General features: G+C 35.1%; 4 protein-coding genes across 6 annotated transcripts in view; 2 read left to right on the top strand and 2 right to left on the bottom strand.

Moving 5' to 3' along the window:
- Positions 1–7377: 7377 nt before the first annotated feature.
- Positions 7378–15948, bottom strand: LOC124541925. 2 transcript variants are annotated; one of them, XM_047119858.1, is made up of 6 exons: positions 15802–15948; positions 10988–11088; positions 10175–10272; positions 9448–9623; positions 8240–8406; positions 7379–7596 (listed from the first exon to the last, which is right to left on the bottom strand). In XM_047119858.1, the coding sequence occupies exons 2-6, from the start codon at positions 11074–11076 to the stop codon at positions 7401–7403; spliced, it is 726 nt and encodes a 241-aa protein (XP_046975814.1). In that variant the 5' UTR covers positions 11077–11088; positions 15802–15948; the 3' UTR covers positions 7379–7400. The 2 variants fall into 2 exon arrangements, with proteins under 2 accessions (XP_046975815.1, XP_046975814.1); XM_047119859.1 differs by lacking the exon at positions 15802–15948 and having other exon boundaries at positions 7378–7596.
- A 10551-nt stretch (positions 15949–26499) lies between these two features.
- Positions 26500–125472, top strand: LOC124541847 (tau-tubulin kinase homolog Asator). The gene is made up of 31 exons (XM_047119756.1): positions 26500–26901; positions 68772–69027; positions 90221–90288; positions 91482–91564; positions 91950–92011; positions 93578–93716; positions 94921–95071; positions 96278–96419; positions 97137–97209; positions 97476–97605; positions 98843–98982; positions 99978–100175; positions 101032–101112; positions 101639–101776; positions 102383–102463; positions 103169–103256; positions 103973–104077; positions 105026–105094; positions 105543–105631; positions 105816–105917; positions 107233–107412; positions 109025–109172; positions 110097–110257; positions 115779–115899; positions 117427–117523; positions 119294–119368; positions 120429–120489; positions 121514–121649; positions 122732–122843; positions 123394–123602; positions 124455–125472. The coding sequence occupies exons 2-31, from the start codon at positions 68972–68974 to the stop codon at positions 124472–124474; spliced, it is 3315 nt and encodes a 1104-aa protein (XP_046975712.1). The 5' UTR covers positions 26500–26901; positions 68772–68971; the 3' UTR covers positions 124475–125472.
- Positions 125473–134673: 9201 nt separating this feature from the next.
- Positions 134674–139582, bottom strand: LOC124542003 (zinc finger protein 761-like). 2 transcript variants are annotated; one of them, XM_047119955.1, is made up of 3 exons: positions 139439–139582; positions 138431–138598; positions 134674–136586 (listed from the first exon to the last, which is right to left on the bottom strand). In XM_047119955.1, exons 2-3 carry the CDS (start codon positions 138589–138591, stop codon positions 135098–135100), a joined length of 1650 nt encoding a protein of 549 aa, XP_046975911.1. In that variant the 5' UTR covers positions 138592–138598; positions 139439–139582; the 3' UTR covers positions 134674–135097. The 2 variants fall into 2 exon arrangements, with proteins under 2 accessions (XP_046975911.1, XP_046975912.1); XM_047119956.1 differs by having other exon boundaries at positions 134674–136583.
- A 450-nt stretch (positions 139583–140032) lies between these two features.
- LOC124542029 (acidic fibroblast growth factor intracellular-binding protein) overlaps positions 140033–144179 on the top strand; it is a 10991-nt gene continuing 6844 nt past the window's right edge. Inside the window, exons 1-4 of the mRNA XM_047119986.1 lie at positions 140033–140288; positions 141120–141216; positions 142124–142225; positions 143036–143117. Of these exons, the coding sequence (XP_046975942.1) occupies positions 140204–140288; positions 141120–141216; positions 142124–142225; positions 143036–143117 (366 nt within the window). The 5' untranslated portion in view covers positions 140033–140203. The remainder of the gene's footprint in view (positions 140289–141119; positions 141217–142123; positions 142226–143035; positions 143118–144179) is intronic.

Genomic DNA, 144179 nt, shown 5'->3' with positions numbered 1-144179 from the left:
TTTGAAAACAATAAAGTCAAAACTACTGATTGCAAATCTAATTCTTCTTCGCCTAAAGATATACAAATAACAAAACAAGACATTAGAGATATAATTAAAAATGAAATACAGAGCATGAGGACTGGTTTATTAGTGGATATTAGAAGTATGCTAAGAGATTTGATACAGGAAGAATTAAAGTCATTTAGAGAAGAAATAAACAATATAGAACAGTCGATGATTTTTTTGAATGAAAGCTATGAATCTGCAAAAAATAATATAGCAAAATACCAAACCAAGTTAGATAACCTTGAAAAAGAAACCAAAAATCAACAATCAGTTATACAAAACTTACAAAATAGACTAGAGAACATGGACCAGCAAAACAGATGTAATAATATAGAAATTCAAAACTTACCAGAACACAGGAATGAAAATTTGATAACAACTATAATGCAAATAGCCAAAACAGTGTCGTGTAACATCATGGAAGACGACATAGTTCAATGCACTAGAGTTGCAAAAATTAATAACAACAACAAAAGACCGCGTTCTATAATAATAAAATTCGCTACACCAAGGCTGAGAGACGCTATGTTAGCTCACGTAATTAAGTTCAACAAAATAAACCAGCAAGATAAAATCAACACTAGTCACATCGGGCTGGCAGGAGACAAGAAACCTATTTACATTATGGAACACCTGTCACCTGCAAATAAAGCATTACATGCGGCGACCAGGTTAAAAACTAAGGAAAAACGCTACCGTTTTGTTTGGGTTAGGCAAGGAAAAATATTCGTGCGGAAATCGGAAACGACGGAATGCATATGGATAAAAAACCAATCAACTTTAGACAAGTTAGAATAAGACAGGAGATCTTCAATGCATGATTGGCAAGAGAAAACTCATAAAATTCTTTCCGTTATCTATATATTACCAAAACGTTCGAGGGCTTCGTACAAAAACACATGAGTTTCTATGCAACCTTCTGAGCTGTAACCATGATATTGTAATACTCACAGAGACTTGGCTAAACAACCAAATCAACGACTCCGAATTGTTTGATAACCGGTATGTTGTATACAGAAAAGATAGAGAAAATTCAATCTTTCATAAAAATAAAGAAGGAGGTGGTGTATTAGTGGCAGTTTCGAAAAAATTAAACTCGTACAGACTAAAAACATATGAAAGTAATTGTGAGGAATTATGGGTAAGAGTTCAAACAGCGAATAGTAGCTATGGAATTAACATATGTGCGATTTACCTTCCTCCTCCTGTAAAAAATGAGGTTCTTACTCATTTCATAGAAAATTACAACAGGATCTCCGAAATCATTAAAAATGTTGTTGTCGTCGGTGATTTTAATCTAAGCTGCATAAAATGGACTCCAAACGAAACGGACGTCACCTACATTAATAAAAACAACATAAATGTAGCAAAGGAATTTGTAAATTATGTATGTCTTAATAATTTTACTCAACACAACAATGTTAGCAACTGCAATGATAGAATACTAGATTTAGTTTTGAGCGATAACAATAACATTAAAGTGTCGCAGAATTTCATACCTCTGGTACCAGCCGATCAATTTCATCCACCGCTAGAGATATTTATTCATAATAACACGTCTTCCAAAGGAATTTATAATAACACAGAGAAAATAAGAATGAATTTTTTCAAGGCAGATTATGATAAAATAAACAGGGCACTGGATGAAATTGACTGGCTGCATGAATTCAAAAATTGCAGTACAGTTAACGAAATGGTCGATATCTTTTACCGGAGACTACACGAAATAATAAATAAATATGTACCTAAATGTAAATCCAAGGGCAACAAGCACCCACCGTGGTTTACAAGATGCCTTATCAAAATGATAGGAGAAAAAGATAAGCTACTAAAAAAATTCAGATTATACGGGAATCCATTAGATGAAATATCATTGCAAATATTAAGTAAACGTTGTAGGGTGCAATCAAAGGCATGCTATAATAATTACATTAAAAATATTGAAGATTGTATAGGCAGGAACCCAAAATACTTTTGGATTTTTTTAAAAAATAAAAATAAAAAATATAATAGCTATCCTAATAATATGTATATGCAGGGTAAAAATGTAGAGGGAGAAATCAAAATCTGTAACGCGTTTGTGTCGCATTTTTCAGCAGTGTATAACTACCACACACCACCATCACAAACCACCATCGAAGAGCGGGGGACTGACTTGATGGGCACATCTCTTCTGAACCATTTGCATATTGAAAGAAAATCAATAAAGCTTTATTTAAATAGTCTTAATATAAACAAAAGCACAGGCTCAGATGACATCCCACCTATATTCCTGAAGAGATGTGCTAATCAATTAAGTGGTCCGTTATGCTTAATATTTAACAAAAGTCTGCAAACAGGAACATTTCCCTTGAAATGGAAAGTTGCGAAGGTTGTCCCAATCCACAAATCAGGTGATGTAGATATAATTGAAAATTATAGGCCAATATCTATTTTACCAGTAATTGCCAAAACTTTCGAAGCCATGGTTCTTCCGCACCTTACTTTTTATTTTAAGCAACACCAAAATAATAATCAACATGGTTTTGTAAAAGGCAGATCGACAAACACTAATCTGGTGGCATATGTAGACCGTATTATGATGTTAATGGACGATCAAATACAAGTCGATGCAATCTACACAGACTTTTCGAAAGCCTTCGACAGAGTATGTCATGATACACTATTAAAAAAACTATACAGTTTTGGAATAGTTGGTTCTTTACTCGATTGGCTTAAATCGTATTTAAACGATCGTACACAATACGTTGTTGTAAGTGGTTTTCGACCTGTCTCTTACAGAGTCAGTTCTGGGGTTCCCCAAGGGTCACATCTAGGTCCATGGCTTTTCAATGTTTTCATAAGAGATGTATCCAACACAATCAAGCATAGTGAAGTTTTCCTTTTTGCAGATGATTTGAAACTTATTAAACCAATTAAAAGTAATTTAGACTCTGTACACCTTCAAGAAGATTTAAACGCTTTACATAAGTGGTGTGAAATGAACAAAATGATAATGAATCCCGAAAAATGTTTTCATATAAAGTTCACCCGCAATAAAAAAAACCTTCCATCAGATTATTACATTCAGGGATGCATTTTAAAAGAAGTTACACAAATTCGGGATCTGGGCATCATTTTAGATTCAAAGCTGACTTTTTTGCCGCATTTAGATAACATCACTGCAAAAGCATCAAGAAATTTGGGTTTTTTAATTAGAAATGCCAAAATATTTAAAAATGCGTCAACAAAAATAATGTTATACAATGTATATGTGCGCAGCATCCTAGAGTATTGTAGTACAGTATGGTCGCCACATTATAACGTGAATCAACTTAAAATTGAGAGAGTACAAAAAAGATTTTTGCGTCATTTAACTTTTTCAAGTGAAGGTTCAAAACAAAATTATAATTACAAAGATCAATTATCATTTTATAACATGTACAGCCTTTCAAGTCGTAGAATTCTCTTGGATCTTTTGTTCTTGTACAAAATAGTCAGAAATAAAATCGACTGCCCTCAAATTCTCAGGGGAATAAATTTCAATGTGCCTAGGAAAGTAAGTCCACGTTATCCAATAAGTGTATTTTACATTAGACCATCTAAAACTAAACTAGGACAAAATGCACCTCTTGTAAGATTAGGTAAAACATATAATAAATACTCAATGTCACTTGACATATTTGAGGACTCCATTAATAAATACAAAAAATATATTCTGGAGTTATTATTAGATTCGTAACTACAAAATAAAACATATGTTGTAAGCATGTGAATTTAAGAAATTAATGAAAAATGTATTCAATGTTATTATTAATTTTTTTTTATACTTAAATTTCTAATTTAAAAAAAAAAATGTTTTTATTTAATTAATTACTATTTATTGTTTTCTTATTTAAATTATTTTGTCATATGTTATTAATGTGATAAATGATTTGAGTTACTACTAATTTATAATATTTTTTTTAGCTTTATTTTCAATGTTATTAATTATTATTATTAATTTAAATTAATTTATTTTTAAATCTTTAATTTTATATACAAATGTGGTTAGAAATTGTTAGTATTCAGTATTATAAAAATATTGCTTATGTTGTAATCTATCTTAAGTAAAACAAAAAAATATATTGTACCTAAGAATGCATGTTGTGGCCGTCTTAAAGAGTCGCACATTTTATATAAGCTTCAATGTGTTTTTATGATTACTTGTGTAAGTGTTGTGACTGCTGATGGTCCTTAATAAAATAAAATAAAATAAAATAAAACTCTGTCGGTCTGTTTGTTTGCTTCACGTTCACACTAAAACGCTGAATAAAAAGAGTTTGTGTCAGGATTTAGATTAACAATTTGATGAAATATTTGTTCTTATAGCCCATTTATTGAGGAAGGCTATTGCTATTATATATAAAATGTTACTACCGGTAAATTTGATTTAGATTTTGATGATATATTGTATGATATAATATTTAGATTTAAAATAAATAAAATCAAAATTGTAAAGCTGCGTCTTCATAAGTGATATTGCTGTCGTTTTGGTGACATAAGTCTGTAATCCACTTATGTTTCCAAAGTTGCAATATGTCTATGTCTGGGCGGTGGTGACCACTAATAAACCCAGTGGCAAGTCCGCCTACCTAAAAGATATAAAAATATATAACAGTCATATTTGACGGTAATTATCAAAGAAAAATTTGTTCTTGCCATAAATGGGAATAAAAATAAATAAATAGTGAATTTCTAAATTGCAGTTGCAAATATAACAACAAATTGCCAACAATTTCCATCGTAACGCATTAGTATGTAGTTGTGAAATAGTTATATATACCATATAGCAATATCACCAAAACAGATCTTTGGATGGGATTTTTGGATAAACATAATTACATATACAGCATTATTGGTAATTCGACGTATTTCTGTTAAGTGATAGGGTTGATTATTTGCAATATGTATAACCCCCATGATGTAAGTGAACCATTTTTTAATTGTCACATAATTATAAATAAGTCAATCAACTTAAAATTGGATATTGACTTGTAAACGCGGATTTCATGAGAAGACATAGAAGTCTGAAGCTCAGAGGATGAAGTCTGGTCTTTGCGGGCAATCAAATCAGTCTTCTCTCCCTATCCAAAGATAACAAAAATGGCTTAATTTCTTTTAAATATATGTTGGAAATATTCCATTCGACTTATTTGTAAATAAGTCAAAAATGATTAACTTTTGCAAATAGTCACCTCTTTCGCCCCTTAAGGGGAAAATGCGAATTGCAAATAACCCTGTATACTTTATAATGCTTGAAAATTTGGGTACATTCTGATATTTTATTTAAAAATAAGCTTATGATATAGTATGTATTTAGAAGTATAACAATTATGTAATATATAATTTAGCTTGGAATTTTTATACCATTTTTGGATGATATTGTAAATTATTATATTTAGGCACAAACTGCTTTTTAAAAGTATTTTATTTATGTGATCTGTGGTTGGATAAATATTACACATTCGAAATTTATTTTCTGTCGTTTAAGCCAATGATATATTATAATCTGTGCTAATATTGTAAAGCTGAGTAGTTTGCTTTTTACGCGATAATCACAAGTGTTTCCAACCTTATTTAAAAAAAATAGGTTTACCTAACTTTATCAATAAATAGGCTATTGAAAAAATAAACTATAAAACATAACTAACCCACGAGGCTGGTGTATAATAATGTGGGTTTATTCAATGCAAATGTGTAAATTATAATAATCAAAACTCAAAAGTCATCCCAATATTCCAACCAACTATTTAATTTAGTTGGAAAGGTGATTCCCCTGATTATAATATATAATTAATGTGTTTTTCTTAATATTATATTATAATTAATTTTCACCATTTTTTCTTCTGCATTTATATGAGCATGACAATTTTTAATGTTCAAGTATTATTTAAGTATTAAATTAAGGCGAATAAATGAAATTATTAGAGGTTTTTATAACAAATTTATTTATAATAAATTATTTTGTGTACATTTCTCTATAACAATGAATAAAATTTATGAAATAATTCGTTTTTATTTATCACCTAATGTTAACTACAAATATAAAACAAAGTTATTTTTGCTATCCCCTAAGCATAAACATACAGTTCCTATAAGTTTAAAATGTAAAGAATCAAAAAGCGATTATGTCATAAAATATTCGTTAGAAGTTATACTTATTCTAGACTAATATTATAAATGCGTAAGTGACTGTCAGTCTGTGTGTCTACTCTCAAACCACTGAACCGAAATTGATGAACTTTAAGGTAGGACTGTTATGACTACCTACGACCACCTCCCTAAAAAACTAGTAACATATATAATGATAATACAGATATAAAAGAGGTTTATTAAGTAGTGATGATTAACTTGGTTCTTGTTTCAAAATGAGCTATTTATAGTAAGTACATTTTTGAAATTGGATACCATATTAGTTTTAGTAGCATGCTTTTTATGAACAATAATTATTAACTTAAGTTTTCACCAAGACCCAAGTATTTATTCTCTATGGATTTGACAATGTTAACAAAAACAGTCACAGATAATACAAAATAACCTCTACTGTATTTGTTTAGTGGCAATCTTAACAAGTTATGATTTTTTGCACTGTTGCATTGTATTGCATTTTTTTATAATAGGTACACATAGGTAATAAAATAATTCATTTTTTAAGTTATTACATAACAACATTAATACTATTTTATTTAAATAATAACATTAAAACATTGCTTTGGTTGCGCTAGATAAAAAAACCAATCATATTGGAACAAATCTTCTCAAATATATAAAATGTAGAGTCAAGGAGTATGTTTGTGTATAAAGATTTTCCTTCAAAATGTTTTTCATCAAGATGGCTATGCAGTTAGATGACAAAATTTTAATGAACGCACCTTAGATTGCTTATCTATTGATTTTCGCATTACGAAGGAACTAAAATAAATGAGCCAACTTTATAATATTGGTGTGTGTGACAGCTATGCTTGACACGACTCGATACTTTGCTAGTGTGCGTGTATTCATAGGCCAACTATTTGACACTATTTATTTTGACGCGTTCTCAACTTACACAATTTATCTAGACATATAAATAATGAAAGGAACGCGCTAATACGCTATTAAAACTGAATTTGACAGAGAAAGCTATACATCTTTCAAAGCGTGATTTACTCAAATTATATTGTTCCCAAATTCCCAATCCCAATCAAGGTATTGTTGCACCATATCAGTTTATACACCTCCCCAGGGGGATTTAGGGGGGATCCCCTAATAATAAATTTTGGTACACTCTCGTCACTCATACGATACACTTCTCCTTTACTCTACATTCTATATTCAAAACTTAGTTTTTATCACTTAAACTTGATTCCCATAACTTTAGCTTCAGAACAACTACATCCCGTCAAATCGATGCCTTCCTTCAACATTTCCGAGTATTGCAAAGTGGCTAAGACTTCGTAACCACACTTTGCCGCTAATATTTGCGACGTTTTCGCCGTGAATACCGTGCACGCGGCTTTTATTCCGTATTCCTTGCAGAGTGCCTCCCTGAAAATGTAAATTATTGATTGTTATTTGTTGTTTATTAAACATAGTAGAAGTTGTCGTCGGCATATTGCTAATTTAATATTGGAGTCTCGTAATGTTGAAGAAGTAATGGTCCCAAATGTTATTTTCAATCTTACAGAAAAGTCCACCCATTTTTGTCAGAAAATGACTTTTTGTGAACGCTCCGTTTCTTGTAACCAAATATTACATCTCATACAGTGTTGAAAACTGAAGTATTTAAAATTCCAATGTAATTGTTAAAAACTATAAGAATAGTTTTGGGCGTATTGACTATCTTTGTCAATATGCTCAAGAACATCAGTTCTAATACTAAGCGTTTTAAATTGCCGTGTTCATGATTGTAGGTACAATGCACAAATGCAATTGATACCTCATATATGCTTGATGACACATCAAAATTCCAAGGTCTGTGGGACAGCTTATCAGGTCATATCAGAGTCACGGTGACGTCATATCGGCAATTGTAGTAATCGAGCATTCAAAAACGCAGCAGTACCGAAACTTCGCATCAGAAAAGTTTCTCGAATATTCACAAAGTTATTAGTTGTGTGGCAAAACAACTTAAGCTCCATAATACTAGGGACTTTGTACTTTTATCTTTCAGATTTACAAAGAGGTTTACCTGGCTTCTATCAATCTCGCTCCTATGTTCTGTCCTCTGTGTCCAGGTAACACAGTCAAGCCGCTTGATGACAAATACGTATCCACACCATACTTCGAGTACACATCCACAAGATTCTCAGCTTGTGTTAAAACTTTTAAGATCTTTCGCCACTGCTCTCCTTTCACCTGCAACGAGACATGTTGACATGACATTGACATGTTGATGACATCTAATTCCACCAACCCGCATTGGAACAGCGTGGTGGAATATGTTCCAAACCTTTCTCCTCAAAGGGAGAGGACTTTAGCCCAGCAGTGGGAATTTACAGGCTGTTGTTGTTTTTGAGACATGTTCATAACAGTGAAGAAGAATTGGGAGAAAAAGTATTAAAATGGTAACTAGCACGATAATATTGGACTAAATTCTAAAGAGCTGAAATGGTCCAGGGGTTGGGCGTGCATATTAACCGATGATTGCAAGTTTGAACCCAGGCAAGCTAAAATTTCATGCTTAATTTTATGTTTATAATTAATCTCGAATTCGTCGAGGAAATCTGACAGATACACACAAACTGTAAGAAATGTTATTTTGGTATATGTAATGTGTATACACACATGCATTTAGTAAAAAAGGGTTATTTTATTATTACAAATAGACAGTCCAATTTCATTATATGTTTAGATAAAGATATATTAATTTAAAATTGTTAGTAATGTACAGTCGCGGTAAGAAAAGGTTCGTCATTTTAAGATATATTTTCGTGTACTCAGTGTGAGCGAAAGTCTGTTTTACCGATACAAATTATATATGACACTGACAGACATATTTTGACAATTCAGTATAAGATATCATATCTAATTTAAATTTGTAATGACTAATTACGCCATTAAAAAGATTTAATGTTGATATAAAATTAGAAGTACTCCAAAGGTGTTACACTATTTTGAAACAAATTATTATACAATGTAAGTTAAATTTTATATGCAGTTGTCAGTTTAATGCTTTTAAGAGTTTACGACTTGATAAAGGAATGAATCTGAAATCTGACGAAGGTTTTCTTACTCTGACTGTACAAGAGAGCTGAGCTATTAGCAAAATGCATGAAATATGTAAATCTAATGATTGTTTCTCTTTCTTCAGTAGAAATAGGCTTTAATGAGAGCACTATCTGTTAAACCACTATCGTCCTTATGATTAGGTAACTAAGGATTGATAATTGCGTGTACCTTATCGAAGTCTTCTTTCTCGTCATCTTTACAATAAATCGTGAGTATATTAAATCCAACTAATTCCTTTGGTTCACCATTCTCTTCTGTAAAACATGCTATTGACGTCTTCTGATTAAGCATTTCTGTCCAGTTACTTCTAATGGTTTCAATTGATTCTGGATCACTTTTCAAATCTGCAGAGAAAATTAATAATAATAAATATGAGACGACATCACATACATTACTCTGATCCCAATGTAAGTAGCTAAAACACTTGTGTTATGGAAGATCAGACGTAACGACGGTACAACATACACCCAGACCCGAAACAACATAGATAAGTAATAATAATCTACATTTACTCGGCCGGGAATCGAACCCGGAACTTCAGAGTGGTACCCATGAAAACCGGTGTACACACTCGACCACGGAGGTCATTTACAATTAACAAAATGATATGTTCAACAATTCAAAAAATATAACAATTAGTAAAAAGTAATCAAATCTAGGTATGCCTTGATCGTTGTTTTTGATTAATCTTTCACATGAATAGCGTAAGTTGATTTTTCAAAAAATATTTGGTGCTCTGAACAGATGATAACCAATGAAACGAATATAATGGACTAGTTAATGTCCGCGGTTTTCCTCGCGTTTCAGGTATTAGAGTTTAAACTTCCTTCATAACAAATTTAATCAAAATCAACAGACATAGTTACTTCTCATTTATAATATTTGTGTAAATTACCTAAAACTTGGCATAAAGGTTCGTCCCGTAGGAAGGTCTCCTGCATCAAATCCAAGCACGGCTGTTTGTAATGGTCATCCATGTCTCGGATTTGGTACCTGAAAGAAATGGAAATCAAACCAAATAGACTAATGTTAAGAGCAGATATGGGCCAGTGTTTGTTTTAACGACTACTAAGCTTATTGATGGTACCCTTCAGTAGAATCCACTTTCCGGTAGTAAATTTCCATTTAATTTAGCACTTTAACAGGATGATGCAAAGGTGCTTTCATGAGCCTACTTGAATTAGGAATATTTTGTTTTCCAACACCAAAAGAAAATACGTAATGTTAGATTGAATTTAACTTTAAGACAAGAAGACGTTTTTATTTTGCAGAAACATATTTTTGGTGGATTTTCATTATCAAAATCAAGTGTCTTTTTAAATATATTTTTGGCAACTGCTGTCTTAAATCGTCTTTTAGCTAATTTTAATTATCATCCCATTGTTAAAATTATAATAACAAGAACAGCCTGTAAATGTCCCACTGCTGGACTAAGGCCTGCTCTCCCATTGAAGAGAAGGTTTGAAACATATTCCACCACGCTGTTCCAATGCGGTTTGGTAGAATACACATGTGGCTGAATTTCTATGAAATTAGACAGGTTTCTTCACGATATATTCCTTCACCGCCGAGCACAAGATAAATTATAAATACAAACTAACTACATATTATATATAGTGGTGCTTGCCTGCGTTTGAACGCGAAATCATCGGTTAAGATTCACGCGTTCTAACCACTGGGCCATCTCGGCTGTTAAAATAAAACTTACATTAATCCAGGGACACCATTTCTTTCACGTCCTTGGAATCGTCCCCACACCTTGCCCATTGGCACGTTTTCTGGTCTCTGCCAAGGCATCTTACGATCAATCTGTAACAGGAATACTTACTTAAAAGACACACATTTATTATTAACTTAAAGTAAAAAAATAACTGCTTATTTGGTAATACTAATAGAGGGATGTCGTTACATTAAAGGAGCAGGAACATAAGTCACCACATCTTGATGGCAACACCGCTTCATAACGACCACGCATACTCTTTATTTATGTACATATATAACAATGTTTAATCAGGAATGAGGACCATGTTGTGAGGAAGGTCTAGAGCATGGACGTGGATGGATATAAAGGATGAAGACGACCAAAGAAACGATGGATAGATTGTGTGAAAGATGATATGGTTGGAATCATGATGATTTACTTGGTGGTAGGGCTTTGTGCAAGCCCGCCTGGGTAGTAACCACCCACTCATCAGATATTCTACCGCTAAACAGTACGCAGTATTGTTGTGTTCCGGTTTGAAGGGTGAGTGAGCCTGTGTAAGTACATGCACATAAAATCTTAGTTCCCAAGGTTGGCGGCACATTGGTGATGTAAGAAATAGTTAATATTTCTTGCAGCGTCATTGTCTATGGGTGATAATGACCACTTACCATCAGGTCGTCCATATGCTTGTCCGACAACCTATTCCATAAAAATATGAGTGTTACTTTTGAGATGACGTCAGATAGAGAATATGGAATAAGACATGATGCGCCGTTTTCAAATAAAATTGGGATAAGGGCAGCAGGATGATGATGACAAAATAATGTTTATTTGAAAAGGTAATTGGAATTGATATTAAAATTAGGAAAGTTTCAAGAATACTTAAATTACGAAATCGTTAAGGATTAAGGAAGAAGCATTCTTCGCTACAAAATAGCTCGTGATTTTGTCTTCGACATGACTAATGTAAAGAGTACTTAGGAGTTAATTAATTAATTCCATCAGAATACAAGGTAATTAATATTAAAGTTTCTTTTTTTATCTGCCCATTTCCCTGTAAGTCATAATATAAGAAGTAGTATCTACTGTTTTAGAGAATGCGTTTTCTATTCTTGCAGATTTGGCGGTAAATATTTTCAGAATATTAAGACCGTAGCTTGAAACCCCACTCAGAGCGCATGCGCATATTATAAGTACTACCTACTAAGCAGATCCTAACCTAACTTTTGACTTTGATATTTCATTTCTGTTATTTATTTTATATTATAATTTATTTTAAAAAAAGCGTATGCTTGAAAGCGACAATTACTTATGGAAGCGGTATAATTTTCTATGGCTGAATCTCATTTGTCTTTGAATATTATTAACACAAGGCTGTTTATGCCGGATATCCTTAAAGTAAATCATTACATAGTATAAAACAAAGTCGCTTACCGCTGTCAGTCCCTATGTATGCTTAGATCTCTAAAATTACGCAACGGATTTTGATGCGTTTTTTTTAAATAGATAGATTGATTCGAGAGGAAGGGTTACATGTATTATACATGCACAAATATAATACAGAAAAATAATTTTAGATGTTTTAAAGTAATGTCCATTATCAAATTAAGTACCTTAAATACATTGTGCATTTAATATAGATCAATATAGCCCTATGGAGCACGTATAATTTAATGAATATTTTCGAAGATATTACAGATTTAAAATGTAGAGACACCCGTGAAGTCGGGGCGTGTCGCTAATAAATTATACATATATATATGTATTAAGATATACGACACTAAATAGGTACTTCTTGTTTTAAATCAAAATAAACTTTATTCGAGTGGGCTATTACAACTAAGTGAAGCTACCACCGGTTCGGAAAGTAGTTTCTACCGAAAATAATCGGCAAGAAACTCAGTAGTTACTCTTTTCAACATTTAAAATCAATCATATTAGTTAAATACAATAAAATATTAATGTAATGATTAATAAAATAATATCTTTAGATATTACATATATAAATATATGACACTTGAATAACACAGATTAAAATGTGATAATGATCTCGACAACACAATATAATATCTATAATATATTGATTGCTATGAAGTTATAAATATTATATAAACACATTAAAAAAAAACAAATCAATACTTATCAGGTACTTCAATTATTATGACAGGAATGAGTCAAGGTCAAGATAAAAAGTATAATTACGGCGACATCTATATATATATATATATATATATATATATATATATATATATATATATATATATATATATATATATATATATCAGACTAAGGTAATCAATATATATAAATAATGAAAAAAGTAAAAAAGTAAAGTAATAGCCTGTAAATTAACCACTGCTGGGCTAAGGCCTCCTCTTCCATTAACATTGGGTTTGGAACATATTCCAACACGCTGTTCCAATGCGGGTGCACGAGATGAATTGTAAACACAAATTAAGTTCTTATATATAGTGGTGCTTGCGTGGGTTTAAGCCCGAAATCATCGGTTAAGATGCACGCGTTCTAACCACTGGACCATCTCAGCTCTTTAAAAATAATAACACTCTGTAATAATTTCCCACTGCTGGGCTAAGGTTTCTTAATAATATTAATACATTTTAAGGATAAAGTTAGAAGCATATTCCACGACGATGTTTCAGTGCGGACCATCTCGGTTCTATAATTGTTATATACTAGCGACTCGCACTAGCTTTGCACGTCTAAAATTGTCAGTGTTTCTCTGCTATAATGTACATGTATTATACATATAAACCTCCCTCTCGAATCAATCAATCAATCAATCAATCAAAATAAACTAATCTCAATCAATCCATCCATTAAAAAAATATTCATCAAAATCCGTTGAGTTGTTTCAAAGATCTAATCATACATAGTGAAAGACAGCGGTAAGCGACTTTGTTTTATACTATATAATGATTTGTCTCAACATAACAACTTGGGGGCCAATACCACTAACATATAACGGTAATGATACGTTCTTAATTCTAGACCGAGGCAACTACATTCCTTCCAAACATCCTCAGCTGAGATTATTCGACTTTTTTATATATATGTATTTTACTATTTAATAAACTCGAATTCACAGTCGCCTATGCCTTTTTTACTATAGTCTATTCCGATACAAGTAGGAATAAAGATAAAAAAACCTTATATTTACGTATTTCATGCGATTTGCTAATAACGCAGCTTTATACACTACTAAGAGTTCATGATTAAGTATTTGACTCGTTTTTAAAATCCATTTTATATTACACACACACACACACACACACACACACACACACACACAGAGAGAGAGAGAGAGAGAGAGAGAGAGAGAGAGAGACACGCGCGCGCACGCGTTCTACCTTTAACTATAATATATATTTTTGTAATTCTTAGCTTGTTTCATCTTATAACTTTGAATTAAAGTGTGAGTTTGTTAAGGAAGAGCGACTCCTTCTGGCACGGGAGCTCACGGCACTCAAAAGAAGAAGTCATCCTTTGAGATGTTTTTGTACTGCCTTGGTTATTGATAAAATAAACATTTTATTTATTTAGTTGTTAAGGAATCCAGTAAAAGTTGTTTTTTTTTTTATTTCTAGCACATATTTGCCGAAAAATATCATATTAAAATATCCATATTTAAATAGCGCGCGAAAACGCTACTTGAATAATATGGCACTGCAATGGGGTCGGTGACGTCACTTTCTTGTATTTTAATCTGTGGTACATATAGTAGAAAAGCTGTATTAACAAATAAGTGACTTCATCATAAGCCCGGCCGGCGTTTTGTGTCACGGGACAAACGTTTGAAAAAATGCACTTTTATTAATGGATTTTTGAATAAATTAAGAATTATTTTCAATTTTCGTTAATAAATAACTTATATTTAAACTCACAATTTACACTGACTACAATAATTGACACTTTATTTTTCGCATTGTCAAATAGCCTATTGCACTTAACTACTTATATGCAGGTTAATTTTAATTTCAAGACTCACATAACAGTTTATTATTCACTTTAATTTTATTTTCAAAACTTCGACCATAGTTTCTATATTTAAAACGCAATTTTTTTCGGAAAACCATAGTGAATACCATAGATTATTCTAACTCCTGACCAATGATTTTGCCTCGAATCGATGTCAAATATTTATTTGGCTTTTATTCCCTTTTGGAATACACGAAATGAAATTTAATTGGAGGAAAATAGTAACTACTGAGTTTCTTGTCAATTATTCTTGGCTAAAATCAACATTGTTAAAAAATACTATGACGATTCCAAAATACTTACATGAGCGTACTTGAATTAACTATGTTTTAATTTTCAAACAATTTTAATGGAATTAAATACGGCTGTTTGAAATAATACCTTGCACAGCATAATTTAAAAATAAGTAAATGAAAAGTATTTCTGTTGATATAATTACATATTTGTAAATCTGACATAAATGCACTTGCACATAATATTTCTTCTAAAGATATAAAAAATATTATGTCTATTATATATACATACAGATTTTTTTTAGTTGTTATACCGGCAACAGAAATATATCATCTGTTAAAATTGCACCTGTCAAACTGTTTACAGACAGACAGACAGACATTTCACCTTCACAGACATCCTTATTTACATTTAATAATTTAACACATTTGCTTATAAGCAATCTTGTTGTTGTTCAAACATAAAAAAAAAAACAAAAGCGTTCACGGTCACCGCGTTCGTAAACAAATTCAAACATCATACTAAAACAAAATTCATATGTAAATTGAACCTCGTAACATAATTGATAATAGAAAAACTATACTTACATTATATCTATAATCTGTACTTCACACAAATAACTTTGTAAAAACGTACGTTACTGTCATGAAACGATTTTATTTCGAATTATTTACATACGTCTCGATAAAGTCACCTATTTTGTCCGACTACGAGATGCGAATGTGATTTATAATCACGACTGCGTTGTTTTGCAGGATCGTTATCATAAAATAATACTTATCACGACGCGATAAGGAGTTTACATTTGTTAATAACTGATATTCAAATTTGTACCGTCTACGTAAGACACATGTGGGCGCATATCCATTAGTGTCTATAAATATATTTATATCTATAGCTTCTTCCAATGGTAGAAGGAAAAATGATAAACAAACATTTAATTTACGTATATACTATTAAGAGTTTATACATACTAATATTATAAATGCGAATGTAAGTCTGTCTGTCACGCCAGAACTACTGGACCGATTTAAATGAAATTTGGTACATCAATAGTCTAGAGCAAAAGACATAAGGTTCTTTTTAATTGGAAATACATTCGTAGAAAAAGCATATTATTCGATAAAAGATTTTATAGATGATAAAAAAGCGTGGAGTTAATACCTGTTGATTTCAAAGCAGGATATATTAATTTAAATAATTGTATTTAACTAACACGACTTTGTATTTTTTAAATGTTAAAAAAGAGTAACTACTGACTTTCTTGCCGTTTCTTCTCGGTAGAATCTACTTTCCGAACCGGTGGTAGCTTCACTTAATTGTAAAATGACGATTCAAATTGCCTGTAAAAGCCTACTTGAATAAAGTTTATTTTGATTTGATTTATTTTAAGTTAATTTGTAAATATATTCATATTTTCTACTCCAGCAAAGCCGCGGATAGGAACTAATAATTAATATATACTTACACTTATCTCCACTTAAATTTTACAAATCCATAGTGAATATCATAGATTAATCAAGCTCTCAACCAATAATATAACAATTGTTGTTTATTTAGCTTTTTTCCTGTTACGTTTGGAATAGACTAAAGAGCGTTATGTCCTTTCGACTTTAAAAAAGTTTGTTTGCCGTGACGGCAAATAATGACGTATCTCATGACGTCATGCCGACGTTATTTGTTCAGCAAAATGATTTAATTTTATTTATAGAACGCTGTATTTTTTTGCTCAATATTTATTTATTGGCTACTAGCGACATGCCCCGTCTTCGCCACGGGTGTAATGCTGATACTAAATATACTCTAAAATTTATTTATTTACGACATCACATTAGAAACTTCTAAAATTATGAGTGTTTCATTACTGTATTGTACATGTATTATATACAGAAACCTTCCTCTCGAATCGCTCTATTAAAAATGAATGCAATCAAAATCCGTTGCGTAATTTTAAAGATTTAAGCATACATCAAGGATAAAGGGACAGAAAAAGCGATTGATTGATTTATACTATTTAGTGATATTTAATTATATTCATAATTTAATAACGGCGATAATTTTAAAATTATCGAATCATATGAACTTTATTTAAGTGAATTTTACAAAAAATCGTTTTTGATTCTTCAATAATTCAACTCTATCAAAACAGTAAACTCGAATAATTACTTTTTTTAAATAAACAAAGCGTTACAATGAGTTTAATTGTCATTATTATTTTTCTTAAGCAGTCCTGGTTTAGAAATCGAGCACAAATCCAAGCATATTCATCCAAAAAATATTTTTGGAATAAATTTCATTAACATCTATGTATATTTTTATCGATTATTTAAAAATAGTTGGACGATTTATCAAGCGTAAGTATATTGTTTATAACAGGAAAAAACATAAATTAATAAACCGAAATTAATGATTGATTTGTTTTTATATAATTTAATTATGTAGATAAACTATTTACCTCCAAGTCGATTCTTTATGCTGAGAGGAAATTTTTTTTTATTTGTCACGTCATTTAAGCGTAATGGAAACAGACTCATCTAAAAGGGCCATTCGATACGAGCATCTCGTTCTCTATAACGACCTTGACCGTGCATTGATTTCAATTTGAAGATCATTTAACCGACGTCGTATGGTCAGTTATAATTTATAATCATTGATTATTGTATATTAGTAATCGTTTATGATTGATGATTTACTTGTTAGTTTCTGTGCAAACCTGTTGGAGTTGGGGGCGTTACTACTAACACAACAAACACACAAACGCCTAGCTTAATTTGTATTGTTGTATTTGAATGGTGAGCCAGTGTAACTTCAGGCACAAGGGACATAAGATCTTAGGTTCCAAGGTTGGTGCATTGGCGATTAAAGGAATGGAATGGCGGTGACCACTCACTATCAACTCTGCCATCAAACCGGAACACAATACTGAGTACTGTTGTTTAGCGGTAGAATACCTGATGAGTGCGTGGTACTTATGGTACCGTGGTACCGGACGGGCTTGCCAAACCCTACCACCAAGTGAAGAGGTGTTGTTAGTTTACCTTTCCTCCTCGTTTCCACACATTTATATACACATATTTATATCATTGTACATACATATATAATTTATAATTATACTGTTAAACATATTGTGCTGTAAGTGAAGAGTTCGATCTTCCATTATTATAAATATAATACGGATTTTTTTAGGGGTTCTCAAGATTTTGTAAATTAGGTAAATTAGTTAAAGTTAAATTAAATTCTGTTTGTTCGAGAATCGAGTGTGAATACAGAACCTTGGATCTAGATTCAAGTCTACTAAAATTGGGTCATCGTGACTCCATGTTTAATATAAATAATATACAATTTTCGTATGTATAGGGAAGGTGAGACAAGGTGTTCCGACCTGGTGAGGGTCGTGGAAAACCACTGGTTGTGGTCTGCGCAAGACCGATCATTGCGATCTTTGGGAGAGACCTATGTCCAGCAGTGGACGTCTTACGATGATGATACTTTTCTTTATACTTTGTTGTACACCATATAGAAAATAAATAAATACAACATAGAGCCTAAATAAGCCATACAATTTCGGCAACATTATCGCTACACAGCGATCTCTTCCAGACAACCAACGGCATATATCTACAAATGATACAAATATACTAAAGATAGCAAGCCCGCATAATCTAACATATCAATCAATTGAACGACTGTTATCTAAATAGGATATAATAACCTTCCTTGTTGGTTTGAATGGAGATATATTCATTCAAAGCGGTAACCCATTGAAACGTACATGATGCCTCTTTTTTCCGTGGAAAAACGCAGTACACGTTAGCCTAACATGAATGAGTTTATGTGGGTCTCGTCAGTGCCCAGAACGTCTAGTGGAACGCTTAGTACACTGGAAAATCCAATGGAAAACGAGAATCCTCAAAGAAAACGTACATGATGCCTCTTTTTTCCGTGGAAAAACGCAGTACACGTTACCCTAACATGAAGAAGATTATGTGAGACTCGTCAGTGCCTAAAACGCCTAGTGGAACGCCTAGTACACTGGAATATCCAATGAAACCAGCGGTACCCTTTCCGGCTTTTCAGGCACCACAGGATTGTTTATTAACATAAGAAGTAATAACATTAAATGCTTAAATATATCCAAATATGAAATAGAAATAGTTACTGTATAAATATTGACCGCGATGAATGGTGGCAAGAACGCTAGCAGCATTTCCCCGTTGCATCGCAATTCCGATCCTCTGGGCAAAAAACGCACCAGCCCTCCTGTTACCAATGAGGCGAGGTGTTATACTTTTAGTGAAGCTTTTTGCACCACTACTCCAAGGGCCAAGCGTTTCGACAGCAGATGGAACAAAAACGTAATTTGATATAAGACAAGAATATTTATATCTTTTTATTGCTTTTGCCACAGGATCGCTTTCACATCCAACCGTGGCGCCCTAATAGTCTGCCCGTCTATGCGGTCCTACAATTCTTAGGGGGAAGTACATAATGCCTTAAACAACCAGCGGTTTCCACTCCATTTTTTTCAACGGGCGCCACTGGATTGCTTTCGCTTGGTACTGTGACGCCCTGATAATTACCTAGGCGGCCCTCAAATTCCTACATAATGCCTCCATTGCAAAAATAAAAAAATATACTAAGGCCATTTAACAATTAATTAGTTCATAGTTCACAAATGAATCCTGACTATAAATAAATATTTATTGGACAACATCACTACATTACTCTAATCCCAAAGTTAATAGCCAAAGCACTTGTGTTATGTAAAATCAGAAGCAACGACGATATCACAAACACCCAGACCCAAGAGAATATAGAAAACTAATTAACTTTTTCTATATCGACTCGGCCAAACCGAATCCTGGACCTCGGAGTGGCGTATCCGTGAAAACCGGTGTACATACTACTTGACCACTGAGGTCTTCTAATGGTTTTTTTAACGACTATGTTTTGCTGTATTGAGTATTTGTAATTACAAACTGTCAAAGACCTAGTCAGTTTCTTCCGCTGGTTGATTGCAATGCTTAATTGGACAATCAATAAATTAGTGTAATGCTTCTTATAATTAGTGTATTAAAAAAATGTTTGATTTGATGAAAGGAAAAAATCAAAAAATCAAAATAAACTTTATTCAAGTGGGCTTTTTCGAGCACTTTTGAATCGTCATTTAACAATTAAGTGAAGCTACCACCGGTTCGGAAAGTAGATTCTACTGGCAAGAAACTCAGTAGTAACTCTTCTTTAACATTTAAAAATACAATCATATTAGTTCAATACAATATATGTATGTAATGTATAGTACTGTACTATGTACTGCCTGGAAGTCATGGGCTTATATTGTTTTTATTATTGTTCTGATCTTGATCTATTTCGGCCGCAGCCTTTCTCAACACACACAGTCTATATTTAGATAATATGTCGATCTAAATAAATTCTTCTTAAAATTGTCCACGTGTGTTTTTAGGAGAAATAAACTTTATTTTTCTACTCAACAACTACAGACCAATCCGATCGACTGTGAGGCATTTATTGAACGGAACTTTAGTAATACATATATAAGCGTTTTAGCGTGTTGGTTGTCATGTGTCAAGCAAAAAAGTACCTTATTAACTGTTCTAGGTTAAGAATTAAAAAGGAAATTAATACCACTATTCTTGCCTTTAAATTCAATTGAACTTAGTGTCTCAACCGTACCGATCAATCTCATTCGTGTCTTCTCCATCCTACGTGACATTGGCAAAATAATCTGTGCCCTGACACAACTAAAAGCCATTAAACTAAGAATTTAATTGAATTGAAATCTTGGAGTTCAAGTCAAGACTGGGTGGTAGGGCTTTGCGCAAGCCCGTCTGGGTTTGTACCACCCACTCATCAGTTATTCTACCGCCAAATAACAGTACTCAGTATTGTTGTATTCCGGTTTGAAGGGTGAGTGAGCCAGTGTAATTACAGACACATGGGACTTAACATCTTAGTTCCCAAGGTTGGTGGAACATCGACGATGTAAGGAATAGTTAATATTCTTTTACAGCGTCATTGCCTATGGGTGATGATGACCACTCACCATCAGGTGGCCCATATGCTCGTCCGCCAACCTATCAAGTCGGTTAAGCGGTTTGGTCGTAAAAAAGCGACAGACAGACAGAGTTACTTTCACATTTATAATATTAATATAGATGGGCTACACTAAAGAAGATTGAGTGAAGATGGTAGATGGGCTAAGACAAAAAAGATTGATAAAAGATGATGAAAGAAGAGGTTCCAAGTACAAAGGTCGTATATGAAGTCAATCACCGATATTTAATAGCTGATGATTAATTTACGTGCTGTGTTTTGATTGAACGAATGTACGAAGTAAATACAGAAAAAAAAACTAGTAAATGTACGAAAATAAACAAAGGTTTGATTCTGGGAAATTCGTGTATTGCCAGGTGTCCGTATGTTCAACGATTAGTGATGTACCGACTATCGACTACTGATAATTATTTATGACTTTTTCTATTAATGTTGGTAGTAATTTGATGAGGTTGTCGGTGTTTTATAATCGTAAATAATTAGTCGATTTATGTTGGTTGTATTTACATGTTGTCGAGAATTGGTCGATGAATAACGTAAGGGAACCTGTATGATAATATCATGAACTACAGACACAAGGGACATGACATCTTAGTTCCTAAAACGTGTCAATAAGGGCGTATTTGCGATCGAATTAATAGATCCATTGTTAAAATAGAGAGTCCAGATGGCCCTGTAGTTAGATCGCGTGCTTCTAAACCTATGATTGCAGGTTCGTTCAGGTAAGCAGAACTAAATATTCACGTACTTAATTTATCTTCATATGTAATTTATCTCATGCTCGGCGGTAAAGGAAACCTGCATATCGCTAATTTTATAAAAAATGAATCAGCATGGTGAAATATGTTTCAAGCCCTCTCCTCAAAGGTAGAGGAAGCTATAAATCAGCAGTGGGAAATTTACAGACCGTTGTTGTTGTTCAAATAATACCATATTATAAAATAAAAGATCTCTGACTTTTTTCTCTGCAATTCTCAGTTCTAAAATGACAATTTTCCCGGCAGGTGATATTTTTGACAACCAATAAGTAAGTGTACCCAGTGACCACAAACGTTTAGTGACCTTGCATAGTAATAATAATAATAGCCCTTTATTCCTAAACATGATGTTTCAAGAAGTCCTACGTTCGGTGTGCCATTAGGCACAGGCCTCCTCCAATCCCTTTCAATGGGTCCTGTCCCTTGCTAATCTCATCCAGTAATAAAATTCCGCAGACATTTATAACTTTTTCTTAAATTCAAATCGTTTGTAAAAAATACATTGATATAAAAGGCATATTATTCGATACAAGATTTTATAGATGATAAAAAAGCGTGGAGTTAATACCTGTTAACTTCCAAGCAGGATATATTAATTTAAATAATTGTATTTAACATGACATCTAACATAACTTTGTAGTTTTTAAATGAGTTTCTTGCCGGTTCTTCTCGGTAGTGTCTACTTTCCAAACCAGTGGTAGCTTCACTTAATTGTAAAATGACAATTCAAAAAGGCTTGCAAAAGCCTACTTGAATAAAGTTTATTTTGATTGATTGATTGAGTATGGTCCCACTGTCTGTTTCAAGTCATCTACCCTGTCTGCATAACTATGATATAAAAATAGCATATGATTCGTTTGCCAGAGATTAAATAGTTTGACTCAAATCCATCTGTCAAACAAATCAATGTAACAATTTACTTGGTGGTAGGGCTTTGTGCAACCCCGTCTGGGTAGATACCACCCACTCATCAGTTATACCGCCAAATAACAGTACTCAGTATTGTTATGTTCCGGGCTGAAGGGTGAGTGAGCCAGTGTAACTACAGGCACAAGGGACATAACATCTTAGTTCCCAAGGTTGGTGGCACACTGACGATGCAAGGAAAAGTTAATATTTCTTACAGTGTCATTGTCTATGGGTGATGGTGACCACTTGCCATCAGGTGGCCCATATGCTCGTCCGCCAACTTATAACATAAAAAAATGTCAAATTATTTCGTCAGCAAAAATCACAAATACGGTATATGAACAGACATAATATTTTGAAATATACGTTTACTAATAATAACATATATATCCAATATTATAAAACGCATTAACAGTTAACAAACAAACTCTCCGGTTTTATAAATAACAGATTATAAAAGGAAAATTGTTTAATTTTAAATAAAGAATACGATAAAATATGACACGTGGGAGACATCACTATAAAAAACTAGCGCGCGTCTGTCTGTCTAAAGATCGAAACCTACTGATATAATTTTGAACAGTTTTGAGCATTTGATGGAATGATTTATTAGGAAAACTTATAAACTTCAAAACTAATGATAGGATTTTGATGCGGTATAAAGCGATTCATAAGGATGGTTTATTAAGGTTTTTGTGTACATAAATTTGAAATAGAACCACAATTAATAAACACATCGGAAAAAGCAACGAAAAGATATATAAATGAAAGGTTCAAAATCTTATGTCCACGTGTGAAGCCGGGACTGATCGCTAGTTGATTATAAAAGGAAAATGCTTGATATCCAAATATTTTCATGATAACATATATGACGTAAGATATACAATACGATACTGAAACGTATTAACTGTCCGTTATCTATAACTGACGCATTATGTCGTGAAACAGGGAAAATACTTCAGTTTTTTAAAAATTATGTGTTTTTCCTCAAAATATTGATGCCTTGGAGATAGATAGTATTTGTTCAGGTTTAATTCGCTTAAGATTTGTGACTATACAATGTACATTTGTTATCAAGATAAGTTTATCAAGCCCGCAACCTACTGCCTTACCTGCAAGCCCTCCAGTGTTGCAGATGTCCATGGTTGGTGGTAGTCACTTTTTTATATATTATCCGGGTAGGCCTGTAACTCCTACAGTAACAGTAACTAGTACTGACAGCAAGAATGAGCTGCGCTGGTCACCCTCGCCATGAATACAAGATGCCTCTTCACTCGTTTGAAGGCACCCAGGTTATAAGAACTTAACTTTGACTTTATAACTATCCATTAGATAAGTTAAGCTCGATTGCCATGTATAACAAAAAATGTCGTGTCTCTATGCAGGCTAAAGTTTGGGTTGAAGTTAGAAAAGAGAAGAAAAGGGCTCCCAAGATCTCCATCATCAATCTTACGATCATAAACATTTAGAATCAAATAAAACACGGAGTAAGCTGCCCATTATTTATTAATTTTCTTTCATGTTTTGTGTAATGAATGTGCTTACAACAACAACAACAACAACAGCCTGTAAATTACAACTGCTGGGCTAAAGGCCTCCTCTCCCTTTGAGGAGAAGGTTTTTGGAACATATTCCACCACGCTGTTCCAATGCGGGTTGGTGGAAGTTCCAATGCGAGTTGGTGGAATGTGTTTAAGTAAAATATTATCAAATTAATGGTTTGTTTTTAGATAACACTTAAGTGGAGGGGAAAAGTGTCATTTGATAGTGAGCGGTGAACACCGGAAATGCATTGGTACTGTTAAAAATATCGTCAATGTATAATTTAGTAACCTTAAATCCGGAACAAACTTCCAGCTTTCGCCGGCGGTTTTTCCGAACCGATACGACATGGGAACATTCAAGAAAAGAGCGTACTCCTTCCTTAAAGGCCGGCAACGCACCCGCAAGTCCTCTGGTGCTGCATATGTCCATGGGCGGTGGTAGCCACTTTCGGTGATCAGGTGAGCATCTGCTCGTTTGCCACCTATCATATAAAAAAAAGAAATACTCACACTCAAATTTCTTTTTTCAATGTAGAAGCGTCACACTTATCAATGGTAAAATTAAATACTACTATCGGTTCGGAAAAAGACACACGCTGACCTAAAACGAACCGGCGAAAGAAACTCAGCCGGTCTTTTCTTTTGTCAAATTAATCACAACAATACTGACGACATCCATGGTCGTGTGGTGTGTACACCGGTCTTCATGGGTACGCTACTCAGAGATCCCGGGTTCGATTCCCGGCCGAGTCAATGTAGATTACCATTAGTTTTCTATGTTGTCTTGGGTCTGGGTGTATGTGGTACCGTCGTTACTTCTGATTTCCATAACACAAATGCTTCAGCTACTTACAATGGGATCAGAGTAATGTATGTGATGTTGTCTCATATTTATTATATTTATATTAATACTAAGTATTACTGTTTAGTGGTAGAATATCTGAGGACCCGGGTCGTATTAAACACAGCCCTACCACCGACTTAAAAGTTGCTATTTTACAAGATTACAAGATCTCGATAGAATCTTCATCTTCATGAGTAAACTATAGTTTGATTTAGAGTTTGTTATAATTAAATAAATATTGATAAAAATAAATGAGAAAACGATTTTTTGTAATATCTAAATGAAAAAAGTCTCCTCTCCCTTTGAGGAGAAGGTTTGTAACATGTTCCACCACGCTGTTCCAATGCGGGTTGGTGGAATACACATGTGGCAGAATTTCTATGAAATTTGTCACATGCAGGTTTCCTCGCTGTTTTCCTTCACCGCTGAGCACGAGATGAATTATAAAGGCAAATTAAGCACATGAATCAGCAGTGCTTGCCTGGGTCTGAACCCGCAATCATCGGTTAAGATGCATGCGTTCTAAGCACTGGGCTAACTCGACTGCCATATGAAAGAACCCAATTTTTATTAATATATAGCAATTTACATAGTATAAGCACAAAATACATACAAGGAAGCAGAGATCACCGTGGACCTTCGTAACCGTATTGGAGAGCACCATACCCTTTACCATCACGCCATATGGAGCGGTACCACCCAGGAGCGTCAATGAAAAACAAATGGCTTAATAACTTTTCTTAATACTGTTCATAAACTATGGAAAATGTAGTGTTAAGTCAATAAAAAACTTATGTTCATCACTTTTTAGTCAAAAGGACCCAAAACCGTACCCTGTGAAACTCCTCATAAGCTGCAAAGAACCAGTACAATATGGAGTTACAAAAGAGTGCAACAACTCTAAAATAGCAATGAGTTTGCTGTTTTTAGTAAAATACGAAGTTTTTAAATCTCTGAACAATTATTCTCTCACAATCACTTGGTGGTAGGGCTTTGCGCAAGCCCCTCTGGGTAGGTACCACCCACTCATCATATATTCTACCAATAACAGTTCTCAGTATTGTTGTGATCCGGTTTGAAGGAGAATGAGCCAGTGTAACTACAAGCACAATTGATCTTAGTTCCCAAGGTTGATGCTAATGGATGTAAGAAATGGTTAATATTTCTTACAGTGCAATGGTCTATGAGCGGTGGTGACCACCATCAGGTCACCCATATGGTCGACCACTAACCTATGACATAAAAAAATCTGAATTTAAATAAAAAAACAGATGAAGAAGAACAAAATTGTCAGTTCATCGAACAGAAGACTCGTTGTATCGTTTTATGTTCAGTAATATTTTGTTTGGGCCTCGCGTGGTCTTCACATCACTATCCCACGAGTAATTTTATATTTCCCCAATCCCGATTTACTTTCGCGAGATCATAAAACTTACTCAGACGTTAGCGGGACTCCGGGCGGACCGGCCGCCATTTTATAAATAGACGATATTTCACAGTGAAGTTCTAGAAATAGTTAATATAGTGTATTTGTGTGTGGACAATGATTTTGAACGGGTAAGTGAGTATGTTTTATGAATTTTCACGTTTGGCGCTTAATTTTAGTGACGTGTGCAATATTCGTTGGATAAAGAATTCGAAAGTCATTTTTAGATGTTTTTCGTGACATAAAAGTTCGTTAGAAATATTTATTTTATCTGTGATACTAAATTTCAAACGCCATTTATCAAATATAATTAATTTTAATAAATTTCGATGTTTCTTTGTTGGTGATAGTATATTTTAACTCTACGTTATATCTGTATAAAATCTGTGCATTTTGCCCAAAGTGCTTTGTCATTAAAGTTAGCTGTGAAATTACTTTGTTTAATTAACAGTAGCTTTTTAACGAGATATATTATCAATTATTACTTTTGTTGCCATACAGTTCAACGCATAAATAACTATTGAAAACGATGTTTTGAAAAATTTAAGAAAACATAACAAGATTATGGAATAAAACACTTGCAGACTATTTTCGAACGTTGGCAGCCGAAATTATTTACAACATCCATTTTGTCTTTAACAAAAATACTGTTAAGAGTTTGTTGCAAATATAATATTTCAATATAACTGATCTTGTGACGTTGAAAGACAAAAAAGCTTAGATTTTTTGAAATTTATTTAATATTTAGCATTTATATACCAAAATCAAAATATAACAAACTTATCCAAACAGTATATATATTTATTATTGCTTTTACAAGTACGCTTGAATCATTTAATAACTATAAGTGAAGTTACCAAACAAAAACAGTAATGATTATATACAAACAGAAACTACTATATCCAGAGTTTATAAATGAAAAATACGAAACAAAATAACTCGCTCGGGTCATAAATTAAACTATGCAGAACGAAATAAACAAAAATAAATTTGATTTCAACCAATCTTGCCAAATTACTTGTTACGTACAGGATGTATTTGATTAAGAAGATTTGTAAATTTGTTGTGAATTTCTGCAAAGCATTCGATAATGTATATCACATATAATATTGATTGAGATGATTAAATAATAGACACTATATACATACATATAAAGATTTGTTTTGTTTATTTTCATAATCTTTAAAAATTGATAAAGTTTCACATTTAATGAAGTCAAATTGTCATAATCAGAATAATTTAAGGAGTTCCACTAGGGTTTATTTTTGGACAAATTTTGTTTAGGTTTTATAATATTACGGGGCACAGATAATATGCAATACAGATTGTACCAAAGATACAGCAATGTATCGTTTACAAGAACACAACACAATCTGTTTGATGGACGGGTTCAATGCCCTTTCTTGCAATTGTCTTTGTACTTCACTGAGACAATCATTTGTCGGTGAGTTAATGTCTTCAATAGAATAGCTAACTGTATACTAAAATGAATTAAAAAATAGTTTCGACATAAATCTTGACTGCGTAGAACGGTATCAAGAATACTAGCAGGATTTCCCCGTTGAATCACAATTCCGATCCCCTAGACAAGAACTAAACCAGCCCACCTATCACCTGTGGAGAAGATAAGGCGTTGTTATACTATTAACGTCGATTTTTGGACTACTTCAACTTTCTAAACTGTACCATCGTAGTACCGAAAGGCAAAGATCTTCCCTTTTGACAACAACAAACAAGCTTTCGGAGCTGACTCGATAGTGCTCTAGCGGGGTAGTGGATACAAGTTACAGATCCACCTCATCATGGTCTCTATCATCACCAAGCACGAGATATACTATAAATACCAATCATTCACGTGAAGATTTAGTATTGCTTGTTACACGCCGAGTTTGAACTCAGAATCATCAGATTCATGTCTCGGAACCACTTCATTACCGCTCTCGTCATATCTTACAAGTAATGTTCCATGCTGCCAGTTTTATCACAAATATTTATTTAAATATATATTTAATATAATCTTTGAATCCAACATGTTATAAGTCGTATCAATTTATCTGTAAAGAAATACCTGTAAGATCTTTTACAGTTCTAAGTCGCACAAAATGACGATGAAAAAAAAGACAACCTAATGAAAAACAACAACAAAAAAATGAAAACAAAGACATTTAAAAAGACGATGAAAGGTATTATTTCCAAGTTCATTTAAGGCATAGACAATTAGTTTAGCACTTTTTCGAAAAAGATGCAGTACGGGTAATAATCAAATGCATATAATTTTAAATTATTCCATTTTTTAAGTTCACAATATGTTATTGCTTCCTATAATTCTATCTTTATCAACCACATTATCGAATAGTATAAATAAATTATTTGAATATAACCAAGGCATTAAGTTTAGTTTCAAATAAACGGTTAGAAAACTGATCTTATAACAATAATATATTCCTTGCTATTATGAAGAACATCTATAGCTTTCTACTTTTAATATCGACTATCGTACCTATCCTTTTGATAAATATTTTAGTTATTTCTTCCAAATATGGCAATTTTGAAAATATACAAAACAATCGAGGTGTGAGAGAAAAACCACAGTGGCGTGCATTTATGGCCTATGTCCATCAGTGAAACATGGGCTGATGATGATGATGTGAGATAAATTGTTGGCGGCCCCCCCTCAGGATGGGGGCCCGAAGAAGAAGAAGGGCACACCCTTATCGTAGGGGTAATAAATATAACTATAGAGGTTAAAGTCAGTAAAATAAAAGATATTTACATAATTTAAGATGTCAAGACATAAAACAATAAAATTGTTATAATAAAGAGACAGATCAAAAGATGAAAAACCGTTCATAATTAATCGTTACACGAGCGAACGTTTGGCAAAAACACTCCAGATCGTATCTTCGTGTAATAATAGACTGTAGGGACAGACTCGACGCTGTGGAATAAACCTATATTCATATTTATTCTTATATCTTCAAAAGACCTCTAGAAATGTTATAATGAAGAATTTTTAATCTTTAATATGTCATTATACCCGAGATGGCTTAGTGGTTAGAACGCGTTCATCTCAACCGATGATTTCGGGTTTAAACCCAGGCAAGCACCACTATATATATGTGCTTAATTTGTGTATTATTCATCTCGTACTCGTCGGTGAAGGAAAACATCGCGAGGAAACCTGCATGTGTCTAATTTCATTAAAATTCTGCCACATGTGCATTAAACCAACCCGCATTGGAACAGCGCGGTGGAATATGTTCCAAACCCTCTTCTTAATGGGAGAGGAGGCCTATTTACTTTTTACGAGAAATAATTTTCTTACTTTAAGCAATATAACATTAATCCTTGTCTAATTAAAGTACCTTAAATACACCTTTCGAGAAATATAGATCAATATGACTCTTTATAAAATGTAATTTACATAAATATTTTCGAAGATATTACAGATTTACAACGCAGACACAAAGCGGTTTGTATTGTTAAATGACAATGTTTATCACCTCGTGTTCAGTGAAGGAAAACATCGTGAGGAAACCTGAATGTGTCGAATTTAGATTTCCGTAGAACAGATTGAACAACGCTATAATCATAATAATGATATAACAGATTATAACAATACAAACATTTTAAAAGATTAAATTGATATAACTATTGATAAATATGAATGCAATACAAATACATATCCAAATTGTGACGAATTTTTGGTCTTTTTTCTTTAATGTATACATATCTTATCTTGAATTTATCTCTACGTGCGATTTATAACATTTACTAACATCCATTCATCATGATTAATTACTTACTATTATTACTATTTTTTTTACATTGGACAACATCACATACATTACTCTGATCCCAATGTAAATAGCTAAAGCACTTGTGTTGTGGAAAATCAGAAGCAACGACGGCACAAACACCCAGACCCAAGACAACATAGAATTGGACCCGGACCTCGGAGTATGGTCGTCGTCGTTTTGTCCCAAACCAAAACAAACCACAAAAACATATGTTGTACATTAAATGTCAATACAGAAATATCTGTCCCAGTTTTTGAGAAAGAACTCGGAAACAGATGTGATACGCCATTATTCCAAAAACGCAAATTTTAGTGCAATGCACTTTGTTATTTTTGTACTTCTGGTAAATTGTTGTATCTTATTACTCTTGGATTATTTCCGTGTAACACACATTTGTTTATGTACACAAGTAAATTATTATTTTTTTTTCTTATTTTATGAAATACGAGCATATGATGGTAAGTGGTCATCATCACCCACAGACAATGACGCTCTAAGAAATATTAACTATTCCTTACATCGTCAATGTGCCACCAACCTTGGGAACTAAGATGCTATGTCCCTTGTGGCCCATATGCTCGTCCTATACCTTAAAAAAACACATGGAATATTCGCTAATATCACAAGAAATTATTAGATTCAAAGCGTTTAATGTTTATTTATAGCATTTCACATATTTTGATAATTAATCTCGTAATTAAATATGATTTATGATCGCAACGAGTTGTTTAAAATATCAACAAGATGTATTTGAGAAGATTATACGTAAGCTCTGTACAAATTTTTCCTGTTTGATCAGTGTTATCTGTGCTAATATATGCTAAGTAAACATGAATCATTTTATCAAAGACTATTTGAAATAAAGATTTGATGGGATTTTTTTGATGCTGTATCATACCCAAATCAATATGAAAATTTATTTTATTCAAGTAGAATTTACAAGCACTTTTAGATCCTCATTTTACAATTAAGTGAAGCTACCAACGGTTCGGAAAGTAGATTCTACCGAGAAGAACCGGCAAGAAACTCAGTAGTTACTCTTTTTCAACATTTAAAAAATACAGAGTCATGTTAGTTAAATACATTTATTTTAATTAATATATCCTCCTTGGAAGTCAACAGTTTCCTTTCCTTCTCAATCTAATCTAATGTGATAGACAACGTACGTAAACATAAATGGTAGGTTTGAACCCGCAATCATCACGTATTATCAACGTTTTCTAACAACAGAACAATCGTATATATCCGTAAAAGCAATAAGCTTTTCTGAAAAATGTGACATCATACTTTTTATTTATGGCTTGTAACCAGTAGTAGCCGACTTCACAGGGTTAGTAACTCTTTAGTGGGACAATACACCCGCTTTATAATTCATAAATTAATCAAGGAAAACATTCGAGTATTTTCAATTGTAAAATACCTAAACTTTTTTTGATTTTTTGGAACTAAGGAAAAATTTATTACATTAAGAATATTATAAAAATAACTGTTCTACCGATCTTCGAAATATAGCTCTCTTTAAAATGATAAATATTTTGTTCGAATTATATAGAAGAGATAGCCCAGTCAGAACGAGATCTTAACCGATAATTGCAGGTTCGAACCCAGGCAAGACCGACTGAATTTTCATTTAAATTTCAACGAAATTCTGCCGCATGTGTATCAAAGATCCCGCATTGGGACAGCGTGTTGTACCATGCTCCAAACCTTCTCCTCAACGGGAGAGGTGTCCTTAGCCTAAAATTTCAAGGCCGTTGTTATTGTTGTTGTTGTTGTATTATATTTATGACGACCTCCGTGGTCGAATGGTGTGTACACCGGTTTTCATGGGTACGCCACTTTGAGTTCCTGGGTTAGATTCCCGGCTGAGTCGATGTAGATTATCATTAGTTTTCTGTATTGTCTAGAGCATGGTTTATACAGTCGTTACTTCTAATTTTCCATAACACAAGTGCTTTAGCTACTTACATTGGGATCAGAGTAATGTATGTGATGTTGTCTCATATTACTATTATTATTACATTTATTGTTTACAATCATCAACTCAACAACACCGTTTACTAAGAGCGCTCCTTGAAATATTAAATGATATTCTATCAAGTGCATTGTTCTCCCATTAAAACGTTTGAAAAAAAAAACATAATAAATACACTCAAAACATTAATGCGAGCTGTCAGTCAATCCATCATTAGTTCAGCGTTCTATTTCTGTTGTTTAAAACGTATTGTTTATGTGTGTTAACTGGGACACGAGGTGTAAAACTGAAACTCACTCTTGACTAATATAGCGCGATCTGTTTCCACGTTTAAATTTAGAATCGAGAATCATTAAAAAAAAACATGTCATGCACATATTTATATAACAAAATATACATATATACACACATACACACACACATAGATAAAAAAAGACTCGCGGAGTTTCTTTCGCCGGTTCTTCTCAAGTCAGGATGTTTCCTTTTCCGAACCGGTGGTAGAGTTTGATTTGACCATCAATGAGAAGGTGTAATGCTTCTGTTTTTAACTTTGCCGTTTCGTAAATTCAAATCGTTTGTAAAAAATACATTGGTAAAAATTATTCGATACAAGATTATATAGATGATAAAAAGCGTAGAGTTAATACCTGTTGACTTCCAAGCAGGATATATTAATTTAAATAATTGTATTTTACTAACTTGACTTTTTATTTTTTAGATGTTAAAAAAGAGTAACTATTGAGTTTCTTGCCGGTTCTTCTCGGTAGAATCTACTTTCCGAACCAGTGGTAGCTTCACTTAATTGTAAAATGACGATTCAAAAGTGCTTGTAAAAGCGAACTTGAATAAAGTTTATTTTGATTTGATTTAACTATGAAAGACGCCCCCTCCCCCCCAGTAATACGCGAGAAAAACCGCGGGCTAAAACTCGTATAATATTCAGTCTATAACCTTCCTCAATAAATGGAATGACGGAGATTCATTTGTTAATCAGACCGATAGTATAATAGATAAGTCCGTTCATAAAAAAACAGACTCGGTAACTTGATAATATAGATTATATAAGTAAATCGTCACAAGTTATATATATGTACATATATATAACACTTTCTATATTTATTATATTACTTAACTGATTGTTGTGCGCGGTTTCAAACGCGTTTAAGAGTAATGGTTGTCATGTGTTAGGCAAAAAGCCTATGTCCCTTCTTGGAGTTCAAATTTGCTTCAAAATTTCATCAAATTCGGTTCATTTACTTGGTGGTAGAGTTTTGTGCAAGCCCGTCTGCGTAGGTACCACCCACATATCAGTTATTCTACCGCCAAATAACAGTACTCAGTATTGTTGTGTTCCGGTTTGAAGGGTGAATGAGCCAGTGTAAATACAGGCACAAGGGACATAACATCTTATTTCCCAACGTTAGTGGCGCATTGACGATGTAAGGAATACTTAATATTTCTTACAGCGTCATTGTCTATGGGTGATGTTGACCACTTACCATCAGGTGTCTAATACGCTCGTCCGCCAACTTATACCATAAAACAGACAGAGTTACTTTCATATTATTGAAGTATAGATTATAAAAATGACAGCGCGATTCCAGCGAAGATCTGCTGACGTTCAGTGAAAATGTAAAATATAAAACGGAAAAACCTATATTTATTTAAGTTTAATGTAAAACAAAGGTACGGGTAACTGTGTGCCCGTGGATGTTTAAATTAAATAAATAATATAAATCTAAAACACAGTTCACTTTCATAACTTAACTATTCGATCAATTAATTATCATGACATTTGCCGTACTCTTAGTCAAATTCAGAACGACACGTCCTAACGCTGTCAAAACCGAAGGTAGAAGCTAGTCGAGAGTGACTAAGCGATCTTATACAACATTTAATCAGCTATCTACTATCTTAAAACAATAACATTTAAAATTTTACGAACACATTTTCTTTACGCCATGAGGAAAACTGTTACTAAAATGTTTGGAAACTGTTGGAATACCTGTATATTTTAAATATATTATTAAATACTTATTTAAATGTTGAAAAAGAGTAATTACTGAGTTTCTTGTCGGTTCTTCTCGGAATCTATATTCTGAACCGGTGCAAACATCACTTAATACAGTTGTTAAATGAATATATTAAAAGTGTTGAGTACTTAAATAACATATATTTTGATTTTGTATCTATGGTTAGGGTTATCTAATAAACCATTTGCTAGATTTATTGAATAAGTGTGATCTATATTAATATTATAAATATGAAAGTAACTCTGTCTGACTGTAGCTCATTCACGGTCAAATCGCTGAACCGAATTTTGATGAAATTTGGTATGAAGCAAACTTGAATTGCAAGAAAGGACATACTACTTCACCTGACACATGTCAAGCGACAACCTAAAACGCGTGCAAAACCGCTGGCGACTACTAGTATTACATTTTTAAATAGTAAATTCAAATAGTTTGTAAAAAAATACATTGGTAGTAAAGGCATATTATTCGATACAAGATTTTATAGATGATAAAAAAGCGTGGAGTTAATCTGTTAACCTGTTGACTTCCAAGAAGGATATATTAATTTAAATAATTGTATTTAACTAACATGACTTTGTATTTTTTAAATGTTGAAGAAGAGTAACTACTGAACTTCTTGCCGGTTCTTCTCGGTAGAATCTACTTTCCGAATCGGTGGTTGCTTCACTTAATTGTAAAATGACGATTCAAAAGTGCTTGTAAAACCCCACTTGAATAAAGTTTATTTTGATTTTGATTTTACATAAAAAAATAAAACAAATACTCCACAAGAGTCAACAGTCATTGTAAACGAAAATAGTGCCATGAAATTAGTTTTTGTTTTACTTGATACAGCAAATGTAAGGCGACGCCAAGTTTTGGCCTGTTTATCTCTATTTCGAGAAGGCCATCGACCTGAAGACGGATGGCTTGAACACGAGAGCAAACATCAATACGGATTGATATTTCAAAGCTCCCCACTAACCCAATTATGATATTAGTGACGTATAAGAGCTATTTAATTGCCAGCAAATATATTCGTTCGCGATTACCAAGGAAATTATGTTGCCAATTTATTTGAGCATGCCAAAATTGAGCCAATAAATTTTGTAGCTTGATTGATATTATGATGACACTATAAGTGGTTTTAATTTTGTAAAACGGATTTGTTTCTTGTATGGGATTCTGATCTGTCTGGGATATCGTTTGCAGAAATTATGTTAAAATATGGATTTATAATGTAAAAATACTAATAAGTAAGCAACCTCCGTGGTCGAGTGGTGTTTACACCGGTTTTCATGGGTACGCCACTCCGATATCCCGGGTTGGATTCCCGGCCGATTCAATGTAGATTATCGTTACTTTTCTATTTTGTCTCGGGTTTGGGTGTTTGTACCGTCGTTACTTCTGATATTCCATAACACAAGTGCTTTAGCTACTTACATTGGCATCAGAGTCATGTATGTGATGTCCCATATTTATTTACTTTATTATTTATAGCTTGTGGTTTTGTCCGTAAAGGCGATCAGGTGTAAGTTAAGACGTCAAATGGTAGGTTACATTGTTTAAACTTAACAATAACTCACCTTATCAGATGGTATGTGATACCTTTGTAGAGTGTTTAATTCCTATTAATCTACCGTCAAATATCATACCGTCTATTGATGTAATCGTGTTGTGAGAATATGTGAAACAATCTCGAGGATTTTACCATATTTTCGTGTTGTAACACAGCGTTGATATTTGTTTTGCGAACAATGTGTACATTTTTAAAATAGGATCCCAGAAAGCTTTCAATTATTTAATTGTCATAATAAAAATGACAAAACTAATGACTTCTTAGTTGCAAACACCTTGCATCCAGCTTCTATCGCGTTTTAGGGCGTTGGTTTTCATGTGTCAGGCCAAAAAGGTAGCCTATGCCTTTCTCGGGGTCCAAGTTTGCTTCATAGCAAATGTCATCAAATTTGGTTCAGCAGTTTGGTCGTGAAAGAGCGACACACAGACAGAGTTACCTTCACATTTATAATATTAATATGGATTTGACAATTATTTATACACCTTTAGTACAGCTGTTCCATTAATAAATTACGTAATGCGACGTAGATATTATTGTTACGCTATAGACGTCAAATAAATGACATATGTAGTGTCTTACTACAGATCTAAAAGAAATGGACCAAGTTTATCATTTCGTCGTGACAGCTATGCTTGACACTGGACTTTGTTTCACCAACACCACCTTGATGTCCAAAAATCCAAATCAGCGCAGTTTTTTAGACATTTTCTGCCTCACATAACTCTTTTTTGATACAACTTGGGAATCTTCAAGAAAAACGTACTTCTTCCTTAAAAGTCGGCAACGCACCCGCAAGCTCTCCGGTGTTATAGATGTTGTTGGTAACTTCAATGGTAACTTTGGTGCCTCATGAGCCTCATGTTGGTCAGCTCCCTTAGTGACCAACTATTGGATGCTGTATTTTTCGAAGCATTATTATCTTTGACAGTCGTCAGAGTCGGATTTAAAGGTCTGAAGGCCACAAAGCAGTGGGGGCCCTAGACAAACAGAAGCGTGAACAACCTAATAATTATATTATCATGAATTAATTACTTTTTTTATTTCAATCAGTGAGCTATGATTTATTTACTTGTATCTGTAACTTTTAAAATATTAAATAATAACATTATTATAATTTGACTATATCTCGGTATTTGTTAACTTGCTGAAAACTGTGGCCCCCACTAATGTGGAGGCCCCAGGGCAGTTGCCCCGGTTGCCCTCCCCTAAATACGGCCCTGACAGTCGTAACATACGAGCGAACTTCATAATAGTAATAATTTGTATGTTGTTTCAACTTTTGTTCTATTAAGAGTACTAGCGGTAATCCACAGCTTTGCTCGCATAGACAATATGAATATATTTACAAATTATATTAATATTACCTTAATGTAAGACCTCTTTGTTAGTTGCTATAGATTCTCGTGTCAGTTCAACCCGAGACAGCAAGTGCATGTAAAACGCTCCAAATTGACGAATATATTAGGTCATATGATATGACTCATCAGTTATTCTACCGCCAAACAACAGTTCTCAGTATATATATATATAAGGAATAGTTAATTTTTCTTACAGCGTTATTGTCTATGGGCGATGGTGACCACATACCATCAGGTGGCCCATATGCTCGTCGCCAACCTATACCAGAAAAAAAAGAAAAATGACAAGTTATTACGTTTGTGTAAAGATCATATTCACATAAGAAATAAATATTGATAAATTGGGATAGCGTACTCAATTCGGATGTGATCGGTTTTACGAATTTTACCGACGCTACATCTAAGTTGTTTTGTACTGTTCTCATCAGTATGACACGAAATTAAACACGGATGAAACATCGGAATGCGTTTAGTTTAACAATACATAGTATACAGTCCAACTCCTATTTATATAAAGTCTTAAATAGCCAACAATGCGACCGAGCATTAATAAACATATATATAATATATGTCAATGTATATATATCGTTAATTGATTTAAAAATATTCAGAGCTGTTTGTCAATCATCAAGTTACAATTTTAGAAGAGAAATATTCAAGTGATGGATACAAGTTGTTGATTTTTGTTCTGTTTGTCAATTCATTTGTGTTTTATTGTTCCCGGGTGGTGCCACTCTGTATTCTCAATGATGGTAAGCGGTAGATCTCTTATATAGTTAGTGTTTGCGCAATTTACGTTGCTATGAATTAGACGTAAAACTACTACCCTGTTGGAAATGTAAATTCAATCAAGAATCGACAAGAGACTCTGCAGTTACTCTTTTCCAAAATTTAAATAATCAAAGACAATAACATATAGACATAGAAAATTATACTCCTTACTGATATAATAAGAGCTGAGATGGCCCAGTGGTTAGAACGCGTGCATCTTAACCGATGATTGCGGGTTCAAACCCAGGCAAGCACCACTGTATATATGTGCTTAATTTGTGTTTATAATTCATCTCGTGCTCGGCGATGAAGGTGAAGAAATTTTGCCACACGTGCATTCCACCAGCCCGCATTGGAACAGCGTTGTGGAATATGTTCCAAACCCTCTCCTTAATGGATGAGGAGGCCTTTATCCAGCAATGGGTAATTTACCATTTGTTACTTTACTTTTTTTACTTTTACTTTACTGATATAATATGGAATTCACATCATTGGCTCGTCGGTATAAAAGCGAAGAATTTTCTAAAGCAGTCGAACGGTTTTCGCGCTCTACGCTTATGTAAACACAAAAACATTCCGGCTATTTTTAACGAAATTACGTAGAACAATGTTTATGTCGACAATCGTAGGTCTAGTATAATGTACGAGATGATCCTCATAATATTACGTTCGCTTAACTGTGATAAGATGTAAAGGCCTGTAAATATCCCACTGCTGGGCTTTTTTATGTGTGAAGTGCCCTACTGGCCTTTACAGCGTCACCGGGCGAGTACTAATGTCCTCAGCCCTCAGTTTGAGCAGTGAGCTTGGGTTTAAAGTTTGTCCTGAGGGTGTGTCCTTTGAGATCGCACTTCATGCTGGGCTAAAGCCTCCTCTCCTTAAGGGAAGGCTAGGAGCATGTTTAACCACGCCTTCGTGTAGTACATGTATCAGAATTTCCTCGAAATTAGACACATGCAGGTTTCCTCTCTATGATCTTCATCCAAGTTTGTGTTGAATTATAAATACAAATTAAGCACATGAAAATTCAGTTGTGCCTGGGTTTGAACCTGCAATCATCGGCTATGATACGCATTCGAACAACCGAGCCATTTCAACTCGAACACCTGTGTACTGTAAAAAATTGGCTGGCTTCCTAGAAAACAGTTGCAGTTGAAATCGGTCAGAACTGACCATTGTTCCAAATAGGTGCTAATGACACGACGCAGAACGTTTATAGAACAGTGACATTTTGACACTTCTGACATCTGTCAAGGAACTTAATGTAACAAGGTCGGATGGTAACTTGTCGATGGCAAGATTATTTATTTAAGTTTTTCTGAGAAAAACGATGGTCGCGAGTAACAGCTCACCATAACAGCCTAAAAATTAAATCAGACTGTTACTTTGTTTCACTTTTACAGTTTTTAAATAACTTTTAAATGTAACTCGAAACTATCTGAATAATCGTATAATCCGAAATCGGTCACCTATACGGGCCCCCAATTCCTAGGGGGATACTCAGGGTACTAAAAACCCCCTAGATCCAGTTGTGCCTAGTGAGGTGTCCGGAGAAGGGGCAGGTAGCGCTTCTTCAGTCGTCTTTGGCCGGTCATGACTGTAGCGGCATCCTCTAAATTTTTGGTTGCCCTTTGCTTGGTGGTAGGGCTTTGTGCAGGCCCGTCTGGGTAGGTACCACCCACTCATCAGTTATTCTACCGCCAAACAACAATACTCGGTATTGTTGTGTTCCGGTTTGAAACGTGAGTGAGTCAGTGTAACTACAGGCACAAGGAACCTAATATCTTAATTCCCAAGGTTGGTGGTGCATTGACAATTTAAGGAATACTTAATATTTCTTACAGCGTCATTGTCTATGGATGATGGTGACCACTTACCATCAGGTGGCCCATATGCTCGTCCGTCAACCTATACCATAAAAAAAAAATACTGACAAATAAAAATGAAATAATATAAAATATATCCATATAAAAAAATGGCATACCCTACAGCATAACTATAATATATCCAAAGCCTAAGTATACCAATGTATATAATGTGAGATCAGAAATGAACGCAAGAACACGAGCACACTATCCTAATATCCGGGTAACAATGACTCAAGCAGGTGACCTATTTAGCTAGGCGATGTATTTCAGCGGTCGTCGACATTAGATTCCAGGTGACTAGTCTTTCCTAGAGCAATAGTCCCGACTATGATATGTGTTACATAATATTAATTATATATACAACAGATTCCCAGAATGATGAGATGAAAAATGCTTTATGTTGTATAAAAAGAATGTTAAGGAACGCTTGCGTGCGAAAGGTTACTATACAATTAGTGTGTTTGACACACCTCGGCAATGAAACGATCAACTCCTGGCTGTTTCTATTCATATACGATATGTACATAATTAATTTGACAAAAAAATCCGCTGAGTTTCTTTCGCCGGTTCTTCTCAGGTCAAGGTTTTCTTTTTCCGAACCGGTGGTAGTGTTTAATTTGACCATCAATAAGTGAGTGTAATGCTTCAATTTTTAAATAAAGTAATTTGAGTTTGAATTTTATATTACTGACGATAATAATGTCACGTAGAATTAAAAAAAAGATCGTGCGTTCAAACTCGACTGAGTTCCACTTATTTGGAATGCTTAATATTTATAAGAAATTCCTTTCGTGGTCGTGTACAGGGGAACGGAACTTTTTGCTGAATTTGGCGCTGTTAGAAGTATTTACCATTCCTTACAACGTTAATGCGCCACCAACCTTGGGAACTAGGTTGTTATGTCCCTTGTGCCTGTAGTTACACGGACTCACTCACCCTTCAAACCGGATCACAACAATACTGCGTACTATTGTTTAGCGGTAGAATATCTGATGAGTAAGTGGTACCAGACGGACTTGCACTATGCTCTAGAAAAAAGTAAGTTTTAACCACTGAGTTATCTCGGCTCTTCCATCCTTTCAGTCGTCTTATAATTAAATCAATTATTTATATGATATACTCACTATATTATTATCCATTTGCTGTCGAAACGCTTGACCCTTGGAGTAGTGGTGCAAAAAGCTTCATCAAAAGTATGACACGTCGCCTCATTGCCTCCACTGGTGACACGAGGGCTGGTTCGTTTGCCCAGAGGATCGGAATTGCGATTCAACGGGGAAATGCTGCTAGCATTCTTGCCACCATTCCACGCGGTCAAGATTTGTGCAGTAACTAGTTTTAGTTCATATTTGTATATATTTAAGCATTTAATGATGTTAATTCTTATGTTAATAAATACTATATTAGTATTATTTTATAATATATAAATAATTTATTGTAATTTTTACTTACTTATTAATTATTATAATTCAATTAATTTCGCGTTTATTCCATTTTTTCGGGAATTTCGTAACCTATGCAGCTATCGTCCCATAATCGCTGAGATAAAAATCGACTGACGCATTAATATATAAGATTGTATTTAATCTATATTATGTATATTAATATTATAAATGTGAAAGTAACTCGGTGGAATCTTCACTCCAAAACAGTAGCTGTAAATATATTTCAACACATGACAATTCGTAAGTAATATAGGCTTATAAACGCCTACTTGAATTAAAAATGTTTTCGTACACAAAAAGAGAAAACATAATCCCCCATAAAATGCAAAAGATGATTCATCCACTCATAATAATATAGTATCTGAGCATAGTATGTTTTTAGGGCGTGTTAGCCATCATGCAATCAGAATGCATTATACAGGTGTTCTGACTTTGACCTATTTATATTTTCGTATATCCACACTCAAATAACGCTGAAGGTAACACTGTTATACGTCTATCAGTAGAATAATAAATATCGTAACTCTTCAAGAGGAGTGTTATTAATATAGCTTCGTAAGAAATTGTAACTTTCCAATGACCAAAATCGATATATATATCAGAGAAATATAAAGATTATTTTTGTCATAAAAAGTTTCTTTAGGAAAACTATTTAAAATGTAAATAATACACTCAATGTCCTTCAATACATTAAACCCGGCCAAGAGCGAGTCGGATAAACGTATGAAGGTTTTTTTTTTTGGTATAGGTTGGCGGACGAGCATATGAGCCACCTGATTAGTGGTCACCATCAAACATAGACAATGACGCTGTAAGAAATATTAACTATTCCTTACATCGTCAATGTGCCACCAACCTTGGGAACTGAGATGTTATGTCCCTTGTGCCTGTAGTTACACTGGCTCACTCACCCTTCAAACCGGAACACAACAATACTGAGTACTGTTATTTGGCGGTAGAATGACTGATCAGTGGGTGGTACCTACCCAGACGGGCTTGCACAAGGCCCTGCCACCAAGTGAGTGGATTCTGTAAAATTACACAGAAAGGGCAAACAAAACCACTGTTTTTAGTATTTGTTGTTACAGCGGCATCAGAAACATATAATCTGGGAAAATTTCAACTGTCCAACTATCACAGTTCATGAGATGCTTGGTGACAGACGGACGACGGAATCTTAGTAATTGTGTCTCGTTTTACCCTTTGGGTACGGAACCCCAATGGATCCCTCTTTCTCTCTAACTTTTCAAATATATAATAGAGTCAGTGTCGGATTTACCAATAGGCTAAGTAGGCTGGAGTCTAGGGCGGCAAATTTAGTCAAATTTGTTATTATCTTACAGAAATTTATAATTATATGTATACTCGTCACGACATAGCGGGTTGGAAAAATAATCTAGTAACTGACAGAAATATCACCTAGTTTATAATCATACAAATAACGGGAAAAACCGATTTAATGAGGACGATAAAACACAAATCATATATGTTGCAAAAAAGTAGGGGCGGCAAAAAGTGAATAGCCTACTAGCGGCAGATTTGTGGATCCGCCGCTGTGTAGAGTTTACACGTAAAGAAATAAACAAAAAAGCGAAATGTTATTCGTCATTATAGCGATTTTCGCAATTATAGATACAATTGAAATTAAATATAGGCAAATTGGAAATTTAAACTTCATATCGGAGGGGAAAACTTTGCATGATTGTCATTTCCATGTCGAGGCAGGACATGAATAAAACGAAAATATTTTACCAAGTTTCATCAAATTCGATGTAGCGGTTTGTTCGTAAAAGAGCGAGACAGACAGACAGAGTTACATTCACATTTATTATATTAATATAGAGTGTTAACTGACAGTATTAAACAATTCGCGATTATATCAAATCAAATCAATTTTATTCAAGTAAACTTCCCAATGAAGCGTTTTTGAATCGTCAATAATTAAATACTACCACCGTTTATGAAAGCAGCTTCTAGCGAGAAGAAACGGCAAGAAACTCGCATAGTTGCTCTTTTCATATAAACAGATTTACTGTGCTGTTATTTACAGTAATTAGTGTCCTGATGGAACCCGAGCCTAACTCCAGGCGTTTCTTTCTAAAAAGTACTCTTCTAATTCATTCGATCAACATCACAATTTTTGTCTTTATGAATTGTATATGTGTTGTTAAGGTATCTTAGTATTATTTTCCTGCAATATAATCATACTATATTTATTATTTAACCCGTGTAAAAAGGTATTAATTATAAATATTCTTGTCCATTTTCGAACTCGAGCAGAGATGGCCCAGTGGTTAGAACGCGTGCATTTTAACCGATGATTTAGGGTTCAAACCCAGGCAAGCACCACTAGATATATGTGCTTACTTTGTGTTTATAATTCATCTCGCGCTCGGCGTTTAAGGAAAACATCGTGAGGATACCTGCATGTGTCTAATTTCATAGAAATTCAGCCACATGTGCATTCCACCAACCCGTATTGGAACAGCGTGGTGGAATATGTTCCAAACGCTCTCCTCAATTTCTTTTTTTTTCGAACATATATCATACAGTAAACAAACCTTGAAGCGTCCGTAAGACTTTAACGCTAAAATCGAAAAATTTCTTTGTTCATGTTGGCAACACTGTGTGTATTCCCTCGGGAATGAGAACGCATCCTCAGTGGAACATGTCACTGACATAATGACCTCATCTGCGTAAACCCCGAGATATATTTCCGACTTTGACAAGTACAAACACACGTACAAAAATACACTTCCTGGATCATGAATCTTTAAATAAGGATTAAAATAAAGTAGCAGTCAGCGTTACTGTTAGGTCCTTTCGATCTTGGCGAAGGATTAATAAGAAAGATTATAACTTGGAATTCAAGCTGGTACCCAATCATGCTGATCAAATCAAATTACCTTTATTCAATATAGACGCATTATCGCCCAGACAACGAAGGTTAAATAAAAATAAAAAATACGAAAGTTTTGAAATTTGGCTACAATGTTCATTCTGGCTTATTAATGAACGGGTCAAAATTCCTGAACAATTGAAGCTCCGGAATCGCCGCCATCTTGAAAAAAAGGTGCACTTTTATGGTGTTTGCTAAATAACGCCCCAATTATGATATTTATTGAATAAATAGTTATAACAAATACAACAAACAATACCTGATAAGGACCGGAAATAAACTTTAATATTTTTTTATCTTGTGTTTATTAGCATACTAGCGACCCGCCCCTTCGCACGGGTGCAATACTGGTATAAATATACTACAGAATTTGTTTATTGACGACAAAACATTCGAATTATCAGTGTTTCGTATATATTAGCCATTAGTATTATATACGTATAATATATGTGATTTTGTCCACTTATTTAATAATTCTTAATCTATACTAATATTATAAAGAGGTAAAATTTGTAAGTTTGTAAATTTGTATGTAGGGGGTAATCTCTGGAACTAATAAGCCAATTCTAATTTTTTTTAACTGGCTGAAAGCTACATTATTCCTGATTGCTATAGTCTATAAATTGTTTCTTTAACATGTGTATTAACCGAACTATCACAACTTATGTCTAGCAAGTCGGTAAAAATACCTCATAAAATAGTATTATTTGCGTGCGCTGCCTAAACAGTTGCTTAAAATTAAAAACAATGCATGGCTACCTGGTTCGTCATAATTATTTCTACCTAAAAAGTCCGCGATACCATATCTCTATCTTTTATATTTTATATGCTAAAGCGCGAGTATATTTTATTTGCTATATTGACGCGAAGCTGATATGCTTATTATATAATTGAAAATCGTAAATTTATTGGTCTTTCTGTTGCTGTCAATAAACGGATTGTGGACGGACATATTTAGATTTATTACTGACATTGATACAGGTCTCAGTAGGTGTATTTAAAATCCTTTATCAGTATAATGTAATGTTGTATTATGTTGATAGCACATCTTGGCAATTAAGCGATCGTTGTAAATACTTATTATTTGCTATATTTGATTATATCATCAATACGTAGTATACAACAAAGTCACCGAGACACAAGACCGTTGTATGACCCTATGTATGTATGCTTAGATCTTTAAAATTACGAAACGGATTTTTGTTGTGGTTTTTCTTAATAGATAGAGTGATTCGAGAGATAGGTTTTTGTATATAATACATGGACAATGTAGTAAAGAAAAACTGATAATTTCAGAGTTTCTTATATGATTTATAGATAATAAAAAAGCGTGGAGTGAATACCTGTTGACTTCCAAGCAGGAGATATTATTTAAATAGTTGTATTAACTAACTTGACTTTGTATTTTTTAAATGTTGAAAAAGAGTAACTACTGAATATCTTGCCGGTTCTTTCCGGTAGAATCTACTTTCCGTACCGGTGGTAGCTTCACTTAATTGTAAAATGACGATTCAAAAGTGAATAAAGTTTATTTTGATTTTTGAACAACAAAATATAACAATTAGACATACATTATACGAACAATATATAGTAAAGAAACACTGTTAATTTTAAAAGTTTATAATGTGATGTCGTAAATAAACAAAATCTGTATATTTAGTATCAGTTGCAACTGTGTGAAGCCGGGGCAGGTCGCTAGTTTAGGTTATAATTTGAATGATTTTGTAATCAAATATTATTACATTGCGTTATTCTACCGTAAAATTGTAAATACTGTTATATTATCATCTATTTTGCGCAATTGTAAACTGTCGAAAGATTGTCAACGTTTATTGTCGATAGTTCAAATTTTCGTTTGATTAGAATTTTTATAATTTACTTCGATAGATAATCTATCATATAATAGTGCGTTAAACTGTAAGCAGCATATTATAGTTCGCAATTTCGCGAGGTAGGTTACGATCTAACGATATTTACAATTTTACAGTAACATATATAAAAACTTGAGACGTTTTCTATCACCAGGCGGTCTCTAGTTTACCATAATCGTCCACCTGATCTTCAGATCACTGTTCTATAAAATACGACCTGACATTACTGTCACTAATTCTCCGACGCGATTTTATTTATAGACAACACGCAAAAACAGTAGTTTTTTTTCCCTGTTTAGTTGGCAAGCTCGTTTACTGGGAACTCGTTTCAAATAAATATTCAGGTAGCAACAGCTATAATCTCAATATTAATTACGACATTTCCGGCATCTGAAATAAAGAGGTGTGCTGGGCAAATACCTCTTTGTCCAACATCAAGACATCCTCCTGTAGGTTTCATGAACATGAGATGAATTTTGGCAAAGAGGTTTTAAAGTAGTCAGCTGTAGGAGTAATTATGATATATGGAAGGTAGCTGGTTGAAATGGATGATGAGGGCTGAAGATCAGACTCGTGGCGCGTCTTAGGCTATGCCCAGCAGTGGATTAATACAGAATTATGTTGATCAAGAGACAAAATATTAGGTTCTTTACTAGTAATCATTTCTTAGGACTTAGGAACTCTAGGTAATGTCAACTCAATAATAAATTAACTTAAAGATATTCGCACAATATAAACTTTACTTCTCAGTTTATCAATGTAAATAATTTCCTTGGGCTGATGGTGTTTGACCATCAGGTGGCTCATTTGTAAGTATTCTAAATTATGCCTTGAAAACAGTACTCATAACCGAGTAGCGTCAGCAAAACAAATATGACCGTAAATTTCTTTCAGACGTTTCTAAATTATTAGTGAGTTAAATTCATTTTAAGTCCTATTAAAGATAATAAAAAAACGTATTTATCATCAGCTTTACAACGTTTTTGAAGTCGTTAATTTTTTCATTGCGTTCTAAGCTACGTATCGTTCTATTTTTAAACGTGACAGAATTTCTGTTACTATTAAGAAAGGATAATACACCTGACTAGCTTTGCCCGCGTATTCGATTTTTGACTCGAATTCGATATTTAAATATATTTTTTTATTGAATAGCTTGACGAACGAGCATATGGGCCACCTGATGATAAGTGGAAGACCACTCATAGACAATGAAGCTGTAAGAAATATTAACTATTCCTTGCGCCGCCAACCTTGGGAACTAAGATGTTATGTCCCTTGTGCCTGTAGTTACACTGGCTCACTCACCCGTCAAACCGACACGCAAAAATACTGCGTACTGTTGTTTAGCCCGACCACCAAGTGAATTTAAGAAAAAAGTTATTATTGTAGCCTAAGTTACTCCTTATTACATCTTTCTGATAGTGAAAGTCCCGTCAAAATCAGTCCAGCCGTTCCTGAGATTAGCCGGAACAAACAGACAGACTGTAAAAAGATTATTATGGTATAAGGAGCATATATACATACATAAGTATTTAGTAAAAAGCGCTTATTTTAATGTTACAAACTGACACTCCAATTTTATTATATGTTAAAAAATAAAGCGTTGCTACTAAAATAACAAACACGTGGACATAACAATAGTTATACTCACTAAAATAGAACACAACAATACCAAGTGTTGCTGTATGTACAAGAGTGGGTGGTAACTACCCTTTAACAAAGATGCGAATAGCCGGAGATCGATCACAGTGGCGTGCTATTGGAGAGGCTTATTTATTTATTTATTTAACTCTTTATTGAACACCAAATGGCCAAGCAAAAGGTTTTATGGCTTATAAGCCATTTCTACCAGATAACCTTTGGGTTAGAAGGATAATGCGTATGAAAAACGGCAATATGGTGGTGCAGTAAAAACTTATACATTATGGAATAATAACAAATACAACTCAATAAATATAGCAAATACATAAATACAAAAAATAGTAATAAATAAAATATACAGCAGATTATAGATATTTTATAAATAAATCATATATACGTACATATATCTATATAGTATATGTAATAATATTAAATAAATAAATATAATATTATTAACAAAGTGTAATAGGATATTATAATTATATATTATAGGATATTAGGCTTATGTCCAGCAGTGGACGATAAAAGGCTGTTGATGTTTGATGATGATGAACAAAGCCTTACTACTTATACTATATTCCATCAACAACAGGGAAAAAGACAAACAAACAACATTTGACAGCAAATTGACGCGATCTCATTGGTCGAGAGCTTAATTTATTGATTCTCTGTGGATTTGTGAAATGGCGTTTTGATCGACGAAACTGTTATCGGAATTTTGGAAGTAAAATTAAAGTGGAAATAAGTAGTTAAGTGTAATAGTGACGTATTATAAATAAAGATGTAAATAATAATAAATATATATTGGACAACATCATATTACTCTGATCCCAATGTAAGTAGCTGGAGCAATTGTGTTATGGATTAAAAGTAACGACGGCACCAAAAATATCCAGACCCAAGACTACATAGAAACTTTAACCTTTTCTGCATCGACTCGGCCGGGAATCGAACTCAAGGCCTCGGAGTGGCGTACCCATGAAAACCGGTGTACACACTTCTCGACCTTGGAGGTTGTCAAAATATAGGTATAGATATATCTATAGATATAATAAATGTGGAAAAATCTGTTTGTAATTTTAAACTGGAACTGGAACTCTGGAACGGCTGGACCGATTTTGACGTGACTTTCACTGACAAATAACTGATATAATAACGAGCATCTTAGCCTACAATAATATTTTTTTTTTGTTAAATTCAAACGCGTACAAGGTCGCGGGCACAGCTAGTTGATCAGAAAGTCTTAGTAACGTTCCAACGTTTTTAAAGACAGTGTCAAGAGATTTGAGTGAAAATTCCACTTGAATCCAGTATATTTAAATTTTATTACAAAACAACACTTGGTCTGCTAAAAGGAAATCAAAATTCTTTACCCGACATAAAATGATACCGCGTTTGAATAGCCAAGAATCTACCGCCATTTGGAATGAAGACAACCACAGCAATGCTTTCAAAAGACACCGAGCGTTTTGTTAATGTTGCCAGTGGAAAAAACTTTATTGTGAATTTATTATCCGAAGTGGTTTTTAATTGTTTATGGGTAGTTTTATTGAAATTAGATTATTTGGAAGTCGGAGTGAAATTGAAATGAATTAAATGTAAATATTAATTCCTAATTCCAATTTTAGTATTTATATAGATTGGTATTGAAACTTTGGGACCTTTAAGTTAAAAAACTAAAAGTTATTAACGCCTTACTAGGGATAAGACGTTTTTGTTTGGAGCTCAGATGGCTCAGTGGTTAGAACGCGTGCATCTTAACCGATGATTGCGGGTTCAAATCCAGGCAAGCACCACTATATATATGTGCTTAATTTGTGTTTATAATTCATCTCGTGCTCGGCGGTGAGGAAAACATCGTGAAGAATCCTGCATGTGTGTAATTTCATCGAAATTCTGCCACATGTGCATTCCACCAACCCGCATTGGAACAGCGTGTTGGAATATGTTACAAACCCTCTCCCTAATGGAAGAGGAGGCCTTATCCCAGCAGTGGGAAATTTACAGGCTGTTACTTTACTTTATTTTACTTTACTTTACTACCTTAATTTAACAATCATGATAGTAAGTTAGATTATGTAAGTTCATAATTCGACGACCTCCGTGGTCGAGTGATGTGTACACCGGTTTTCATGGGTACGCCACTCCGAGTTCCCGGGTTCGATTTCCGAATGAACCGATGTAGAAAAAGTTTATTAGTTTTCTATTATTGTCTTGAGATCAGCGTAATGTGTTGACTCAAAATGATACATGTGACATGAAAAAAATTAAATAGCTCACGTAACGGCACGTGAATATTCAACTCTTTTTTCATTTCATTCAGCTTTAACGTTCTTAAGGCTAAGAGTCCCAGCAGTACAGTACAGGTCAGTATCTTACAGAGTTTTGATGACAACTTAAATCGAGCATAGACAATATTTTGTTCCTGGTTTTTATAGATCATTCTATAATTACCAAATCGTGATAATTTACTTTTCGAATAGAGTACTTTCGGTTGTATATCTGCGGGATAATAGCCTTTATGTATAGTTCGTTACAGACTGAAATGGCGAATCATTCGTTTCCAGTACGTCGCACACTTTTGAAGCTTGGCTGACATCCAATATGGCGGTGAGATACTGAACTATGCAGCGGCACTCAAAGTTTATTGTGTAAATGTTATTTATCGATTTAAGAATAAAAATCAAATTTATTCTCGAGTTTTTAACTGTTCGGAAGCTAGTTTCGCCTCGGAAAAATTACCAGTATTTCGGAATTCAGATTCTACTGATGAAACTCAGTGGTTACTTTGCAACATTTGAAGTACAAAGTAATGCTTATTACAATTAAATGTATGTAATTAATCCTGCCTGGAAGTCAATAAGTATTAGCTCCACGGTTTTCTTATGATATATATTAACTTGTGTTGAATAACATGCCTTTATTAATCGACAATGATTCAGTTAGTAAATTTCCAACTGCCAGTTTAAAGTGTTCTGTTCTTTTTATGAAATAATTTAGCTTATTTTACTGTGCTATTCCAATACGGGTTGGCTGAATACACATGAAAATATTCATCCGACCTATACAGGTTCCCTCACGATTGTTTCCTTTCTCGTTGAACTGATTGACGTCTGTCAGATGAATTGTCCGATACTATATTAGATATAAAAATAGCATTAATTAAATATTTGTATTAAATTAGCCTAGATCTAAGAATATCGCTTAGCCCTACATATTAATTAATTTAATATATACTTCTGTATTAATTTTGCTAAGCTCTAAACATATAATTAAATATTCAATTATGAAATACTTATATCGATTACTTTAATTGCGTCTAGGTAAAAAAAAATCAATTGTGTTGATCAATCGTTTTAATTTTGCTTAGCTCATTCAAAGATTAAATTTGTTTTATTATATAAATTATTGTTAATTAAAAAATCTTTTTAAAGTGGAATATGCATATTGTAATATTTAACAAATTTTGAAAAAGTGTCGATTAAGTTTTTCTTGTATTAACTATTTCTTGACTTAGATATTATTGTCGAATGATTAAAGAAATATGTAAAAAAAAAAGTAATTGCAAAAGAACAAAATTGTAAAAAAAAAATTTTACTGTCGAAATTTTTTTTTTCCAATTGCCATGGGAGGTGTAGTGTGCATGTGTGCACCTCTCAACTTACATACTATGTTATTATAATAATTCATAAGAATACATACTGTGGGAGAGTCTAATTAAAGCATTGATCAAAGCAAGACGTATTCTCATTGTCCCGACATCAGATTACAGTTTTAGTAAAAATTCATAATTTTGTAACTTGATAATAATTGGTTATTATTTTTTGGGCCCTAATCTAGAGTGATGTCAACGAAGTATTAATCACTGGCGATGAGATGAATTATAAACACAAATTAAGAATGAAAATCCAGTGATGTTTGTCTGGGTTTGAGCTTGCAATCATCGGTTAAGATGCACGCGTTCTAACCAATGACTCATCTCAGCTCAGGCAGAGTAATTCATTTATTTGATAATCCATTAGCAATGGTTCGTTGAGAATGATGACTGGTTCTATTATAGTCTCTGCACCTCCAATAACATATAAGAGAAGCTATATTAGCGCAAATATATAACTCAAGGTGGACTCACTAGGCGGATCGGAGTTTGGCATGCAGTTAGTTGTTATGACATAAGCTATCCGCTAAGAAAGGATTTTGACAAATTTCACTCCTAAGGGGATAAAATAGGTAATGTAAGCTTGTATAAATCTTCTTAGACTTTCGGTTGATTGAACTGGAACTAAAGTTTGGAGCTATTACTATCTTATTTTATCCCCCAATATATATATATATAAGATACTCCAACAAAGGACATAGATTATTTTTTTGTTTTAAACATGACAATCAACAATCTAAAAGGCGAGCGGAGCCGCGGGCGACTGCTAGTCATAAAATCCTTTTAAATTTGTGTTCTTCAAATTATTTGACCTTGAAGTAATAGTATTATAACATTTCTGAAAGTCTTGTTACCTCGATTGGTATCAGGAAAATTGAACCAATTCTTCGTCCAGAGAATCGTAAACGCGGAAATGCTGCTGGCATTCTTGCCACCATTCCACGCGATCACTATTTGTATCATTGCTATTTTTAATTTTTATGTATAAATAAATTAATGTCTTATGTTAGAATCAGGCGGTGACGGAAAATATTGTGAGGAAACCTGCATGTGACTAATTTCATTGAAATTCGGCCACATGTGTATTCGACCAACCAGCATTGGAACAGCGTGATGGAATATGCTCCAAACCTTCTCCTCAAAGAGAGGGGAGGCCTTAGCCAAGCAACGGGAAATTAACAAGCTATTGTTGGTGTATCATCTGCATTTAAAAATATTGGATATATTATTGAAATGTTTGGCAATCACTGGCATTTACTCTAAATTAGTGTAAATGCGGATCAGTTAATTATAATTGTGTAACTTGAGACGAAACTGCACCGAATCCGTCCCGGACGGTTAAATGGGTGTGAAGTATCGAAAATATTTTAATTGCCCCAATGTTTTGTTAAAGTGAAGAAAATATATTTTTCAATAATAGATCTTGTTTTATATATTTCGAAAGGTGATTCGTTTCCAGATCGTGGTGAAAGTCATTGTAACTTTGTTTACGTTACCATTAGACCCATTTTTATTTATTTCTTTCAGGCAGTTAAGACCTTTAGAAAGGAATAATATTTTTTTTATATCTCTACATTTACACTAAGATATCTTGTAGGCACGTGCGAATGCACAATGATAATTTATCGTGAATGCGCGCCTTTGTTTTGTTTCCCATACACTAAAATAACTGCCATGATAACGGCACTTACGACTTCAGAATCCTAAATGACTGACCTGTTTTTACCTGGGTATGGTAACATGAGACCAATGATGAGACACTAGGCAGAATCTTTCTTGGTTCCACCAAGATCATTAGAATACTGCTTGTACCCTTGTGCTTGTTGTAAGGGTTTGTTGTGCGTCGTTGCTTGTTGTTGTAAAATCTAAATCAAATAATTCTTTATTTAAGTAGACTCATAAATCACTTTTGAATACACATGTTAGTATTGAATTGATGACAGATATAAATCTACCGCCGGTTTGGAAAGATTCCACCGAGAAGTTCCAACCAAAACTTAGTAGCTACTCTTTTCCACCACTTTAGTTACAGAGTATGTCAATATGGCACAATTATTTTTATATATCCGGTCTGGAAATCAACAAATAGGTACTGTATTTTTATCTCAAATATAATCTTGTATTGAGTAATCTGCCTTATCTATCGAAACGGTACTGACATGAATGATGATACACAGTGGGTTTATTTGTTACGTAAATGACCTAATACTTCAAATACCCCACAAACACAGGTATTGATAAAATATAGAGATAGATTTTTATATGATATAAGCAAGCTGAGATGGCTCAGTGGTAAGAATGCATGCATCTTAACCGATGATTGTGTTTCAAACACACACAATCACAACCGAATTTCCATACGCTTAATTGGTGTTTATAATTCATTTCGAGCTGGGCGGTGAAGGAAAACATCGTGCCTACCGCAGTAGGAAATTGATAGGTTGTTGTTGTTTCCTAAGCAGGCAGATGGACATTTGGGTATAATCGTCCCTTAACACAAGTTCTAAGCATAATATTAGTAATTCCTTATAATAGGTCACTGCTAGTATTTAAAAAAAATGTCATAGACAAAGGTTGAGGTTTTATATACGTCACCGTAAAATTCTAAATATATATATATAAAACTCTAACCTAACCGAAATATTATGAACTAGACATCGAAATTTTATATGTTTAACTAGCGGCCCGGCTTCGCACGGATGAACATAAGTTTTTTTTTAGCGTAGATCTGTAGATCTATAAGAAAGAATGTATGGGGAGAATATTTCTTAAACTCCCCATACATTGTTTTATTATATCTCAAAGAGATTAGATATCTTTTCACAAGGAAAATATTAGTGAAAACGGCATGAAAATCCGTTACGTAGTTTTGGAGTTTATCGCAAACATATAGACAAACGCTGCCGGGGGATTCTGTTTTATAATATGTAAGTTGAATAAACGTTCGTAATCAGTCCACAATTGCCCGAGATTATAATCTTACAGTATTTACAATTTTACAGTGATCTTACATTATATTTACATAGACTACAACACTATGTAGAGATACTTGACTATATCGTTCAAAAACTCTAAAAAACGAAATTCACATACATAAAAAATACAATAAAACTAGATTCCACTACGGAATTTAGAAAAAAAAATTAGAAAGTATATTAGCGTTGAGTACTTTAAGATTAAAATTAAATTTATTATACCGGAATCATTGGACACAATTCAATAACATTGAAATTTTCTGACGATCGTAGACGCTGCTTAACGTAATTTGTTTTGATAATATTTGCAAATGGCGGTCTTACGATGTTTTTATGTAATCGTCTATTAGTATGGAAATATTTCACGTGCTGTCCGAAATTGTTTTGGAATTTATATACAACGTATATTTAATATCAATAACGAATTTTATGTGCTATTTATTAATAAAGAAGTTGATATGAGATAAATATTATTAATATTGTAACACTCGAATAACAGTACTCAGTATTGTTGCGTTCCGGTCTGAAGTGTGAGTGAGCCAGTGTAACTACAGGCACAAGGGACATAACATCTTAGTTCGCAAGGTTGGTGGTACATTGACGATGTAAGGAATAGTTAATATTTCTTACAGCGTCATTGTCTATGGGCGATGGTGACCATTACCATCAGGTGGCCCATATGCTCGTCCGCCAACCTATACCATAAAAAAAAACTCAAGAATAATGTAGCTCTCTACTCACCATAAAACATTTTTAGAATTTGACCATTATTTCCGAAGATTTCCTCCTACCAGTGCTGAATTATGCAAGCGCGAGGACCATGGCAAATTGTCTCAAAAGGATTTGCTATAAGTTCTAAGTATAAAGTGGTAAAAAAACAATTACATTTAGGTTACATTTTGTGGGTCGTCAATAGTATAGTAGATTACTATCTAAGCTCTGATAAGTAAAATTACTCAGAGATGAGATTGCCTGACAATTTATTATTTTGACAAGAAACTTACAATTGAAAACTGACGATACCATACGAATAGTTTAAAAAATTACACTCAGATGGACTGAGTTCTTTTAAATATGAAAGGCCCTCTTTCTCTCTTGTTTTGCGGTTATTTCAAGCTCTGCTAAACATACAAACAAACAAATTATTATATTATTTGACGACCTCTATGGTCGAGTGGTGTGTACACCGGTTTTCATGGGAACGCCACTCTGAGGTCCGGGTTCGAGTCGATTTACATTAATTTTTATTAATTACCATTAGTTTTCTATGTTGCCTTGGGTGTGGGTGTTTGTGGTACCGTCGTTACTTCTGATTTCCATAACACAAGTGCTTCAGCTACTTACATTGGGATCAAAGTATGTGATGTCTCATATTTAAAAAAAAAATATTATACATTACATTAGCAAAGATACCTACATATACCTATATATACCTATACATATAATAGAAGTTTACTTATATTTGATAGGTCTTTGAACAAATCTGTCTAGGCGGATACCACGAACTTATAATGTAGTTTAATGCCTTTCCTAGCATTGTGTGGAGTTTGAAAGGTAAGCCCTTGTAAATTCCCATAATATTTTACCATAATATCTTTGGTCCTGAGGTATATTGGCGATCTGAGAATACTACAACTATACTACTACTATACATAGTAATATACTACTATATACTGAGTGACTAATCAAGTAGCCAATTAGCCTAAATCAATCAAAATTATACACATACTTCAATTATTTATATAAAGAAAATATTGTATACATAAATAGTAATCTCTCATGTTAAAATATTGTCCGTGTTTCTCAAATAATTATTTATTTTGGCCTATCAATTAAAATTCAGAAAAATGTAAACATAAAACAAAATAAAGAAAGACAAACATTAATTTATTCTACCTATACTAATAAATAACCTTAGTCTTTAAATACGTTATATTCTTACAAAACGAACTGAAAAGTCTGGCATCAGTTCAGAATATTCATATATAATCTATTTATAAATTATGGGAAATGAATTATCCAAGATTTGAATAAAGAAATAAATTTTAGGCATTTCTTTGTTCAACCTTCGTCTTTGTATTTAAAAATGCTAACCTTTCTGACACTATTAAAACATCACTACATAGTATAAAACAAAGTCGCTTTCTCTGACCCTATGTCAGCTTAAATCTTTAAAACTACGCAAACGATTTTGTTGTTTTTTTTTATAGATAGAGTGATTTGAGGGGAAGGTTTTTGTATTTAATGCATATAGTGAAGAAATACTGATAGTTTTAGTAGTTTGTGATGTGTTGTCGTAAATAAATAAATTCTGAAGTTTCAGTATTGCAGCCGAGTGAAACCGGGGCGGGTTGCTAGTTACAAATAAAACAGCGTACAATAAATATAACGTTTTTTTTTATTTATCTGTGCAAGTAATACAAACTTTTTTTCTTAAATTGGATGAATTCAAATGTTCTTTGTTTGAATAAAATTAAAAAAAAAAACATCGACGTTGAAGAGGAAATATATCACTGGTGTTTTCGTAAACAAAGCGAAGATATGTTTACTGAAATGCAGGAACGGTCACGTGTTTAAAATCTCACGTTGAATCAGTTCTTAATAAGATGTACGAAATTCACTTTAAAAGTTGGACGTAATTAACCGTCGTTTTTAATTCCATTCAAACAATTAAAAGTAAAGTAAAGTAACAGCCTGTAAATTTCCCACTGCTAGGATAAGGCTTCCTCTCCCATTAAGCAGATGGTTTGGAACATATTTTACCACGCTGTTCCAATGCGGGTTAGTGGAATGCTCATGAGGCAGAATTTCGATGATATTAAACACATGCATGTTTCCTTACGATTTTTCCTTGACCGCCGAGCACGAGATGAATTATTAACACAAATTAAGCACATATATATAGTGGCGCTTGCACCCAGCTTTAAACCAGCAATCATCGGTTATGGGCTCGCGTTCTAACCACTGGGCCATCTCAACTTTACAAGGAATAATAATCTACATATTCATAACTAGTTATTTCCCGCGGCTTCGTTTGCGTTTTAGGGGATTGGTTGTCATGTGTTAAGCAATAAACGTAGCCTATGTCCTTCCTTCGAGTTAAAGTTAGCTTCACACCAAATTTCATCAATTTCGGTTCAGTGGTGTTCGTAAAAGAGCGTCTGACAGACAGTCAGAGTTACTTTCACATTTATAATATTAATATAAGTTTAGTTGTAAGTAGTAACAGCCTGTAAAATTCCCTTAGGCCTTGCTTCTCTTTGTGGAGAGTGTTAGCAGCAATTTCATCTCACTTCAATGCGGATTGGAGGCTCCACAAGTGGCAGAATTTCATTGAAATAAGACACATACAGGTCACCTCACGTTTCCCTTCCCTTCACATATTAGGCACATGAAAATTTACTGTGCTTGCCTCTGTTTGAAACCGTAATCATTGGTTAAAATGTACGCGCTCTAACCACTGGACCATCTCAGCTGTACATATTATTAATAATCTTCACTAATCTACATATTCATAATAAAATAATTATTTTAAATACATCCAACTCTCACTCGTAAATTTAAACATACAAAAATACAAGTTGTAATAAATAAATAGAAAATAAGGTGTGAAGTTGTCTATAAAACAAAGTCGCTTACAGCTATCTGTCCCTATGCTTAGATCTTTAAAATTACGTAAGGGATTTTGATGCGGGTTTTTTTAATAGATAGTGGATTCGACAAGGTTTTTGTATATAATACATGGTTAAAATAGTAAAGAAACACCGATAATTTTAGGAGTTTCTAATGTGATGTCGTTAAACAAACTCTGTAGTATATTTGGTATCAGTATTGCACACGTGCGAAGCTGGGGCGAATCGCTAGTTTGTTATAAACAAACATAAAATAAGGTGTAAAGGTGAGATGGCTCAGTGGTTAAAACGTGTGCATCTTAACCGATGATTGAAGGGTTCAAACCCATGCAAGCACCGCTTTATATATGTGCTTAATTTGTGTTTATAATTCATTTCGAGCTCGGTGGTGCAGGAAAACATCGTGAGGAAACCTGGATGTGTCTAATTTCATCAAAATTCTGCCACATGTGCATTCCACCAACCCGCATTGAAACATCGCGGTTGAATATGTTCCAAACCCTCTCCTTAATGGAAGAGGAGGCCTAATCCCAGCAGTGGGAAGTTAACAGGCTGTTACTTTATTTTTAAGGTGTAAAGTTGTCTATTTCGGGCGACTTCAAGCATTATATGTAGTTCAGCAACTTCACCGCATAGTCTAAATGTCACCCTCTGCGCGCGCAGCAAAAAATACACTGTCATGATTTCGAGCTTCCGCGAAACTTGCCTTTCATTCAAAAGATCTTTTAGAAGTTTTGAAACCTCTGACAGATTTTGTTTTCCATTTCATTATAAACTGCAAGTTATTTATCTACATCTGGCGCCAAAATAATGAAACCTCTTAAGATTTCGTTTTGTTTACTTAAAATTCAATCGTACATTCGACAACAATTATAAGCATCCCCATGGCAACCAACATACGTTCCGAAATGACATTTATCATATCCTGCCCTTGTCCCAATTATTTGGAGATTGGCGCACCATGTATTCTTCTTGCATACTTGTCATCAAGTCATCTCAGTATTAATACAAAAAAAACGTAACAAACTTTATTCAAGCAGGCTTTTACAAGCACTTTTGAATCGTCATTTAACAATTAAGTGAAGATACCACCGGTTAAGAAGGTAGATTCTACCGAGAGCACCGGCAAAAACACATTAGTTGTTATTTTTCAACATTTAAAAAAATAGTCTTATTAGTTGAATACAATTATATATGTATGTAATCTATCCTGCCTGGAAGTCAACAGGTATTAACTCCGCGCTCTTTTATCATATTGTATAAAATTGTATATAAATTTGTTAATTGGTCGGAATCTCTGCGTGTTTGCCCATCTCATCTGGAGGCCCCGGGGCAGTTGCTCCTCCTCTAAATATATCATCCATTGCAGTAAATAAACAAACAAAAAATATTTGATAATCATCAGGATATATGCCAGTTAGGTAGTTTGAAAACTTTGAATTCATTTTATACGATACAAAAAAATTACAAAGCTACCTTTAAAAACTTCTTATAACTAATAAAAGCTATAATATACATATACATTATACATATATATGAACTTAATGATTTACGTGCCATTCATTTAGGAGCGAGTTGAAAGCGACAGAGAGAGTATTACGTCACAAGACAATGAGAGTGTCTTGACGTACGTCCTCAGCGCACACGAGCCAAAATCAACGTCAAAAATCTTTATTCAATAGAAGTGTTAAAATTGCTTTCAGTACACTAGCTGTGCCCGCGACGTCGTGCGCGTTTTAATTTAACAAAAAATATATTGTATTATAATATATTATTACATCAGCCACTGCCAGTTAAAGTCCCATCAAAATCGGTCCAATCGTTTCGGATATTAGCTGGAACAAACATATAGACAGACAGACAAAAAATCGGTAGTAAAAATTTTAATATTACAAACACACACTCCAATTTTATCACATGTACCTGTGAATAAACACATCAGACTTTCAAACAACTAAACGATATTTTTTTAATGTCAAAATTTATAATTATTGTTTTGAAACAATAAAAAAACCGTTATTTTAAAGTTGATAGATGATCATCTTATTTCCATTATCAACTAAGAAGTCATTATTTTTGTAGTATCAGCGCACTCTCTTCAACGATTTATTTAAATTATACAATTGAATATTTTCGCTGAGCGCCAAAAGGATCACATAAATAAAACAAAATAAGACACACGTTTCTAGTGTTTGTTATAACAATATTAATAGTTATTCTATTATTATATTCGAATGCGTAATGTTTAGTCTGTATTGCACAGCCGTTTCTATTTTTATCTAACGTTTCGACGAAAATTCGAAATAATTTATTGAAAAGTCGACTATATAACACGACGATGAACGTAACATATGACTTCCGTAAGTCTAAGCATTTGTATTTAATTACACGATTTTTTTCAATGCCAAGATATGTTTTTTTTTTGTGGGCTGTAGCTATTTTGACGCTTATACATGTCACCAGTCAGCTGAGATGGCCCAGTGGTTAGAACGCGTGCATCTTAACCGATGATTTCGGGTCCAAACCCAGGCAAGCACCACTATATGTATGTGCTTAATTTGTGTTTATAATTCTTTTATTTTTTTTTATGGTATAGGTTGGCGGACGAGCATATGGGCCACCTGATGGTAAGTGGTCACCATCGCCCATAGACATTAACGCTGTAAGAATTATTAACTATTCTTTACATCGTCAATGTGCCACCAACCTTGGGAACTAAGATGTTATGTCCCTTGTGCCTGTAGTTACACTGGCTCACTCACCCTTCAGACCGGAACACAACAATACTGAGTACTGTTGTTTGGCGCTAGAATAACTGATGAGTGGGTGGTACCTACCCAGATGGGCTTGCACAAAGCCCTACCACCAAGTGAAATTGATCTCTTGCTCGGCGGTGAAGGAAAACTGCATGTGTCTAATTTCATCGAAATTCTGCCACATGTGCATTCTATCAACCCGCATTGGAACAGCGTGTTGGAATATGTTCCAAACCCTCTTCTTCTTGGAATAGGTGGCCTTATCTCAGCAGTGGGAATGTACAGGCTGTTACTTTACTTTACTTACTTTACTTTACATATCACCGTAAGATTACAAAATTCGTTAGATAACAATATATCTCGTTAGATTGTAATCTATCGAAATATTGACCGTGAAATATGACTGCAATTTAACGAATTATTTTTCGCTATATTATAATCTAAATAAAATTTTGTAATCTTACGGTGACATATATACTACCCGAATTCCGTAGTCGAGTAGTGTGTACACCGGTTTTCATGGGTACGCCAGTACCCCGGGTTCGATTCCCAGCCGAGTTGATGAAGAAAAAGTTAATTAGTTTTCTATCTTGTCATGGGTCTGGTTTGTGGTGCCGTCGTTACTTCTGATTTTCCTTAACACAAGTGCTTTAACTACTTACTATAGGATCAAAAATATATGTGATATTGGCAAATATTTATTTATTATTTATATTAGTAGGCGGTCTGGCAAATAAGCCATCTGGTGCTAAGTGGTCACCACTAATAGATAATGACGCTGTAAGATCATTCCTTAAATCGACAATGTGTCCCTTATTTTGAGAACTAAGACGTTATGTCCCTTGCACTTATACTAGCTCAGGTAGGTACCTACCTGACGGGCTAGCACAAAGCCCTACCACTTAAAATGTTAAAAGTGTCCGTGTGACGTCTGTGTGAGTGTCAGTGTGTTACGTTTTTTTTTATCGTATAGGTTGGTGGACGAGCATATGGGCCACCTGATGGTAAGTGGTCACCATCACCCATAGACAATGACGCTGTAAGAAATATTAACTATTCCTTACATCGTCAATGTGCCACCGACCTTGGGAACTAAGATGTTATGTCCCTTGTGTCTGTAATTACACTGGCTCACTCATCCTTCAAACCGGAACACAACAATACTGAGTACTGTTATTTGGCGGTAGAATAATTGATGAGTGGGTGGTACCTAGCCAGACGGGCTTGCAAGGCCCTGCCACCAAGTAAAAGTAAAGATTATTAGAGAGAATGAATGGGAGCGCATGTGTTGACATGTAAACTACAAGATGATTGGCTCGCCAGCTTAGTGTCACGTAGCTGAAAAGACAACTCAATCATTAAATAATTGTACAGTCAGAGTAAGAAAACCTTCGTCAGTTTTCAAATCCATTCCTTTATCAAGTCTTAAACTCTTAGTACCTTTTGAATCTAAACATCAAATCACTGCGACGCAATATGTCATTCTCGATCGGTAAAGCTTATCGCTCGTACTGAGCACACGATAATAGATCTTAAGGTGACGAACCTTTTCTTACCCCGACTGTACATTGTTTATCATTACATAGTATAAGACAAAGTCGCTTACCGCTGTCTGTCCCTATGTATGATTTGATCTGTCAAACTACACAACGGATTTTAAAGCAGTTTTTTTAATATATAGAGTGATTTAAGAGGAAAGTTTTTGTATATAATACATAGGCAAAATATTAAACACACATGAAAATTCAGTGGTGCCTGCGTTTGAACCCGCAATTAAGTTAAGATGCACGCCAACCACTGGATCATCTCTTCTCCCTCTTCATCAACACGCTCTCATCTCGCCGTCCCCGGGGAACAAAATGATAACTTCCAATATCATCGTTTTAGTGTTTTGTCATTTTTGAGATCTTTGGATACTAATACACCTGCTCAATTTTTTTCGTAAATATTGTAGTGATACTTACTAAGTTACAAAATATTACACTACTATTCTACGATTATACTCATGCCTGATATTTCAAGAACAAAAATTATTGTACTATTATCTTAATGTCTTTATCTTACTGTAGGACAAACAGCCTAACAATTATTTTCTCGTGAAAACTTCTCGACTAGCTTGTGATAAAAGCAGTTATCATTTTATTCTTGTGCAAAACAGTCTACGCGTTTCGTATAAGGTGTGTTTGTAATAATAATTTTGACGAAGTAGTTATAACTCATACCATGTTATATGTTAAAAGAGCCCAAAATAATGAATTTATTACTAGGAAAATGATATAGCTGAAGATTTCTCGGCGGACGAATCAGAGTATTAGTCGAGTCTACATAGAACATCAAAAATATTACAACTCAATTGTCTGTCAAGTACTGGAGGCAATTCGGATTACATAGAAAATGCAAGTAAAAAATTGTAAACAATATCCAAAATTTATTTTTTTTAACACAAGAAATATCATAGCATCGCTATGAGTTATATACGAAGCTCATGAAATTTCAGATAATCCTAAAAAAAGACAGAATGTGTTCTTGACTTGACTCCAACTAAGATTTATAATATAAAAAAATATGATCAAGGAATTTAAAAAAAAGTAATCAAGGAGGTGCCAATGAATGGTTTCAAAATCAAAATGAACCATCGAAAGGAAAGATTGGAATTAATGAACATGGCATACGAGAGCAATGAGATTTTGAATGTATTCATCATCAACAGCTCATATTCGTCCACTGCCGGACATAGGCCAATTGCACGCATTGTGATCGTTCTTCGGCTACTCGCATCCAGCTCCTGCCAGCCGTTTTGCGTAAATCGTCACTCCACCGCGCCCGAGAACGTTCTACTATAGAACTCTACTCTAGAACACTTTTTCCCCAACGGTTATCGGGTCTGTGATGATGTTTGTTCTGATGTCATTCCGCAGAGAAACTCTGAGCTGGTTTAAAGTCTTAAACTGGTGGACCAGCTTTGTCGTGACGTAAGTGTCTACGTTTTGGCTCCGTATGTCATGACGGGTAGGAGGCACCGGTTGCAAACTTTCGTCTTAAGGCACTGAAGGATCGACGATGTACAGATTCGACGTAACTTCCGAAACGCTGCCAAACCTAGCTGAATTCTTCTATTCACCTCGTCCTCAAGGTTGTTCTACCAAACCAGTCCGAAACCCAGACTGTCCAGGGGGTTGGAATTCGTCGAGCCTTCGCGCAAGATTGACACCACAGACCATAGATGTCTTCAATTTTCGAAACGGTTTTGAGTATCTCATAGTCTGAAGTTGGTACCTTTTACTATAAAAGAAAGTATCCTATTCACTACTTCACTGTATATGATGATATTAATTGTAAAGGCTTGTTAGGTATTGCTTTGTTTGGCATGCTCAGATTGCGAAAAGAGATGCTAATAAAATAGGTACTTGCTTAAGTCAATTGCTACTCCATGAGAAGAAAAGAGGCGTCTATAACATGTTATTTTACTCCGATGTATGTATGTTACGGTCAAAATAAAAACAGATTTATTTTAGTTTGATATATATTTACCTCACAAAAGCTTGGATTTAGAAAGTGTAGGAGATTCGATGCATTTCAATATTGAGGGCTAACTGAAACATAGAATAGAATATACTCCCGATTAAATTGTGGACTCAAATTATGGAAGAGAGTGTTACCCATTCACAGCAATCAGTATTGAAATACAGATATGATTTAAACATAGAACCTGTGAAGAATCAGTATGAAACGAGATACCCAACAGATAGTGAGTCCAAACCCCAGCGATGTGACGGAGTTGCCAGTGTTATACATATCTATACTGAACTTTTTCCAGTAAGCAAGGCTATATATGATGGTTTTATATGGTCAGGACATATCTCAAGCATTATCACCCTCTTAACAAGTTTCTAACTCATCAGGGTAATTCTGGAAGCAATGCTGATGACGAGGAAGAAGATAATGATTAATATTTCAGTTTTTGATTAAAACTGTTTTATTTGATTAGGTAGTTGAGTATTGCAGTTGAGTATTAAGTTTTTTAATTAATAATATGGAACTATGGATTAATTATTTAATAAGGATTAAAATAAAACAGATGAACAGATGAAAAATATTGGACGTTTTGTTGTATTTCCTTGGTTTAATTTTATTTTAATAAAAAGGAATCATGAGAAAAGCAAAACTAAACGTGATAACCATATCAAAATTTTACAAGAAAATTCGATTACAGTCATTAAATATAAAATGGTGAATGAATATTTACGAGAAAAAATGGTATTATTGTATTATCATTTGCATTTGGACTCTTGAAACCCTAAGAATAAAATGATATAGCTGTTGTACAATATTTGACTTTGGATAGGAAATACTGTGAATAAAATGATAACAGGCATTAGGCAACGCAGGTGATGATTGATTTTGACTAACTTCTTGTTTTTTAAATATCTCCGTTTCAACATAAGTTACAGCTTCTACTCGTTATTAACTTAAATCTTTTAAAAATCTAATTTTCTAAAAACTTTAAATCACGCTTCTATGTCCAGTATTTAAGAAGTTATTGACAAAAACATGTTTTTTAATTCTCCTGAAAATTTACGTTTTGTTAGTTATCTTTTTATTCCCCGGGGACGGCATTCTAATGCCATAATTATAATAAATACACCAGTACAAAGAATATTTATTTATTATTATAGTTCTGAATTTAAAAATCCAACAAAAATCTCCTATTGCCGTTCCACAAGCGACTCTCTTTTGATTTTCCATTTATAAAGCCATACGAATAATGTTCTGAAATCGATTACACTTTTAAGAAATCGGATACATTAACAAAATAAATAAATAAATAAATATGAGACAACATCACATACATTACTCTGATCCCAATGTAACTAGCTGAAGCACTTAATAAAATATCTGTTTATTACATATAAATGCAACTACATGAAGAAGTAATCTTACAATTAAAAGCGCTTTTATTATGAGCAACGATTACTCTTTTAAGTGACCTATGAATGTGACCTACCATGACTAAAATATTTATAAAAATGCATTATAATTTATCATTGATCATTATTGTATGTTTATTTCAAATGCAATAAATTTATTTTCGGAACCCGATCGTTCAATGCTTTGATCTCGAGTCCGTAATGAGTTTGTTTAAACGAAGTATCTTTGTTGAGAGATAAATAAAAAAATCTGGATCATTAACCTTTTATTACGTCTAAGCGGCTGATTATAGCTGAATCTGCTGCTTTATTTGCGTGAAATTTATAAAACACAAATTTCCAACCCCAATTTTACCCCCTTAGATGTGGAGTTTCGTAAAATCCATTCTTAGTGGAAGTCAACAACATATAAGGAACCTCTCTGTCAACATTCAACTTCATATGTGTTATAGTTTCAGAGAATTCGTGATTATAAGTCAGTGGTATTTCGCTTTTATATATAGATATATTATGGCATATAGAAAAAAAAATCAAATTCAAAATAAACTATATTCAAGTTATTTTTTTTTTCGTTAGCTTTGGTCGAGATGTCCCAGTGGTTAGAACCCGTGCATCTTAACCGATGTTTGCGGGTTCAAACCCAGGCAAGTACCACTGACTCATGTGCTTAATTTGTCTTTATAATTCATTTCGTGCTCAGCGGTGAAGGAAAACATCATGAGGAAACCTGCATGTGACAAATTTCATAGAAATTCTGCCACATGTGTATTCCACCAATCCGCATCTGAACAGCGTGGTGGAATATGTAGCGAATCGATCGTAGCGAAATTTTACAAACATATTATCAGGGGATCAGAAAAGAACCAAAGGATTTATACATCTGAAAATTACTTTTACTTACACGAATACTAGCCTTTATTATCTATCTATCTATATTAATATTATAAATGTGATTGACTCTGTCTGTCTGTCTGCCGCTATTTCACGACCAAACCGATGAACCGAATTTGATGAAATTTTTATGAAGCAAACTTGGCTTCAATCAAAGAGCTGAGATTGCCCAGTGGTTAGAACGCGTGCATCTTAACTGATGATTCGGGTTCAAATCCAGGCAAGCACCACTATATAGGTATATGTATGTGCTTAATTCTTTATGTGCTTGGAAAACATCGTGAGGAAACCTGCATGTCTTATTTCATCGAAATTCTGCCACATGTGTATACAACTTACCCGCATTGGAATATATTCCAAACCCTCTCCTTAATGGGAGAGAAGGCCTTAGCCCAGCAGTGGGAAATTTACAGGCTGTAGATTTACTTTACTTACTTGTCAACCAACACTCTAAAACGTGAGGGAAACCCAAGCGAAAACAAGTATGTAATATATCCGTATCGCTTTGCTTTGTTAAATATATATTTTGAAATTCCCGTGGGAGTCGAAACAGGAACGGTGATATGCCCCAAATAAACCCGTGCCCCATTTAATTTGACCACGGTTGACAATGCAGTTATGACTACATGTGTCGATAAAGTAAATATTTTATCTACTAAATATTACTTATCTGTGCTAATATTTTTAGGCTGAAGAATTTGTTTCAATGCGCATCAATAACAGTACAATTAAAAAAAAGTTAAGACAAAATGTCAAATTACATTTATATATTATATATGTTATAAAACTGGAGTGTCTGTTTGTAATTTTAAACATAACCGCTTTTTACCAAATGCATAATTATTATGTACCTATGTGTGCGCTGTATAAATACCAATTTAATATTTTTTCGATTTTTATCTATATGTCTGTATGAATTGCTCGGCTGATTTTGATGGAACTTTCATTGGCAGATAATGTATATACGCGCACGAAGTCCCGGGCACAGCTTGTACATTAATAAACGCTTATAACAGAAAAGCGTCTATGACGTTAATACATTTATTCACTGATTTCCCTGTCTCTAAAATTAAAAAAAAAAACAACGTATCATTACAAATATAAACCAATGCTATCTTAATATGTTAGATGAGAAACTTTCTTTTTTGGGGTAATTTTCGAAAAACTACACAAACATTTTTTTTTTATAAAAAACATATAACATTATTTCTTTTTTCTAATTTAAAAAATAACGGACTTCGATAAAACACTCAAGCCTTTTGTCAATTATATGAAAATTCATTTGATTCTTATTTTAAATAATTTAATATGTGTATATCCCATAAATATGTATCTATGTACTGAAAATTCGGGAAAACTTTTTATTTATTTGGAAGAATATTAATATACTGCGCCATAAAACCCATATATATTTGAAAAAGAAAATTAATTGTTACTGGCATATTTTGGAATACAATGTATTAATAAAAAAAAATGTTTTCTTGGGTTAAATGGGTTAAAATTTCCAATAATAAAAAAAAATAAAGGAAAATATTACCAATCATTAATTCGTCTTTCAGTAATTCTTAAGTATATTTTACTTTTAATCGTCTCAAAACTGTGATAGATTTTATGGTTTTAATTTAATAATATAGATCCTTATTATTTATGTTTAAAACATCACAAAATTATTATTTTACTTGTAACAACTGAACTTTATTTTTCTCGTTAAAAATACTACATATTAGTAGTAACTTTTGTTCATTCTGTATAAAATATTTGAATAGAAATATAAATTGTTTGATTATAAAATTTAATACGTGTTTTATTAAACGCAGGAGAGATCATTATATTATTCGCTATTGTTACGTTTCCCGCCAATTTACGCCATACGCCATAGATAATGAAGTAATATTGTTTTATATTATGTCTTTAAAAATAAAAACCTTTTTCTTTGTTACAGGTTCGCACACGACCTCCACTTCAAAATATGTAAACAAACTGTTAGAGAAATCGGTTATATTATTTTTATATAATTTGTTTTCTACTTCGACTGAATAAAATAATGCTGAGGTATTATACTGCCAAAAAAATTGTTCTGTGCTCGCGGTAGTTAGAAAGAGATAAATATATACAGATATAGTGGCTGAGAGGAAGAGTAAAATGTCGCTTGTTGCTCCAAGACGGGTTCAATTGGACTGGGCTCATACCATACCATGGTAAGTAGCACTTTAACAGTAAATGGTAAAATAGCAAATCAAACAACAATCCAAACTAATATTATAAATGCGAAAGTAACTCTCTATGTTTGTCTCGCTTTCACGCCATAATACTTGACAGATTTCAATGAAATTTGATACACAAATATTCTAGAGCCTGAGAAAGGACATAGGCTACTTTTTTTGAAAGAATGAGGTAAGACCTCTTTGTGTACCAATCGTTAACTTAATTTATAAATATATTCATATTCTATGTGAGCAAAGCCGCGAGTAATGGCTAGGTTTAAATAAGATTGTCAGTAATAATACTGTTTATTTAATATTTTAATCAACTTATTAAGTATACAATTATATATTTAGCTTTGTAATTATGTGATATAAGTACACACAAAAATGACTGTGCCTAATGCAACTTTTGAATTATTAATTTGCCAAAGTTCTCCACTAACGCTTCTACAAAAAACCGCCTGTTTAGGTTTTTTTTTTATTTAGTCTGTGTTAACACAACTTAAGATATAAAAAGTCTAATAACCTCAGTGCTTGGTATAAGTGCTTTCAATTAAAAAAAATGTATTCATGGTAACTTTATTTGAAGAAACAAGAACTGGTTTTTTAATAATACTCAGAACAATAAAAAAAGTAATAGTATGACGTTCGATGCGTATCTAATCAAATAAAAAAATTAAATCTGATTGCAGTTCGCAGGAAGTCATTAATTTAATTTTTCCTACAAAAAACCAACGGATAACTGCGTAATTACATAATTATTGTATGCGTGCGTGGTTTACACGAGACAAGGCAGAAATTGACAAGGTAATCAATAAAATGTCAGCCGCATAAAAATAAAAACAATTTAATTTAAGCCTTAACTTTATCAAATAATAATAAATAAAAACTAAAGTATTTCATTGAGCCCTAGCCTAGACTAAAGAGTACCTACATAATTATTTAACCACATTATCAAAATATTATAATTAAATATTTGGATTTATATTTGTTTATCTTTGTTTAGACCATTTAGCAAACATTTAAAGAAAATAATCATCTTTTAGTTATTTTGGTATAACAGATTCAAAAGTTGTATGCTTCACGCTGTCACTTTGAACTTAATTTTTTTTTAAATTAAGATACATATTAATTTTACAATAGTTACATTAAAAATATTTAACTTCAATGTTCTAATTAAAATAAAAAAAAAAGTGAAAATAAAACTACGACAGAGGTCGTTGCCCTCACTGTAGCTAGCTTCTGACAGCTTACGAAAAAACCCGTCCCGTCAGCTGTGCGACCAGAGCGCACTTCACTACGTCAAAAAGACCTGTCATGGCCCCGCTATCGATCTTCGTTCCGTGCTAAAATCACGAGAAAATGCGAAAAATATGTCGCACAACGCGGTGAAACACGTCAACCGCATCGCGAGAGAGTTTTTAATGACGAAACAATAAAATACGACAAAATAGTTTTCTTGTTCAGTGTTTTTTCAGTGAGTTTTCAGCGTATCTAAATTTATTCGGACCGACCTATCTCGTTTTTCTGGGTGAGTATTGCATTATTCCCACGCATTTAAATTGCGAAAGTAATTTTTAGATACTCAGTACAATAACACGAAATTGTCGGATGGATTTTTATAAGAAAAATCTTCGAGAATTGTTAAAAATCGATTATATGTGGGTGGGATAGTACGAAATATATCTTTCTCGTTTCCGTATAACCCGACCGATTACAAAAGTGACGTAACGCTATGATACTGCATAGCGTCATAGTGCAGACAATTGGGTCGGGTTGCTATCGTCATCTCTTTTTAGCATTGATACCCGATATATTTTTTCTAATATTCTTTGAATTATTGATATTTTCCTAAATAAAACTATGTTAAATGAAATGTTCAGCGTAAAAAGGTGAAAGCTAAATTTAGTTTATTGCCTTTAATATAAATTAAAAGGCTAATAATATAAAAATATAGATCGATTAAAAATTGACACCTCTAGATGTCTTTCAGATATATTGTTTTTGTAATTAATAAGTTGTATTTGTTTAATTTTTAAACATTGCTTTCGTAACTGATTTAAATATAAATTATCAAATATTTTACCTATAGTCGCAACTGTTTCATAAACATTTTGCGATAATATTTATATTGAAGATAATATCAGCTTTTTTTTTTAATTAAACATACTAAATGTGATAAAGGTCTTAAACATAGATAAAAGTAATTATCAATAAATATTTATATTTAACTTTTTAATTCAACTAATTGCAGAAGATTAAAAATAATATATGTTATTCATTTCTTTTAATATATAAGTTAAGATATAGTTTCCCTTGTGCCTATAATTACACTGGTTGATTCACTTTCTCAACAAGAACTCGCTACAGTAAAATATTTCCATTTAGTCAACGAAACTAGTTAGCTCAGTGGGTGGTATTTACTTAAATGAACTTATTCATCTCTACAACCAAGATCATAATAAAATAAAAGTGAATAATAAAATAATATGTATCTTTTTTTTCTTTTAACATAGGTTCGGTAAAATTTCACAGTATGTTTTAAAATTCTGCATACTTTTTGGAAACCTATTTGAAAGTTTATTGAAAAAAATATTAATTACAAAATTAATTATATCTTTAATAGTACATTTGTTCTTTATTGTAACAAATATATTGCCAAGTTAAAGTATATGTTGATCAAGAACAAGAATAAAGTCTGAATTGAGTATAAGTTATCGGAAGATGCTGATTTGGTTATAATGGTCGTTCGATGATTATACCTTGTCATGGGAGGTGACTCTACGAGCAACATCCTTGAATAGATGTTCATTACTCAGAGCCGTTATCCATAATATGACAATATAACTAAACATTGACGACACGTATTAAAAAAAAACTTTACTGGCTCTTTGCAATATATGTATATTTATAAATGCTAGTAACAAATTAGTATGATTTGTAGCCATATGACACTGGCAGTATACAACATTTATATATATCATTTCTTGCACTGTTATACTGTCAGACATATATAAGATTTGAGATGCCTATAGATTCACTAGTCACTCAAATTGGAATATTTATACAAAGTCAACAAGAAGGGTGGGTGCACCCCCTTATTTGTTATCCAACTTATTATTATTATGGATAATACATGTAAACATTATTTTGTACATTCAGCAAAGCTGTACTATAGGCTTTGGAGCTTACCCCATCTCGCTGCTTCAATGCATGTTGGTGAATACACTTAAGGTATAATGACTTTGAAAGACATGTGCAGGTTTCCTCACGATGCTTTCATTCATTGCCAATTACGTGAATGTGAATTTATAATGAAAATCATGGATTATGATGCCATCTAGCCACTGGACCATTGACTCATGTCCTTCTAATTTAAATAGTAATTACTGTTCCAATGTCTCAGGTTACAGTTAAGGCATTCTCATAATTGATTTGATCTTGTGTAAAGGTAAGATCACTGCCATTTATCTATAAAGACACAAATAGGTAATGTTGTCTTAAATTTTCGCGATTATTACACATTTAAATAAAACTAATTATAACGGATGAATCGCGTATATTAATTATTTTTAAACATCCCGACGTTTCGAGCACTTTGCAGTGTTCGTGGTCACGGGTAGACTAAGATGACATTTGTCTATTTGAAGAACAAAGGAAATATTATTAACAACTACCGCCAACGATTTCTCAATTGATGTCTTGAGTAACGTTCCGGTTGCACGCAGAAGGCACTAACTGTATCTTTAGGTCTTGCAGTCTGTTGGATTTGGGATTTTAAATTTTTAATAAGTGGATCCCAGGTGTTAGAAAGTCTCCAACCATCTTCTCTATTGAAGTTCGGATGTTTTTGAATTTCAATAGCCTCGCGTATCATTCTAGGAATGAATCTGTGTTCTCTAGCGAGGATCTGTGGTTTATCAAATCGGATAAAATGGTTAGGTTTATCCAGAGCATGTTCACAGACTGCAGACTTTGAAGAACGCCTATTCTTGACATCTCCTATATGTTCCTTGACCCTGGTACCGATGCTTCTCTTTGTTTGGCCTATGTAAGATAAACCACACTCACATTCGAGTTTATATACTCCTGCAGTTTGTAAAGGGATATTACTCTTGATAGGTCTCAAGAACTGGCTCACTTTCTTATGAGGCTTGTAAACGGTTTTAATCGAAGCTCGCTTCAAGATGTTGCCAATCCTGTCTGTAACTCCTTTCACATATGGTAGAAATGCAGGTTGTCGCTCAACTGTGGGTGGCTTGGTACGGCTTCTGCGATGCTGGCGAGGCACGGGCAGCTTGTTCTGGTGGAGTGCAAGCTTGACCTGACGTAGCTCGTCCTCTAGGTGTTCAGCATCGCAGAGATGGTGGGCTCTCTGAAACAAAGATTTGCCAACGGTAGCTAACTGACTAGGGTGGTGGTGCGAGTCACCATTGAGGTATTTGTTGGTGTGTGTGGGTTTCCTATAAACTGTGTGACTTAATGTATTATCAGGATTCTTGATAATAAGGATATCAAGGAAAGCTAAAGAATTATTTGCCTCTAATTCCATAGTAAATTGAATGTTTTTATTTATAGAATTAAGATGTACTAAAAATGCAGATGTCAGATCACTAGGTAATATTGTGAAAGTGTCATCTACGTACCGTTTATAAAACCTAGGTGTTATTGGTCCGGAGCGAAGAGCCCTCTCCTCCAGGTCTTCCATGAATAAATCGGCGACCACGGGGGATACTGGAGAACCCATGGCTACCCCGTCAACTTGTACATAGAATTCATCATTCCACAATAAATAACCTGATGTGAGGCAGTGATGTAACAGCTCTGCATATTCAATAGGCATGTTGTGTGTCTGTAGCTTCCTCTTAACAATTTCGATGCAGTCTTGTATGGGTAAGCATGTAAACAATGACTGGACATCAAAACTAACCATTTTCTCGTTGTTGGTTAATTTAAGGTCTTTGATTTCACCAACAAACTGGTAAGAATCCTTGACATACGCCGCAGTGTGTCCTCGGAGGGGTGATAATATCCTTGCTATGTGTTGAGCCAATCTATATGTTGGTGTATCGATTTGGCTTACAATAGGACGCAGCGGAGCACCAGTTTTATGGATCTTAGGTAACCCATACAGTTTTGGCGGCTTTGCACATGTAGGCACGAGTGATTTTTTGTCCAGATTTAATTTCTCTTGATGTTTAGATATTAACGCGGATGTCTTTTTAAGAATATTATTTGTAGGATCTTTATTTACTTTTTTATAAGTTTTAACATCTGATAGAATCGCGGAAATTTTCTGGTTATAATCACACGTATCCATCACAACGGTCGCGTTTCCCTTATCTGCTCGGAGGACTGTAATGTCTTTATTGTTGCGTAGGTTCTTCAGAGCAATAGTTTCATCACGAGTAAGGTTTCTTTTCGGTGGCCGGCTTCGACGTAAAACACTCGAGATGTCCTGTCGAATAGCTTCCGAGTCTTCCTTTGTGATGTTATTTTTGAAAAGACACTCCTCCACATTGCAAATAATGTCTTCAAACGGTATTTTGGATGGAGCCGGTGCAAAATTTAAGCCTTTATTTAATACCGCAACAGTCGATTCATCTAAACTTTGTTTTGACAGATTGACAAGTGACGTACGCGCAGGTTTTTGAATTTCCCCGGTGTTGCCATTATTGAAGTTGTTATAATTTGATTTTACCCCGCTGAGTTTTTCGAACTTTTCTATTTGTTTTAATTTTAAGTTATTATATTTTGTAGCGGCTCGTTTATTGGTAAAATCGTTGCATTTTTGCCAATCTGTTTTTGATAATCGCGACTCGAGTTCTTTACTTAGGTTGTCAATTTGATCCGTTAACCGTCGCGCGTCAAATCGATGTTCTCGGGTGAGTTGTAATAATAATTTCTTACTTGCCTGATTGAGTATTTTATCACCATGCCTTATGTCCTTCTTAGGTGCGATCCTTACACAAACCGGAATAAGATTATGGTCACGGCATCTTTTCAGGAAGTTCATGGACGTTACGAATCGGGCATGTTTGACTTTTAGGTACTCCAACCGGCGAATTTGATTTGATGTTTCCAGTCCGTACTGGTTCACATAATGTTGTCTTAAATTTTCGCGATTATTACACATTTAAATAAAACTAATTATAACGGATGAATCGCGTATATTAATTATTTTTAAACATCCCGACGTTTCGAGCACTTTGCAGTGTTCGTGGTCACGGGTAGACTAAGATGACATTTGTCTATTTGAAGAACAAAGGAAATATTATTAACAACTACCGCCAACGATTTCTCAATTGATGTCTTGAGTAACGTTCCGGTTGCACGCAGAAGGCACTAACTGTATCTTTAGGTCTTGCAGTCTGTTGGATTTGGGATTTTAAATTTTTAATAAGTGGATCCCAGGTGTTAGAAAGTCTCCAACCATCTTCTCTATTGAAGTTCGGATGTTTTTGAATTTCAATAGCCTCGCGTATCATTCTAGGAATGAATCTGTGTTCTCTAGCGAGGATCTGTGGTTTATCAAATCGGATAAAATGGTTAGGTTTATCCAGAGCATGTTCACAGACTGCAGACTTTGAAGAACGCCTATTCTTGACATCTCCTATATGTTCCTTGACCCTGGTACCGATGCTTCTCTTTGTTTGGCCTATGTAAGATAAACCACACTCACATTCGAGTTTATATACTCCTGCAGTTTGTAAAGGGATATTACTCTTGATAGGTCTCAAGAACTGGCTCACTTTCTTATGAGGCTTGTAAACGGTTTTAATCGAAGCTCGCTTCAAGATGTTGCCAATCCTGTCTGTAACTCCTTTCACATATGGTAGAAATGCAGGTTGTCGCTCAACTGTGGGTGGCTTGGTACGGCTTCTGCGATGCTGGCGAGGCACGGGCAGCTTGTTCTGGTGGAGTGCAAGCTTGACCTGACGTAGCTCGTCCTCTAGGTGTTCAGCATCGCAGAGATGGTGGGCTCTCTGAAACAAAGATTTGCCAACGGTAGCTAACTGACTAGGGTGGTGGTGCGAGTCACCATTGAGGTATTTGTTGGTGTGTGTGGGTTTCCTATAAACTGTGTGACTTAATGTATTATCAGGATTCTTGATAATAAGGATATCAAGGAAAGCTAAAGAATTATTTGCCTCTAATTCCATAGTAAATTGAATGTTTTTATTTATAGAATTAAGATGTACTAAAAATGCAGATGTCAGATCACTAGGTAATATTGTGAAAGTGTCATCTACGTACCGTTTATAAAACCTAGGTGTTATTGGTCCGGAGCGAAGAGCCCTCTCCTCCAGGTCTTCCATGAATAAATCGGCGACCACGGGGGATACTGGAGAACCCATGGCTACCCCGTCAACTTGTACATAGAATTCATCATTCCACAATAAATAACCTGATGTGAGGCAGTGATGTAACAGCTCTGCATATTCAATAGGCATGTTGTGTGTCTGTAGCTTCCTCTTAACAATTTCGATGCAGTCTTGTATGGGTAAGCATGTAAACAATGACTGGACATCAAAACTAACCATTTTCTCGTTGTTGGTTAATTTAAGGTCTTTGATTTCACCAACAAACTGGTAAGAATCCTTGACATACGCCGCAGTGTGTCCTCGGAGGGGTGATAATATCCTTGCTATGTGTTGAGCCAATCTATATGTTGGTGTATCGATTTGGCTTACAATAGGACGCAGCGGAGCACCAGTTTTATGGATCTTAGGTAACCCATACAGTTTTGGCGGCTTTGCACATGTAGGCACGAGTGATTTTTTGTCCAGATTTAATTTCTCTTGATGTTTAGATATTAACGCGGATGTCTTTTTAAGAATATTATTTGTAGGATCTTTATTTACTTTTTTATAAGTTTTAACATCTGATAGAATCGCGGAAATTTTCTGGTTATAATCACACGTATCCATCACAACGGTCGCGTTTCCCTTATCTGCTCGGAGGACTGTAATGTCTTTATTGTTGCGTAGGTTCTTCAGAGCAATAGTTTCATCACGAGTAAGGTTTCTTTTCGGTGGCCGGCTTCGACGTAAAACACTCGAGATGTCCTGTCGAATAGCTTCCGAGTCTTCCTTTGTGATGTTATTTTTGAAAAGACACTCCTCCACATTGCAAATAATGTCTTCAAACGGTATTTTGGATGGAGCCGGTGCAAAATTTAAGCCTTTATTTAATACCGCAACAGTCGATTCATCTAAACTTTGTTTTGACAGATTGACAAGTGACGTACGCGCAGGTTTTTGAATTTCCCCGGTGTTGCCATTATTGAAGTTGTTATAATTTGATTTTACCCCGCTGAGTTTTTCGAACTTTTCTATTTGTTTTAATTTTAAGTTATTATATTTTGTAGCGGCTCGTTTATTGGTAAAATCGTTGCATTTTTGCCAATCTGTTTTTGATAATCGCGACTCGAGTTCTTTACTTAGGTTGTCAATTTGATCCGTTAACCGTCGCGCGTCAAATCGATGTTCTCGGATGAGTTGTAATAATAATTTCTTACTTGCCTGATTGAGTATTTTATCACCATGCCTTATGTCCTTCTTAGGTGCGATCCTTACACAAACCGGAATAAGATTATGGTCACGGCATCTTTTCAGGAAGTTCATGGACGTTACGAATCGGGCATGTTTGACTTTTAGGTACTCCAACCGGCGAATTTGATTTGATGTTTCCAGTCCGTACTGGTTCACATAATGTTGTCTTAAATTTTCGCGATTATTACACATTTAAATAAAATTTAAGACAACATTATGTGAACCAGTACGGACTGGAAACATCAAATCAAATTCGCCGGTTGGAGTACCTAAAAGTCAAACATGCCCGATTCGTAACGTCCATGAACTTCCTGAAAAGATGCCGTGACCATAATCTTATTCCGGTTTGTGTAAGGATCGCACCTAAGAAGGACATAAGGCATGGTGATAAAATACTCAATCAGGCAAGTAAGAAATTATTATTACAACTCATCCGAGAACATCGATTTGACGCGCGACGGTTAACGGATCAAATTGACAACCTAAGTAAAGAACTCGAGTCGCGATTATCAAAAACAGATTGGCAAAAATGCAACGATTTTACCAATAAACGAGCCGCTACAAAATATAATAACTTAAAATTAAAACAAATAGAAAAGTTCGAAAAACTCAGCGGGGTAAAATCAAATTATAACAACTTCAATAATGGCAACACCGGGGAAATTCAAAAACCTGCGCGTACGTCACTTGTCAATCTGTCAAAACAAAGTTTAGATGAATCGACTGTTGCGGTATTAAATAAAGGCTTAAATTTTGCACCGGCTCCATCCAAAATACCGTTTGAAGACATTATTTGCAATGTGGAGGAGTGTCTTTTCAAAAATAACATCACAAAGGAAGACTCGGAAGCTATTCGACAGGACATCTCGAGTGTTTTACGTCGAAGCCGGCCACCGAAAAGAAACCTTACTCGTGATGAAACTATTGCTCTGAAGAACCTACGCAACAATAAAGACATTACAGTCCTCCGAGCAGATAAGGGAAACGCGACCGTTGTGATGGATACGTGTGATTATAACCAGAAAATTTCCGCGATTCTATCAGATGTTAAAACTTATAAAAAAGTAAATAAAGATCCTACAAATAATATTCTTAAAAAGACATCCGCGTTAATATCTAAACATCAAGAGAAATTAAATCTGGACAAAAAATCACTCGTGCCTACATGTGCAAAGCCGCCAAAACTGTATGGGTTACCTAAGATCCATAAAACTGGTGCTCCGCTGCGTCCTATTGTAAGCCAAATCGATACACCAACATATAGATTGGCTCAACACATAGCAAGGATATTATCACCCCTCCGAGGACACACTGCGGCGTATGTCAAGGATTCTTACCAGTTTGTTGGTGAAATCAAAGACCTTAAATTAACCAACAACGAGAAAATGGTTAGTTTTGATGTCCAGTCATTGTTTACATGCTTACCCATACAAGACTGCATCGAAATTGTTAAGAGGAAGCTACAGACACACAACATGCCTATTGAATATGCAGAGCTGTTACATCACTGCCTCACATCAGGTTATTTATTGTGGAATGATGAATTCTATGTACAAGTTGACGGGGTAGCCATGGGTTCTCCAGTATCCCCCGTGGTCGCCGATTTATTCATGGAAGACCTGGAGGAGAGGGCTCTTCGCTCCGGACCAATAACACCTAGGTTTTATAAACGGTACGTAGATGACACTTTCACAATATTACCTAGTGATCTGACATCTGCATTTTTAGTACATCTTAATTCTATAAATAAAAACATTCAATTTACTATGGAATTAGAGGCAAATAATTCTTTAGCTTTCCTTGATATCCTTATTATCAAGAATCCTGATAATACATTAAGTCACACAGTTTATAGGAAACCCACACACACCAACAAATACCTCAATGGTGACTCGCACCACCACCCTAGTCAGTTAGCTACCGTTGGCAAATCTTTGTTTCAGAGAGCCCACCATCTCTGCGATGCTGAACACCTAGAGGACGAGCTACGTCAGGTCAAGCTTGCACTCCACCAGAACAAGCTGCCCGTGCCTCGCCAGCATCGCAGAAGCCGTACCAAGCCACCCACAGTTGAGCGACAACCTGCATTTCTACCATATGTGAAAGGAGTTACAGACAGGATTGGCAACATCTTGAAGCGAGCTTCGATTAAAACCGTTTACAAGCCTCATAAGAAAGTGAGCCAGTTCTTGAGACCTATCAAGAGTAATATCCCTTTACAAACTGCAGGAGTATATAAACTCGAATGTGAGTGTGGTTTATCTTACATAGGCCAAACAAAGAGAAGCATCGGTACCAGGGTCAAGGAACATATAGGAGATGTCAAGAATAGGCGTTCTTCAAAGTCTGCAGTCTGTGAACATGCTCTGGATAAACCTAACCATTTTATCCGATTTGATAAACCACAGATCCTCGCTAGAGAACACAGATTCATTCCTAGAATGATACGCGAGGCTATTGAAATTCAAAAACATCCGAACTTCAATAGAGAAGATGGTTGGAGACTTTCTAACACCTGGGATCCACTTATTAAAAATTTAAAATCCCAAATCCAACAGACTGCAAGACCTAAAGATACAGTTAGTGCCTTCTGCGTGCAACCGGAACGTTACTCAAGACATCAATTGAGAAATCGTTGGCGGTAGTTGTTAATAATATTTCCTTTGTTCTTCAAATAGACAAATGTCATCTTAGTCTACCCGTGACCACGAACACTGCAAAGTGCTCGAAACGTCGGGATGTTTAAAAATAATTAATATACGCGATTCATCCGTTATAATTAGTTTTATTTAAATGTGTAATAATCGCGAAAATTTAAGACAACATTATGTGAACCAGTACGGACTGGAAACATCAAATCAAATTCGCCGGTTGGAGTACCTAAAAGTCAAACATGCCCGATTCGTAACGTCCATGAACTTCCTGAAAAGATGCCGTGACCATAATCTTATTCCGGTTTGTGTAAGGATCGCACCTAAGAAGGACATAAGGCATGGTGATAAAATACTCAATCAGGCAAGTAAGAAATTATTATTACAACTCATCCGAGAACATCGATTTGACGCGCGACGGTTAACGGATCAAATTGACAACCTAAGTAAAGAACTCGAGTCGCGATTATCAAAAACAGATTGGCAAAAATGCAACGATTTTACCAATAAACGAGCCGCTACAAAATATAATAACTTAAAATTAAAACAAATAGAAAAGTTCGAAAAACTCAGCGGGGTAAAATCAAATTATAACAACTTCAATAATGGCAACACCGGGGAAATTCAAAAACCTGCGCGTACGTCACTTGTCAATCTGTCAAAACAAAGTTTAGATGAATCGACTGTTGCGGTATTAAATAAAGGCTTAAATTTTGCACCGGCTCCATCCAAAATACCGTTTGAAGACATTATTTGCAATGTGGAGGAGTGTCTTTTCAAAAATAACATCACAAAGGAAGACTCGGAAGCTATTCGACAGGACATCTCGAGTGTTTTACGTCGAAGCCGGCCACCGAAAAGAAACCTTACTCGTGATGAAACTATTGCTCTGAAGAACCTACGCAACAATAAAGACATTACAGTCCTCCGAGCAGATAAGGGAAACGCGACCGTTGTGATGGATACGTGTGATTATAACCAGAAAATTTCCGCGATTCTATCAGATGTTAAAACTTATAAAAAAGTAAATAAAGATCCTACAAATAATATTCTTAAAAAGACATCCGCGTTAATATCTAAACATCAAGAGAAATTAAATCTGGACAAAAAATCACTCGTGCCTACATGTGCAAAGCCGCCAAAACTGTATGGGTTACCTAAGATCCATAAAACTGGTGCTCCGCTGCGTCCTATTGTAAGCCAAATCGATACACCAACATATAGATTGGCTCAACACATAGCAAGGATATTATCACCCCTCCGAGGACACACTGCGGCGTATGTCAAGGATTCTTACCAGTTTGTTGGTGAAATCAAAGACCTTAAATTAACCAACAACGAGAAAATGGTTAGTTTTGATGTCCAGTCATTGTTTACATGCTTACCCATACAAGACTGCATCGAAATTGTTAAGAGGAAGCTACAGACACACAACATGCCTATTGAATATGCAGAGCTGTTACATCACTGCCTCACATCAGGTTATTTATTGTGGAATGATGAATTCTATGTACAAGTTGACGGGGTAGCCATGGGTTCTCCAGTATCCCCCGTGGTCGCCGATTTATTCATGGAAGACCTGGAGGAGAGGGCTCTTCGCTCCGGACCAATAACACCTAGGTTTTATAAACGGTACGTAGATGACACTTTCACAATATTACCTAGTGATCTGACATCTGCATTTTTAGTACATCTTAATTCTATAAATAAAAACATTCAATTTACTATGGAATTAGAGGCAAATAATTCTTTAGCTTTCCTTGATATCCTTATTATCAAGAATCCTGATAATACATTAAGTCACACAGTTTATAGGAAACCCACACACACCAACAAATACCTCAATGGTGACTCGCACCACCACCCTAGTCAGTTAGCTACCGTTGGCAAATCTTTGTTTCAGAGAGCCCACCATCTCTGCGATGCTGAACACCTAGAGGACGAGCTACGTCAGGTCAAGCTTGCACTCCACCAGAACAAGCTGCCCGTGCCTCGCCAGCATCGCAGAAGCCGTACCAAGCCACCCACAGTTGAGCGACAACCTGCATTTCTACCATATGTGAAAGGAGTTACAGACAGGATTGGCAACATCTTGAAGCGAGCTTCGATTAAAACCGTTTACAAGCCTCATAAGAAAGTGAGCCAGTTCTTGAGACCTATCAAGAGTAATATCCCTTTACAAACTGCAGGAGTATATAAACTCGAATGTGAGTGTGGTTTATCTTACATAGGCCAAACAAAGAGAAGCATCGGTACCAGGGTCAAGGAACATATAGGAGATGTCAAGAATAGGCGTTCTTCAAAGTCTGCAGTCTGTGAACATGCTCTGGATAAACCTAACCATTTTATCCGATTTGATAAACCACAGATCCTCGCTAGAGAACACAGATTCATTCCTAGAATGATACGCGAGGCTATTGAAATTCAAAAACATCCGAACTTCAATAGAGAAGATGGTTGGAGACTTTCTAACACCTGGGATCCACTTATTAAAAATTTAAAATCCCAAATCCAACAGACTGCAAGACCTAAAGATACAGTTAGTGCCTTCTGCGTGCAACCGGAACGTTACTCAAGACAAATAGGTTTTGATACTGGATATATATCCATGGATTTGGCTTTTAGTCTGACCATATGCTTGAGTGTGCTTTTACCAAAGTAAGCATTTTGTTTTTATACTTGACAAGCGTTGGATAAGAGTAAAATAACAGCCTTTAAATTTCCCACTGATGGGCTAAGGCCTCCTCTTCCATTAAGGAGAGGGTTTGGGACATATTCCACACGCTGTTCCAATGCGGGTTGGTGGAATGCACATGTGGCTGGATTTCGATGAAATTAGACAGGTAGGTTTATTCCTGCTTACTTCCAAACATCGAATCGAAGAAATATTTAAATTCGAATATAGAACCGGTTCTTTTTTTTGTAATAAGACCTAGATCTTGGAACAATGACCCAATTCGATTTCCGTGAACTAAGGACTTTTATAAGCCTCGTTTTGTACCACTCACTGACTCCATATTCTACAGCCAAGCTGTCATGCTGGGCATCGTTGTTTCGATGTAAGCGTGAGTTAGTGTAACTACAGGTAAATTGATGTTAGCAAATAAGATTTTTTTAAACCGCCACACCTAACTAAAACAAGGCAAAAAACACAGGCAACTATAGCGCGTGGTTGTGTAATATATAAAAAACGTAATGTTCAAAGAACAAGATATAAGTTCCTAAGTTTGGTATCGTATTAACGATGTAATGAATTGTTAAAATCACTCAACAGTTTGCCAGACTGTCTGTCTAGTTTAAATAAAACCATAATTCCAATGCACCACTAGATAAACTAGAAAATAGAAAAGGTAAAGAACATCTTTCCATGAAGATATCATATGTAGTCCAAGTCTTAAGGGCTCTTAGAAGACTATTAATGTATAACATCATTTGACATAGAGAGAGACCCAATATAGGTCAAGTGAAACTAATATGGCCTAGAGGTTGGATCGTGAATCTAAACTGAAGATTGCGGGTTCAAACCCAAAATTTTATGGTCTTGATAATTTATTGCGTCTTCGACGGTGATGGAATATATTATATATACCTAAAGAATCATTAAAGCAAGAAGTAAGAGCCTGTGAATTATCTACTTATACTAAGTTCAAAAAGATACTCAACTGCATAGAGTTAGCAACTCCCATAAATTACAAACTTCTTGTGTTTTGTTATTGTTTGGCTGGCAATGTGAGTAATTGCCCTGGGGTGGCAGATGGCCATAGGCGATTGTAGTCACTTTCCATTGAGTGAGTCTGCTGCTCGTTTTCCACGCCTATTACAAAAAAGGACTATAACCGATTAATAATTTTATTCATGGCAGCACATCTTAGAAATAAAACGATCTGCCTCTTTCTTAAACAAAAAAAAACCGTTTAATTTCATTCCCAAGTCTAGTGAGGTCAGGGTTACTTCTTTATTCTATGTATGATGCTTCTCCGACTTCCTCGTTTGCCCAGTAACTATATCAAGGTGGAAGATACCGAGAATTCTTGGTAGTAGTCTAGAAGTTGGAAATGTGGACCAGTGCCTAGAAAACCACTTAAAGCTGTTGGTGCCGTGCCTATATCGTATATGATGTGCTGTCCCATTGTATTATAAGAGGGTGGAATAGAGAATGCACATGTGTTGAGATGGCCCAGTGGTGAGAACGCGTGCATCTTTAGCGATGATTGTGAGTTCAAACCCAGGCAAGCACCACTATATATACATATATGTGCTTAATTTGTGTTTATAATTCATCTCGAGCTCGGCAGTGAAGGAAAACATCGTGAGGAAACCTGCATGTGTCTAATTTTGTTGAAATTCTGCCACATGTGCATTCCACCAACCCGCATCGGAACAGCCTGGTGGAATATGTTCCAAACCCTCTCCTTAATGGAAGAGGGGGCCTTAGCCCATCAGTGGGAAATGTACAGGCTATACATATATGTTGCTGTTGATGGGTCATGTGTTTACTCACACACACTTGTGCACTATTATATACCATGTGTAGTTAGTTAGTCTCATTAAGTTTTCATCAACTTACCACGAAGAGACATCAGTATCATATCATTTAATAATAAACTGCACCCTTGCGGATACGAAACTGATCGTTAAGATAAACATGAAAATAATCTAGAAACAACGCATTATTGTGGTTTTCTGTGATATTTTTTTATAATTATATGCCACGTATAAGGTTACACAGCTCTATTTAGAATAGGCATTTTAACCATTTATGGAATATATGTCTTAGGTGAAGTAACATTATCTAAAGTAGTGTTTTAAAAATGCGGTAGCATATTTTCACCTAATATGTACATTTACGTTTGAACTTTTACTTAGTGCTAAGTTGAGGAAACTCACTTGGGTTACCTACCCACCTTCTCACCAAAAAGCAATACTTGCATCTTATATATTAATAGCGTATGTCGTTTGTGGTCCCAGTGATTACAGGACGATATCTGCACATAGAAAATCGGTTATGGTATCAGTTTGAAGAGCTCCAACCGTAGATGTGATGCAGAAAATTAAAGAGGATTCTTGAAATGCATTGTTGTGTACCCTACCCTAAAGTATATACAACGATACATAAGACGACCTCTGTGTTCGAGTATTGTGTATGCCGGCTTTCATCGTTACTTCTTATCCATAACACAAGTACTTTAGCTACTTACATTGACATCAGAGTAATGTAATGTTGTCCAATGTTTTTTTTTATAAATGTGTTTTTTCCTAGGGTTTGATTCTCCGAATTTTCTGAAGAATAAACTAGTTCAATTTTCGTAACTTTTTATAGATAGGGCGTTGTGCAAGCCCTCAGGGTAGAAACCACTTCCGCATTAAGAATTATGTCCTCAATCAACAAAAACTTAGTATAGTAGTAGTTGTCAGGTTTGAAGGCGGCGTAAGCCAGTGTAACAGACAATTCATTGATATTGATGATGTAAGAATTGGGTACTTTTATTAGCCTCCAATCATTATGGGCAGTTGTTATTATACACCGCCATTCGTTTTCATGTCCGCCTATACCATAACAAAGCTACTTCCTTCAAAGGTTCATATTAGACTTCTGGCAAGGGTTGAAGAATTTTTTTTAAGGTATAGGTTGGCGGGTGAGCATACGGGCCACCTGATCGTAAGTGGACACCATCACCCATAGACAATGAAGCTGTAAGAAATATTAACTATTCCTTACATCGTCAATGCGTTGCCAACCTTGGGAACTAACATGTTACGTCCCTTAAGATTGATTTGAAACCGATTAATCTAGTACGTGTTAAATCTGTTTTACGTGTCATTAGTAGAATATTTTGAGGTCGACATTGATCGCAATAAAGACAAAGTCATCGCTACGAAGGAACTGAATCTCAAATACGTTTTATAAAGATTTCATTATACTGATTGAATGTCTAGTCTCTATTCATTTAAAAAAGAAGACAAGACAAGAATTTTCGTTGATTTGCCCACAGGACTGGTTAATTCAATTAAATTCTGTAATGATTGATTGATGATTGTAACATGTTTATAAAAGCCTACTTGACTACAAAATATCAGGCTGTGGCAGACCCGTCATAATTCACGGCGTAGGGGATTCACAAACCTGTTCATCTTTCCGATTAAGGTCAAAGTCTAGGATATCGCTGAAGCAGCCCAGATTGATTCAAAAACATTTTGGGAGAGGAAATCACCATACTGTTTGCAACGCTGTCCTTGTTTCCACTAGGCTAGAAAACTCGGATAGTCCTCAAGTCCGTAGTAGTTGACAAAAAAGAACATATTTCATTAATGATAAGGAACATTTAGGAAGGTTTTGCCTTTTGTTTATGATTATGCGTAAGGGCTCTTTAAGTAAATTCGACGAGCCGGAATACGTACTTGTTTTAAGAATTTGTCTAAATCAATTACTTCCTCAAGTATAGCTTCTATTTGCATAATCACCTACTCCAATCAGAGGATTAGTACAACCTAAACAAACATCTTTCAGATTGTATAACATTAGTCTGGAATAGTCTATTCTGAAAAAAACGGTGATTTTCAGGTCGATGGAATAGTTACCAGAATTGGGGAGGTAGATTTAACTGAATGTATAGAAAAAGATGAATTAATCTAAGGATTGTTTGCAGTAAATAAAATAGATAAGCTTAGCAGATCGCATTAAATATTTAATTATATATAATGTGTTCATCTTTACTCCTTAAATTGGCATGGATAAAAAGCATTCCTTAAGTAGCTCCTTTGATGGATAAACTGGAAATGCGTAAAATGTTTGGTCATTTTGTATAGTCAGAGTAAGAAAACCTTCGTCAGTTTTCAAATTCATCCCTTTATCAAGTCTTAAACTCTTAGTACCTTTTGAATCTAAACATCGAATCATTGCGACGCAATATGTCATTCTCGATCGGTAAAGCAGATTATCGCTCGTACTGAGCACATGAAAATAGATCTTAAGGTGACGAACCTTTTCTTACCCCGACTGTACATGACACCGAACATTCAATGCTGTTTAAGTAAAATGTCACGAATGATGAGCATCACGCAAATGGGTACGCAGGAACAGTTTGATTAGATCGATGTTATTAGCATATTCGAACGCGAACATTATTGATTTATTCCTTCCAATAGTAACAATATAATTGCCTTCGCTATGTTAACAAATATTAGAATCACAAAATGTACAAATCATCTTTATTCATGTGGAAACCATAAGTTACAGCAACAATTACAAAAATAATGAGTTTAAAATCTATGATGTATATTATGGATTTGCGAAAATATTGCGCTGTGATCGTCAAAATTGTAATTGTAACTTTTGAAAAATTAAAGAGGTTATAAGTAGTTAACAGTATGTTACGTTATATATAAAGATATATTAATAAATAACTGTTATTAGTGTACAACATAGCTGAGCTATAAGCAAATCGCTTGGAATACGTAAATCTTTGGTTTTTTTATCTTCATTCCTTCTTCGATTTGAATTGGCAAATAGGTATAAAAATATGGGTACTAGTTTATGTGGGATTCTTAAACGAAATCTCTACAATGGCTGCCCTCAGCGTGAATTGGAAAGGCATCAAACATTTTCGTCACAATGCAATAAAAACGCAATTACAGTATTTCAAGGCTCATCAGATATTGCTCTTTTAGGCTTGATACTTCGCCAGCTTAAACCAATATTATAAAAGTGAACATGTGTGTTTGTTTGTCTTTCTTTCCGGTATCAGAGAAATACGATTTTTGTCACGAATATGGTTATTCACATAAGAAAAATCCAATTATACACATAACTTACATATATCCAATAAACTGTAGCAACGATTTTGTTAGATTAAACTGCGAACCTCACAAAAGATAGGTCTGGAGTCTTAACCCAACAGTGGGAAATGAACAAACTACTGTGTTATTATTAACCCGTTAAGCTCAAATTAATGTCCCCTGCCTATTTCGCTTTAAATGTTCTTGAAATTTCCTTCGAAATGTCCAAAAATCTTTTGGCAACAGATGCTGACTTCATAATATAAATCTACGATCCAAAACGCAGTTTTTTAACTCAAAAGTTTTGACTGTGCGTTTGATAGTCAATCACTACAAACGATTTAATAAGTATAGACTAGATTATGTGGTCGTGAGTCACGGGGAATATTACTGAACATTAATTAAAGCTGACATCACACATTTTCCTATCGTTATACCCAAGAATGTACTTATAATGTACTAAACTGATCATTGTAATCAAAGTAAATAAATAGAGGATTTACAAATATTGAAATCTGAAAAATGAGGATCATTCTTAGTCAACCTGTCACGACCGGAGATGCCTTAGGCCCATGCACAGCTTACGTGTTTTCAGAGGCTAGATAGAGTATTAGAATTTCTACCTTCAGGCGGCTACTGAAAGAAGTGATCCCTACCACTCGTGGACGTAAGTGCTGAAAGCTATGTTAACCATTAATTACATAGCCGATGCACCGATCAACCAACCATGAAACTTTTAGAACCAAGACGCTGTACCTGTTACACTGGCTCACTCAACTTACAAACCAGAACACAAAAATACTAAGTATTTTTGTGTGGCGATAGAATATCTGACAAGTGGGTAGTATCAACACACAAGCACTTTTAGAGATCCTTAAGAACAATTCAAGTTTCTATGTTGTTGAAGGCAGGACATTAAAATCTGTAGAATTATAACTTGGATATAAAACTAACGAACCAGTTATTCTGATACGATATTATACATTATACATAAAGAGTTATCGCAGTCGATATTCAAATCAAATAGAATTATTTAATATAGTTTAGTGTTATACTTATTGATAGTCAAATAAAACACAATGAGCTGAGATGGCCCAGTGGTTAGAACGCGTACCTCTTAACCGATGATTTCAGGTTCAAACTCCGGCAAGCACCACTATACATATGTGCTTAATTTGTGTTTATAATTCATCTCGCATTGGAACAGCGTGGTGGAATATGTTTCAAACCCTCTCCGTAATGTGAGAGGAGGCCTTAGCCCAGCGGTGGGAAATTTACCAGGCTGTTACTTTACTTTACTTTAAATAAAACGCCACCACAGATTCGGAAAAGAAAATACCCTGACCTGAGTAGAACCGAGTTTTATGCCATACCTATTGCGTTCTAATTGAAGTCGGTTAAAAGATATCTCTATGAAGATTCCACGACCTCTAATTATGTTTGACCTCTCGCGAAATGAATATGCAAAACCCTCTTTTGTCCCTCTGAATAGTAAGAAAGACAATATTCAGATTCACTTTATAAATAACTAGTTATGATCGTGGCGTCGCTGGCTTTGCTATTTCGATTATCTGTATGAGACCATTCATACATACATATATATATGTATGACAGCCTTTCTTCTAGCTTTCTCTATATATTAATTAAGGCAGTCCTATAATAACAATTACAAGCCATCGTTTTAACGCGTGAATCTTAACCAATGACTGCGGGTTCAATCAAAAGCAAGCACCGCTGATATTCATGTGCTTAATTTGTGTTTATAATTCATCTCGAGCGGTAAAGGAAAATATCGTAAGGAATAATTCGAGTGTCTAATTTCATGGAAATTCTGCCACATGTGTATTCAATCAACCTGTATTGGATCAGCGTGTTGGAATGTGTTCTAAACCTTCTCCTCGAAGAGAGAGGAGGAGTTAGCCCAACTGTGGGATATTTATAGGCTGTGAACGTAACGTTAGGCACAACTCTACTATCAAGTAAATTTGTTAATGACTAAGAAACATGTACGCTCTTCGTGTAGTAAGGTTAAGTGGATCAGTGTAAACAGGCCTAAGGGCAATAAGGTGTTACCCATATAGTTGGCAATCACGTTTATCCACTAGACTGGTGCTTGCATCTTTTATTTTATTTTTTAATTATGGTGGACCATGCCACCTATTTGATTTGGAAGATGAATACCTTAATGAATTGTTATCTTTTCAGGGAACAGGAACCAGGCTGTGGAAGGGAGCCGTCGTTCAAGGGGGAGGTCCAGCATCGAAACCAATCAGGTAACCTACTTCAGTTTGACCCTGCACTTCGCTTATTACGTCCAGAGTGTTCTACTAGCATTATTAATGCATTATGCAAGCTCCATTCCGAAATGTCTTAAGTGCTTTCGTAGTTTAATCAAAATTATACCTAACTACCTGAAGATTATGTAACAAATTTTTTGGTATCTATTGTTCTCCTAATCGTATTTTGCTTGGATGTTTGCAATTAACTGTATTCGTCGATATATAAAATGTTATTCGTCCAAGTCATGCTTTCTCTTAACGAAGATTTTTCTGTCCAAATCTTGTTAATTTAAAATAATTCCAAAATGTCTTAATGTCCAGCAATTATTACGTTTGACTTTATCATTTCTACAAAGATAATGTAAAGTGATCATTTATGGAGCCTATTTGAAAAAAAAGGCAAATGGAAACTATCTCTAAATGACCCTCAGTTTTTAAGAAGATAGCTTAGTACCTTCCTTAATGTAGACTGTTGGATAGACCTTCTCCTACACCGAATACAAGAGGGAGATAGCAATATTATAAATACAAATTAAAAACCGGAAAATTTGGTGTTGCTTGTCCGTTCAATAAACGGAATCTTTTTGATTATCGACTCAAAAATTCATAGTTTCAAGATATTCTTAATAGAGTATAGCCAAAACATACACAATACTAAGAGTCGAGATGGCCCAGTTGCTAGAACCGGGGCATCTTTACCGATGATCGCGGGTCCAAACCCCAGCAAACAACTGAATATTCGTGTGCTTAAATTATATTTATAATTCATCTCGTGCTCGGCGGTTAAGGAAAACATCGTGAGGTAACCTGCATGAGTCTAATTTCATAGAAATTCTGCCACATGTGTATTCCACCAACTCGCATTAGAACAGCGTGGTGCAATGTGTTCCGAACCTTCTCCTTTAAAAGGAGAAGAAGCCTTAGCCCAGTGGTGGGAAATTTACAGGCTGTTGTTGTTGTTACCCAAACTTGCTTTAACATAATATTATGCATATGCTCAATGCCATATCTTCGAAATAAACGGTGACGATCATTGTCCAGACACGAGAAGAAAAGGTAAACTAATAACACCTCGTTTCCGATTTCGCAAATACACACAAAACGTTACTGTAATAAGATTCGCGCAGACAGCTATTGTAGCTGCTTTTTTGAATGAAGACTTATTTCTTTATTTGAATTAATTGTAGATTCGTCATCATCATCAGCGGACACAGATTCGCAGGGCTCGGGTTCGGCGCCCGCGGCCCGCTCCCGGAGACATGAACCCCAGGTAAATTGAATTGGGCATCAAATAAATTTAAAAGGAACTCAAATCGGTCGTAATTCCTTTGCTGATTCAGAGCTCCGCCATTTTTGAATCGTTTTGGATGTTTTTTCTTTTTTATTTGAAAGGGAATACTTATCATTTGATCCAAATCAAATTTGAAATATAATAAGTAATTGTGAAAATCTATGGAATCTATTTTTTTATGGGCACGAATTCGTTTTTTGTCTAAAATTGACTAGTATAAAGTTATCTCATTTATGTGTTGATTCGTATGATCTATACACGTTTTAATTTCAATGTAGATATAGTATTTACATTGGATGAAAGTTGGGGGGGGGGGGCACAGATACATAGATTGATATAACATAACTTTTTATTATGTTTTCAGAGAGAAGAGCGGCAGGTCGAAGCCGCCAACGTTCGGAGAGTTCAACCGAATCCATTATTAAGGTATTTTTTATTATATATACTATTAGTTGGCGGACGATGGACCACCCGATGGTAAGTGGTCACCACCGCCTATAGACAATGGCGCTGTAAGAAACATTAACCATAACTTTTATCGCCAATGCGCCACCAATCTTGGGAACTAAGATGTTATGTCCCTTGTGCCTGTAGTTACACTGACTCACCCTTCAAACCGGAACACAACAATACCAAGTACTGTTGTTTGGCGTTAGAATATCTGATGAGTGGGTGGTACCTACCCAGACCTTGCTTACTCAAAGCCCTACTTACAGTCAGACATATTTTTAAACATAGAGTTACTTCATCATTTGTATTCCACACAATATAAGATTAGTTTTCATATCCATAGTAGAGGAGTCTACACGTAATGCAAACCCTATCCAACTCTTGGCTACACCAGAATTATGAGTTCCAAAATCCAGGTCACCAATGCTAACTTTTTCTTTGCAAAAATACACAATATCAACCTGTATATAACATTTCCATAGGTCAAAGACATTAGTAGGTCATCGTACCTATACCTGCTTGTGTTGTATATTGAGTGGGGGAATAGGGGTGTTCGAGCATACGGTTATAGACACAATAAATAAATATCACGCAGTATGTAGATATTTTTTCGAATCAAATGAAAATGTACTTTATTCAAGTAGGTTTTTACAAGCATTTTTGAGTCACTTAACAAGCTATATTACGTGAAGCTATCATAGTTTCGGAAAGTAGATTCTGCCGAGAAGAACCGGCCAGAAATTCTGTGGTTACTCTTTTTCAATGCTTTAAAATACAGTCATGTTAGTTGAATTTGTAGTAGTAGTATTGGTACAAATGGTCATTGTGGGCAAAGTCCAAGGCTCCCATCATCTACACCCATAGGAATCCTTACATTAACGTACCATGTGGCTGTAGTCTACCATTTGTTGGTAGCATAAAACTCTCACTCTCTCACTTTATACAGTTAGGTATCACCCTATCATCTCATATTCTAGGACCACTTAGTAATATTTAGTATTATTGGTTATCGGTTTGAAGGGTGAGTAAGCCAGTGTCACAGCAGACATAAGAGATATAACATCTTAGTTCCCAAAGTAGACGATGTAGAGCATGATGACCAACCAACAGGCCAATATGCCAGTCAGTCTACCTATATATATTAGTGATGATGATCCCGGCCGATTTCGGTCACGGCGACTGTCTTTAACTTCGGTTTTGACGTTGATGTGATCGCATGTGGCTTACGTAGCCAATTTTATTCGTAAAAAACCTCGCATATTGCGGGCATGAGAGCACACCATTCACATAATTATATTTGTACTATAAATGTGAAAATAATTATGTCTGTCTGTTGCCATTTCACGACCAAACCGTTGACCCGAATTTGATGAAATTTGGTATGAATCAAACTTGAACTCCAACAAAGGACATTGGCTACTTTTTTGCCTGTCACAACTACCCAAAAACGCGATCATATACGAGCGACTACTAGTTTTAAATTTAAAGAGAGTGGGTATTATATTGATCTTGAAGATTGTCGTTCAATCGTTCGCCTTTCAGATCTCGTACACTACCAAACTTCGGTAAGAATCGTTCGCGTGACGCGTCTCGCTGCGACACCTCGCGTCGCGCGCACCACATCACGATGGCGACCGAGGATCTGCTGCAGCCAGGTCACGTCGTCAAGGAGAGATGGAAGGTGAGACCGGAGCACTAATATGCAAACCTAGTGTCTAAGACAAAATATGTCCTTAAGAGTAAAGTAACAGCCAGTAAATTTCCCACTGCTAGAATAAGGCCTCTTCCATTAAGGAGATGGTTTGGAACATATGATACGATTGAATTAGACACATCACTCATCCAGAACGACATCGTCACAATTACAAAGATCGTTTGGAATTAAAAGTCATTTTAGAGACTTTTGCAATTGTGACGATGTCGTTCTAGATGAGTGACATGCAGGTTTCCTCACGATGTTTTTCTTCACTGCCGAGCACGAGATGAATTATAAACACAAATTAAGCACACATATATAGTGGTGATTGCCTAGGTTTGAACCCGCAATCATCGGTTAAGATGCATGTTCTAACCACTGGGCCATCTCAGCTCTCAGGATGTCCTTATATGTAGGCAATTCATAAAACTGGTAATTACCTTTTCCACAATAGAGTATTACAATATTCCAATTAAAGTTAGTCGCTTACCGCTGTCTGTCCCAACGTTTGCTAGATTTTGATGCGGTTGTTTAAATGGAGTGATTCGAGAGGAAGGTTTTTGTATATAATACATGGACAATATAGAAAGGATCCGTCATTTCAGAAGTTACTAAAGTAATGTCGTATTGAATAAATTCTGTGGTATATTTAGTATCAGTATTGCATCCGTGCGAAGCCACGGTCCGCTTGTGATATTTATTTGGCTTTTGTCCTCTCGAGATTGGACAAGACGTATAAATCTGTTGATTGGCATGGTTGGCAATTCATTATCGCTGTGTATAATGGCTGTTTTGGTAACTTATTATCAGGTATAACAACAATAGCCTGTAAATTCCCACTGCTGGGCTAAAGGCCTTTTCTCCGTTCGAGGAGAAGGTTTTGGAACATATTCCACCACGCTGTTCCAATGCGGGTTGGTGGAATACACATGTGGCAGAATTTCTATGATATTTGTCACATGCAGGTCCTCATAATGTTTTCCTTCACCGTCGAGCACGAGATAAATTATAAAAACAAATTAAGCACATGAGTCAGCGGTGCTTGCCTGGTTTTGAACCCGCAATAATCGGTTAAGATGCACGCGTTCTAACCACTGGGCCATCTCGGGTCTCAGTTTTATAAAAAAAAATCTAAAATTTTATATAAAAAAATATGCGTGTTATTAAAAAGAGGTTTTACGTTTATCAGGTAGTGAAGAAGATAGGTGGGGGTGGTTTCGGGGAGATCTACGAGGGTCTCGACCTCGTGACCCAGGAACAGGTCGCGCTGAAGGTGGAATCGGCTAGACAACCAAAGCAGGTCCTGAAGATGGAAGTCGCTGTCTTGAAAAAGTTGCAAGGTAATTCGTTTTGTTTTTGGCTTTGCAAGTCTATGTAGGTATCACCAGGTCAGATATAGTAGGACACAAATAAGATGTAGCTTTGGAAAATGCAATAGAATGATAATAAAACCCATTACTGCCGATTTTTTTGAACCCATTACAACCAATACAAATAGCTCCCTATCGCGCCATTCGACGCTATTCGTCGCTATAGATTCTCGCGTCAGTTCAACCCGAGACAGCGAGTGCGTGTAAATCGAGGTGTCAAAGGATTTGACGGTTGACGAATATATTAGGTCATGTGATATTACAAGTTATTACGTTTGTGTAAAGATCATATTCACATGAGAAATGAATATTGATAATTTGGGAGCTTACTTAATTCGGATGTGATCGGTTTTACGAATTTTGCCGATGCGACATCTAAGTTGTGTCGTACTGTACCACCAGAATAGATACTTTACTGCCAAATATTAACTCAATCTTGCTGAGTTCCAATTTGAAGGATCAGTAAGTATATCTACAGACAGTAGAGAGATAACATCTCAAGAATAAAAGATGATTTATTTGGTCATGGTGACCACTTACCACCTGGTTTCCAGCTTATCTGGTTTAGAAAAGAAAAACAACAAAAATAAAAAACATGAACTAATTATAACTACTGACTAACTTAATCTAAAAAACAACAACAAAACAAAAATTGATTGATAATGATAATTAAAGTGTCCAAAAAGGTATACTCATACCATTCAGCTTCCAAGTTGTCGTCAGCGGCTCCGCTCGCGTTTTACGGAGTTAATTGTCATGTGCTAGTAAAAGAAGGTACCCTAAGGTCCATTCTTGGAGTTCGAATTTGCTTCAAACCAAATTTCATAAAATTCGGTTCATTTGTTTGGTAGCTAAAGACCGACCAACAGACATACAGACAAAGTTACTTTTACATTTATAATAATAAATAAATAATAAATAAATATGAGACAACATCACATACATTACTCTGATCCCAATCTAAGTAGCTGAAGCACTTGTGTTATGGAAATCAGAAGTAACGAAAGTACCACAAACACCCAGACCCAAGACAACATAGAAAACTACTATTAATCTACATCGACTCGGCCGGGAATCGAACCCGGGACCTCAGAGTGGCGTACCCATGAAAACCGGTGTACACACCACTCGACCATGGAGGTCGTCGATATTAGTAAAGATGAAGTATTCGATTAGGTAAGGAGCATGTGTGCCGTTTCATCGGCTGCGGCAGGAACGCCCGGTTCAATTACGTGGTGATGCAGCTCCAAGGTCGGAACCTCGCCGAGCTGCGTCGCGCGCAGCCCCGGGGCGCCTTCTCGCTGTCCACTACGCTCAGGTAACGCCATGCACATAACCATGGGTTAATGAGTCGAGATGGCCCAGTGGTTAGAACGCGTGCATCTTAACCGATGATTCATGTGCTTAATTTGTCTTTATAATTCATCCCGTGCTCAGCGGTGAAGGAAAACATCGTGGGGAAACCTGCATGTGACAAATTTCTATGAAATTCTGCCACATGTGTATTCCATAACCCGCATTGGAACAGCGTGGTGGAGTGTGTTCCGAACCTTCTCGTCAAAAGGGAGAGGAGGCCTTTAGCCCAGCAGTGGGAATTTACAGGCTGTTGTTGTTGTTGTTGGGTTAAGGCATAAGCTAAAACCTTAACCATTACAATTTACCTAGCTCTCCTCCTTCTCATGGCCTCCTCTCCCTTTGAGGAGAAGGTTAGAAGCATATTTTATCATGCTCTTCTATGTGACTTGGTGGATTATCTTGTGACGATTTCGTTGAAATTAGACATATGCAAATTACTTCGCGAGTTTTTTCTTTCGCCGAACACGAGATGAATTATAAACACGGGCCTCCCGTTCCTTGTATATTATTTTTTCTTAATGTTTGAATTAGATAATATATACAAATAATAAAGGTTATTTAGTATTTTAACTGAAAAAAATAATCATACCTACATTTGTCCATTCATTAAGAACGCATTATTTATGGGTAGTCTGGTTATTATATTTTATAAAATGTTTTTTTTTTTCATTATTTCCAGGCTTGGACTTCAAATATTAAAAGCAATAGACTCCATCCATTCAGTTGGTTTCCTACACAGAGACATTAAGCCAGTAAGTATATTTTATTTCAAAAAAAATAATAATGTTTTGTTGACTGTACTCTTGTCTTCTGCTTTATAACCAAATCAATAGTAGGTACTTAGGTATTTTTTTGTTCCAAATTTAAAAGTGAATGAGTCAGTATTACCACAGGCACAAGAGACATAACATCTACCTACCCAGTACCTACCCAGACGGGCTTGCACAAAGCCCTACCACCAAGTTTAAGAAATGAATTCTATTATTGATTGTTTGAAGGATTAATTTTCAAATTTCAGAGTAATTTCAGCATCGGTCGACATCCGTCGAATTGTCGTAGAGTCTATATGCTAGACTTCGGTCTAGCTAGGCAGTATACGACTAGCAACGGGCAAGTGCGACCGCCTAGGGCCGCGGCTGGCTTCAGAGGTAACAAACACCAAAATTGCTCTATGGTACTGCGAGTACTAATATATAAAATAATTATTACTCAACAACAACAACAATAGGCTGTAAATTCCCACTGCTGGGCTAAAGGCCTCCTCTCCCTTTGAGGAGAAGGTTTGGAACATATTCCACCACGCTGTTCCAATGCGGGTTGGTGGAATATACATGTGGCCGAATTTCTATGAAATTTGTCACATGCAGGTTTCCTCACGATGTTTTCCTTCACCGCTGAGCACGAGATCAATTATAAAGACAAATAAGGCGCATGAATCAGCGATGCCTGCCTGGGTTTGAACCCGCAATCATCGGTTAAGATGCACGCGTTCTAACCACTGGGCTATCTCGACTCAATTGTTACTCGTTTTAAATAAATTGCTCGTGAAGCAACGTGCGCCTGAAGTGGAAGTATTTAAATATATAGCTGTCTCTTTCTATCTACGTCTTGCTTCACCATAAAATCGAATTTTATTTCTCTATCCAACAAAAAGTACGATATGACTATACCTGTTACGTCTATCGGTAATTAAAAGATTTTCCATATAGATGAACAAGGTTATATTAATGGAAATGATTATCTGACAATTTTCTTGTACAATAAGTGCCTATAACCATTTACTCATATAAAAAGATTTACCGTTTCTGTAATAAAAATCCACAGACATTTTTTTAACTTTGCCGTTTCTTAAATTCAAATCTATTGTAAAAAATATATTGGTATGGAAGGCATATTATTCAATACGAGATTATACAGACGATAAAAAAGCGTTAACTAACATGACTGTTTTTAAATGTTGAAAAAGAGTAACTACTGAGTTTCTTGGCGGTTCTTCTCGGTAGAATCTGTATTCCGAATCGGTGGTAGATTCACATAATATAATTGTTAAATGACGATTCCAAAGTTGTAAAAGCCTACTTGAATAAAGTATATTTTGACGACCTCCATGGTCGAGTGGTGTGTACACCGGTTTTCATGGGTACGCCGTTCCGAGATCCCGGGTCGATTCCCGGCCAAGTCGATGTAGATTACCATTAGTTTTCTATGTTGTCTTGGGTCTGGGTGTTTGTACCGTCGTTACTTCTGATCTTCCACAACACAAGTGCTTTAGATACTTACATTGGGATCCGAGTAATGTATGTGATGTTTGTTGTCTCATATTTATTTATTTATATTTTTATTTATTTATTTGATTTGATTTTAACGTATCCATTTGTCTTCCAGGCACGGTCCGCTACGCTTCCATCAACGCCCACAAGAATAAGGAGATGGGGAGGCACGATGACCTCTGGTCTCTGTTCTACATGCTGGTCGAGTTCGTCAACGGCCAGCTGCCCTGGAGGAAAATCAAGGACAAGGAACAAGTGAGTTTTTCTTGGTAAAACTATATATTCAATCTATCTAAGCCTTTTCCCCAACCTGAAGTGGATTATGTGGGTGCTCCTTTTGTCCAGGGCGCTTAGTGCGTTATGGTACATCAGAATAACAAGTACAAAGCCAGTGGTACCCTTTCCCAATCTGACGGATGTCACGTCATCGCTTTCCTATGTTAGCGTGACAAACTGTAAATAGGCCTCTCCGAAGATACACTAAATGTGCTGTAACGCCATCTAGCGGCGAGTTAAAACAATGTATATGTTATGGAACCCTTTTCCATTAGAATATATGTAAAAAATACATATTAAGCACATAAAAATCATCTTGTATGATGTGTCACCACTAGAGCCCATCTCGCCTCTAACAACTACTCCAACTACTACTCATCAAATCCAACGCTACGGTCAGCACAACAATTAAAAACAATATGTTCAAAATTTGAAAGAGAACTTCCCTACTCCGATATATAGTTGATATTATTTTTGCTGGAGGCAAGGTCCGCTGCCAGCGAGGACGAAGGCAAACTCGCGTTGATGCTCGCTGTTTAGTATTGAAATAGCGGTTAAGTTAGTAAATTTAAAAGCAGACCAATCGCCTTTCATACATAATTTAGTGGTAGGTATTCTGTAAACCTACCTGGGTAGATTCGCTTATCAGATATCTTCACCTCGCAGCAATACCTAGTTTTTATTTGTTTATTAAGGACCATTCACAGCAGTCACTACACTCTTTACTAAAACAATTTCATTATACTAAAATACTAGTAACTACATTTAATTTCAAAAATAAAGTAATAATTATTATAATTAAGAAGTTCAGCATACAAGAAAATAAATTCATTAAAAAAATTAATTAATTAATTGAATAACAAATTAAATAATAGTATTGTTCTGTTTTGGACTCAAGATATAATAACACTGCTTATATTACAGAAGTTTTGACATTAGATCCCGTTATGTGAATCCGTTAAATTATCTCACAGGTCGGCCTGATGAAAGAGAAGTATGACCACCGTCTCCTTCTGAAGCACCTGCCATCAGAGCTGCGCCAGTTTCTGGAACACGTCCAGCAATTGGAGTACGCTGACACACCAGACTACGCCATGTTGGCCTCTTTGCTGGAGAGGTGCTGCAAACGACGTGGAATCCGGGAGACGGATCCTTACGACTGGGAGAAGGATGTTAGTTTATTTTTATGCTATTGGTTGGCGGAGCATATGGGCCACCTGAGGGTAAGTGGTCACGCCCATAGACAATGACGCTGTAAGAAATGTTAACCATTCCTTGGTGGATTTTTTTCTTTTTTTTTATGGTATAGGTTGGCGGACGAGCATATGGGCCTATTGATGGTAAGTAGTCACCATCACCCATAGACAATGGCGCTGTAAGAAACGTTAACTATTCCTTACATCACCAATGCGCCACCAATTTTGGGAACTATGATGTTATGTCCCTTGTGCCTGTAGTTACACTGACCTTCAAACCGGAACACAACAATACCAAGTACTGTTTGGTGTTAGAATATCTGATGAGTGGGTGGTACCTAACAGATAGGCTCACACAAAGCCCTACCACCAAGTGCATTGAGTAATTTTACATAGACTTCGAGGTTTACTTACAGAATTATTTTCTGTGTCTGTAGAACTTAATTTCAACAATGATTTATGCCTACAGTTCACTTCACTTGTGTTTTTTATTGTCTATGGTACGAAATACTCACACCTCATTGGTTGAAATAAGACGAATCCTGGGTGTAAGACAAGCCTCAGGAATTATTTCGTCAATGAAGGTTTTGGGTTTCCTTCGTACACTATGGTTAAAGTTGACTTCGAAATTTACAGAAGGTTTTTTTATTGGAACGATTCTGAGTCAAAATTTGTCATTTTTATCACGTGATAGCAAAACGAGTATTTTGTTCAATATCGTTACCAGATTTAAGTTAAATTTACGCAAGGTTATTGAAAGTGCAAACCAGTTTAAACTGGTTTATACTAGTTACCCCAAACGTGTCATAATTGTTTGATGTGTTTGTACCAGAGCGCGCCGGCTAGCCGCGCTCGAGCAGTGCTGGCGGCTGGAACTGACCATCAGCCCTCGCCCGACCACCAACCTGACAGGGTATGTACCACTAGCGTCTCATGTGACGATAGCATTATCTACATATCAGATTCGTGTAATGATTTATATGTTTTTAATCATAAATCAACATATATAGAATTATTATAAAGCGATAAAGTAATTCAGATTTGAATTTCGAACCTGAGTTGACTTATGACGACCTCCGTGGTCGAGTGGTGTGTACACCGGTTTTCATGGGTACGCCAGTCTGAGGTCCCGGGATCGATTCCCGGCCGAGTCGATGTAGATTACCATTAGTTTTCTATGTTGTCTTGGGTCTGGATGTTTGTGGTACCGTCGTTACTTCTGATTTCCATAACACAAGTGCTTCACTTACATTGGGATCAGAGTAATGTATGTGATGTTGTCTCATATTTATTTATTCATTTATATAACACTGAAACAAATATAATACGTAATTAATTATAAAAAAAAAAATATTAAATTTTTCTGCTGACCGTACTAAGAAAATACTGTATAACCGTCAACAAAAAAAGTAAATAATTATAAAATGTATCTTGTATAGACACGTCGACGCCTCGAAACGGAAGCGACGACAGCGGTGGCGACGGACACGCAGACAAACTTGCAGAAGGAGAAAGCAGCCGAGAAGAGAGCGCAACCCGCCTCGCCACGACACGCACCGCACCACGTCAACGGATACGTGCGTACTGACATATCTTCTATGCTGATATCTTGACCGTTAACCCAAGATTGGACCCTGGATAATAAGATCAAAAACAGCCTGAAAATATCCCACTGCTGGGCTAAGGTCTTCTCTCCTTTTGAGGGGAAGTTTTGGAACATATGTTCCAGTGTGGGTGGGAATGCACTTGTGGCAGAATTTTAATGATATTAGATATGTTGGTTTCTTTACGGTTTCCTTCACCGCTGTGAACGCAATTTAGCTTGCAAGGATAAACTAAATAACGAATAATGTTGCTAAAAGCAAAGATGGCCCAGTGATTAGAACGCGTGAATCTTTACCGATCTTTACCAAGCTGAACCACTGAATATTCATGTGCTTAATTTATGTTTATATTCATCTCGTGCTCGGTGGTGAAGTAAAAGATCACGTGGAGACCATGTGTATCCAACAACCCGCATTAAAGTAGCGTGATGGGATACGCTCGAAACCTTCTCAAAGGATGAAGAAGCCTTAACCCTGCATAAAAACTCCAATATTGTGTCATTGCCGACCCAAAACATGAATCCGCTTCTGCCTTCAAGGCCTGTAAAGCCATTAAATTCTATGTTTTTCATTTGACAGTCGAACACAGACAAACCCACAGTCGAGAAGGAAGTGGAAGTAAGAACGACGCCCGCTCCCTCGCCGGACAGGCACGCGAAGGTAAGGAATGTTAATGACTAGTTTTCGCCCGAGGCTTTGCACGCATTAAGTGGTAAGTTATCATGTGTCAGGGTAAAAAAGTAGCCGTGTCCTTCACTGGAGTTTAAATTTGCCTCGTACCAAGTTTCATCGAATTCGGTTCAGCGGTTTGGTCGTGAAAGGGCGACAGACAGACAGAGTTACTTTCACATTTATAATATTAGTATATATTAATGTCTGACCTTGAAATTGATATACGGATTTTTTTCGTATTTAAGCTGTATTGCTATGGTTTAAGATGACATTCAAGATTGGGGGGGGGGGGGGCTTCAATATAGAACTGTGTTTAGAGTTAAAACAGAGAAATTCATGAATGGAAATTGATTTAACAGCTGTATGTGTTTTAAGCAACGAGAAGCGAGGTTACAGGCAAAAGAATACTGCAAATTTTAATAATAAAATAATATCCAGTAAAGCCGTTAAGTGACTTTAATCATGACCAAACAATGACCACTACCCACCCGTGACCACGAACGCTGTAAAGTGCTCGAAACGTCGGGATGATAAAAAAAATTAATATACGCGATTTAAATCCGTTAAAACTAGTTTTATTTCAATGTGTAATAATCGCGAAAATCTTAGACAACATTATGACCAAATAACGAACAAATGTATATGAGGTGGTATGTGAATAAGGACAAGTATGTGACGGCGCTACTGTTTCAGGAGACGAGCACGTCCGCCGTGACGGGGCCGGCCAGTAGGCCCGAGCGCCAGAGCGTGCCGCCCTGCAAGCCGCGCGCGCCGCAGCCCGGTACGCACGCACACACACACACACACACACACACACACACACACACACACACACACACACGCACGCACACGCTCACACACACACACACACACACACGCACGCACACGCTCACACACACACACACACACACACACACACACACACTATATCTCTCCGCGACCTTGAATAACATCTATTTATTTATTTACACACACACACACGCGCGCGCGCGCACTCACACACACACACACACACGCACACGCACGCAAACCTTTACCTCTCCGCGACCTCGAATAACATCTATTTATTTATATTGCCAAACTGTATACATATCATTACAGGACGTTGTCCCAATTCGATATTACAGCACCTTAAACAAAAATATATATGTATGTTATAATATAATACTATCTAAGTTGTATACGATATATTCCAAGCAGCGATTGTGTGATTATGTCTGCTATCAATGAGAGTACGTAACGTGCGCGTCAGTGGTGCGTCCTCGAGTGACTTTATTAAAGTTATTAATTTCGGGATATTTACCATGTTTTTTTTATTTTTTCACGAGACTCGTGAACAAGACATTCGTAGACGATGTCGAAATATCGAGCTCCACCGAACAAAAATAAAAAACATGGTAAATATCTCGAAATTAATAACTTTAATAATAAAAATAACCATGTTAGTTTAAAATCCTCGAGTGACTTGTATCTAACGCGTGTGATTGGTTACTTTAGCTGCGCATGCGGCGGGCGGGCCGACGCTACTGCGATTGCGTGTGGTAACGGCACCCCCCACCTGCGTGCAGGAGCTGGCAGCCGCGCCCTCTGCCCCCTCCACCGGTAGATATACCAACTCATTATACTCAGTACATTTCCGTGTAATATCATCAAATATCATCCCAATACTAATATATTATACAGGGTGATTGGTAACTCGACGTATATCCGTTAGGAGGTTATAGGGGTGACTATTTGCAATAATTTTAACTTCCATATGTGTGGTGCAAAAGTTAACCATTGTTGAGTTATCACGGTTTTTAGTTTTTCAAAATTTGTCAAGAATGCAACTTTAAAAGTTTATTTAAAAGAAAGTATCGATTAAGATATATTTTTTTCTGTTTTGTCCCCTATCACTTTCTAACGGATATGCGTCGAATTACCAATAATCCTTTATATAGGAATTATTTGACCAATATAATTATTCGTAAACTATGAACTTGGTTTATTAAAGTAATGTGTAAAAGATTTTTATTTCAGTTTCAATGATGTACTACAAACAGTATATCTGTATGACAATGGTGACCACAAGTCGACTAGATAGAACTATATATATTATTTCTATATCTAGTAATATATATTAGAGTTAGCTTACTTAGCTTGGTGGTAGGACAATATGAAAGCACATCTGGGTAGATACCACCCACTCATCAGACATTCTAACACCTAAAAAAGTACTATTCTGTTCCGGTTTGAAGGGTGAGTGAGCCAGTGTAACTACAGGCACAAGGGACATCACATCTTAGTTCCCAAGGTTGGTGGCACAGTGACGATGTAAGGAATAGTTAATATCTCTTACAGCGTCATTGTCTATGGGTGATTGTGACCACTTACCATCAGGTGGCCCATATGCTCGTCCGCCAACCTATACCATAAAAAAAACACAAGGGACTTAACATCTTAGTTCCCTAGTGACGTCTGTCCACCAATGACCATTGGGTGTTCCATTTGTGAGTCTATCTACCTAATGACGTAATAAATATACTAATTATGATTGTTTTATTACATCAGCCGATGCAAGCAGCCCGCGAATCGTCGCAGATGTGGATAGCATGCACTCAGACACTCACTTCAAGAGAGGTATACATTAGGCATTTATTTTTAAGTTGGTACCATATATGTATAGTACGACACAAGTTAGATGTAGCATCGGCAAAGTTCGTAAAACCGATCACATACGAATTGAGTGCGCTATCTCAAATTATCAGTATTTTTTTTCTCATGTGAATATGATCTTTACGCAAACGTAATAAGGTGTAATATCATATGACCTAATATATTCGTCAATTGGACACGTCGATTTACACGCACTCGCTGTCTCGGGTTGAACTGACGCGAGAATCTACAGCGACGAATAGCGTCAAAAGAGTGTTATTTCTATAGGTTGTGTGAATCGGCAGTAATCGGTTTTATTAAATTTGCCGATGCTACATCTAAGTTGTGTCGTAGTATACTTGTTAAACTACCCTCAAGTTGTTATATCAGTGTTGATACAAGTATTTGAAAACTTTTGTAATCTCGTTTACAGGCGCTCGTCGCAATGCGCGTGCGCGAGCTGACCAGAGCTACACGCAGTTCGCTGTAATGGACGACGAGAACGTGTCAGCTTTGCAGCAGGTAAGAAAGGGGAAAAGTTAAGGGCTGATCGTGTAAAATGCTTTTCAAGGTCAAATGACTCAGATTCCGTCTTACCGACAGAGACGAAAGATCTATATGTGCATGTGTTAGAAAGAGAAAGCGAATGTAATTGATTTTTTAGTTTAGAGGAATGTTTTTATTGTGAATATTATTCTTGTTAAAGGTGACGAAAGGTGGCGCTCTAACACTAGTGTCGCTGTGGAAGTCTCAGTTCGATGATTCTGAAGAGACCACAGATAACGAATGGAAGCAGGAACAGCTACAGGTAATTAAAAAAAGAAATAACTTCATAACCAGTAAGAAAAAGTTTGACAATCTGTGGCGAAGTATTGTACTGTTTTTGACTTCCGGCTTCGCTCAGGTGCAATATATAAATAAAGAAAATGATATAACATGAATGCTATCTATATCCTATAGCACTTAGACACAATGTACTTTCCAGAGAAAAAACTGTGCCGTAAATGCATACAGGTATTAAAGTAAACAGTTAGTAAAGTTACATATTCTACGACTAAAATATTTCACATCTGTGTATCTCATATTCTTTGGCATATATCATGTATAAAAGTCTAAGCATTGCATATGTAAAACGGAGTGTCTGTCAAGTGCGTCACAGTCCGTATAATAGGCTATTTGACTGGTTTTTAAAATCCATTTTATACTACTTAGTAGAGGTTAAGGAACCCAGTAAAAGTTGATGTTTTAATTTCTAGTACATATTTGCCGAAAAATATCATATTAAAAATTCCATATTTAAATAACGCGCGAAAACGCTACTTGGACAATATGGCGCTGCAATGGAGTCGGTGACGTCACTCTGCTGTATTTTAATTTGTGGTTCATAGAGAAAAGCAAGGTTTACAAGGAAGTGACTTCATCATAAGCCCGGCCAATCAGGAGCGTTTTGTGTCACGTGGCAAACGTTTGAAGTAATGCATTTTTATTTATTGATTTTTGAATAGATTAAGTATTATTTTCAACTTTCGTTAGTAAATAACCACTTTTAAACTCATAATATACACTGATTACAATTATTCACAATTTATTTTTCGCATCGTCAAATAGCCTATTGTACCGTCTCGTTAATAAATCGTGAACCAGTTAGTGATTTTCATTAACAAGACTTTTAGAATTGGGTCATTAATACCGGTAATTACTCTCTATATACATACAAACAAACTTTACCTCTTAATGTTTAGTAATCAGTACAATTTAATTGTAATTATATTAAGAGTGAATTACAATTTTCATTACATCACCAACGTCATTATCTGAGCTATTAATTTAGCTAGCTTTGACGACCTCCATGGTCGAGTGGTGTGTACACCGGTTTTCATGGGTACGCCACTCCGAGGTCCCGGGTTCGATTCCCGGCCGAGTCGATGTAGATTACCATTAGTTTTCTATGTTGTCTTGGGCCTGAGTGTTTGTGGTACCGTCGTTAATTCTGATTTCCATAACACAAGTACTTCAGCTACTTACATTGGGATCAGAGTAATGTATGTGATGTTGTCTCATAAAAAAAAAACGTGCTGATTCCACAACTGGAGTGTATTAAGTGAAGTCCACACATTCGCCAGTCGCCGGAGCACCGCAACACGCGCGCCACGTCGGCCGTATCGAGCTGCTCCAACGCGCCGCGCACGCAGCTGCCGCTCACGCACACGCAGCCCACGTTGCCCACGCAGCCCACGCCGCCCACGCAGCCCACGCAGCCCACGCCGCCGCGCGTGTCGCCGCAGGTCAACGCGCCCAATGAGGTGAGTCGCTCCTTACTACAGTTCAGATAACTCGTTATGGCAGTCTTAAATTTTCGCGAATATAACACATTTAAATAAAACTAGCTATAACGGATTTTAATCGCGTATATTAATTATTTTGGACATCCCGACGTTTCGAGCACTTTACAGCGTTCGTGGTCACGGGTAGACTCAGTCTTGCAAGACTGTAAAGTGCTGGGAAAGGGATGTCCAAAATAATTAATATACGCGATTAAAATCCGTTATAGCTAGTTTTATTCAAATCGTTATGGCAGGGTAAGCCGCTTCGTTACGTAACGCGTTACAATGCCAGGCCATCTGGCCTCTCATTATCTCTATATGGTTTCGTAACGCGAATGTTAAATTCCGCAGACATTTCTAACTTTGCCGGTAGAAAAATCATATTATTCGATACAAGATTTTGTAGATGATAAAATTTACAGTTAATGCCTGTTGACTTCCAAGCGGGATATGTTAATTTAAATAATTGTATTTAATTAACATGATTTTGTATTTTTTAAATGTTAAAAATAGAGTAACTCTTGAGTTTCTTGCCGGTTCTTCTCGGTAGAATCTACTTTCCGAACCGGTGTTAGCTTCACTTAATTGTTAAATGACGATTAAAAAGTTACAAGCACTTTTCCCACTTGAATAAAATTTATTTTGATTTGATTTGGCTTGCCTTTCTCTCATGCATACGACAGCGGTAGTCAGGCTCCACTTTCCGAGTTTAGAGAGGTGTTTTTTTTTCTTTTTTTATAGTATAGGCTGGCGGACGAGCATATGGGCCACCTGATGGTAAGTGGTCACCACCATTCATAGACAATGACGCTGTAAGAAATATTAACTATTCCTTACATCGTCAATGCGTCACCAACCTTGGGAACTAAGATGTTGTGTCCCATGTGCCTGTAGTTACACTGGCTCACTCACTCTTCAGACCGGAACACAACAAATACTGAGTACTGTTATTTGGCGGTAGAATAACTGGTGAGTGTGTGGTACCTACCCAGACGGGCTTGCACAAAGCCCTACCACCAAGAATTTTCAAATCCTGGTCGAGCTAATAACGTGTTATTGAGGTCTTCAAACGACATACGATACTCCTGTACCTCAGAAAGCACATAAAGCTGTGGGTTAGTGTGTGAGTTACTACAGACACAATTGGCAACTAATTATCCTATATCTTAGCTGTGAGCTAATAAATAAATAATAAATAAAATAAATATGAGACAACATCAATTTGATCCCAATGTAAGTAGCTAAAGCACTTGTGTTATGGAAAATCAGAAGTAACGATGGCACCACAAACACCTAGACACAAGACAACATAGAAAACTAAATGAAAATCTACATTGACTCGGCCGGGAATCGAACCCGGGACCTCGGAGTGGCGTACCCATGAAAACCGGCGTACACACCACTCGACCACGGAGGTCGTCAATGGTGAATTAGTGTGATGTTAGGAATAGTTATATGTTACAGAAGTCGGACAAATACAGGGTTTTGAACCTATGACCTAGACATCTGAAACTAACTAGCCTTAAGACCAATAAGGCAGTTACTTGTAAATGAATATGTCACTAATGTAATAATGGTTATTTCCAAATAGTTAGAAAAACCGGAAAAGACTGAGAAACCGGAAATAGCGGAGAAGCCTCCTGTGAAGAGTACGAAGTGTTGCTTGCACAGCGCAGGCATCGACGCCTTCCCGAGACTGCAGCCGGCGCTGCCCAGGAGTTGGACGCTGCCTGCGATAGGTGAGTTCGAATTTGACTGGTAACAACAACAACAACAACAACAACAACAATCTGTATTTTTTTTTAAAGTTAAGGCCTCTTCTTCCTATTAAGGAGAAGGTTGGGAACATATTCTGTTTTATTGACTAGCAAAAATAAGATTTGCAAATTATTTTCTAGGTCCATCTATTTGATATTCAGTTGCTTTCAGTACGGTCAGCAAAAAAGTTCGTAATGATATTCGAAGTATATATTTAATTGTATAATAAAATTAAACTTATATACAGACCTTAAACTTATATACAGAGTTAGTCTTTTGGCTGGTTATTTCACATCTGACTTATTTTTAAAGTGATATTTATATTTTGACAATCAGTCAGCGAATGTAAAGTAAAGTAACAACCTGTGCATTTCCCACTGCTGAGATAAGGCCTTCTCTTCCATTAAGATTTGGAACATATTCCACCACGCTGTTCCAATGCGCAAGCACCACTATATATATGTGCTTAATTTGTGTTTATAATTCATCTCGTGCTCGGCGGTGGAGGAAAACATCGTGAGGAAACCTGCATGTGTCCAAATTCATCGAAATTCTGCCACATGTGTATTCCACCAACCCGCATCGGTGGAACATGTTTCAAACCTTCTCAACGGGAGAGGTCTTAGCCCAGCTGTGGGAAATTTTGTCTTAAATTTTCGTGATTACACATTGAAATAAAAGTAGCTATAACGGATTTGAATCGCGTTTATTAATACCCGTGACCACGAACGCCGTAAAGAGCTCGAAACGTCGGGATGTTAAAAATAATTAATATACGCGATTCAAATCCGTTATAGCTAGTTTTATTTCAGTGGGAAATTGAAATGCTGTCGTTGTATACAATATACGTAATTACACCAATAACGAGCAATTGTCGAGTGGGATCTAACGTGGGTTGGGTGCAGGCGTGCGCGTGCGGCAGCTGCGCGCGCCGCTTTTGCAGCAGGCGTCGTTCGACGACGGCTCGGGCGGCGCGCTGCGGTACCGCCTCGACGTCATGCGCGGCGTGGCGGCGCGAGACCCGCCAGACGCGCCCGCGCCCCGCCCCCGCGCCGGCAGCCTGCCCGTAAGTAACCCCCCCCCCCCCCCCCCACACCTCCACACCCCCACCACTCCCAGCCGGAGAATGTTCTATCTGATTGCTAACAGGTCGTACCCGTGAAGAGTATACTGTTTCAGAGAATAATAGACTATTTTACTGTCTTTTAAAATTAATTTTATTTTATTGAGTACAGGTTAAGGAATCAGTTAAAATTGTTTTTTTTTTTATATACAGGGTTATTTGTAAAACATTAACAACCTCGCAGGGCTAGATTAAGAACATCATAAATAACAACTTTTGTTTTATGACCTTGAACAAAACTAAATATTTTTTCCAAAAAAACATTTCCAAGTTTTTGTTGCACTCTCTAACATTTCAATATCCTTCCGTGTTGCGTCATTCATATTTAATAATAATAGTAAAAACCCTCAACGTAATCACGTGACTGGCTCGCTATTGGCCAGCGGTTTTCGGAAAGCGCGTAGAAGGGTTTCGCGCCGCCCACACGCTTCGCTATACGTCTTCGTATTATCAGTTTAACTGACACAGCGACGCGCAAATGTTTGCAGGATGTAACAGATTTTGTTCCTCTCGTGGCTACGATGACGAATGTTTATCATAGTGTGAATGTTTGTATTTTATGTTTACGTCCGGAATTAGGATTCCCGGAAATTTTTACTCTGAAGTGCCGAGCAAAAAGTGATGTTCAGTCTCATGTTCCAATTTAAACACTTGACTAATTAATTTGCAAAAGATTATTTAGTTATTTGGTATTCGTATAACGTAGTAAAGTTAATTATTATTTTATACCTTTTCTTAAACTATGTACCTAATCTCCCGGATCCTATCTGATAATAGGATCCTCGACTCCTGATAATGAGACCGACTGTTAAGTATACTTTGAAATAAAAAAGAATTTTCATAATCGGTCAAACCGTCTTTGAGATTCCGTAACATACCTACCTACATAAAAAAGTCCCGACAAATTAAAAACCGCAATTTTAAGTCGTTTAAAAAAAGCTATAAAGCTAAATGAAAGTTAATTACGAACAAGAAAATAAATATTTCTCAATTTTAACAATCTAAGTTAAAATAAGGTACCTATTTAATTATTTATGAACAAAAGACAATATGATTATTATCAATACCTAATCTTTTTTTTAGTAAAACTGCTTGTACTACTATTACTTTACTTTAATTTATCTTATTCAAGGTAAACTAATGAGTTATTTAATCGAACAATAACTAAAATCCGATAATCACAATAAATTAAAAACTTGTCAACATTTGATCTGGCCGGCCTATCCATCAAAAGCCGTAATAATATTAATCGTGACTCATTATGTAGGTACATAGGTAAACCACAACGCCTTCATACTCCTACTTATCAAAGCATAAAACTGACCGTATTAAAATGATAAAAGGTTAAATCGTTTTGTTTAGGCACACGGCATGTTTAGATGCCTAGGTACGTAATTTACGTGTATGACTAATGTATTCAACATTTAACTATTTCTATAAAGTAATATGACACACGAATCTATTAAACATTAAAAACAGGCCATCAACTTGAAATTCCGGCTACCAGAACCAAGAATTAGAAGTGCATTTTAAAATTTTTTTTTTGGGAAGAAAGGAGTCAGTGTTATTAATTTACATTCAACAATAGAATAAAAACAAATAAGTTTTATCAAAACAAATTATTTTTCAGTTTCAAAATAGTAGGTATCTTTTCTATCCATCTATCAGAATCTTACTGTAAAGACAAGGCTGTATGGTCTAGTATCATTGCCTATATCCAATCAAGATAAATTAAAATTAAACCCTGCAATGTGACATTTATGTATTTGTTTACAATTTTTTTGCAACTTTTCGGTCTTGTTTTACGAGTTTGTTTTATGAATCATTAGTTTTAGATTTAACAGTTTTTGCAACTTACTTTTAGTTGGACTACTATTTTGCGACATTGCTACTGACCATTGCAAATTGAAAGTTTAGTTCTTTCCACCATAAGACAATTAAAAGGAAATTAAATAGTAAGTATGTTTATTTCTCTGCTATGTTTTACATTTTTTAATGTAATCTTTTGTTGGGATATTTTTTAATATTAAAGTGTGGAAAATTTAATTCATTCTTTATACCTAAGTTACCTATGTAAAATTTTGCGTATTTTGTGATACAAGATTAAATGTTGTCTGTTACTTTGCACCTCTGTACAGATGTGTACAAGACCTTGTTGATCTCCCTTAAACAATTTTAAATAAACCAATCTATTTAAAATTTTATAAATGTCATACAATTTCTATTCTCTTGACAAAAATATTGAAGAGAAAGCTCATCTTTGTGCTCAACAGCTTTCTTTATTGTTATTTCCTATGGTTGTTATTGGTATTCCTTTCTTTTAGTAAAATAAGTTTACATTACTAATACAAAGTAAAATTAAATTCTTAGAGGAAGCATAAATTAATAATGTTATTTTTGAATTGATAAGACAAAAAAATTAACTAAATTATTAAGCATGTAATTTAACTATTTTTATTTTCTTTTAGTTTGGAATTGAATAGCAGCAGATGTATTTGCTTAGATTTAAAATGTGAAAGTAAAGTCCTCATTTAAATAAAACTATTTTTATTTTGCATATGTAACTTTTTGGTATTGCTAATATTGAAATTAGAATTCAATCCAACGCCTCTGATGAAATGTTTGTTTTATGAATTCCACAATACATATTTCAGAATGGATTGTATTTTCTATCCAGTAAACTTCTGTTCTTTAATAAGTCTCATAATCTCTACAGGTAGACAACTTATCAAAAGTTGTATATCAACCATGCTGGCAAAGAGCTGATCAGACCAGCTGGGATTGGGTACCTCAAGCGAGCTAGACCAGGAAACTATCAAACCTTCCTGCAAATTTTCAGAGGAAAATCTCAATTGAACATCAATCATAAGAATAATAAAATTATTTTATTATACACAAAAGGCCTTGTTTTTTATTAATCTTGGTATTGTATGTCCCTATGGTATTTAGTAACTGTATTAATATGACTCAATATCTTTTATTCCTTTCTTCATCTAATTTGTTATAATAATATTTTTGTATAATAAATTAAGAACTGAAATAATTTTTTTTTAAACAAAAAACAGACCTTAATTTAATAAGCTTTAATTTTTATGCTTAATATTATTACATTCTTGTTAAATTTTACATTCAATTGTTTTTTTTTACAATTTATTATGAACAAACTTTATACAAAAAAACCTAAGGGCAATATTTTTATTATTCTGACTGCCTCATTTACAAAAAAAAATGCAAATATGAATTATACAATTAACTTAAAAAATATGATCTTAACTCTGTTAAACTGATTTCACGATGGAATTAGGATCTGGGTATAAAGATTCTTCTCAAGTTAAAAGACAAACTTAAGTTTTAGCTCATTGATTTTGTTTTAACAAATTAAAAATAAAACAAAAACATAATAAAATGATAGTATGGGTTTGGAACCACACACCATTTAGAATTGATAGTTTTATGGAGACCAGCTAGTTTGTGAGTATCGCGTTTAGGTAATGAGAATGACTTGTCTGTTTGAACGCTTAATTGATACTGACTTGCTTGCTTTTATATTTGCTTAGGAATGTGAAACATACAATGAAATTATGTTAATGTATTGGTGAACCTATACAATGATGCTTATTTTAAATTAAATTTTATTCTATTGTACCTCTAAGGGTTAAATCCCGGGGATGTCTGTGTGTATTCCGCACATATTGTTCTATGTAGTCACCTTCACAACCTACACATAATCCACACCTAAAAATTAATTGTTCATTCACTCTCGATAGCACTTGTGAGTTTGACTTAACCTGGTCGAAAGCCCAAGTGATTTTCTCCACTAACATTTCACGGCTTGTGATTTCACGTCCACTATACACCAATGTTTTGACGTGTCCCCATAAATAAAAATCTAATGGCGTGATATCCGGCGACCTAGCGGGCCAGGCACGAGGTCCGCCGCGCCCAATCCAACGACCAGGAAAATTGTTATTTAAAAAATTCCGGACTTCGCGAGCATTATGCGCTGGCGCTCCGTCATGTTGATAATACATAACACGTAAATCAGCGAGGGGTATATCTTCCTCTAAATCTGGTAGTGTTTCAGTGAGGAAACGTAGGTATGTTTCTCCATTGAGTCGCTCCAAAAAGACAGGGCCTAGTAAAGTTGAATTTACAATTCCTGCCCACACATTGACGCTAAATCGGTGTTGAAAATGATGTGGTCTAGTTTTGTGTGGATTTTCATGGCACCACAAATGCTCATTGCGAGAATTGAACAAACCGACTCTGCCAAATGTTGCTTCGTCAGTCCATAAAATAGTTGGCCTCTCGTTTAGCACCCAGTTACAAAACGCAACTCGCGCGGGTTTATCGGGTTCGTTTAATTCTTGGACGCGAAGAAGGTGAAAGGGATATTTCCCTTCATTGTGTACAACACTCCATGCGAAGTATTGCGATACATTAAACCGCCGGGCTGCATCGTTGGTGCTCGCTGCTGGATTGGCTTCGAAGAACTCCATGATGTCTTCTTCCTCTTGAACTGTGCGCCTTGGCGGACGACCACTATCTCTTAAAGGAGAACGGAATTGGCCGTAATCGCGTAATCGCTGTGTGGCAGCTAGCATTGTCACGCGGCTTGGAGTAGGCACATTTGGAAATTTAATCGCATATTGACGACATGCTTCTGAAACGTTGTCATCGCATTTCGCTAAAATGCGAACCATTTCAGTATATTCGATATTGGAATATGGCATAGTGAACTTATTAACTGAAATCAACGGACTGTAAACTGAAATTAGCAATAAGAGCACGTTGCGCGGGCACATCAAAGCGTAAGACTGCGACGGCGCATCAAAGCGTTAATTACGTCAAGTCAAGCGTGTTAACTCCGCCCATTTTGTGGGTGGAGCTAAAATCAGACTATTTTAACTGTTTTTTTTTTCATTGCCGTATAGAGTTTTTAACATTAGAGAAATCAATTTTAATATTTTTAATTTTGTATGAAAGTAAAAATTAATGAGTTATGAAAAGTCATAAAACAAAAGTTGTTGTTTATGATGTTCTCAATCTAGCCCTGCGAGGTTGTTAATGTTTTACAAATAACCCTGTATATGTATATAAAAATGTCAAAATAAAAATTCCATATTTAAACAGCGCGAGTAAACGCTACTTGGACCATGTGGCGCTGTCACTTGCCTGTATTATAATCTGTGGTACATATAATCAACAGACAGACGGCAAACGAGGTTCACAGGCAAGTGACGTCATCAAAAGACCGACCAATCAGGAGCGTTTTGTGTCACGTGACAAACGTTTAAAATAATACATTTCTTTAGATTTTCTAATAAATTAACTACCATTTTCGACTTTCGTTGGTAAATAATGATCTTTAAACTTATATACTGATTACGATGATTGATAATTCATTTTTCGCATTGTCAAATAGCCTATTAATAAGTCATGTTATGACGTGTTCGATTTTCAGAGTTTGTCCCGTTCGTCGAGCTCGTCCCAGCCGCCGGCGAAGCCCCCTCCCGAGACGACTGTCTCCAGTCGTCTGGAGATACGAGTCCGCCCCCCGGACAGCACCTCGCCCATGCACTCCGGTAATACACCCACACATACAACCCTCACAAACACAACGTGCACACATATAGCACACATGAAAACAGCCAATGACGCACGTGCCACTCACACATATACAGCACACATAATAAATACACACATACAGACTAACAACCAAAAATTGAGTAATGTACAAGTACATTCAAATTGATGCATAATATCCCATAACAGCTGACCAATTATATCAAACGTAAACTAATTTCACGAGCATACAAACACACACATATACGCTAATATTATTTTTTTATATGTGTATATAAATGTAAGTATGATAAATAACTAATGTAAGTTTAATATGTCCAATTGAGAATAGAGTGTTGTGTAATTATTTTAATTTTACCGATCAATAGTTGAATTAAAATCTTGGGTTAAATAAATCTTAAACAAAAAGTTTAGTACAGTTATTTCCATAATAGAGTTGGTTTTAATATATAATATAAAAATGATATATACTTAAACTTTTTTAAAAAACAGTTTTTAGTAATATGTCCTTAAATTCGTATTATTTTGCCGTCGTTACTCTTAGTCTTACGCTCGCAATGACAAAAGCAAGAGTGGCGCACATTCCACTAAGAACGAGCGCGCACTGGTAACTTTTGTCACGGTGACTGTTTCGTCACTCTTGTCAAGACCGTGGATATGTACAGAAACAAATGTCACGTCGTAACGTGCGCGCACTTCCATACATATTCATGGACTCGACAAGAGTGACGAAACAGTCACCGTGACAAAAGTTACCAGTGCGCGCTAGTTCTTACTACTTATATATGTCACCGTAAGATTACAAAATTTGTTAGATTACTATCTGTCTCGTCATTATGTAAACCGTCGAAATATTGTGAACCGTGAAATATGCTTGAAATTGGCTATTTGACTAGTTTTTAAAATCCATTTTATATTATTTAGTAGATGTTAAGGAACCCAGTAAAAGTTGTTTTTTTTTGTTTTTAGTACATATTTGCCGATAAATATCATATTAAAAATTCCATATTTAAATAACGCACGAAAACGCTACTTGGACAATATGGTTATATGGCGCTGCAATGGGGTCGGTGACGTCACTTTGCTGTATTTTAATCTGTAGTACATATAGTAGAAAAGCAAGGTTTACAAGAAAGTGACTTCATCATAAGCCCGGCCAATCAGGAGCGTTTTGTGTCACGTGACAAACGTATTTTTATTAATTGATTTTTGAATAAATTAAGTATTATTTTCAAGATTCGTTAGTAAATAACCATTTTTAAACTCATAATATAAACTGATTACAATAAGTCACAATTTATTTTTTGCATTGTCAAATAGCCTATTTAAAGTATTATTTTTCGCTATATTTTGTAATCTTGCGGCGACATTTACACTTAAATTTATATTTAAAGCTCCATTCATAAAAAAATCATTATTTTACAACACGACCAATGATATGTTGATTCAAGATCATTAATGTTTAACTCCTGCCATTGAAACAGTTTGCAAGTGAATATATAAATAATATTATTTATTATCAATAGTGAAAATCCATTCCGTTGTGAGTGGGGGCGAAGTCCGACTCAACCACGACGAGGCCTCTGTGTACTACGACGCCACCGAACACCAGAGAGATAAACGGTAATTATAAACAATTTATTAAATAAAAGATGTTCCCGAGACCTTGTATTGAATATAACAGAAAACAAAATCATTGTAGCCTGATTTACTCCTTATTAGTATATATTAGTAGATATAGCCCAGTGGTTAGAACGCGTGCATCTTAACCGATGATTGCGGGTTCAAACCCAGGCCAGCACCGCTGATTTGAATTTGTCTTTATAATTCATCCCGTGCTCAGCGGTGAAGGAAAACGTCGTGAGGAAAACCTGCATGTGACAAATTTTGTAGAAATTCTGCCACAATTGTATTCCACCAACCTGCATTGGAATAGCGTGGTGGAATATGTTCCAAAACTTCTCCTCAAAGGGAGTTGAGGTCTTTAGCCCAGCAGTGGGAATTTACAGGCTGTTGATGTTACTCCTTATTATATCAGTTATCTGCCAGTGAAAGTCCTGTCAAAATCGGTCCAGCCGTTCCAGAGATTACCCTGAACAAACAGACAGACAGAGATAAATTATATAAAATGTTATTTTGGTATATGATTTAATAATACAAACAGACACTCGAATTTTATTATATGTATACATTAAATAGATTATACTAGTAGTCGCCTGTGACTTGGCGCTCGTTTTAGGGTGTTGCTTGTCATGTGTCAGGCAAAGTAGCCTATGTCCTGTCTTGGAGTTCAAGTTTGCTTCATAACAAATTTCATCGAATTCGGTTCAGCGGTTTGGTCGTGAAAGAACGACAGACAGATAGAGTTACTTTTATATTTATAATATTAATATGGATTATTACTAGCTACACGTTCCAACTTAACGCACATATAATAAGCGTTAGCAGAACAATCTCGAAAGGAATAATTCTTGATGTTTCTCTGCTATAATAATCGTGTATTATACATATTTCCGACTCCGCAAAGTCAATAAATCCTTCTTGGGGCGAGGTAGCCGTTTCTGTAATAAAATTCCGCAGACATTTTTAACTTTGCCGTTTTGTAAATTCAAATACATTGGGTAAAGAAGGCATATTATTCGATACAAGATTTTATAGATGATAAAAAAGCGTGGAGTTAATGCCTGTTGACTTCCAGGCAGGATATATTAGTTTAAATAATTGTATTTAACTAACTTGACTTTGTTTTTTTTTTTAAATGTTGAAAAAGAGTAACTACTGAGTTTCTTGCCGGTTCTTCTCGGTAGGATCTACTTTCCGGTTGTAGCTTCACTTAATTGTAAAATGACGATTCAAAAGTGCTTGTAAAAGCCTACTTTAATAGAGTTTATTTTGATTTTGATATAAATCATGAATTCGTCTGTTTACTGATGAAAACCGAATCAAAATCGGTTGCGTTTAAAAGATCTAAGCTTACAAATATTGGGAAGTGATAGTGATACATAAAATTGTTTGTATGTCCGTTTGAGATGATATAAGCACGCTTTACTTGATGGCAAGGCTTATCAAATATTTTACCGCAAAACTGCAGTACTCAGTATTGTTGTGTTCCGGTTTGAAAGGTGAGTGAGCCAGTGTGTCTACACTAGAGACATAACATCTTAGCTCCTAAAGTTCGTGGTACATTGGCGATCAATCAATCAATCAAAACAAACTTTATTCAAGCACTTTTGAATCGTCATTTTACAATTAAGTGAAGCTACCACCGCTTCGGAAATTAAGATGTAAGGAATGGTTGATATTTCTTACAGTGCTTATGGAGGTGGTGACCACTTACCATCAGGTGGTATCAAGTAAATGAAACTCCATTGATATAATTGTGTTTATCAGCAGGTCATCGACGAGGAGTGGTGAGAAGAGCCAGAGTCCAGCTGTGGAGAGGACGCGCTTGGACGCCATACCTGACAGGTAGGTAACCTAGCCTATAATAGTGTTCCAGTGCTGCTTGAGCTCTGGTTTGTAGGATTAGTGAGCCAGTGTAACTAAAGGATAAATGGACGTATCTTAGATACGAAGGTTGTTAGTGATGTTATTTATTGTGTTGAAAATGTCTATAGACAGAGTCCAAAAAAAGTAATTGAAGGTGCGGGTAACTCGATACCCAACTGTCAGAATATAATTTAACAAGTGCAGGTTTCCTCGCAATATTTTTTCTGCATGGGATGATTATCAAAAACTAAGCTTTTAATCGGTGGTGAGGTTTTGTGCAAACTAGACGGCCAGTCAGAAATTTGATGAGTAGGTACCACCCATGAGTTTTGATTTAAAAGAGATATACCATCTTAGTTGTAAAGTGAGTGAGGCGCAATGAAGATGTAAGTAATGAAAGTAAGTGAGTAACTATTGAGTTTCTATCCAGAAGATTAATATAGATTCTTCTATATTCCAAATTTAATATTTCAATATGATACAATTGTTGGAATAATACAAAAACTCTCCTCACAATCAATACTTTATCTCTCCTGAATTGGTACACAATCCTTCCAATTCGACGATTGACCATTTCTAGGCTTACTCCTAGTATTTAATGTTTACACGCCCCTCCTCCGACTGTAGCGACATCCGGTTTTGATTTATTTAAAAATAACAATTTAGTTTAGTCAAAACCGGATGTTGACAATCAACGCAATTTGTAACAACTATTTAAATCGAATTATTTATGCTGATAATACTTTAATACATTAAAACAATAAAATATGATCATATTAAAATAAATATGCTAACACAATATCTTTAGTTATATTATAAATGTGTAAGTATCTCTGTCTGTCGGGTTGTCTTTCGTTCTTTCACTACCAAACCGCTGAACCGAATATGATGAAATTTGCTATGAAGCAAACTCGATCTACAATCAAAGACATAGGCTACTCTTTTGCCAAACACGTGACAATCACTCCCATAAAACACGAACGAAGTTAAGCTACAATTATGTAATACATATAGTAATATTATGAAGTGTTTCTTTCAGGAGTACGTCTGTCGTTCGTCGCGAGAACCCAAGCGGCGACGGGACACACAGCTTGAGAGATGTACGTATTTTATAAATCCTTTATATATGGAATACATCGAGTCGAGATGACCTAGTGGTAAGAACGCGTGCATCTTAACCGATGATTGCGAGTTCAAACCCAGGCAAGCACCGCTGATTCATGTGCTTAATTTGTCTTTATAATACATCTCGTGCTCAGCGGTGAAGGAAAACATCGTGAGGAAACCTGCATGTGACAAATTTCATAGAAATTCTGCCACATTTGTATTCCACCAACCCGCATTGGAACAGCGTGATGGAATATTTTCCAAACCCTCTCCTTAATGGCAGAGGAGGCCTTATCCCAGCAGTGGGAAATTTACAGGCTGTTACTTTATATATCTGCCTTCAAAAAGGTCTTAAGTCTCCGATAGGGTTTTCGAGGGTAGTTTGAATTCTTGAAATGTTTATACACGTTTTATTATCCTTCACCAAACTTTTCACTCAAGTTCACGAAATCAGTGAAACTCGACATTGTTTAACCGATCGAGGTCCACATCTGTATCGTTGAATGTGTTCGAGGCATGTCGATACATCGAAACTAATCTAAAATCGGATCTCGTCCGAACATCAGACGTCATCGATTCGATGATGACGTAACCGTTCTCACCGCATCTAAACAACTGTGAATATCGTTCTGTTACGACAAAGCATCCAAAGTACATAAAATTCGCCCTATCTCTCTCTAACTTTACAGTAACCCATCTGTGAGAAAGAGATGAAACGAATGTCGAACCGATTTCGATATGACATTCGCTTCATCTCTTTCTCGCATATGGGTTACTGTAAAGTGTGAGAAAGAGATGAAGCGAATGTTGAACGGATTTCGATATCGCATCCGTTTCATCTCTTTCTCGCATATGGGTTACTGTAAAGTTAGAGAAAGAGATGAAGCGAATGTTGAACGGATTTCGATATGACATTCGTTTCATCTCTTTCTCGCATATGGGTTACTGTAAAGTTAGAGAGAGATAGGACGATGTCTGGAATTCGATGTCATGTCATGTGAATGTGGTCCCGGGCAGCGCTCGTCGGGCAGCGGCTCGCGCATCCCGGTGGCGAGCGCGCGCGGCGAGGCGGCGGGCGCGGAGCACCGCCTCGCCAAGTGCGCCTCGTGGAGCGGCGACGCGCCCGACCCCGCGCACGCCGACCTCACGCCCGGTCAGCGCGACCCTCTTCATACCTCATTTACACGACTCACTCGCACTCACCCAAACCTACTTCATTTACATGACTCACTTGCACTCATCCCTCCATTTCATTTACACAAATCACTCGCACTCTTCCCTCCATTTTATTTACACGACTCACTCGCACTCACCCAAACCCACTTCACTTACACGACTTACTTGCACTTATCCCTCCATTTCATTTACACGAATCACTCGCACTTGTCCCTCCCCCTTATTTATACGACTCACTCGTATTCACCCAAACCACTTCATTTACACGACTCATTTGCATTTACCCAACCCATTTATTTACACGACTCACTCGCACTCACCCAAACCCACTTCATTTACAAGACTCACTTGCAATTATCCCTCCATTTCATTTACATGAATCACTCGCACTTGTCCCTCCCTCTTCATTTACACGACTCACTTGCACTCATCCCTCCATTTCATTTACACGAATCACTCGCACTCACCCAAACTACTTCATTTATACGACTCACTTGCATTAACTCAACCCACTTATTTACACGACACACTTGTACTCACCCAACCCACTTCATTTACACGACTCACTCGCACTCATGTGTGTCTAATAAAGCGTATATCGCAGCCTCACTCATACAAAAATCTTAATTCAAAATCAAAATATACTTTATAAGAGTAGACACAAACAAGTACTTTTGAATTATCATTTAACAACTACATTGAGTGAAGATACACTCGAACTTAACTCACTTGCACTCTTTCATTTCACTCAACCTGTAATGGAACACTCTATTGAGCCCGTAATTCAGTAACTACTTTGAATGATAAATACATAAATTAATAATTTAATGCAATAATTGCGCGATTTAAAGTACTAGTAACGCCATCTATTGACAAATAATTTAACTAATTGTTATATTAACTTTACGAACATTCTAAGTTATTAATAACCTCATGCTTTTACTAACCACTCAGCACTTTTACTTGCTCTACTTAGTAACACTGACACTGCTTACTTATATTGTAATATAGATAACCAAATAGAGAATAGTGTAGTATAATGAGATACCATTATTGCAGCGCTACGGCGGCGGAGACAAAACGCCAACGATAAATACGCTCTAGACCCAGCCCGAGACTTGAACCTGCGATTCGCGAGACCTCGGCACCGCCACCAGCCACCGCCCAACAAGTGAGTGACCTCCTATCGTGAAAACAGCCGGATCTCCTACAATTTAAAAAAGCAATTAAGTTTTTAAAACAATGTCTCAACTTTTAAAGCTTTTTTTTCTAACCCTCCTAGGCCTTATGAAGAAGACCTTTAAGGTCAGAAGAAAAATGAAACGAAAAAAAAAATTTTTTTTTACTAGAGCTATAACTTAAGACAATGTCTAGTTTTTATTTTGTGCTACCTTTTTTAGTGACAATTATATACAGGATCTCCTACAAATTAAAAAGCAATTTAGTTTGTTATAAAACAATGTCTCAACTTTTAGAGCTTTTTTTCTAACCCTTTTAGGCCTTATAAAGAAGAAGACCTTTAAGGTTAGAAGAAAAATGAAACGAAAAAAAAAATTTTTTACTAAAACTATTACTTAAGACAATGTGTAGTTTTTCTTTTGTGATACCTTTTTTAGTGACAGTTATACAGCAATATTTAAAATATCACTATCAAAAGTTAAATAAGCAAAAAGTAGTGATTTTGATTTGGGTCGGTTTTTAACAAGCTCTCGTGCCCGTAGCGCCACGAGCCGCTGCCGCAGCGCTGCGGGCGGCGCGTCGGGCGCGTCGTCGTCGTCGTCGGGCTCCCCGCCGCCCGCGCCCCCCGCGCCCCCCGCGCCCGCCGCGCCCGCGCCGCCCGCGCACAACGCGGCCCGCGCGCGACGCTTCCGCCCCGCCGCGCGCGACCCCGCGCACGACGACCTGCCGCCGCCCGTCTACGGCGCCGTCGGTGAGCGAACACCCCCCCCCCCCCCCCCCCGACCCCTCCCAATATCTGTTTTCCTCTACCTTAAAGATGCCAGAGATTGCCGTGTTAGCAATACAACACCCCCCCCCCCCACGACCCCTTGCTGTATCTGTTTTCCTCTACCTTAAAGATGACAGAAAGAGATTGCCGTGTTAGCAATACCCCCCCCGACCCCTTGCGGTATCCTTTTTCCTCTGCCTTGAGGATGTCTGGAAAAGATAGCCGTGTTAGTGATAAGGTCGCCTCTTGTGCATCTTACCTCATCGTGTCTATATAATTTATCTATTGATATACAATAAGGAATATTTTGTCTTTGATTTGATTTGATCTCAAGTATAATGATATATCTATATGGTCTCAATCGATACCCATAGAGTAGTTCCATTCCTTTCAACCCGATATTAATTGCAATACCTTGATCGTCTTGCGTTTCACTCGCTAGTCTAATTTAGAGATTAATAAATATACTTAGTTACTCCACTACTCATCATCATCATCATCATCATCCTAATTTCGATCGTTGAAATGTCCACTGCTGGACATAGTTCTCCCCCAAAGATCGCCAAAACGACCGGTCTTATTCGCAACCAGCGGCTTCCCACAAACTTCACCAGCTCTTTCACTCACAATACCCTTAATTAAAAAAAATAAACGTATACCTCTCACAATGTACTTCCACGCAAAAGAATTGAGCTCGTCCCTACTTAATTTAAAGAGTTTTCCAAAAAATAACCTTCAAAATGATATACCATCGCTCAAAATTACTACCCCCTCCCATTGTCTCTAAAGCTCCCCACCAAAAACAGCAACCAATTAACACGATTTATCTTTCAGGTTCCGCCCACAGACTGTGACGGCACGACGATGGGTCCGCCGGGACTAACAAAGATTAAACATCACATACAGGATCGAAAAACTGTAATGTGACGTATCTAAACTAGTCATAACCACTCATTAACCTAACATTAATTGTTTAATGGGTTGATAACCCATTAATTGCTTAACGGAAGCTTCGTTATTTAAAATTATTAGTGAAATCATATTAAAGAAATTGTCTAAAGAGTACAAAAATCAATATTAGAATTAAATCATCGTCGACAGATTATTTCTCATTAATTAATGTATCAATGGGTTTATTTCAATTGCGTTATAGCCGTCAATGCCATTAATTGATTGAATTTAATTGGTTTTTGAATATAAGTTAGGTTAATAAGTGAAAAATTATTTCAAGGCGCGATATATTCTAAACGATTATGAATCTTAACTCGTTGTTATTAGAGATCATTGTTCTTAATAAATAGAATACTCAAGATAAGTAATAATCATCATATTAATAAAACGTCATACGATTCAGCTTGTGTTACATCAAAATCGTTACAGCACGATCGATACACGTTCGTTAAATCTGACATGAAATATTTATTTTTATATTAAAAAAAAAAAATCTCTTGTAAAAAGTATTTTCTTCGTATTGCTTGCCATTTCTAGTATTTGACGCGGCGTAGACTATTTTTTACCTTATTTCCTGTGCAATAAGGTCGTTAATAGTGTTATATGATAATTTAACAGATATAGAGGAATACTAGAAGCGTTTGTGCGTACTCTAAATTTAACTTCGGATAAGATATGCACTAAAAATATATATAGTACTTAAATTTTAAAAATTCTAAGTGTTTGTGGCGTTCCATAAAATATTTAAATGTTTAGAGAAATGGAAATTATTGACTAATTCCCGTAGTGCTTGATAATCTTGCCAGTAACGCTGTTCCATTGAAACTTCATCAAAATCGGTCCGCTAGTCAAATTCGCGACGCTAAAGTAAAAAAATCGACGTTAAAAATAACTGAAAAAATGTAAAAATAATATATGCTATGAGAAAAGTCGAAAAAACGATAAAAAAAATTAATCGTATCGCTTCCGGTATTTCTCTATATTCGTGTTGGAATTTTCAATTTTAAGTAAAGTTAAGGGAATATAATATAAATATTTAAAAAAAAAAGTTTAGATCTCGTAGATAGGACTTGCCTTCAAGCTGGTAGACGCTGGAATGACCGTTAAAAAAACTATTAAAAAAAAAACTAAATCGTTTAATTGTTTCCCTGTCAATGCAAAAGTGAGTTGAGAAATATATACTAGCAACCCGCCCCGGCTTCGCACGAGTGTAATACTGATACTAAATATACTACAGAATTTGTTTATTTACATCACATTAGAAACTTCTAAAATTATCAGAGTTTCTTTACTATATTGTCCATGTGTTGTATACAAAAACCTTCTCGAATTACTCTATCAATTAAAAAATCGCATCAAAATCTATTATGTAGTTAAAGATTTAAGCATGTATAGGGACAGAGAAAGCGACTTTGTTTTATACTATGTAGTGATGACAAAATGGCTTAGAATTCTTTCATGAAAGCTTTGAAATGTATCATGAAGGATAGGGTTCAATCCTGACCCTAAAACATAAGCTCCTATGACCTAGACGCATAAGCTATACCGCACTTAGTGTAAAGCAGTGCATAACTTAGACATACTAAGTTATTAATAAGTCTAAGTAAAGTTATATGCAGCTGTTATTGCAAAAGGTCGTAAGTGAATATTTCAGTAGGAGACCCTATTGTAATTTGTAATTGTTTCTATCTTAATCAACGACTTTTTGCACGAATAGTAAAGATAAATAATAAAAATGTATATATGCAATTATGGCATAATGTCATTACCTTTTGCCTCAAAAAAAATTTTTGACATTGACAAGCCATCAAAAATTAATTGTCACTTTTGCACTGACACTTGATCGAACGAGCTAGTTGAGGATTGTGGAAAATAAAAAAGAAAAACATCTTTTTAAAATACAGGGACTTAGTACGACACAAGTTGGATGTAGCATCGGCAAAATTTGTGAAACCGATCACATCCCAAATTATCAATAATTATTTCTCATGTGAATATGATCTTTACACAAACGTAATAACTTTTAATATCATGTAATATATTCGTCAATTTGACGCGTTGATTTACACGCACTCGCTGTCTCGGGTTGAACTGACGCGAGAATCTAAAGCGACGAATAGCGTCGAATGGCGCGATAGGGAGCTGTTTCTATCGGTTTTATTGAATTTGCCGATGCTATATCTGAGTTGTGTCGAGCTATACGAATGTTAGACAAGCGATTATTTTAAAGACTTATTTACGCTCACTATATCGTTTTAAACATTTCTTTTTAAGTCTATGTTCTTTCAAAGTATATTTCTCAAACGAAATTTTTATTTAATATAATTGAATGTATAATTATCGTATTGTATAATACTTGTGTATATTTTAAGGTGCGCGATTGTTTTTTTTTATTATTATTGTGGTGCCTTCGGCGTTTCGTTACTACACAGTGTATAACGCCATTTGTAAATACAAATAGTTCAACTATGTCGAAGTGTTGCTTTATTTATTTAAATGTACGAATATTATTTGTGTTTTTTTTAAACGTAATACAGATTTTTTATTTACCGTAAAAAATGTTAATTTACGGTATGTACGTTTCTTTTCGAAATTCTAAGGAAAGTTATAAATTATACAATAATTCATGTGTAACGTTTTTTTATTTCGAATTTTGAAAACACAAGTTACGGTTAAATCAAATGATAGCATGCGGTCAAAATGAATATTAACTGTCGTAACTTATTCATTTTTGAACTACAACATATCAATGTGAAAAACATCCTAAATTAAAAAAAAAGTGAAATACATCGGTATAGTGATAACGTACAACACTGCCTGTGTAATAGAGAAAGTAATATCGATATCTAGAAAATTCTTATATAAATATTTGCATCACTAGATGACAAATGTATGTAATGTTATATTAAAATCTTTAACACTTTCGACCAATTAAAAAATTAAAAAAATACTTCTAATTTTTTGACGTGTTGTTTTTTTTTTAATAAATTTGGGATTTGGGAATTGGAATTCGGATTGTGTATTCGGACTCAAAATGGTGGATCAATGCGTGGTGTAAATTTGAACGGACGTTTGAAATTGTACAATTTAATGCTTAAGTATGTTACAATTGAAAAAAAAATATAGTTATTAGTGTTGCACTACTTCCGGTTTCATCCGCGTCTTTATACCTAATGTTATGGGTAGCATAATGTTGTGCTGTGTACTAAGGTTTTATTCTGTTTTAATAATGAAACGAAATATAATAATTATATAAATAATATCGCAACATTGCGCTCTGTATGGCGTATTACGGCATTTATATATTTATTTTCGATATTTTCTCAAATACCTACCCTTATATTGACAATTCTATAAAAAATGTGTAAATTTATTGAACTATTCTATATACATATATATATTATACTTAGACGCCATTAAACTCTAGTCTCTGCTGCTTAGTATATAGAAAATGTATGTAATAAATAATTAATTTAATAATGATTAATTAAAAATATCTAGACCTAAGAGTTATTATAATAATTACAAGAGCGTTTGAGCGGTTTCTGCGTTGTCCGCCATTTGCGATTCTGCAGCTGTCACTTCGAATGACAGCTGTCAAAGTTGCAAACGGCGGGAAAATGTCAAGCTGAATTTAATTGCTTCGGGAATCTTCGTGAACGGTTGTCGTATCGAACGAAACATTAGTTTTTTAAACTCTGCTTTACGCTAACCGTCCACGGAGTCTCAAAACACATTCTAGTCTACGAACATCTTCCGTCTCATAGATTTATCGACGACAAAGTGAAAAAAAAACGTTGAGACAGTTATTTTTGTCAGAAAAATTAAAAATATGAAATTATGTATAAAAAGTTGTTATTATATTGTAGGCCCTTTTTTAAATGTATTTTTCGAGCTGCGCAACCGTCGTTGTGTGGCGCTGTACGTTGCGGCGATGCGCTGTTTTTTTTTTTTAAAGTATGCACGCTCGGTTACTTTTATTTTGCCATATTTTTTATATTTACCGAAATATGCACAATGAAATTTAAATAAAAGGTATTTGCCCTTAAATTGTAGTTTTATTTCATTTTAACATGTCATTATAAACATATATTCAACAAAATAATGGATTTTAGTGACATTTAACATATGAGCTGAGATGGTCCAGTGGTTCGAACGCGTGCAGTTAACCGATGATTTCGGGTTCAAACCCAGACCAGCACCATTATATAATTGTGCTTAATTTCTGTTTATAATTTATCTCGTGCTCGGCGGTGAAGAAAAACGTCGTAAGGAAACCTGCATGTCTAATTTCATCGGAATTCTTCCACGTATGCACCAACCCGCATTGGAACAGCGTGTTGGAATATGTTCCAAATCCTCTCCTTAATGGGAGAGCCTTAGCCCAGCTGTGGGAAATTTAGAGGCTGTTACTATTACTATAATATGTGTATGTATCTTTAATGACAATGGACTAAGAATTGATCCCTAAGGATTGCCTTAACTGTAGCCTTGAAATGTCTTTCCGTTAAAATGAATCCTATTATTCTGTTGCTTACGATATCAGAAAATTGTAAGCGGTTTTTATGTTCTCACGTCACAAGTAACATTCTGGCTAGTATTTCGTGATGCGCACAATATAAGTCCTTTGATAAGTCACATTAAAGCATTGTGTCAAGCCTTCGAATATATATTTTTATTATGTAACTTTGCTGTTGTTCGTTTCCGAAACTCAACTAATTTTAAAATTAAAAGATGTCCATTATTAGGTACATATATAAGAAACAGGAGTTGACGCGACGTTTCGATTTAAAGGATATCGGCGTTTTTCAAAGCGCATTGTCTATACCAGACCCAGATATTACAAAAATGATTTACCAGTTTAAGTTATAATAAGTTGTGATTGTATGGTTATTATTATTGTTGGTGGAAGTGAAATGTTATTAAGAAAGGCATATTATTCGATACAAGATTTTGTAGATGATAAAAAAGCGCGGAATTAATACCTGTTGACTTCCAGGCAGGATATATTAATTTAAATAATTGTATTAACTAACATGACTTAGTATTTTTTAAATGTTGAAAAAGCGTAACTACTGAGTTTCTTGCCGGATCTTCTCGGTAGAATCTACTTTCCGAACCGGTGGTAGCTTCACTTAATTGTTAAATGACGATTCAAAAGTGCTTGTAAAAGCCCACTTGAATAAAGTTGATTTTGATTTATTAAGGGAACGATGGGACTGGCATTTGACAACTTTGTCGCTAAAAAGTCCAAAAAGAATCAGAATAAAAAGAATTGTAGGTATATGACGATATCAATCAAGGGTCTCATGACAGTTTGGTTAAGTGTGACAACGCACACAAATGTTGTTATTATTCTATGAAATACATGTACACTAATGTAAAACTCGATGAGCCAAGAGTTTCGACAGCAAATGGAACAAAAAAAATAATTTAATATAAGACACGAATAATGAGATCTATTTTAGGCTTACCCTTTTTCCGCAGCGGCACCGGCTCTTAACATTGTTTCTCAGATATGAGACGACGTTAGCGTGTCAACGCCTGTAGCGTCCCACACAAGGGCCCGTCCTCGTTCCCAGGGAACCAATGTTATTCCATCAGGTCTCTTACCATCATCACGACTAATTCCACGACGGTCAGTAAGAGCAGGAACGTCGATGGTGGCAAGAGCCCTTTTTATTATGTCATTTAGAGAACCATGGCGGTAAAGCCAGCCTGAACTCCTTGGCATCTGTGCTCAGAACACAGTGGTGTTCCCAGCCAGTGACCAATCGACATGCGAAAGCGTTCATTATCTAAAAGTGTCCCAAAATTTTTAGAGGGTACTGAATTCAACCAGTGACATGACTCTTTACATGATAACGCTAGAAGTCTGGCATGGTCTTGAGCACTTGTTAGATTTTGTTTCAAACTGTGTAGTGTACTGTGGACCAATGACGAAACCCAAAGTTGTTGTTTTGTAACTTCCTTTGGAATATCACCATTAGGGCACTTTACCTTCAAGGTCTCTATCGCCTCAGTAACATTCATGATTTTAACCGATTTTGATTTTAAAATTTCTGAACAATCTCCTGAAATGCTATGTACAGAAGAAAGAAAGGCCAGGAGGGCAACACTTGAAAATTTCCTCACGCCGATGCCACCAAAAGCAATGGGAAGTGTAGCTTGAGTACAAGAATATTCATTAAGAGATAATTTTTTTTTCTAAAGCTTTTTTAAGGATGGCATCGATTTGATTGGTAAGACTAGGATATTTCCAGATTGGCCTCGCACGTAGAATGTACATTAATTTTGAAAAAGACAATGTTTTAAGATGGTATAAGCTATATGAGAATTTAAAATGCAAATGTCAATATTGGCCGAAAATATTTAAATTTTATCGTTAAGAATCTATGCCCTCATCAAATACTGGTGCACCAAGGAGGCAAAGTGTATCTTTATGAAGAAATTTTATGTTAGGTGCAATTTTATTAAATCTATCCGTTGCCAAACTAATATTTTTGCGAATTAAATTGGCCATAAAAAAATTTCACATTTTGAAAAATTCAATGTAAGACCAACTTCATCAAATTGTTCTTTATCTTTAATTAAATCTTCAATAACGTCATCTAATTTATCTCCTACAGTTCCATCATCTAGATACCAAACGTTTAATTTAGATTTTAAATTCGAAATGCAGTTATGAATACCTAAGCTAAAAAGAGCAGGACACAATGGATCTCCTTGCTGAACGCCTACATTAGAATGAATTGTATCTTCACCAAAAAACTATTTTGAATGTGAACTATAACATTGCCAAACGTCAGGGTAAATTTCTGGCAGATTAGAGAAGACTTCGTTAAGCAACGTTCCTCTATCTCAGGAGTTAAAAGCATTCTTTACATCAACTTTCAGAAGAACCTCGGTCTCGTTTCCTTTTAGAAAGGTACGAGTAAAGTAAAGTGATACAAAAAGCTTCATCAAAAGTATAACGCCTCGCCTCATTGCCTACACTGGTGACAAGAGCGCTGGTTCGTTTTTGCCCAGAGGATCGGAATGGCGATTCAACGGGGAAATGCTGCTAGCATTCTTGCCACCATTGCACTCGGTCCAGATTTATACAGTCACTAGTTTTAGTTCATATTTGTATATATTTAAGCATTACGGTATTAATTCTTATTTAAATAATGTAAATCGGGTGAAACTGCAAAGCATATTTACAAATACCATAATATTAAACGCGCTCCAGCTTCTGATATAAGTTTAATGTATATTGTTTTCGAGTTTTTTCATTCGGGCATTAAAACAAAACCTCATGTACTATTTTTATTATAAGCACACAAGAATATAGGTTTAGGTATCTAAAGGTAAATACCGACCATAAATAATGGCGCTGAAACAGTAAGTTATGACAATACTAAGTATTGCTGGTTGGCGATGGAATATAATTAAAATTAATGGGCGGTATCTAATTAGAAATCTTGCACAAACTTCGGACTTAAACAAAATAGATAGATAGATATAGACTTCCGTGGTCGAGTAGTGTCTACACCAGTTTTATGGATACGTCACTCCGCGTCACTGGTTCGATTCCCGGCCGAGTCAATGTAGATTATCATTAGTTTTCTGTTATCTCGGGTCTGGGTGTTTGTGGTACCGTCGTCACTTCTGATCTTCCATAACACAAGTGCTTAAGCTACTTACATTAGGATCTGAGTAATGTATGTGACGTTCTCTCATATTATTATTATAATTCTTGGAATTAAAGGTATAAATAAGTAGAAATCTTTAAAATAAACAATATTTATTCTTTTATTCATCACTTACAAGAAGTAAAAGTGAGAATCAACTAAATAATAGAAACATATCTTAATATTAAACATTCATCGAGTTAGATCTAATTAATTTACAAAACTACGTAAATTATATAAGAACAATCGTATCTACAATACATCACCACCAAACGTTTGGTCAAACATTTGGCCAACTCGCAAGCATTTGGCCAACTCGCAAGCATTTGGCCAACTCGCAAGCATTTGGCCAACTCGCATTATCAACTATAGTTAGTAACAAGTGAATTGGTAAAGTTGGAAACATAGAAATTGCCAAAACATTCAGTGGAGATAATTACTTCTCAATATCAAAATGCGTGATCGTATATTTACAATTGTGAATAATTATAATCATATATGTTTATATGTTGGTTTGTCTTGTGTCTAAGAATATATTGGCTAGGTAAAAGCAGAGGTGTACGCAGACCTAACCAGGAAACCAGGTACAGTACGACACACTTAGATGTAGCATCGGCAAATTCAATAAAACCGATTACTGCCGATTTACACAACCAATAGAAACAGCTCTCTATCGCGCCATTCGACGCTATACATCGCTAGATTCTCGCGTCAGTTCAACCTGAGACAGCGAGTGTATGTAAATCGAAGTGTCAAATTGACGAACATATTAGCTCATATGATGTTACAAGTTATTATGTTTGTGTTAAGATCACATTCGCATAAGAAATAAATATTGATAATTTGGGATAGCGTACTCAAATCAGATGTGATCGGTTTTACGAACTTTGCCGATCCTAAATCTGAGGTGTGTCGTAACTCGTACTACACCATTATTGGGTACTACTTTCTTACTAAAGATTATCTGTAATGCGAATATAAGTCCATATCGCATATAAATCATTGAAAAATCAAATGTTCTTTGATCTCAATATATAATCCAACCAACGCCAACAAAATGCCCAACCTTAGTATCATAGATAAATATGTCGTAACGAGATGGTTATAACGCAAAAAAACGATTATTATTACGCTTTTTTCAATCCAGTGACTTGAATAGGTCATCTTGGGTAAGATCGAACCTGCGACTTACGTAGGCAGTCTGTCTACCATTGACGATGATGTTAATGGAAAACATAAAAAAAATGCAAACACTATTGAACAAGTTACCTTGTAACTTGAAAATTTTAAAATTACTTGAATTTAAGTATAATTAGTTAGATTTACAGTATATTCAATTTGTACATTTACGTTAAACCGTTACAAATTTTCGTGATTCGGCTTCGAGGTCTTTTATTCTTTTCGAAAAGAGTTACTACTGAGTTTCTTGCCGGTTCTTCTCTGTAAAACGGTGGTAGCTTCATTTAATACTTATTTAAATATACTTGAATAAAGTATATTTTAAATTTGTCTTTTCTATTTTGTACCTAGATTAGGCATATTCAAGCGGAAAGAGAGATCACTGGCATTGATACAGATTATACACAGTTCGGTAAATAAAAGTAAAAAATAAATTATGTAATTTGATAAATTGATTTATTTATTTGATTGAATTGATTAATTTGAAAAATTAAATATATATAGAAATATAAGTAAATATTTTGATTTTGATGACCAGAAAACGTATTTATTCTGCCGAAATATATTTTTTGTGGCCTTTTATTTGCAAAATCACCATTTTGAAGTACTTTTTCAAACATAGTAACATACCCTACTAGGTATTATATTACATTTGTCTAAATAACCATCTGAACCTTACAGATTACATAATTATTTACATATAATTAATAAAAATAAATCATAATTTCGTTACAAATTATTCGAAACTAATAAAACAATGATATATACGAACAGTTATATTGAAGTTGAGATATTTCCAAGGTAATTTAGTTTGCCGTATCTAAGGAGGCATTCATTTATGACGTAAGACGATTTAGGTGAGGGGGGGGGGCATGTCTTATATTTTCTTATTAGAGGAAGGAGTTTCGATAGTTCTTACGTAAAAAATAAAAAAATACGCAATGTTGCCGAGATGTACTCGGATGCGTACCTGTAGACCGTTCGAAATTACAAATAAACGTATAAAAAAACTGTTACTTTGAAAAATTAACCACACATGTATTATTATTTTCCTTTAGATTCTTATATAATAAATTTTAATGGGGTCAAAAACTAGTGTAAAAGTAAGTAAACAGGCTGTAAATTTCCCACTGCTGGGATAATGCCTCCTCTTCCATTAAGGAGAGGGTTTGGAAGATATTCCACCACGCTTCAATGCGGGTTGGTGGAATGCACATGTGTCAGAATTTCGATGAAATTAGACACATGCACGCTTCACGATGTTTTCCTTCACTGCCGAGCACGAGATGATTTATAAACAAAAATTAATCACATAGTATATATAGTGGTGCTTGCCTGGGTTTGAACCCGTAATCATCATCTCAGCAAAACTAGTATAGTCTAACGTAATCAATGAATGATCCCTAATAAAGAAAACATTACAGATCATACCTATTTTGATGACATTAATATAACTCATAATGTGCATTTCACACGAGACAAAGTAGAAATAGTTGTATATTGTTAAAACGTCATTTAAAAATTCAAACGAAGGCTTTGCCCAGAGTTGAATCATATTTATACACCAATGCTAAACCAAATATATGTTTTAATATGTCCATAATTAATAACCCATTTAGTTATAAAGATGCTATATGTTAAAACGATTTCCCTCAAACTTTATATTGGTACATTTCACTCTGATATAGGTATTTGGTCACAGTGCCCTCTCAAACTATCAATCAAAGACGGCATTGGAACTTTCAACGATTGAATCTTCGTCTCACTAACTATTGTCACATCCTTCTTTATATCACTGTGGTACCTCTTTACGTGATTGTCTAGCAACGATTTACGTACAGACATATACGAACAGTAGGCACATTTAAACGGTTTGTTGCCTGTATGTATTGTCTCATGGCACAGAAGACTTTCTTTCCTGGCTGCTTTATAATCACAGAAGCTGCATTTCAATCCATTTCCCAAGTGTAACGTCGTGAAATGTTTCTGCAATTCATATTTATGCCTACACGAGTAAGGGCATAGCGTGCATTTGTATGCATAGTGGCATTTCTGGTGCATAACATACTGGCATTTGTATGTCGTCGTGAAACTGCAAATGGCACAGAATAGCACTTTGTCAGATTGACTTCTTTTATTGTGTAACGCAATCTGATCTTTAGTTTTCGTCGAGAAATCACAGTTGACACACTTGTAGGGACGGTTCTGGCTTCCAGTGTGGTGCCGCTGGAAGTGCCTTTGGACGGCCGCTTTGAACTTCGATGTATAGCTACACATGTGGCACAGAAACGGTCTCTCCTTATCCTCGGACTCCAAAACCTGTATACTGTTCCAATCTAAGCAATTCGGATCGAGTGTGTACTGGTTCTGTGTGTCTCTTTTATCGATCGTCTCCTGGGTTACGTAGTCAGATTTCTCTTGTACATCATTTTGGGGTAACTGTATGTCTTCGGCAATTTTGTTTTGTATAACTCCCGAACCGTATATCCTGTTGTAGTGCGACACTTTGTGCTGCTTGCTCTCACACATGTAAACAGTTTCAAATTCGCAGTATTCGCATTTCATTGGAGCTTCCTGCTTGCTCCTTTGCTTGTGAATATTCAATCTCCAACGGACCATAGTTGAAAAATCACAGAAGTCACACTTATTCGCCTTCTCAGTGACCTCGTTGTGGATCTTCGCGAGATGTCTCGTTATGTGACCTTCAAATTTCGTCACGAATGGACACTTATCACATTTGTAGAAGACACCCTCGTTGTGGACTTTGCTGTGCTTGACGAAGTTGTGCCTGTACGCCGTTGCGTATGTGCAGTGTGGGCATTTGAATTGTTTCTCCTGTTTGTGCTTTCGTTTGTGTGCGTTGAGATTCCACTTGAAGTATGAAGAGTACTCGCATTCATCACACTTATGCATCGGAAGTGTTTTCTTATCATTCTCTGAGACACTCGCATCATCAGATTGATGTTTTATCATCACATGCCGTTGGAGTGACGTGGGGTACTTGGTCGTGTACTCGCAGAGCTGACAGGAAAACGGTTTCGAGTCCTTGTGACCAGCCACGTGGAGGTCCAAGCAGTTTTTGTAAACTGTCGTGTAATCACATTCATCACAGTTGAGTACTTTTGTAAATTTTCGCTTTTTTCCCTTCCGTCTAGTCTTGCTGCTGTAAAAGAAAAGTCATTTTAAAATACTGTATACAATACGAAATTATTGATTGTAAATGATTTTATAACGTTTTTGAGCCACCCTGGTTACGTGTACAATAAGGCTGTATATATACCACTTTTAGATTGAATGACAAATTTAATTTTTTCGGTTAGAATAGTTGAAAGCTTTTGTCTCTTTAGCTCTAATATTAGTCCAGACAATTATTAGTTTGACCTGGACAGTTTTCCACGAGATTTGAATCTGAAGTTGTCTATTCGAATTTCCACTTTCCCACCTCGTATCTTAGCAGCTCGAGTCGCGATATTGTAAAAATCAAATTTTTGAGAATAAGTACATTCTCACTTATTTTGAGAATTTAAACAACTATTAGCTATGAAGTAAATTAAACTAAATAGTACGAGAACCGCAAACCAAGGCACGTTTAAAACAACACGCGTTGTTCCTATTCTTTTGTATATATAAACGAAAAAAATAATCACTACGTGTCAAAACAGATAGTATAAAGGGACACGTCGCCTTGGCGTCGGCTCAGTAAAATTCAAAAAAAGAACGAGCGAATAACGATCCAGATAACCCCGTTTTTCAGCACCAAATGACAATACTATATAATACGCATTTTTTTTTTGTGGTATAGGTTGGCGGACGAGCATATGAGCCACCTGATGGTAAGTGGTCACCATCACCCACAGATAATACCGCTGTAAGAAATATTAACTATTCCTTACATCTTCAATGCGCCACCAACTTTGGGAACTAAGATGTTATGTCCCTTGTGCCTGTAGTTACACTGGCTCACAACAAAACTGGATACTGTTAGTTGGCGGTAGAATAACTGATGAGTGGGTGTTACCTACTCAAGACGGGCTTGCGCAAGGCCCTGCCACCAAGAAAATATATAAACCTTCCTATTGGAAAAACTCTTTTTATTGATTATAATAATCGCAATAAAATTATTTGGGTAGTTTATTTCTTCTACGCAAAGAAGTCATTTATACAGGCAAGGAATAGTAATGGACTAAAAAATTACCCTTGAGTATCCCTCACTTATCGGAACCTCGAAAATCTTTCCCTATCCAGAAAAACTTTATGAATTTTATTATCTATTTGTAAAGATAATATCAACTAAAATATACTGATCTATAGACACACGAAGGCTTTGACTTATATCTCTAAATATTATTTTTATACATCATAAATATGATAAAATTCTTCTTAAAAAGTTGTATATGATAGACAATGCATACTGGCCAAATAAATGTCTTATAGGGATGAAACAAACTTTAAAAATAAATTAAACTAATTTGTATTCGTTTTGCTATTTATACTCAAAGTCGTCTCACACACTGAGATATCTTGTAAGCAGGAGCAACTCTTATCTATACTAATGTTATAACTGCCAAATCTCTATCATTTACCTCTTAATGCTTAACTGACTGTACCAATTTAGAAGAACATTAGTACTGTCTAAGGCTATTTCTTTTAAATTCACCTCTAGAGGAAGTTATATGGGTCTCGACAGTATTTGTGCTATAATATTTTATCAATTTTGTCTTGGTGAATCTATGGATTCAGGTCCATACAGGTAGTACTTCCTTGATTCCACACTATACTGAGACATGTTTCGATATATATAAGACCTATACTATTCAAAGCTGCTGGATTACACTTTATGTTCTACAAGATATTCTATCCAAACCAACATTGTTGATTGCCTAGAAAAAATTTCTATGTAGAAATAAGGTTGTCACTTTTATTTAAGCTAGATCCTTGTTGTATTTATTTATTTTCTGTGTGTGGTGTACAATATAAGTGAAGTAAGTATAACAAAAGTTTTCTTACCGAACACTAGGTTTTTTATCTTCACTATTACTGTCATTTTCATTTTCTTCTTCAACCTCAACTTTCACCCAGACACTCGCAAACATGTTCATCATATCCGTCTCCTGGTCTTCCGATTGAATGACCGAACCACCATCCTCTTTGGATTTCTTGTCTGCCATTTTTATTCTACAAAAATTAATCATATAATGATAATAATGTTTAATACTTGTTAATTGAATGTGATCTGACTCAGAATCAGAAAAAGATACTATTAAGTAATTTAAAAACATGTTTGTTCGATATCAGATTAGTTTAGAACATTCTTTCAGAGTAACTGATCCTTTATCAGAAACTACTAAGTGTTCCTGAAATTCTATCTAACGGTTATAAATAATAAATAATGTTTAAACAAAAAGCCAAAGGAATGATGCATCCGTGCCTACACTGGTGCTTCAATCTTAACAAAGTCCCAAAATAAATATAAAAGAAAATACAAAGAGACAGAAAATTGTTTGTTTATTTACTAATTTAATTAACAAATATCGTTTTTGCTTACAGTGCAGCAAGATTTTTGTAATATTCAATGGATTTATGTATATATTGATATAGAAATTAATCACCAGGTTTAATAAATAAAAATTAAAATCATATCATTTTTATATTTTTTACATTATTTTATACCTTAAAAACTCGTATATATTTTCAATAAGCACCGGCGGATCAGTAAACAGGCGTATACATAAGGCTTGTTTTTTTTTATTATTGTTATGAAGTATACTTATTTAATAGTACCAAACGATAACTTATTCAGCCACACTTAGGACACGATATTATAAAATTAATAATACTAAACACGTTTATTAATAAAACTAGAACCTAAATGTTTTTAAACCGCTTTAATAGCTATTGAAACAATTTGTTGTGATTTATAATAGGCATTTTTAAGATGTATTTGAAGCCATTATAGCAAGTTTTAATGGGACACAATTTTTTTGAGTATTTAATAATATACAACGAAGTACTTACAGGTGTATTTACAAAACAAAGTTAAATAAAAATATATTTTTTTTAGTAATCCAATGTTGAAAAAATCAATTATGCTTTTATCCGTTCGAAAACAATGACAAATCTAATCGAAATTTTATTAATTTATTTTGTTTATGATTTTAATTTGATCACATTGATATAAAACAACTTAATAAGAAAAAATAATTCTTCCATAATTTTGTTATTGGGAAAAATATTCGTTAATTACTGTATTTATTAAAAAGTGACACTTTTTATAAGCTTACACTTCTGAACATAAACACAATAACTTTTTAATATTGTTATTTTGCAAGCACACAATGTAATTTAATGATACTGTTTGTAAGTATATATAAGGAACCCAAAAAATACGATTTATTGAAATTGTTTTTAGCTGACTTTTAATCAGAAATGTATGTTGTGGAATCCTTTTGCGAGATTTATATTTTTTAGTAACGAGAAGTGTTGTTAAATTCTAAACATAAAATTTTACAAAATTAATAATAATAGTTTGTTTAATTAAAATAAACGTAAAGTATACTAATATCAATTTAAAGTTAAATAGCAGTATTGTTGAAATTTGTGGTATAATTAATATATGACAACACATGTTAAAAAATGACAGCGTCCAGTGTCAACCAAAATTTGTCAATATTGACATAATAATAATTAATAATATTTCTAAATTTATAGCAAGTGCCAGTTCCGAAAATATAATTTTTATTTGTAACACAAAAGTGAAAAAAATATAAGAAATAATTTAAAATGTACACAGAAGTAGACGTATTTGTTAGTAATTTTACATTAATAGATCCGGAAATATACCAGTTATGGATTGAAGGATGTTCCTGTAAGTTTTATCAACATTGAATCTATAAACACATGTTATATAAAATTATTTAAAAATATATGAACAGTAATAAGCTTCCACAGTTTCGTTGATCTAATAACAACCTTATAAGACCGAAAATTCTGACACCTTGGCCGAAAAAAAACATTAAAAAAAATATTGTTTTTTTTTTTTATTATTTATCATAGCATTTCGAAGTCAGTATAATATAATGGTAGAGTCTATACTGCTGTGACTTGGACAGCATATTTATCTTTAGTCTGCACCTTTTTTAATTTATTTGTTTTTGCCTGTGTTGGTGCATACACTTGAGCCCTATATCTCCTGCTGTTGACTTCCCCTTGAAAATGATCACGATGAGCGCAATAATCTGCAGCCTAGAATTTATTTATTGAAATATTAAAATATAAAATGTTTTTTTTATTTTTCAAATATGTCTTTTAATTGTGACTTCTGTTCTAAAAACTACTCAGAAAACTAACACTATAAAACCTTGAAAAAGCACAAATTAATGTCTAGATTTTTCACATATACTAAATATAACAAAAAAGAATGCCATTTGTCTTATAAATAAATATTCTGGAAATAAGGAATCCCTTACTTTCTTTATCTGTATTAATGTTATGAATGTGCAAGTAACTCTATATGACTGTCTGTCTTTATGTATGTTACCCCTTTTAAGACTAAATCAATTTTTTTTTAAAGCTGTAACTGCCTCGTATATCACACAAGCTTAATACCTTATTAAGAACTAGTCATTTTATGATATGTAAACAATTTATAAAGAGTGTGTGAATGAATTACTTATACTTTGATTAATTATGATTCTAGCGAGTGAGGCTGTCACTACATTACACCAGCGGGCTGTCAGCAAACAAACGGGAGCCACTGTGGAGCTTATTGCTAGTGATGTTTTGGATCACTACAGGTGATTAATCAACATAATTATATGTTTATTGGTTTTATGATAAATAAAATGAGTTACTTTAAATCTTGTGTCAGTAAAATATTGGTAAATATTGCTAGTTTCTTTTAATATAGGTCTAGCTTATAAAATATTGGATTTAGTCAAATTTTTGGTAGAATTTAAAATGAATCTGTCATGTCTTGAATTAAGAATATTTTCAATTTAGTTTTTTGCACATGTCATTGGCTAAATAATCTGTGCCCTCTTGGCACAAATAAAAGCCATTATATAAAAATGAAAATAAAAAAATATTTTTAATAAAATTATATCTACTACATTATATTCGAAAAAAAGAAGTCGGTAAGAAATAATACAGCAATCAATCCCCAAGGATTTACAATGTTGTCTAAACTATAACTGTATGCTCTATTTCAATCATAAGAAAAAAGCCAAACAAACAACATTTGACGGCGAATCGACGCGATCTCATTGGTCGAAAGCTTGATTGATCTGTGATATTCACTGTGGATTTGTGAAAAATAAAAACATTTAAAAACATTTTCTGTCTAATTTCAACGAAATTCTGCACGTACTACACGTGAATCCACCTACCCGCATTGGAGTAGCGTAGTGAAATATGCTCCTTCTTCTCAAAGAGAGAGGATTCTTAGCCTAGCAATGACAAATTTACAGGCTTTTACTATACTATACGTTCGAAAAATAAATATATTATTGTTGATTTTTCGGTGGAAATAAATAAAAAAACGATTACATAGAAAATGCAACGACGTATATTGTAAGAATAAAATTTATCAAAGCATACATGTCAGTTCAAATTATACTTAAACTACGAACACATATTTGTCAACTACTATATAATAATCATCTGGTAAGTATATCATTTTGAGAGGTAATTATTTTGTTTCAGAACATTCGCACTGTTAGAGAGACTCCTGACGGTACCATCGAAGCTGTCCGAACAGATGGTGTTTCAAATCGATGAACCGACAAAACATATGCTTATCGAGAAGTAAGTATAGTACGATACAAAACTTAGAAACAGCTCCCTATCGCGCCATTCGACGCTATTCGTCGCTATGGATTCTCGCGTCAATTCGACTCGAGATAGCAAGTGCATGTGAATCAACGTGACAAATTGACGAATATATAATTGAGGTCATATGATATTACAAGTTATTAAGTTTGTGTAAAGATCATATTCACATAAGAAATAAATATTGATAATTTGGGATAGCGTATTCAATTCGGATGTGATCGGTTTTACGAATTTTGCCGATGCGACATCTAAGTTATGTCGTACTATATCTGTATTAACGACCTCTGTGTTCGAGTAGTGTGTATACCAGTTTTTAATGGGTACTCCACTCCGATTTTTCTACTGCCGAATGTAGAAAAAGTTCATTAGTTTTCTATGTTTTCTTGGGTCTGGGTGTTTTTGGTGCCGTCGTTACTTCTGATCTTCCACAACACAAGTGCTTTAGTTACTAACATTGGGATCAGAGTAATGTATGTGATGTTGCCCAATATTTATTATATATATTTTTAGAACCAGAAGTAGGAAGTATGTTAACCTCTAAGACAATTATCTTTAATTTAAAATAACAATCAATCTACCACAATAGAAAAACATTTAGTCTACAACACAAATAACCATCAATAATCACATTACACCGTAATAATTATATTCGCGATCTCAATGTGTCAACTACGAATCCTCCCGCCTTTTTTTTTTTTTTTAAAGGAAAGTTGTGTGACTTGACGCAGATGTTGCTTGTTTATTCCAACAAAATATTTTTAAATAAGTGAATTGTAATTTCAGATATTATGACTTAGACGATGCTGTTATACGTGAACTGCTTGGGCGAAAGCTGTCTTCACGACACAGGAAGGATCTCGATGAGGTATGCTATAAAACAGTGATTTCTCTGTGCTTAAATGACCTATACACGCGACCAGCTATCTACTACTAGATATAAAGGGTTATTGGTAACTCGACGTATATCCGTTGGGAGGTGATAGGGGTGACTATTTGTAATAACTTTAACCTCCATATGCATGATCCAAAAGTGAACCATTTTTGAGTTATCGCGTTTTTTAGTTTTTTTTTTCAAAATTTGTCAAAAATGCAATTTCAAAAACTAATTTAAAAAAAGTTTCCTTAGCTTTCCAAAAATGTATAAAAAGAAGGAAATTATTTCAAATCAATAGAAATACAATCACCAGAAAGGACTTTCGTATTCGAACATGAACGAATTCGTACTAAAGATGGCCTTTTAAAATTCTCACAAATTTAGCTATAAATAAAAACCAATAAAAAAACTTACTTAACTGACATACTTAATACAAATTTAATATAAAATTTAGAAACAGAAACAGTTCAATAACTAAGTTATAAATATGACATTTTGTATCTATCGCCTTCTAACGGATATACGTCGAGTTACCAATAACCCTGTATATGAAGAAGGCCTGTCTCGGCATGTTTTAAAACAAAAAACCCTGTGTCAGGGTTTGGATCTCTATCTGTCCTAATTAAATTCAGGAAATGTTATTGTCTGATTTATTCCAAACTGAGGAGTTGCGATCACTCCGATGGCTCGAACAAGTCTGTCGATACCGGCGGGCGCTTGCCTTTTTGTAACAAATTTGAGTGGGGCACCAATTAACTCAATATAACACCTATTTATGGACACTAAAATATTTAAGAGTAATTTAACATCTCAGAATTCATAAATTAATAATCCAAAAGTTTTCAATCATTGAAACACGTGGTTTCTGCCAATATTTAATATACTTATACAACCCGATAGGATGGTAAACGATGTGTTCCTTTTTTTATATTCTTGGGTTGGGTTAATGGGACTTTTTCTCGGAAAAACCCCAATAATGTGTATTTTGACTGATTAGATGGGATTGGACCTTAAGACGCGCATTGAATCGACCAGGGGAACAGTCCAAGGGTG

This window comes from Vanessa cardui, chromosome 29 (genome assembly GCF_905220365.1).
Source record: "Vanessa cardui chromosome 29, ilVanCard2.1, whole genome shotgun sequence".
Lineage (NCBI taxonomy): Eukaryota > Metazoa > Arthropoda > Insecta > Lepidoptera > Nymphalidae > Vanessa > Vanessa cardui.
The sequence above is the reverse complement of the archived record's forward strand: the minus strand, read 5'-3'. Positions and strand labels throughout refer to the sequence as shown.

Bases quoted from the DNA above. Each gene is read 5' to 3' on its own strand.
- LOC124541847 (XM_047119756.1), top strand. From the start codon at position 68,972: ATGTCGCTTGTTGCTCCAAGACGGGTTCAATTGGACTGGGCTCATACC. The intron at 97,606-98,842 runs GTAACAAACACC...TTTGTCTTCCAG, and splicing joins GGCCGCGGCTGGCTTCAGAG to GCACGGTCCGCTACGCTTCC. The intron at 104,078-105,025 runs GTAGATATACCA...TTATTACATCAG, and splicing joins GCCCTCTGCCCCCTCCACCG to CCGATGCAAGCAGCCCGCGA.
- LOC124541925 (XM_047119858.1), bottom strand. From the start codon at position 11,076: ATGCCTTGGCAGAGACCAGAAAACGTGCCAATGGGCAAGGTGTGGGGA. The intron at 10,273-10,987 runs GTAAGTTTTATT...CATTTCTTTCAG, and splicing joins AATGGTGTCCCTGGATTAAT to GTACCAAATCCGAGACATGG. The intron at 8,407-9,447 runs GTACACGCAATT...GTCTCGTTGCAG, and splicing joins AGAAAGAAGACTTCGATAAG to GTGAAAGGAGAGCAGTGGCG.
- LOC124542003 (XM_047119955.1), bottom strand. From the start codon at position 138,591: ATGGCAGACAAGAAATCCAAAGAGGATGGTGGTTCGGTCATTCAATCG. The intron at 136,587-138,430 runs GTAAGAAAACTT...TTTCTTTTACAG, and splicing joins GATAAAAAACCTAGTGTTCG to CAGCAAGACTAGACGGAAGG.